Source organism: Hibiscus syriacus, unplaced genomic scaffold (assembly GCF_006381635.1).
Source record: "Hibiscus syriacus cultivar Baekdansim isolate YM2019G1 unplaced genomic scaffold, ASM638163v2 tig00111812_pilon, whole genome shotgun sequence".
NCBI classification, from domain to species: domain Eukaryota; kingdom Viridiplantae; phylum Streptophyta; class Magnoliopsida; order Malvales; family Malvaceae; genus Hibiscus; species Hibiscus syriacus.
Window position 1 is genome coordinate 515626 of NW_024063187.1, and position 144179 is coordinate 659804.

Here is a 144179-nt window from a genome sequence, read left to right on the forward strand (position 1 = left end):
AACATTTTTAGGAAGTTATCACACCCAAATTGACCCTTGATATGTTGGAATTTCAATAATCCACTAAGTACATTATACTTTGACCCTACGTAAAGTGGCTTCTCACATTCTTCAAGAAGTGACTTCAATGAATCAGGTTCATTTTCTACATATCTGAAGGCATCATGTACCATATCCTCATGTATAATCAAAATTGGGAGGAATAGATTTGTTAGGACATCTAGAATCAAGCTCGGGTTGTCTTTCTCCATGGAAAGGCCAAACCTTATAACTTTTATCGAAGCCAAAGGCAAACAGATGATAGCGCACGGGGTGAATTGAGTGGTGCCACAAATTGATACAATGTATACAAGGACATCGAATAAGAACTGAATTTGGATCATTACTTTGTGCAAACTCTAGAAAGGTGTTTACACCCACTTCATATGCATCAGATAACCTATCAGACGAAATCCATGATTTATCATCGACCATTGCTTACAAACCTAAATAATTATAAAGTATTAGCAAAACTACAACTTTATAACTGATGATTGATGAAATATTTATGTAAGATATGAAGAACAAAATGTTTACCCCAAATTACCGAGTACAAAGTAACCCTAACAAATTCATTTTATACTATGCTATAGAACAATGTTCAAGGGTTATGACCCACTCATAAAATCTAAAAACCCCAATCAAAACTAGAACAAACCCTAACAATGTTAGATAAATTATTTGAAAACCCAATTGAAAATAAGGAAAGCCACAATGATTCGATTCACAAAAATAAACTCAAATAATTTGATGAGTTGGAGAATGTAAGGTTTGAATTCTCTATTAACTAGAGATCAGTTTATGTGTTACTTATTTGCCCTTTCTTTTTATCCTATTATCATTTGGGATTTATGCTCCAGTTTAAGTGTCTTGATGAATTGATGTTGGTGTGGTACTTCTGAAATACATGATTTGTCTAATTTACCTTCTGTACATATTACTTGTAACTTTATGCATATAAATAGTTGTTTTGACAAGAACTCGTGGGACCTATTTTAATTTTAATCCTGAAATTCTAGAATTCTTCTTGATGAAGTTGGGGATACTGGAAACACTAGTAAGAATCTTAATGTTCTTTTGTTTGAATTTTAATCCTGAAATTCTATAATTCTTTTCAGTGAACTGATTGTCATACTTACTAATCAACCATCAAAAAAATTTCATGATCTATGATTGGACACCAGTTTGAGTTTCAGTTAAAATGAACATTAACAAACACACATTGTCTCTCCCGTTGCAACAGAGAAAGGGTTTTACATACAAATTCACAAGAATATAACATAAGTAATTCACAGGAATATAACATCAATGTGGTAAATGCAAAAGTTTTTAAGCAACAAATAATCGGCATTGGGGTAAACGAATAGGCTTTGGAAACAAGATATGTCTGTAAACATTTTAACAAGCATAAAAAACATATATCACAAGACAATCAAAATTCAACATTTTGGAACCAAAATACATAATCCATCAAAACCCAAAAAGGCAAAAGGAGTTCAAAAACTAGCACAAGAGTCCACTGAAGTATAAAAACCGAAATAACCCATTCAAAGAACCTATGAAATAAACAAATCAGTAGCGATTAATCAAAAAATAGAAAATTACACAAACAACAAAATCTCGATTCAATTTCAACATATATAAAGTAAAAGCATCAAACCCATTAAATCAAACAAAATAGAAATCAACAAAACCCCAAATGTTAGAATAAAGAACGAGGAATACCTGTGGAAACCCTTGAATTTTGACTCCCTTCATCTGTGTTGTGGTGAATGGTGAAACCAGTGGACTGATGCAACGAGAAAAAGGGAAAAAGAGAAAAAGGGGGAAGCATGCGGCGTGAACTAATTATCGAGGGGGAAGAAGCGGGAAAGGATGAAAATAATGGGGGGGACTTAAAAGACGACTTTTATAGATGACACACGATTAAAAGTGTACTCCGTGTTTTTGCAAATTTTTTGGAATGTGACTATTAAATATGACACACATTATTTTAAGTCATAAATCGTTCAGATTTTAAAAAACATGACATTTTTTATGACACACATTTTTTGCAAGTCATAAATTAGCGTGTGTCATTAAAGGTATATTTTCTTGTAGTGGCAATTAAAGGTTACCCGTAATGAAAATATGGCTATTGGTTCATTGGCAGTAGGTCACTCGACCGATGATGACATGAACCACGACGACAACCCCAACCGAGGCTTAAAGCACTGGTAGATGGGAGACAGTGACCATCTGGGGTGCTGTCAAGCTCAAAGCAAACAACCAAAGGTTGTACGACGACACCAACCAGATCAACTCGGCCTAGATGGTGAACTCCTAACCTAGCGAGTGACAAAACGACCATGAACGAAAGCAGTGGGATCTTGATTTCTTACATAAATAAGAATCGATGAAAAGGGTTGGGTTACGTTGCAAGGCTTGTGAGTGACAATCGACAACGTTGATGACCTTGGACTAGTGGGGACGGCATGGAGAAATGGGAGACCGACATGAATAAACAAATAAAAAGGGAAAATATAGAGATGGGGGCGCCACTAGGTAATATAGAGAAAGGGGTAGGGTTTTGTGTTTAAAATAAAATGGGTTAAGTATAGCCTTAGTCCCTCAGTAGTTAAAGGAATTATTGTAATTCCTAGAGGTTTTAGATTCGAGTATTGGTTGAGAGTCTTTAAAACATATATTATCACTTATAAGCACCTTAGATTAATAAAAAAATATCCACGCTTATGATTGAAAAAAATATGTGTTTCGGTGTGGTAAAATAGGCTAACATGCTGCACATATAAAAATAAAAGTGCCATGTTATTGGTTCCTACGCACTATTGCATGGATGAAGGCTCATAAGGAGATCAACTTCCCCTGTTCCAATAGCTGCAATTCACTTTGATAAACGAAAGAAACTAAACAAATCACAAGCACTTACAGGTAAGTTTTGGTGTCATCCGCAAACAATTCATTCTTACTTCTGTTTCTTTTTCGGGGCCTATCATCATGTAAAATGAAAAAACTAACTTGAATGTTCTACTTTGAACTGTTGAAAAGGAACAACAATACAAATAAATGAATATCGAACAAGAAATGTGTAGCAAAAGTTTTTCAAAAAAATAGTTCAGGATTTAAATAGATATATATCTTAACAACATACAAGAATTAGGATTATCCTAAGTTTCCATTTTCAAGGAGAGATTAGCTTGCAGTCAACAGGACAACACAACAGTCGCACAATCCGTCAAGGTAACTGATGTTGCAATATCGTCCCGCATCGAAAAAATAAATACAATTTGCCATGCATATCTACTTTACAATCATTGACCACTATGACTATAAGAAGAAAAGAAACACTCAAATTATCTAAATTAGAATCTTTCTTATTAAAAAAAGTTAACTATTTGTGATCACTTACGTTATTTTTTTTTTCATTTTTCTTAACTGATTTTCAAGAAAAATATAATATATTATTATAGTTTCTCAACCCTCTTATTTTGGTAAATAAAGACATTCGGAAAAAAAATCAGCCTAAAAAACCGAGGCTATCTGCAGCTAATGTTGCATTGACAACCATTTGAGTAGCCTGAAATGTTTTTTCTTCAAAATCGTCGTGATGGATCAGTTTGGTTACTTGATCAGCAAGCCGATTTGCCGTTCGACGCACTTGTGAAATACGAACTATCCAATTCCTTGCTAATAGCTAGCCGATGTTGCAAAGAGTGATGAGCGAAACCCCCCTCAAATTTTTCCACTTCAACAGTTTGTAAACCTCCCCATTATCAATCTCAATGATAATCTGCCTAGCCCCAATACTCCAAGCATATCTCAAACCTTCAAGCACCCCCCAAATCTCCGCCTCCAAGACCGAGCATATGCCCACCACACGAGAAAAACCAAGAATCCACTCACCTATATTATTCTGAATCACTCCTCTACATGTTGCATACCCCAACATGTCCCGAGCGCAATCCATCTTAATCTTTCTCAACAGTTTGTTTATGTTTTGTGAGTACTAAATATGGACGTGAAATATGTTCAAGTATACACAATCGAACAAGTAATAAAGTGATGAGTGAGTTTCATCTCCACAGGGATTGGTGGAAATTACAAAGTTTAACCAAAGCAAGGCACTACTCTATCTAAGTATAGTTAGTAACGGTATGCACTAATGATGGATGTCAAGGCAATAGATGTTAATGGGGATAGAATGATGGTATGATGTGTCAATAAATGGTAATGTTGAGGCAAAATGAATGTAAATGTAGTGGCAACAACAAATAATAATAGTACCAAGGCAACACAAAATGGTAAAAACAACAAATAAATGAAATGACTTGATAATCCTCATAAGGGAAACTACTTCAGAAATGAGAGATGGGAAATGGTTTAAGGATGCTAAAACTTATATATCTAGTAGATTTAATCCATCTAAGCTTCACTTTCTTAACGGAGTTTGCTGAAAGTGCTCCCGCTATCTCTAGTCAAAGGAACCTAATAAAATAGAATGCCACAACATCACCTCTCAGTCTCAACTATGAAAGCATACGCTATTGATAAAACTACCCCTTTTATTCATTGAAATCCTATCTTAGTCTCTCTCAAGCAATAAGGGATTAAGATGCAGTACTACTATGCCAGGTTTAAGCTTAAGTATATTACTAGACCACATTACTTATGTGGATCTTAGTTGTGTTTCTCTCGAATACTCCAAGCATTAATGACTAAGTTTCTCTCGAACACCTAGGCGTCATCTAAGTAATGGACACTCTCATGCCTCCTACAAAATTAGAAGATGAAGCATTCATAAGCAAAACAAGTAAAAGCAAAAGATAAACTTTGCTCTACCATTAAAACAAAATAAAACATCCATAAAATCAACCCCACCAAATAAGGTTAGTTCATAGTGGGGCTCAAAAATTCCATGAAATAAAACATGAAAATCATTCATTCTAAACAACCAAACTAAAATAAATGAAAGAAAACAACAAAGGGGTGGAGGAAAAAGTCTTATATGCGCTCTGCCAGAGCTCCCTTCAGCCACCACGAACCGCCTTAGCTCACTAGCTCTTTTCGGACACCTAGATTACCACTCCCTCGAGCTTCACCAATGGAGGAACACCACCAAGAGGATGGAGGGAAGAAAATGATGGAGAAGATAAAGAAATTCAAGTTGTCGGTGTGAGTGTGCAACCAATTTTCTCTGCCAGAGCTCCCTTCAGCCACCACGAACCGCCTTAGCTAGCTCTTTTCGGACACCTAGATTACCACTCCCTCGAGCTTCACCAATGGAGGAACACCACCAAGAGGATGGAGGGAAGAAAATGATGGAGAAGATAAAGAAATTCAAGTTGTCGGGTGTGAGTGTGCAACCAATTTTCCTCTCTCATGTGAGGTGTATTAAATAATAAAAATATCTAAGGGTATTCATGGGATTTAACATTCCAAAATAACCATTATACCCCTAGAGTCAGTCCTTGGGCATGATGTCTATCCTCACTGGTGGTAGTGGTCCCCAGTAAGCGGTTATAACCATCATACACGTGCCTAGCCAGCTGTCAATTTATAACAATATTTTTTTGTCCTTTTTTGCGCCAGAAATACCAAAGCATTTCTATCTACTTTAGCAACGTGTGATGCCGTGACTTTACTTCCCAGCTCACCCCTTTTCTTGCTATTTTCCTGTACATCACCAAAAACACACCTTCCTCCTCATACATCACCTTAACAACATAAAATAACACAACCACCATAAAATGCAAAGATATACATCTACATGAGTCTAAAATGACCTAAATGAGACCTTAAACAAACAATAACTTAAGTGAAAAAGGCCTTGAAAATAACCTTTTTAGGGAATTATCACACCCTCAAACTTAAGCTATTGCTTGTCCTCAAGAATTCAAGTACTTTTCCCTAGGTTAAGATTCTTTGTGGTAGTGTGTGTGTGTGTGTGTGAATGTATCCAATCTATACATAACAAATTTAAGCAATTTCAAATTGAGTCCCTTAATTTTGCTCCAGGCATTGCCATGGCAAAGAAGAATGTCCCTCTACAGCTATGCCGAAACATTTATTCACAATTTCATATATAAGGGAGTTCTCGTTGATTTATCATTTCAGCACAATACCAAATTTCAATGCCAAAGCTAACCAGATTTCCTTTATAAAAAATTCCTTAATTTCATAAGTATAGAGAACATACAAAACGTGTACAAATAATCCACAAAGTATCAAGCCCTAAAGTCAATTCTTTCATTCTAAACAGTCATTTACATTTAATTTCTAGCCTAAAAGTTCATCATCATCAGGTATCACCAAAACATTTCATCTAACTATTCTACGATTTACTTATGCCATGGCATATTGTTATGCTAATACTATTATGCATATGATATACCAAGAATATTACCTTCTCCAAACTTAAAGGAAGCATTTTCCTCAATTTTTAAAGAGAACTAATTAAGAAATGAAACTAAATGCCATGCTATGAAATGCAAAATGAATGTAAATGGGGGTACCTTATTTTTTCTGTGGTGGTATTACAGTGGACATGCTAGTAGCTCCTCGTCTTGTCCTCTTACGGAGTGGTGTAGGGATAGAATCATAATAAGTTGAATAATAATGAGTGATATTAACATGTTCGGTTGAGGTCTTTATGCGACGGCTGCTTCGGCGAGCGGGAGAAGGTTCATGTGCAGGAACGGGACTGGGGTTTTTTTCAGTTGGTACCACCGAAGAGTTCAGAGTCAGAGACTGTGAGTATTCTGGAATCGGGTCATCAAGAGAAGGGTTAGCATCATCGAGCTCAGGAAATGCCTCAACATTAAATGCTGGTAGAATTTCGTCAAGGAACCCCGGGAAATTTTGTTCAATATGAGGAAGCATTTTTTGAAATATGGCTTCCACCACAACATCCCTATGCTTAACATAACCAAAGAAATTTCTTATATCACTGTGTAAAGCATGCAAATGAGTCTGTGTCTGCTGGATAGCTTCTTCGAGAGTAAGCATTCTTGCTTTGGCATTGGATGGTGTATCATCCACAGACTCTTCATTAATAGTTGCCTTAGACTTTGGGTTTTCCAAACCCAACAGTAATGGAAATCTATCCCTAGTTATACCCGAAACACCAGACAAAACTTCATCAAAAGAACTCTCACAAACTTTTTTTCTTTCGATACAAAGTAGTAATAAGATTTGGAAAAACCAAAGTACTAGCTTTCTTACCTAAGCATTCTTGCACTTGCTCAACAATAATTTTACCCACATCAATATAACATGTGACCATAATAGAATGTATAAACATTAACCAGGGGAGAGGTACCATTGTATTGTGGGCAGTTGGCATGAGTTTATTCTTCATGAAATGGTCCCAAAGCTTTGTGCATGGTTGGAGCTGTTCGTGATTTACAAAGTAATGGCTGGTCTGTCAGCCGTTCCAAGTCATGTTCGAAAAGAATAAATCCTCCAAGACTCCATCGTATGTGGCACTATTAGCATCTTTCTCAAAGTTTGCATGTTGATCTTTAACACCCTGCAAATAAAAATACTTATTAATGGCAGATGGTGTGAATCAAATGTATTTAACTCGAACGTAAATTGCATGTTGGTTCGGTTTGGAAATGTTTACGTAGAACTCTTTCACTAAAGATGCATTCATGGAACCGGGGTATCTCGCAAACTAGTGCCATTTGTGGGGTTTGACTATATCCATTACGTCTGGTCTGAAACCTCTATCTTGTTCATCAGTGAAAATAAACCCTAACTCAAACAAAAGCTTATGATTTTTAAAGTTTTGAAATCTTTGCTTTGTCGCATCATCAACAAACTATTGAGGAATATTTGTTTTCGGACTATTTAGGTCCCGTTCTTACCATTTTTGTGCCAATTTGAGAGTGAAATGAAGAAAATTTTAAAGCTTTGTTTGGCTTCAATAGCGTCGGCTATAGAGGAAAATGAGAGAAGAAATAGATGAAGAAAAAAGTTAAAAGCAATAATAAGAGAGATGGAGTGAGTGGACGGTTAAGAGAAAATGAGTGGATGGGGGTAAATGGGTATGTGAGAAAAAGAAAAAGCAAACTGTAAAATTAATGTGATGTGAAAGGACAATAGAGAGAGAAGTAAAAATAAGAAAATAAAATAATAAAAATAAATAAAGTAAAAAGAATATTTTACTCCTTAATTTTTTGTTTTTTCGTCCCTTGATCACCTCTCCTTTGTACAACATCAGTACTAGTGGGTCCTTGCATTACAAAACAAATTATAATTATTCGGGAAAAAGAAATAAGAATTAAAATTAAAATGAAAATAAAAATAAATTCATTATTTATGCACAAACAACGGAATTCAATACCGTGGGATTGAAATTTGGTTTTCGGGTAGGCACACTCAACCGTCGTGCAAGTAAAGCACCAACTTGTCACATATAGGAGGAGATCCATTGTAAATATTCAGACGTTGGCCATTAACTTTAAAGATCATCCCATCATCTAAGTTCTTGATGTCAATTGCTCCATGGGGATAGACATAATGCACCTCAAATGGTTTTGACCATCGAGATTTTAGCCTCCCATGAAAAAAGTTTAAGTCTGGAATTGTAAAGCAACATTTGTTAGCTAACATGAAAATGTCGTGGCATCAGTTTTTGGTCATGACACTTCTTTTTATTTTCCTTGTATATCCTCGCATTCTCATATGCATGTGTCATAAACTCTTCCAACTCATTAAGTTCTAGTAATCTCTATTCCCCAGCTAACTAAGCATCAAAATTCAATCTTTTAATAGACAATATGCCTTATGTTCGAGCTCAACAAGGAGGTGGCATGCCTTGTATACACCAACTTGAATGGTGACATGCCTAGAGGAGTCTTGAACGCTGTTCTATACACCCAAAGTGTTTCATCTAACTTCGGTAACCAATCATTCCACCTTGGATTCACCACTTTTTTCTAAAACCTGTTTTATCTCATGATTGGATATTTTAGCTTAACTATTTATCTGTGGATGATATGTCGTGGCAATCTTGTGACGGACTCCATGCCCTCTTAATGCCTTGGCAATCAACTTGTTATCAAAGTGGGTTCCCTCATCACTATTGATGGCTTTAGGGACTCTAAATTAAGTGAAGATGTTCTTGTGTAAAAACTTGAGCACGGTTTTAGAATCATTCTTTGATGTCGTAATTGCCTCCACCCACTTGGATACAAAATCCACAACAAGTAATATGTATAGATCACCTCTAGAAGATGGGGATGGTCCCATGAAATCAATTCCCCAAACGTTAAACAATTCAATTTCCAAAATACCTTGCAGCAGCATTTTATCTCGTTGGGATATGTTTCCAGTGCATTGGCATCGATCTTAATGGATCAACTTCAATACCTCTCCTGCTGACCACAAAGCCTAACAACTTTCCAGATGTTACCCCGAAGATACATTTATTATGGTTCAATTTCAGCTAGAACTTTCTTAATCTTTGAAAGATCTTTATCAGATTCTCGATATATTCATTTTCGGTTTATGCTTTAACAATCATGTCATCAATATAAACCTCGATTTCTTTTTTCATCATATGATGAAACAAGGTCACCATGGCTCTTTGATTTGTTGCCTCAGTATTCTTTAATCCAAAGGGCATCACCTTGTAACAGAAAGTTCCCCACATTGTGACGAATGTAGTATTTTCCATGTCCTCAAGATGCATCTTAATCTGGTTATATCCTGAGAATCCATCCATGAATGAGAAGAAAGTGTTCCCACCAGTATTATCCACCAAAGTGTCTATTTACGGAAGAGGAAAGTTATCTTTGGGACTCGCCTTGTTAAGGTCTCGGTAATCAACACACATATGTATTTTTCCATCTTTTTTGGAACCGACACTATGTTAGCCACCCATTCCAAATACTTGGTCACTTGGAGGAAGCTGACATAAAATTGTTTCTTGATCTCTTCTTTGATCTTAAGGAGTATTTCAGGTCTCATCCTCCTTAACTTTTGTTGCACTGGTTTGTATTCTGGTTTGATAGGTAGTTTGTGGACTAACATATCTGTATCTAGCCCTGTTATGTCTTTATATGACCATGCAAACACATCTTTGTATTCTTGAAGTAAGAATATTAAGCTTTGTCTTCCTTCAATCGAGAGAGTTATGCCAATTGTAACTTTCTTTCTTTCATCTTCTGTACCCCGATTCAAGATTTTGATTTTCTCTTCATATGGCAATATTTGCTTGTCTTCTCTTTCTACCATCCTTAACAATTCGGAAGGTAAACTACACTCGTCTTTATTATCACATCATCAACTTCCCCAAGACAAACGAACTGTTTGAAATCCACTTCCAGGTTAGGATCATCAGTGCCTGAATTATCATTATCTTGGGACTTGAAGGAGAAACGAAATGTGTATGTGTGAGAGGAAAATATCCCACATGGAATGGCTAAAAATTAAATTCAAAGAGGATAAAATGAAGTAATAAATGAAAGAAAATTGAATTCAAAAGAAAAGTACTGAATGAAAGAAAATTGAGTTCAAAATAAATAAGAAAAATGTTTATCGTGAAAGAAACTGCATCTTGTATTGAATTTAAAAAATCATTTATTCACCCTTACAAAAGATCACCTATTGCCTCAGGTGTAAGCGAATAGGGATAGTTTGAGTATTACTCTGAAAGAAAATTGAAAACCATAAATAATTCTTCAACCGTCCAGTTACTAAGCACCGATCCATGTGGCAAAGGGCGGATTCCTGACCCGTCCATATTTTCGGCATTCTATGCGGTTATAGCATTAATACTCCAGTCTTTTAAAGTGTCCTCTAAATCTGGTAAGGTCATCCCAAACTCATAACCTCCAGATTTAAATGTTTCATAGAGAGGTGGAAAAATCATGGGTTCCCATTGAAAATCTTTCCCGTTCAATTTGACCAACCTTCTGTCTCAATATTTCTAGATTTTCTCCCTCTTCTGTTGTTAACTTGGCTGAAAACCTAGCCCGAACTGGTCTAGTTTTGTTATAGGAAGAACTGGGTTAATCATTCCTTGCAATAGATTCCTAAATCCTTTTCCTACCTTGGTACCTCTTCCCAAGGTTTGCTTGATCTCCATTTTTGTGCATTTAAAGAGCCGTGATTTGGAAATCCTTCCTCCTTCAACCACAAATATGGTATTCACAAATTCTAAGGAGTTGAACAAGCATTCTACCACTTTATCATTTACTTCTATGCATGGGGCGTCAGTAGTCACACTCGTCACGATATCTTCTTCAGCATTAACAATTATAGGAGCCCCGTAAATGACAAACTTGACTATTTGGTGCAGCGTAGATAGTACTGCTCTATCTTGATGGATATAGGGTCTTCCTAAAATGTAGTTGTAGGAAGGCATGATGTCCATTATCAAAAATTCAATATTATAAGTAGCAGGTCCAATGGTTAAGGGCACCTCAATCTTTCCAATTACCTCCCTCTTGGTCTCGTCAAATGCTCGGACTACACTCAGGCATGTTCTCATGTGGGAAGCATATATTGCAAGCCTTTTCAATGTAACCAAAGGCATCACATTAAGGGCAGAACCATTATAAATTAACACACTCGGTAAGGTGTGCCCTTTACAATGAGTGGTGATTTGTAATGCCTTAGCTTGACCTCTTCCTCCAAACGGAATCTCATCATCAGAAAATGAGATGAGAATATCAACTTGTATATTGTTAACCAGTCAATCCATCTTGCTGACCGGTATGTCTTGAGGCACAAACGTATGGTTTAGGACCTTCAAAAGTGCTTCCCTATGTGCCTCTGAACTTAGCAGCAGTGCCAACAATGAAACACGTGTTGACATGCTATGTAATTGGTCTACGATGCTATACTCAATGTGCTTTAAAAATTTCAGAAACTCTATAGTTTGTTCCTCCTTTATTGTCTTGTTTATTGTCAGTACATCCCCTTTGAAGGGTTCAAACGGTCTCTGGGGGGACTTAGCCTCTTAGAAGTAGTGTTTCCCCACGGCATGCCCTACTTTGTTGTCATCTTCCTTCAGGGTGCTTAATTGGAATTCATACTTCCAAGAAACTTGTCGGTTGTCCTTTTAGGAAAAGGTTAGGGTGTCCGCTTTTGGATGATTCTTCAATTGCACAAACATATACTTTTGGAGAGTCTTGGATTTCGCCATAGAATTCCAGTTCCTTCATATCCATCATGAGCTGGATCAGATATTTAAACTCCAGGCAATCTTGCACTTCATGCCCTTCTTAATTGTGGTAATAACGGTGGCTACCCTCTCTGCTCCTTGATGTATCAAAATATGGTGCAAGAAACCCTACTTTCGCCATTTGTCTCTATACCCAAACCAAATGAGACTTTATTTCAGAAACATCAGTCTTAATTTTCCTGTGTTTATCTGTAGTGACTGCATTAATCCCAGTCTCTTGATGGTTAGACAAAGGATTTTGTGCAATATTTGGTGCTCCTGAGTTGAAGTGGATCCAATTCTTGTTACACATTCTTTGTACGATCCTCTTGAATGCGAGGCAATTCTCAATAGTATGCCCTGACACACCACCATGATATTCGCAGTGAGCGTTCCCATTATACCATATAGGATATGAAGGCTTCATAGGTTCCACTGGGTATGGTGACACTACATGAGTGTCAAAGAGTTGTTGATACAGTTCCTTGTACGTCATGGGAATAAGATCGAAATGCTCTTTTTCTCTTTTTTCCCTAGGTTCCCTTGGATTTTGACTAGAAGTACCTGCTGGTACAACTGCAGTTGTTTTTGAGTTGGAGATTGTAACACCTTTATTGGCGTTGTAGGAGTTGATGTTATTAATCTCTCTCTTTCTTCTTTATAGGGGGTTTCTTGCTTGATTCCCCTCTCTCAATCTTGCCTTGTTTTATGGAAATTTCAATCATATCATCGGCTATAACTAAGTTAGAGAAATATTTTGACGTGAATGCAACTAAGTGCCCGAAGTAAGGAATTTTTAGGGTTTACGCGAAGAGCTTACTAGTTTCCTTCTCATCCAAGAGTGGACGAACTTGCACAGCTAAATCTCTCTATCTCTGTGCATATTGTCTGAAACTCTCGTTATGCTTCTTCTCCATGCTTTGTAGTGTGACTCGATCTGGTCTCATATCGTTTAAGTGTTTGTAATGTTCCAAGAATGACTTGGATAAATCTTTCCAGGTCTTGATATGAGATCGATTCAGCTGATTGTACCACTAGATGGCTAAACCGGACAAACTCTCATGGAAGCAATGAATCATGAGCTGATCATTTCCTACATATCATGTCACCTTCCGACAGAACATGGTAATGTGGACTGAAGGGCAATTGTTCCTATCAAATTTATCAAATTTGGGGACTTTGAATTTTGGTGGGAGCACTAAATTCGGGACTAAGCTCAGCTCTAGAGCATCAACTCCATAATAATCATTGTCTCCTTTAACCACCTTTATTTGGTCTTCCAGTAGTTTAATATTTTCTTCCATTTTCTTTGCCTTGTATTCTTCATCAAAATACAGTATATGGTAATTATCCGGATTATTCTTTAGGGTTGGATACAAAAGTTTATATCTTTACAGCAGATGAGGCTTTCATTTTTGCAGTGGAGTCCCTTGTATTCCTGGTAAGATTCTAGGTGAAATAACCACCTGCGGGGTAGGTGGCATAGCTACCCCTTCATAAGATCCTGCCTCAGGTGTTCTTGCCTGACTCAAGCCAGATAGCTAGGCAACAATTTGATCAACCTAAGACTCTTGGCTTTTAGTGATCATTTCCAGAGTACTTCGGTTATTCTGGCTTATCTTTTCTTCTAACTCCCTTTGCAACCCCGACATGTTCTCTTAGAGTTGAGCAATTTTAACTTCCATTTGTCTTTTCTTTATGCGAGTGTTATAAGGATGATGTGTGTCCAAGGCTTGTGGAGATATATTCGGTGTTTGTTCCCTCTTCTGATGAGACATTTTCTGTTAGTTAATGTGAATGTAAAAACATGAAAAATAAAACAATGAAATGCAAGGTATGAAAATAATGCATGAGAATTAGAGGCATTGATTCAGAAATATATTTGTTATTATAAATACTTTATTGAGACAAAAGTGTTTTATAATTTTTAAGAGACAAAAATATCTTAAAGGTACATTCTGACTAAGTCTTTTAAACCTCGAATAGCCTCTAACAGGTTGACAAGTCTTCTTCCTTCATCTATCACTGGTTGAATACCTTGTCAGACCACTCTCGTTTCCCTTGCTAAACCGTGCAAGTGACAAACTGCTTTTTTGTATTCATTCCAAGAAATCTTGGATAACTGCATCTCTAACTTTCACCCTTTGATGGGCCTGTTCCCAATGAAAGCGCCACTGAAATCCCCCATCAAAGGGAACTATCTGAAGTTCACTTTCTTGTTTCTTGAACCTGTCCACAATAGCCTTCAATTTAGTTATGGTTTTGCCATCCCTCTCTTGTTTCTTCTGAAGAGACTCCTCTAAATCAGTTACCTGAACCCTCAAACGTTTATTCCGATACTGGCTATCTAACAAACGTATCTGAGTGGTCTTTAGTTGTTCTTTCCAGGTTTCTCTTTTCTCCTTCAAACTTCCTTTTTAGGCTACTAACTTCACTTTTCCAGTATTCTGAAGACCTTTTCAGATTGGAATTGCTCTGGACTTGTTCTTGATATCCTTTTCTCAAATCCTTAAGCTCAAAACAAATTTTCTTCTGTTTATTCTCTAACTTTTCTGCATGATCCTTCTAGGTATCAGCATCTAACTTCCACTGGAATCTTTCATCCTCGAGTTCCCTTAGACTTTGTTTCAGCTCCTATTTTTCTGCTTTAAATTATTTCCTTACTAGTTCTAACTTGGAGGGACAATGCTTAAGATGTTCTTTCATTGTTCGAGTGTCTTCATGGTCTGGAACTAGGATAGTGTCATTTTTCCTTAACCTTCGTCATTCCAAATAGTCGAGAGTAAGCATGTCCTTAGCGGCCACAACATCCATACGGAACATTTTATTCCATGACTCAGTTACTTCTTTGACCTTTTTCTTATAATTGTCCCCATGATATGCAAATTCCGATCCATATATTCTATGTGTTGTTGGGACAAACTTGCGTGACCATACTGTCGAAGTGCCAAAAGTGGAGAGTATCCGACTCCTCCCTATAATCCGAGTAATGTCAATGTTTCTGAGTCTCTACATCGGAAAAGAATGTCACTAACGATTAACCAGTGGGCTCTCCAAACAATATCCTTGTCCTGAAGGTGTGTGAATACCTTCATCTTTTTCTCTTTTGGGACACCTTCTTGTCATTTCAGGGTGAGAAATCCCCCCAAAGGAGAATAAATGGTGTTGAATCGATGGTAAGAAATCTCGTTAGTCTTCCAAAAGTGACTATGGATCCAAACTTGGAGAAGTTGCGCACACCCTATAAATCTTCCTCCGCCAGTCTTCCTACAATGGTTGAGGGAGCGAAAAGTTTCAACTAAAGTTTTTAGTGTTGGATTTACTCGTTTCAGGAGCTATTCGAATAGTTATACATGTATCCCAAAGTCTTTGGGAAGATAATCAAACCATAAATGCCCAAAGAAAAAAGGTTCATTGCTTTCCATTCATCGGGATGATTTTTTATTAATTCCTTGATATGGGTCCAAGCAATTCCTTCCCCACTACCTTTATGTTGAATCCGGTCAGTTACCCATTTCTAATCTACCCCGCTAGTTTTGCCAATTCGTTCTTGAAAGGCTGACTCTTGATGTGCTTGATGTAAACCCGATCTATTCTGATTCATTCGCAATGCAGCAAAGCAGTATATTCTTCGATTATGGGTGCCATGTCTTCTTGGTTAAATGTGAAGCAGTTGTACCCCGGATTCAATAATTGTACTAGGGCTCTGATTAGGGGCTCATATGTTTTGACATAGAGTAAAAGTGCAATATCACCATACCGCTGGCAGAACTTCCTTTTATGGTCATTTTTCCAGCTATCCCAAATGCTTTGTAGTTCTTGCTTTAGGCTGACAGAAACATAGTCAACTAGATCTGACACAGATTTTTTTTTGCAGACTATCTCCCTTTTCTTTCTGAGTCTTTTCGGACCATAGTCGTACCTCGGCATTTTTCACCTCTTGCATTACAACTCATTTGTCCATTAATACAAATTATTGGTATGTGACAAACACTTTTTATGGATCAATTACCTCTTTTTATGATGCAAATGATAAAAAACAAACATGAAAGAATAATTGGTTAGTAAGATAAAAATAATAATGATATAAGTAAAATATGATAAATCGCATGATAAAAGTAAAAAACATCCTAAGTTTTGAAATAGAGTTTCGGGGTGGGCTCTAATTCCCTGTAGTCTCCCGGTTTAGGTTTTAAAAAAAAGGTACTTGAGTTGTCCTTGTTGGTGCCCCCTAGAGCTTGCCATACCCTCAATCCTAAGCCAATTACAAGCCTATGTGGACCAAATTAAACTCGAGAGGATACATTCCCTTATGTCTATACGGAGAATAAATTCACACGAAGACATAAAGTATATGAATCCCAAAGGTAACATGCTATGCCTATACGGAGAATAAATTCCCACGAAGGAGTCACTTTCACCTCCACTTAAGAAAAGGTTTGGAGCTCGAGTACAGAGCCTAAGATTGGAAATAATCTGAAATCATTAAAAAGTCAGTACAACTATTTATTTGGAAAATAATAAAAGGTAATTAATAAGGATAAAAAAAGTACATTAAAATTTAAACTTAAAATTTTCACTTAAGAAGACAACCGGAAATTAGTCTTAGCTTGGCTCACTTATAAGTCCCCAACAGAGTCGACAAGCTGTCGCAACTATATTTCGGGTTGGGCCCGAAATTGGGCTTCAACTTGAATAAATGGGTTAAAGCCACCGATCATTTAAAAAATAATATTTAGGTTGATCGTTCACCATCTTACTTGATCTGCATTTTACCAGAAATATGTCGGATTCGAGAGTCGGTTACAGTCAAGGAAGGATTAGCACCCTTGTATTGTCCTTTCAGTACTAATTTAATTTTCAGTAGTCTTAATTAAGATAATTGTAAGTTAAATTAAAAGGTAAAAATTCGATCCAAGTTGCATACCTTTAATTGATTTACGAGTACCCCTAAAAGGGCAAAAAGATGTTAAAAAAAGAAACATTGAATTAATCAAAAGAAGAAAAAAAAGAGACAAAAGTTAAATTATAATACTTTAAACAAAGCAGAAAAAAAGAAATATATACACATGCCGAGAAATAGAATTAACATAATGGAAAATTAAAATAAATAGAAAAAAAAAACAAATCACACATATTTAAAACACAAAGTAATAAAAAATAATGTAAAGAAAAAGTCAATTAAATTAAAAATAAAAAAAAATCAATTGCAAAATTAAACAAAGATAAAAATTACTAAAATAAAAATAAAAGAGATAATAAAAAAGAAAAATAAAAGAATGATTATTATCGAATTAATGACTCATTAAGTGTGGTAGTCTTTTAAATATAATTAAATAAAACATGAAATAAATAAATAAATAACCAAATTGAAAAATAAAATATAGTGAGGGTGAATTGAAAAGAAAAATCGGAATTAAAATCGAATTTAAGGTGCAAAACATGTTTTAAAAAGAAATCAGGGACCAGTTCTATATTTAGCCCTTACCCGATCAAAGACACGCGGATCCTGGGGTGAATACGGTCGGGTTTCGGGTAGGCTATAAAGCCCAGAAATCACAAACTAAATTCATTTTCACCCCTCAAAATGGATCAAAAGAAGAAAAAAAAGAGACAAAAGTTAAATTATAATACTTTAAACAAAGCAGAAAAAAAGAAATATATACACATGCCGAGAAATAGAATTAACATAATGGAAAATTAAAATAAATAGAAAAAAAAAACAAATCACACATATTTAAAACACAAAGTAATAAAAAATAATGTAAAGAAAAAGTCAATTAAATTAAAAATAAAAAAAAATCAATTGCAAAATTAAACAAAGATAAAAATTACTAAAATAAAAATAAAAGAGATAATAAAAAAAAAAAAAGAATGATTATTATCGAATTAATGACTCATTAAGTGTGGTAGTCTTTTAAATATAATTAAATAAAACATGAAATAAATAAATAAATAACCAAATTGAAAAATAAAATATAGTGAGGGTGAATTGAAAAGAAAAATCGGAATTAAAATCGAATTTAAGGTGCAAAACATGTTTTAAAAAGAAATCAGGGACTAGTTCTATATTTAGCCCTTACCCGATCAAAGACACGCGGATCCTGGGGTGAATACGGTCGGGTTTCGGGTAGGCTATAAAGCCCAGAAATCACAAACTAAATTCATTTTCACCCCTCAAAATGGATCAAAACCCCCCTTATGATTTTCTCTGAACATATTCATCATGCTCTTTATTTTATAAAGAACACTCCGCTAGGGTTCATGCAAACCCAGATTTCGGCCGTGCGTCGCCTCGTCGGCCGCCGTGGACTGGCACTGCCCTCTGTTCATATGCGGTGAAACCAAACTTTTTTTACACCATTCGAAAGCCCTTGTTCCTCTCTTTCCAAATCTTCGATTAGTTTTCACAAAAGAGCCTCATAGAGAACTAGATCTGAAAAAAATCTTTCGAAAAAAAAGTTCTTTTTTTCTTAGATCCTAGGCTTTTTTATTCTTATTTTTTAAATAAAAAACAAAACAAGCCCCAATATAACCATGTACAAATGAACCGAAAAAGAAAATGAGTACATTTTCTTATTTCTTTTCAAAGTTTACAAATGTTTTTTCCTTGATCTTCTATCCTTTTTTGTTTCGTTTTTTCCAGGGATTTATAGCATTAAGAGTCCTTCGTTCAACTTAGAGTTTCATTAGGATAGAAATACATGCTTTTGGTTGTTTTTTATTCCTATGAAATTACGTTGTTAGATTTATTGTTGTAGCTGTTGGAAAAAGTTGTTTCCCACTAGGGGATGGTTTCTTCAAATCGGCCAAACTCCACGGCGGTTGAGGCTATTGAAAAACCTAAGACCGGACTCTATTTTGGGTCGTTAGATTGGTTGTAGATCTAACGGCTCGGGATCATACGGTACTTTTTCTTGAATTAGAAACCCTAATTTGCTGGGTCAGACGAACTCGGGTCGGGTTGGTGTGCTGGGCTCCTGGCGGGTCGGTTTACTGGGTCAGGCTTGCCCGCCTTGTTGGGTTCCTTGCTAGGCCTCTTGGACTGTTGGACTTGAACCTATTTGGACCAAAATAAAAAAGGAAATTAATAAACTAAAAAGAAAATAAATAATAATATAATGAATAATAAAATATAATACATAAATATTTTATATAATATATATTTTCAAAATGTTTTAAATTTGTTTTTAAAAAATTATATTTTATATATATATATTCAAAACATTTTCAAAAACTATATATTATATATATTTTTAAAATATTTTCAAAAACTATATATTATATATATGTTTTCAAAATATTTTCATAAACTATATATTATATATATTTTCAAAATATTTTTAAAATATATATATTATATATATGTTTTCAAAACGTTTTAAAAAACTATTTATTATATATATGTTTTCAAAATTTTATAAAAAACTATATATTATATCTTATATATATTAAATAAAATCCCGGACAAAAATGAGTGACTACAATTACGTGGCAGGTTATAATATTAAGAGTAAACTACATGTTTAATACCTAAACTATCACTTTTGTTTTGTTTTTATACTAAACTTTCAATTTTTTTCAAAAATCATACCTAAAGTTTACTTTTTGTTTCGTTAAAAATTTAGGTACTAAAATGAAACAAAAAGTAAACACTATGTATTAAAATGAAACGAAAAGTAAACACTAGGTACTAAAATGAAATAAAAAGTAAATATTAGGTATGATTTTGAAAATAGAAAGTTTAGATACTAAAACGGAGCAAAGTGATACTTTATGTACTAAACACATAATTTACCCTAATATTAAAATAAGCCACGTAAGAAAAATTGAGTTAACGAAAAAATTTCAATGTATCAAATTTAGTAATCAAATCTAAAAAAATAAAAAAAATAAATGAGTAAAATAAGAGAGATTAAAGTTTGATGAGTAAATTTGTAATTTACCCTTACAAAAAAGGTAGGGCAAAATGCTTTGCGAAATTACAGCTTGTCAACGTTTAATGTAGTGGATAAACTGTGTTTTGTTTGAAGAAGAAAATCCCTCAAAAAATAAAATGGCAGCCGATCAACCTGGTAGACAAAGTTGGACCGAGAGAAAGCAGAAAGGCGCTTGCTATACTTGTGGAAAGCCAGGTCACTGGGCATCAGATTGCCCTTCCAACCACCGAACGGCGAGAGCTTCATCATCGTCGCCTCCTCCTGCGGTGTGGCTTGCACCGTTTGTGTTTCCCACAGCGTCGCCAACAATGGAAGAAGGTACTATTCTCGTAATTGTAAGTGCGGCAATGGCACCCAAGGCATAAGTTTCTACAAATGGTGTGATGACGTCAAGGCACCCATGTGCGAATGAGGTGCCGGAGCCTGCACCGTCAATATCCGAAGAGATGAAAACGGGAAGGAAACCAAGTACAATACTTTCCGAATTAGAACGGTATGCTTCTCTGCTCTGCTCTTCTCTTTCCAAGGTTTGGGTTTATAATCGGATAAAGTTCTTAACTTTATAGCAAAAGCATTTTAAACAAAAACTGGGTCCACTGGTTGAACAGAAAGTATGAGATTCAAGTGCATATTTTGTTTCTTTGTTCTTGGATTATATTTCCTTTTTCCCCTACGATTATACCAACAATTAAACAAATGTATGATTATACCAATCATGGGTTAAGGCATGAATGATGTATACAGATTTTTTTACTGATAAAGGGTTGCTATTCTTTACATTAGGGACATGGAGCCTTTGGTTTCTTGCTACTCGATACTGCTCCAAGTCCGGCGAATTCATGGCCGAGGTCTACGAAGATGGACAAAAGGCCACCAACATTGAGTCCCCAGTATTGTGGCCTGCCGAATATTAAGACTTGTCAAATATCTGCTGCTGGAAATGGATGTACGTATCCCTTGCAGTTTCTTTTTTTCTTCTTATCCCTTGCTTTATGATGTTATTCATTGCAGATTTTATGCCATTTTCGTATACTGGGAATGTTCTTAGAGGGATCGTATTCTCCGTGTCCATGCCGGGTATGGGTGTTCAACATGGATACTTATTGAGTTGGAACAACATAGATATATTTGTTTCCTCCGAATCTCTAGTCATCACTCTTAGTTTACCTTCTTCAACAGATATATATCTTATTTGATCCGGTATTTGTTTCTGAGATATCTCTGATAGTGGGTGATCAAGTATAATATTTCTTGTTTTCGCAGATGCTGAAGTTAATGAAGTACCACAAAATGCTCTCAGAAATGGTATGAAAACATTGGGTGTTCCTTTGCGGACTTCGAACCTCGAAACAGCATTCACTGCTATGGAGGAGGAAGGTGTAACAAATACAATCGTGAAGGAAGTTGGAACAGATCTTCAGAAAGACCGGGTCACTCGTGGAATGAATGAATGAATGCAGACCTTTTGTCGAGCACCTGGTGGAATCTATTCGGGTATATCGATAGTTGCAAGAATGGGGCCAACTCTCCAAGGTAATGGCAATCGTGCTGTGCATTCCATCCCAACAAATACATGAAAATGTTTAAATGAATATCTGGCATCAATGGAGATGCATTTGCTGCCTTTACGGACTCTGGAAGTTATCATCTCTAACCAGTCCATGAAGCGGCTTATTGTATTAAGGATGCACTCTGTCAAATTGAGAAGCTCGAGACGCATCTTCTAAAAACTGCAATGGATGTAGGACAAGCAAAGAGATGCATACAGGCTACATATCAAGAGCTGACAAAACTCCTTGAAACTTCCACAGGAGAAACAAGAGCAAATGCATTGCAACAAGGACAACAGTAAATGAGGTAAGAAGTCACCTTGAACATATGTTATAAGGCTATGTTATTTCAAGTGTGTGTGGATGACTAAAACAGGTACGTGTTAAATAGAAATATATGCATTTTTAAAGAAGAAAAAAGTGTCATGTATTTTGGAAGTTCTTTTGAGTGTTATGCCTGCCTACCTATGTTCAACCGTGTAAAGGACACGGAAGAAAGTAGAACTACTTCGATGAATCAGGGTGATGTCTGGCTGGCAGTAGGAAAAGATGAGGGAAACCTCGTTTAGATTAGAGGACAGCAGTCTTAGATGTGTTTAATGTAATGCTGCTATTATATTTCTGTTAGCATAACCAGTTTGCATAACTGAGCATGCGCTGATTTACTACGTCTAGGATCTGAGGTTTGTGTAACAGAAATATAGTATCAGTAGAACGATCAACATGACATACGACATGTAGTTCAACAGGGAAACACAAGTTGAAAGGCATCCCAAACTCTGTTAGTTGGGGAATGAGTGAAAATAATAGATGAACACAATGCCCATTGATAGAGCAGTCTATAATATTTACATAATGAAGAGATGCAAACAATGGCAGCAGAAGAAGAAAGGATAGACGGCAGCAGTTTTAGGCATGGCCAGACAGAGAATATTAGAATGGATTTACATTGTTAATTGACTCGTAAATGAAATTTTGTGCTAGGCCCCTCATAATGCTTCTATATTTGTATTCTAGACTCTAACAAATAACTAAACGGCCCTGGTAACTAGGGGTGAGCAAAACTTAACTCGACTCAAAAAACTGAAATTTCCAACTTGATTCGACTCGAATTAATTTCGAGTTGTAATGAGTCCGTGGACTTTGTATGATATATGTATATTATGTATGAAAAAAATATGAAGAAATATATATTTGTATTGTATATATGGTTCGAGAAAGTCACTTAAATTGGAATCAAATAATATTATAAATATTTTCAATTAAGTTTAAACAAAAATTTGAAAAATCGACTCGATTTGAGTTGAAATTTTTTTAAATTAAGTCCGAGTTGTAAAATAAGATTTATCAACACGAATAACTTGAAATATTTTCACTCGACTTGATTCAAAGTTCACTCTTACTGGTAACAAAATCTGATCATTAATAGACAACTTTAAAATTAACCAGAATAGTTGTTTTGGTTTCTATTGTTTTAAAGTACTTTAGTGTTCAATATTTTTTTATTATAAAAATAGTTATTTTTATGAAAACTATTACTATATATATTTCTGTATGATTTGATACAATATCAAATTAGTAAACAAAATTAATACATATATTAAAATAATATCAATAAAAAATAACACACATACTGACATGTAGGAAATACCCCTTAAGTTAAACTAGTATTCAACAAATTTAAAATAAGGGAAGAACTGACAAAAAAGAAAAGAAAATTAAAAAATAAATAGTAAAAGTGTTTAGCTAAAGATTAATATAATATGTTTTTAAATTAGTAAAATTTAAATTTAATATAAATTTAAAAACCGACCTACTAATTCAAATTGAATTAAATAATTAAAATATCATTTTTGTAATATTTTTTTAATTATCAAATTTAAATTAATTAACCAGTAAAATAAGTATCGATAATTATTAAAAAAACAAATACTTAGATTGAAAAAAGAAATCATTGTCACTTGAGTTGGCATCACGGGAGCCAGACCAAACACTTTGGGCAAAATTGGCCCATCGTGTGCGGTATATTTAATTCGCCTATTAGGCCATCCATATTTTTATTTGGAAATCTATAACAAATATTATATTGCAGGAAAACTCATCCCGTCGAGGAGATGAATTTATCCAAAAAAAAATATTTTTAAATAGATCTAGGTAAGAAGAACTCACGGAGTATGATAATTTAATATATTTTTAGTAATTTATCACGTCAATGTAATGAGTTTCAAAAAAAATATATATTTTTTAAAAGTCAATTAGTTTTTTTAATTTAAAATAATTAAAAAATAGTAAGATTTATAATGTCGCTGTGACGAGTTTTAAGCGAATTCTTTTTTAAAAAAGATGTTGACCAACGGGAAGCTTTTGAAATTTTTAAAAATATAGGAGTTGAAACTCATCATGTTGACATGAAGAGTTTTATCCAATTTTTTTTTAATTCAAAATTATTTATTACAAACTATTTTTTTTACAAAATAATAACATTTTTTAACTAGTATAATCACTAAAAATTTATTTATATTTTTGTAATTCTTAACGATGTCGTAGAGTGGTCAAATGATAATTGTGTGAGGCTTGTCGATTTCGTCGTGGTCGTCCGCCTTAAATGTCTTCATCTTCCTTTGCTTCTTCTTCAATAGGAGGTGTAATGATCATCACTCTACTTTGAGTTCCACTTTCAAAATACGATTATGAAGTATTTAAGGTATTTGCCGCCATCATTGACTTCATTTACTCGCATTGCTTGCTAAAATCAGTTACGTCCATGCTCCAACTCAATTCAGTTGGCTCTCCATTTAAGCATGATAAAGATGATAAAAACCATAATTGGTTTGATATGCAAAATATTCTGCAGAAGTAGAAGAAGAAGATGGTGTTGATGATGATTTCTTGCCCTTTGCATATTTGACCTCCATTTCTTCTCATTCGATCCTCTCTTCCGGTGTTGTTAAATATGATTTCTCATTTGTTTCATAATTTTAGAGGTAGAGAGATATTTAGAAATCAAAATCAACAGTTGCAATCTCAAAACACATAGGCACATATAAATGTCGTTCATTCCATTGTTGAATGTATACAACATGTTTCTCGGTCAATTCTCTTTATGCTTCCCATGTGTATAAATTCTATAAAGCTCGTCCATCTGAAATATTTGCGTAGAAATCATATGATTAGACGCAAATTGACGCAACACTTTATTTGCGACATGCATCTCAACAATCAGAAAATGAAGCTAAGGTGTTACAGCACACCACAACTCCAAGCCTTCAAAACATTCAAGTGGCAATAACCGATAAATCTCCAGCTAACAATATGGAATCCAACAAAACTGTAAACATTAATTAAATTAATTAATATAAATTATAAACAAATAAAATTTAAATAATTTACTAAAATAATATTTACTGCATGTCAACTAGCTATATCGATCCTCATTCGTATATCAATTTTTGTTTCACCCGAAAATTTTGTCTCAGTAATTTTATATCGCCATCTAAATAATATAATAAATAAAAATTTTAAAATTAAAAATAAATTTAAAATTTTAGTAAAAAATAAAGTTAGAAAATTACCTTCCAGCAGAGGAAACTCAATCGGAGCTGATGTAATTGGAATAAAAATGAGAACCGATAACACGCCCAGGAATGTAATAAGACTAGACAACCCACAACATTGACTTTTTGACCCCTTTCAAAGATTGTAATCTTGCAAAGTTCCCAGTATAAAAATGGAAAAATTATTGAACCCCAACTAATGTTACGACACTCTATGAAATTATTCAGTATCAGAAGATACTAAGTGTGCACCAAATTCTCAAATTTATCATGTAACAATATCCCTCCAATCAATTGGAGAAGATACAATCGAGTTGCAAATTTGACCTTCTCCTCGGTAAAGTCTTCATTCACTTGAAATTTATCCTCTAACCAATTTATTTGTATCCACATCTCGTCTAAGACATTTAGTGGTCGCCTCTTTCCCAAAACTTCCTCAACAATATCAAATGGGTTGTAATTGTTGTGCCTCATTAGTGTCGTATCATTAATCGGAACACCGAGTTAATAAATGACATCTTCCAACGTAATCCTCGTTTCACCACTTGAAAAATAAAAAGTATGCATTTTGGGCCTCCAACATCCAATCAACGCCGAAATCAGTGCCAAGTTCACCTTAAAATCATGAAGAAATGTGATTGGATATAACCCAAATTGTTGTAATAATCGGCTCATGTGGATCTTTAAGTGTCATTCTTCGCTCACAAATGCCTCGTTCTTCTTCCGGAGTGAGTTCAAGTGAGGAAATATGGACAGTATCAAGGCATAACATTCCATCTCAGTAGACATTTTTTGGAATTCTTCCAAAAAAATTCTCAAGAGTAATTTTTTTTCTTATTAACAAGACACAATAAAAATCCTAAACCCAAACCAAACGGATACTAATGACTAGATTTTTCAAAAATCCAGTAAAAATCATCACTTCAATGTGACGAGTTCCAATATGATCGTTGCTTCTGACTGTTGTTTCTGCCTGTTGTCCAACGGCTATAAACGGTTAATTGATTCTAAATTCTAAAAGAACTCGTACTCTCGACGTGATGAGTTTCATGAATTTTTTAAAATTTTTTTAAAAAGCTATTATAATTTAAAAAATTTATTACTGAATTTTCAAAAAGAATAATTTTCAACAGATTTTTCCTGCACTATAGTATTTACCATAGATCCCGAAATAAAATTATGTGATGCCTGATGGGACAATTAAATATACTGATTGGCATAATGGACCAATTTTACCAACAGTTTGAGCTATTCACGACAAGCCGAAAGGCTAAAACCACTTTCGGCCATTTTAAACACATCAAAGAAAATTTCAATTTCAGTGCCCATTTCTCATATTTCTAGGGTTTTTCTTACTTCAATGCTCTCTATAAATCAGCACACTGCTCCTTTTCCTCGGTACGCAAATCATGGAATATATAGGTTTATTGTTTTTTTATTTTTTGTGGATAAATAATAGTAATTGATTTGTGGAGCGAAATTCCAATGAGGAAGACATCCCAGAGATAGGAAGTGCCGTATGACACTAATCAGCAGCGGCAACACGCTGAGTAGAGTCCCCGTTTTCCCATCCGCCAACGTCAGCCCTCTGATTGGTGTTCTTCGGTGCTCCAGCATCGGCGGGAATCCACGCGGGGGTTCTCCTCTAAACCCTGTTACGTTGTGTGGGTGATTTGAAACGGGTCTCTTGGGGTACGCTTTTTAACAGTTGGATCCCCATTTTTTTCTAATTTGCAAGCGTTGTGTTTGGGTCCGATGCCACGTCGCCGGTAGCTAATAAACGAGAAAGCAGTGACCGGCGATGCTTTGATTGGACCGAAATAAGTCTCATGTTTCGCTTTCTGATAGGAACCTGTGGATCTGAACTTTTGGCGATCTAAAGAGCCGTTTTCGGCTATTACATTTTCATTTTCAATTGATTTTTGCAGTCGATGGTGATTTATTGTTGGAATTACCGACTGAATCATTCCCTTAAATTGATGTCAATTTGGATTCTGAGGTCCTGCATAACTTTGTTTTTTTGTTGTTTCCGTTCATGTTGTATAGATTGTAATGAATCTGTGGTTGTAGAGGCTTATGATGATCAAGAATTGCCTACATTGTCGGATATTCACTGTGACGACAATGAACATTACAAATCTGAGGCCTAAAGTTGCTGCTCATAACTTATTTCTTATGGTGTGTCTATCATAAATATTAATTTTAGTTTCAAGTTAAATGTGTTCCTTTGTCTCCTCCTCCAATGATGTGCCTCTGTTGTTCGTCGCCTCCGCTGCAACATCACCTGAAAATCGATAGCTATGACAGAGTTTCAGAATTCCAAACACTGTCTACTATTAGTGCTATGAAAACTTGACCCACCATATTTAAAGTGAATTTAATTGCCACTAGGAACCTTGGGCGTTTGGACACGGCAGAAATTTCAATGAATAGGAATAAATGAGTACTGCACCGCCGCCGACAAATCGATGCGGCCGCACTACCTTGACCAAAAATATTGTGACAAAAAGGGAACATATTTAAAAACTAAAAAAATAATAATCACAATATGAACTGATTCGCAAATAAAATTACCAGAAATGTCTAAAATCTGATGGGGAATTTAAGGAGGGAAAGCAAATCAAAATCAATATAAAAAAACCAAAGGAGTGTTTGACAAACAATTGATAGGTAGTAGCTTATTTCAGCAGTGGTTGGTGGTAGCTTATTTCAATAGTTGATTTATTCAGCTGATTTTATAAAATGATTTGATTAACTGTTTATATAAAAGTGTTTGGTAAAATTTAGCTAATAGTTGATATGGGTAAAATGACAAATATGATATGGGTAAAATGACAAATAAGAGAATGATATATTTAGTTGTAAAGTATATATATGTTTTATAATACTTTAGTCTTTATTGGGGTAAAATTATTCGGATAAAATACTTTTGACAAATAATTAAAAAATCCTTAAGAAAATTAATGAATATTTGTGAAATTTTGAATATATTTTTTAAATTTAATATTTATAAATATTAAGCTTGTGAGATTGATATATACTATTAACTTTGTATAAAATATCAATATTTTTTTTACTTTCATGTTTTGCTATATTTTCTTAACTAAACTATATTTTAGAATCTAAGACAAATAATAAAATAATAAAATAAAATTTCAACTTAAATATATTAGGATGAAATTTATTTCATTATATTAAGTTTTATGGTAATGATGTAATTATAAAAAAAATAAGGTTAAATATGTCAAAAAGTTGTTTGCAAAACAACCCAAAGTAAAAATAATGTAGAAATGGTGAATAATAAGAGATTGTCTGCCTAGATTTTGGCATTCACAAGTTCTCCGTTAGACTTATATTATATGGTGGGTCGAGTTTTCATATATCTACCCTTCTTAATCAAATTTTAATATATTTGAAATTTAGGGTTTTAATGAATGATTGGAAGTTGGGGGTCTATGGTTGTGATAGCAACAAATAAGTATAGAGAAAAATTATGGAAATGATGAAAAGGTGGTGTTTCAAGGGTGGTTGTTTTGTAAAAGAGCGATGATATGACAGATTAGTGGAGATGTGACGGTGACGATGAGCAAAACTAGACTGGGAGTTTGGGGGAAATTGTTGAATTTCTTATAGGAGTCTAGGGTAATCATCAGACAATGAAGAATGATGAACAATGTCGTGAAGGCGATGGTGAGAGCTATGGAGAAAGCGGGAAGAACGACACATGAAAATCATATTGATAGGATTTTAAAATATTGAATTTTTTTTAAAAAAATTATGATTAATTTGATATAATATATAAGTTTTGTATATTAAAATTGATATTATACCTCACCGTGAGACTCCTTGCTCCCCTGAACTGATTCCCAATGATTCATCGGCGGAGGTTGGTTGCCAGTCTCGCCAGGCATTATGAAAATATTATGCTGGAACTGTCGAGGGCTTGGGAACCCCACGACAGTTCGTGAATTAGAGTATATTAATGCTCAACAAGGACCCTTGTCGCTCTTCCTTTGTGAGACTAGACTTCCTCGTCAACGGTTAGAAGCGTTGAAGCCTGTGCTCGGACTGGATGAGTGTTTTACTGTTAATTCGAGTTCTTTGTGTTCTGGGTTAGGTCTCTTCTAGTTTCATATTGTTGCAGTTCAGTTAATCTCTTATTCTAATCACCACATTGATGTCACTGTGCAATTCTTTGAGGAGTTGTTTCGTTTCACGGGCATTCTTGGCCATAGTGATAGACACCAACATTCAGACACTTGGGCCATTCTAAATCATCTAAGTACTACCTCGCCCCTCCCATGGCTCATTGGTGGCGACTTTAATGAAATTTATGTAGATATCGAACCTAAGCAAGTTCCGGAATAGTCAACGAGTTAAGATCGATCGAGAAAAAGCTAAAGAGTTATAGGAGTTGATTGGACTAAGTGAGGCTAAGGTGAGTGCATACTTTTAAATTATAAGTATTGCTATATGGAAATTAGACTTGTGACAAGTTTGTTTCTGACATTTTGAATACATGATTGCATGAGTAGAAGCATGATTATAATTTGTACCGAGTGAATATGTCTTGTTTGCATTACATGATATGTTACATGAACCTACGTGATATGTGTTATAAGACAATGATCCAAGTGATCATATAAGAATGTTACATGAACTATGTGATAAGAAGCTATAAGATTATATGCCTATGTGATATAAGTCATGAGAATTGTGATAAATGGTAAAGCCCATGTTATGTGATACGAGGGTATAATTGGCATGTCAAGAGTCGAGGATTCTACGCGGTCCTTCGGGACATATATGTGGTCCTTTGGAATATATATGCGGTCCTTCGGGACATATATTTGGTCCTTTGGAACATTTATGTGGTCCTACGGGACAACTCTACGTGGTCCTTCGGGACATTTCTTTACGGTCCTTCGGGACAATATGTGGTCCTTCGAGACATTCTATGTGACACTTTGGTGCAATTTCTAAGCGGCACTTCGGTGCATTTTATACGAGTTGTGGTGATAGTATTTGTGCACAACCTCAATACACTCACTTATCTTAAGTTCTTAGTAATGTACCATGTGCTAATAAAAGATATAACATGAAATAACATTGAATAATGTGATAGGTTATTATTTGTTAAATGCATTTCTATGTTTTATTGAGTAGATAGATGATGGTTATTATTACATTCTGATAGTATATGATTGCATGTTACATAATTTCATTATTTCATTACTGTTTGTTAGGCCTCACTAAGTCTATGACTTAGTGTGTGAGTGTTTCACACGTAGGTTCAAAGAAACAAGGAGATCCAAGTTAGGGCAAACAGGCAAGACATCATTGATCAGTTGAAGATCAGATCAGAATTGATTTAAACTGTATGTATTTTGTTACATGTTATTTTGTTGGTATGTAAAGGAATGTTTAAATCAAACATGCTATGATCGGTTTTGTAATCCTTCTGATTATACTGATGTTAATTATTTAGTTTTATTATATTAAAAGTTTAAATTTTTTATCTATATTGTACAATCAAACGTTTTGAAAAGTCAATGTGACATCTCGAATTCGTATCTGGGCCCGATATAGGTCGGATACGGGTTGGGGTGTTACAGTCTTGCGTCTCCACATTAAGTTACCAGGTCCGGATAAATGGCGAACTCTCTATTGTATTTTCTCTAACGCGCGGCCTGATACAAGGTGATCCTCTGTCACCATTTTTGTTTGTCCTTTATACTGGAGGGCTCCCATCTTTGTTGCACTCAAAGCAACGCTGCTCACATTTTCCAGGGCTTCGTGCAAGCATTCAGGGGCCTCGTGTGAACCATTTACTTTATGCTAATGATAGTTTGGTTTTCATGCGAGCTTCAACACAAGAATTCCATAGATAGGCTGTGGTGCTTCAACAATATGCATCAGCTTCTGGCCAGCATGTTAACTTCAGCAAATCTAGTACATTCTTCAGCCCGCATACTTCACCAGCCCTAAGAAACTCTCTTTGTACGGTTTTGGGTATTACTGAGGTGAACAACCTAGGTTCATATTTGGGTCTACCACGTCACGTTGGAGTGAACCATTCGACATCCTTGGGATTTATCCGTGATCGTGTTGTAAAGAGGATACAGAGTTGGTCTAAGACTCTCATCTCTTATGGTGTTCGTAAGGTGTTCCTGAAAGCTATTGGTCAATCCCTTTCAACTTATGTTAGGGGGTGCAATCTTCCTCCATCGAACATTACTAATGAAATCACAAGTGCTCTACTGGACTATTGGTGGTCAGGTCATTCAGATGCTAGAGGCTGACCTATGGTTTCTTGGGCTACTATTTATCGCCCCAAATGAGTTGGAGGGTTAGGATTACGAGATCGTCGACAATTCAATATAGCGCTCATTGGTTGTCAGGTTTGGGGTGCTATCCATCAACCAAATAGCCTGGTTAATCGAGTGCTCTCGGCTAAATACTACCCTTCCGGGAACATCTTTGATGTTCACCTTGGCTCCTGGCCATCGTATGCTTTTTGAAGTATCTATACTGCCATGTCTGCTTTGAGGAATGGTTTCCATTGGCGAGTTGGTATTAACAATAATGTCTCCATGTATGGTAGCATATGGGGAGGTTCAACACCAATTCGCCAAAATAAAATGGAGATAGTTACATGGAGGTTCAATCATAAATACAAATATAGCTAGTCTAGTCAAAATAAAATGGTCTAGTTACAGACCATTTAAAATAAACTGATAACATAAATATACGTGTCACTACTAGTCAAAAGTAACATCAAAGATGTCTTACTGATACTAATAATGTAGACGATCTCCAAAAAGATGCTCGAGAGGCTCCTCACTGCACATCCTATTCTTTATTTGAACCTACGCATGAAAATTATTACGCGCTAAGTATAACTTAGTGAGGTATTAATAAAATAAGGTGAGGTAAAATATAAAAATGTCATAAATACTTAAACATTAAAAATGAATTTAACTAAACATTAAACATTCAAACTGACTTATTCAAATCCAATACTTCATCGTAACCTGAAAATCAACTTGTTTCATATTCTTATAAAATCATGATAAATAATATCAGATGGCATAATCATATCATACTCTTGTCAACTTAATATGTTCATAACTTTCATATTTCATTTTTCATAGCCCAAAGTATATTTAAGAAAATATAAGATACGTGAGTATAACATAAGGAGCGCACTAGGCACATCACGGTGCCAAACATAACTAAATTGCACTGTAAGTGCAAATCATAACATGTGCACCAACGGTGCAATACATCATGTACACAAGTGTACTATAACTTAACTTGAAATTACTCAACTTAATGGCATGCCAAATGTACCTATGACTCTTAACACAACATATAGTGGACTTATAAATCATGATATAATCATTTATTAATCAACGTCTTAAAATCATAAATACTTCAAATGCATCATCATAAAAATCGTACTTGGACAGTTCATATCCTAAATCATTCATAAAACTTGATGAAAATATTATGGAAATAATCCACAATTAAAATCATAAATCATACTTTAAAAACAATATGAGGTTAACTTATCGCAAGTTGTCATTCGTTCAAAATAATTAAATAAATAAAATGCACTAACATTTGCCTCACTAGCGAACTTTTATATATTACTCCTTACTCTTATGTTTTGTTCTTTCCTTTTTGATCGCTCAATTCATTAGGTTTATCATAGTTTGACAACGTCATAATAATAACGCAAATATTCAACTATATTTTAGTATTATACTAACATAAGCTAACTTTAAAAATATAAAAAGTCGATAAAATAAGATCGATACTTAATCGATAACCAGTAATTCATAATAGCTCTTCACTATTACGATCATTTCACCTTAATTACTAAAATTTCCAGCACCTTAATAAAATTCTCAAATCAATACTTTCACATTTAATAAATTTGAAATCAAGTCCCCATAATATTAAGACCTTTCTTATTCAATCCCTTGTCTTAATAAACTTGCAATTTGATCCAAGCTCAAATAATTAAACCCAAAAATTAGCATACTAATAAAATTTCCAGCATTGAATTTCTTTTTCAAAATAATACCAACATGTTTTCAAGCTCACAAAAAAGTCCCTAAATTTTGAGACTTTTCGAAATCCACCCCTAAAGTTTTTCAAACTTATAATTTGGTTCCAATCAACTTCCCAACTTAAAATTCCAGCATTCCAATATTAAGATTCAACATTAAACACTCCAAATATCACATTCATGCAATAATGTCCCACAATTCTTAAAACTTGTAAATTAGCCCTTTTATATTTCAAGCTTCCAAATTGATCTCCAAATCACATAGAACACTTTTAATATCAATTCTAGACCATAGGAAATTTTTCAATATTTCCCCCTAATTTTTCCCTAATGGTCGAACCCCACTATTGTACATAGGATAAACTTTTCATTCAATTTCAAGCATGAATTCAACCTCCTAACACCATATTCATGTTATTCTAATCATCACAACATCAAATTGCATCAAAATCCAATCAATCCCTAAAACCCTAGCATGGTTGAATATCATATAAGCATGTACAATTAATTTTAATCATCATACATTCCTTAAAATTAATATTCGACATCAATAACATAATAATCTTTCATCAATCCTTTAGAATCCATAAACCCTACATAAACGATAATCTTCAATTTCATGAAATAGATATTCTCACCATGTAATATTTTTCTTAGTCCAAAAATCAATCATGTAGCCTTAAAAATGAAATCAAAATTTTTCCCTTACCTTGGTATGTAGCTCACGGTTTGGAGAAGGTTTGAAGCTAAAAATTTGTTGATTTTTATTGATTATTTTAGTATAAATAATCCTTAAAACATGGCTTAATATAATATAATTGAATTTTATTATAAGTTCATCTTTAACTTAAAATTTTATTATAAGTTAATCTTAAAGTTTTATAAGCTCACCACCAATAGCATAAAAAACTATCCGTGCTTGATTAAGATCACTTTTGACTTTTAAGAAGTTTTCTCATACAACATGAGTTTGTAGGGGAAATCATTATCCAATTATTGTTGATTTAACTAATCTAATTGGTTTAGTGGATTTTGTGAGCCAATTATAAGGTTTTCTTAGTCAAATAATTTACACGGGATTTAAAAAATGAAGAGAATGCAGTCGTCAAAAAAAAGTTATAATCTACTACGATTGTTATAATGAAAGATGGACTGTCGTTCCGGCAATACGAGTTCGTAAAAATATTATTTAAAATAATTTGAATTTCCAGAAAGGAAAAGATTATCATTTGAAACTTTGTATACTACAACAAAATAGCAACAAATCATGTGCTTAAATCATGCATTCACGCTTTTGATGGTAAAGTAATCTACACAAACAGCTATTAACGTTTGGGTAAACTTTTATTTTCTTTACTGAAACGTTAGAAGTAGTAAATTAGTTATTAATGTTATGAATTCATAACAAATCGATCACTAACGTTATCGATTTGAAACAAAACAATAACTTACCGTTAACAATCATTAATATAGGTGCCGAAAAGCTTACTGACCTATTAGCCCAATTGATTTGACACTATTTTATCACACAATACCAACCGTTTAACTTCCTATATTATTAACTAGGGGTGTTCAAAATCATGTACATACATTTTCAGGTAAACGAGGCACCGGGTACCCGGTTCTTTGGGTATTATATTTGATGGCCCATTAAGTTCGGATATTCGATAGTCAGATACCCGTAAAATTTGGTCACCCATATTTTCGAGTCACGGGTACCCGATTCATATTTTTATTTTTAGTTTAATTTTTTAGAAAAATCATATAAGAAATAAATAAAAATTTAAAAGTTAATAATACACAATTCATAAAAAAAATTAGTGATTTGAAGTTAGTTTTAAGGGTGTGTTTGGTTTGGGGAATGTGAGATTCCCATGGGAATGTGAGATTCCCATGGGAATGGAATCCACATTCCTCCGTTTGGTTGGCCGGGAATGTCATTCCCGGTAATCTTACATTACTAATAGTGGATTTTTTTGGGTATATTACCGTGAATGTCATTACCTCCCTTTCCTTAGGTATTGTTGGATTACCGACGTTTTGGACTAAAATGCCCTTAATTATTTTTCAAAAATATCCTTATTCTGTCATTGAATAAAAAAAATTCTACGAATGTTAAATTACAAATTTATCCTTAAACTATTTTAGATTTACAAAAAAAGTCTATAATTAAAATTTTATATGAAGTTCAGGGGTTAAAATAAAATTTTACCCTTTCATTAAACATTTTTATATTTTCAATTTTGTAAACAAATTATATAAATTTATGAATTTAAATTTTTTAAAGAAAATATATAAATATTTTCCAACTTGTTAAAAAAACAAATATATAATAAAGACAATTTCGACAAATATACATTCTAATAATCTTTTATTTCTTTAACCAAACACAATAATCTTACATTCCTGCTAAACCAACCAAACACAAAATACAACATTTCCAGTAATCCTATTCCCTGGTAATCTTTTATTACCACTGATAATCTTACATTCCGTTAACCAAACGTACCCTAAGGGTAAATATATATATATATATATATATATATATATATATATATATATTATAGTTTATTTTCAAAAGAAAACATTAAAAATATTAATATCGATCATGTTTTTTTCTTTTGAATCTCATCTTGACAAATTAATAAAATATTTCTTGAAAAATCTAAAACTTAAAAGTATATAATACAAACTTAAGAAAAATTTAAGAATTTAAATTTAATTTTAAGGTAAAAATATTAAAGAACCTAAAATAAAAATATTTGGCCTAGACCCAGCCCAACTAGCTACTCAATCAGGTATTTTTTAAAGAATTGCCTGTTTTTAGGTTCAGGTCGGCGGATCAACTGAGTCGAATCTTGGTTTTAAAAGTGCGCTCAATGTTGAAAAAAAAATCACCTCCAGAGGTGCAAGCGCGCGTTTTATGCACTTTTGGCATTTTTCTACCCCAGTAAAGGCGTGGTGCTTTTTGCGTCTTGCGGGAGAGGGAATTAACTGAAAATAGGAAAGGGAAAAAAAGAAGAAAATTAAAGAAGAAATAGAATAAGACGGGTAGTAGAACGGCATCATAAAAGTTGGAGAGAACGACAACAAAAAATTGTAAGAGAATGGGAAAAAAATTTATTTCATTTATCACATGTTTTAATTCCTTTAACCCTAGTCCTAGCACATATAAGGTTTTAATTCCCATAAGCTTGTGATGGGTTTAGGATCAAGGGTCTGAGAGGCCTAAGGGGACACCGACAAGGAGAACTCGAGCCCTTTTTGTAGAACTAAACCTTGTTGCGACACGAGATTAGCGTCTATCCTAAAACCACATGCAAACCCTAGGATTATTGTTTATTTATTCTTCTGCTTTAATTTCACTGTTCCAAGCATGTGAACTAGAAATTTATGCAGTTAGGTTATTTTCTTTTTATTTATTATCATCTGCATCATTTAATATAGGTTTAGATCAAGTAGAAACAAAATCATGTGAGACAGAAAATCATGATCATGTAGGAACAAAAGCATATGAGGTAGATATCATGTGGGGTACAAATTGTTATAATGCTTGCCTTAATTTTTAATTCACCGTATTATCTTATTTTCTTTTGTCTTTTCCTTTTCCCTTTTCCTTTTTATTTATTGTCATTTGCATCATTATTATAAAGGTGTTGATCACAAAGTGTTCGTTAAACTTTGGATAGTTTTCATTAATGGATAAAAGGGTTGTGATATGAGAGGTCAAAGACGCAGAAGTATAACCATGAATTTGGAAGAAGAAAAGGGATATTCCATAAGATGGCTATGTGTTAAGAGTTAGTTGGATACGCTTCAATCGAACAAAACGATGTCCCGGAGATACGAAGCATATTGGGCAAGCGGAAGTATGAGAGGAAGCATGATTTCTCAGCATCTGCTTTATGTACAAGTAGATGAGACTATAATACGAACACTAGTATAGTTTTGAAATTTGTAATACAATTGTTTCACCATCAACAAGGAAGACGTGATGTGCACTACCAAGGAGTACACGACTTTGTCCAGATGGGTCAAGTCTATTTCAAACCTGACAAAGGTTGCAGAAGTATATCGATTGAAACAAAAGATGATGAGATTAAATAGGACTCTCCAAAGCATTGAACGTGGAGTCCAGAAAAAACACAGTGTTAAGAAGACGAGTGAACTTCAGATAATCCCATATAATGGAGGACAACGATGTTGTTTTTTTATGGGAACATACCCAACGAAAAGAGAAGGAAAGAGTTGTCATCAAGGAGTTCCTGGATCGAATTCACAGGATGGCTCATCACCCGTATGGTTTGGTACAAAAAGCTAGGGCAGTGAGGCAGGGCATCCAACCACTGACCAGTGAAATAAGGAGACATGTCAACATGCTTGAAGCTGTCTAAAGTTTAGAAGATCTAGCTCAAGTGTTCCTTTAAATGTTTTTGGCCTCATTGTAGTAACACTTTTGCCCCCAATGAAGGTCATTTATCATGATAGACACTTTTTGGATCAATGCCTCGAAATCCTCACGCATTCATCATGCATTTTTGTAAATATCCATTCATTATTAAAATCTAAATGACTAATAAAATTTTATTTTATTCAAAGGGGAAAGCACTAGACCCACTACATCCTCATAATAACAGATACAAGACTAAGGAAATGGAATCAAGACTTGCTCAGATTGAACACGATATGTTAAAATTGCTATTGTTCAATCCAAGCCAAAAGAGCCTCCGTATCCTGAAAGTTATGATGTCAATGCAATATGCAACTACCACATAAGGAGCTTAGGACATACTACTAAGAATTGTAGGGCATTAAAGTGTAAGGTCCAAAATTTAGTTGATTTAGGAGCATGGGCATATGAGAAATAATAAGACATCCTGATGCATTCTTCATAATACACTTGCATTATATATTGTTTGAACTTTTTCTTCTCTTTCTTTTACCTTAAAATATGTAAGTCACTTGACGTTTAAACACATCGAATGAAATGCTACCTTATGAAGTTATGAGCAATGAGTAAAATTTTTAATCTTTAAGTTCTTTAAATATCAATTGAAATAATGGCTCTTTTAAGAATTTGAGTTATAAACCTTTGACAAGTAACATGTTTACTTTCTCCTAAAAATAGATCCATTTGATCTTTAACCCAAGATAAGATCTCTTGATTTTAAACCGAAAACAAAATCACTTGATTGTATTCTCAAGATTACTTTTCCTCAAAAGACTCCAAAATCGCACCATAATCTTCTCATGTACGAAGGAGGTCTTCTTGCGATACAAGTTGTAAGTGAAGTCGGGTCTTCCTGCAAACAGGTAAGATGGGACATTCGACGTACACAATATTGCTAGACCATTTAGACTGCAGTTCTATTTAGGATGTTCGATGACAATTCATAATCTACTCAATTGGAATGGTGGAATAGATAAATTTAGCTTATGTCAGTTGCTTAGAAATTGAGCTCTAAAGGTGAAAATTCTTAACTTTCAACGACACTTAGACTATAACATATTATTCTTGTTGATCTTAAGAAATTTTAAAATTGAAAACTCAAGGAAATAATGTGATACAAGTAAATTTTAATATTGTTGGGGGCACTCCACTGAAAGTAATAATTTGATAATCTTTAGAGGTATTATCTGAAATAGTTATGGAGGCAATGTCTAAGCTTTATGAAGTGAGTTTCGTTCAAGTTGTCAAGTCAAAGACTTTCTAACTTTGAAAGATTTCATAGAACTGAAACAACTATGGAATTTTATTTTTAGATTGATATTTCTACATTGTCCATGCTAAAAGAGTTTACAAAACCTGAACAAATGAAAGATTTCATAGAACAAAAATATGAACACTCTTTAAAATAAAAATTAGATCGAGTGAAACCTTCTTAAACCTGACTCAGGTTGAGTGACAAATGAAAGGGTCTAATACTCAATTCAAGTTTAGATGGGACAAAATTTGACCCGTATACATCCCCACGTAAGATGATTAAAATAAAATTAATTTTAAAATTAAAAAATAAATTAAAAAATTTTAAAAATTAAAATAAAATTTAAGATAAAATCAAATTATAAAATATATAATATACATATTTAAATTTAGGTCTAATGAGAAATCAAAAAAAAATGTTGCCAATATGGAATGGGGATTATGTTTGTACGGTGACCACAAATGAAATAAGACATTGGTGTCGACACCCGTTTTCATCCCACTATTAGTTTTGTTATTATTATTATTATTAGTAGTAGTAGTAGTAGTAGTAGTATTAAAATTATTACTTTTATTAATTTGTGCAGAACCCATTACAACAGGACCAATCAGGCCAAAAAAAGTTTTTAAATAAAATCGACCCAGATACAACAACACCCGGCCCAAATGGTGACCCCAACAGCAGGCCAAAGCCTAACTAGGGTTTGAAACCCTAGGGTTTCAATCATCTGCAACCGCCGCCGCTCACCAACCATAACAGTCCTACTGTCATCATTATTTCTACCAATCACAGTAGTCCTGCTGCCACCGCTGCTTCCACCAATCACCCATTGGTCCCCTGCTACATCAAGTCAACCAAATCAGCAAGCAACAAGACCAAACACACAAGCTTGTAATCATTTCTTTTTTTAATGATGCAAATATGTAAAATAGGGGTTATAAATTTGAATTATGTTGTAAGAATAGGGGTCCTCCCTTTTTGGTTTTCTAGAAAGCAATAAAAAGAAAAAAAACATAAAAGTTCAAGGTATATTTTTTTCTTGTATCTTTTAGTTTAGAAAAAAAGAGAAAAAAATAAAATAGAAAAACCAAGCATTTATGAAACAAAACAGAAACAAAGAGAGAAGAGTATATCCATACCTGAGAGGGGAGTTGAACCGGGAGGTTGGTTCGTTTTCGCGGTGGCCAGAGTGAAAGAGAACCGAAAGGTCAAGGGTCTTTTGGGTTGTTTAGGGGCTTTTAAGGCGGTTTTATCCCTAGATCTATGTCTAGGAGGGTAGATCAAAGTGAGAGAAACGTTTTGAGATAGGTTTATATATTCCTAATGTCGTGTGTGGAGGCCAAAATTGTAGTCGGGCAGCGATCAGAGTTGTTGAAGGGCGGCTGGTAGTGGGCCAGTCGATGGAAAAGAAGAGAGATGAGAGATGATTTAAAAAAAATTATCTTTTTTCGGCTAAAATGGAAAAAGGGGATAAGGTGGTATTTATAGTGTAACTTTAGGAGTAAATCGCGCTTAGGACCCCCTAACACTCGCGTATTTTTACAAAAGGCTCACATGTAAGGACAGAATCTTCTATTTACCCATTTTTATATACTTTATAATTTTAGATTATTTGCTATTTAGTCCCCCTAGTTTAGGTATGTTTTTGCATGTTAGTGACTTGTAATGACTTATTATGCAATTTACCTATTTTTATGTATGTTATATATTTAGGGTTATTTACTTTTTAGTCCCTCTATGTTTAGCGTGTTTTTATATATTGGTCATGTGTAGTGATTGTTTAATTTTATTTTAAATGTTTTTGGACTGATTAGGTAATTTATCGATTTTTCTTTAAAAGCATGTTTTAGGCTAAAAATGAATAATTATGAAATGGTCTCTATAGTTTCAACATGTTTATATTTTGAATTATAATATGATTTTTTATTTAATTTAATTTAGCCATGCAAGTTTATTTTATTTTAATTTGGTCCCATGTTTTATTTATTTTTATCCTTTGTAATTTTAGCTCTTAATATTAAAAATGCTCATTTTAGTCACTTTTGCATTTTGTTTTTTTTTAATTTTTGACATGATGATTTGTTTGTTTATATTTTAATCATATTTGCATGTTGTTTTATTTTAATTTTTGCATGTTGCTTGGATGTTAATTTTTTTTCATTAATTAGTTTTACATGATACCTTCATCAACATTTCTTGACTCGAATAAAAATAATTTTACTAAGGGTAATATTTATTCATTTTAATATTGTCGTAAAGTGACTTTCTTAACGTATAAGAAAGTTAATTTTGATAGTTTTAAAATGAAAGTCTATCTCATTAAGCGACACAAATTAAATGAAATCCACTTTAAAATTTGTGGATTGGGAAAAAGTTCATGTTCTCTTAATTAAGTTCATCGAGAAAAGACTGTTAGATCGAATCTAAGGTCCCGTCTCAATTTATTTAAATAATTGAACATCCTTATTCTTATTAAATATTGGTAAAATAAATAATTAATTGTACTTGTTTGATGTATGTTTTTAATTCGTTTTATTGTTGCATGTGTTTTCCAATGGGATTTCAAAATAGTAACACTCAATATTGAAAATAGTAATATCTTTTCATTTCGGTTGGAGTAATTAATGAATGCTTTAAGGCATGAGAGGTCATTCATTCTCGATTGAAAACAATTAGATATTATCGTTTTCTCTCGATTCATTATTGATTTTTAAGACGGAATAGTGATATCTCTTCGTTTCGATTGAAGTGATAAATGATTGCTTTAAGGCATGAGAGGTCATTTATTCTCGATTGGAAATCATTAGATATTATCATTTTCGCTCGAATCAATATTGAATTTTAAGACGAAATAGTGATATCTCTTCATTTTGATTGGAGTAATAAATGACTACTTTAAAGCGTGAGAGGTCATTTATTCTCGATTGGAAATAATTAGACATTATCGTTTTCTCTCTTAAAATTATTTTTGTGTTGTTATTTTGAATTAATAATGAACGTTTGGATGTAATTATAATATTTCCTTATTTTGATTGGAGTAAGAATCGGTTGCTTTAAGCTATGTGTGGTCGATTCTTCTCGATAGGAAATAATTAAATATTATTGTGTTTCGTCCTAAAATTCTCGGAATATTGCTTCCATGGGATCTTAAATTAAATTAGACTCAAAATCTTAAGTTTCATTGCAAAGACAACTAATTAATCGACTCGGTACTAATTTAGGGCGCTGTAGGAGTGCTAATCCTTCCCTATACGTAGCCGACTCCCGAACTCAAATTTTGGTAACGCATACCATAAATTTGTTGTTTTAATTAATATATTTTATTAAAATAAAAAATACTTTTTGGGTGCCCAATCACACCCTAATCAAATATTGGTGGTGACTCCTCGAACCATATTTTATTATCAAAAAGGTTAATAAATTATTCGATGTGAAACCCCTGTTCAAAATTATTTTGACAGGTTTACGAATCTACTGGGGACCTTTTTTAGAGAGTCAGGTTATTAGTCGACTAATTAATTGCCTTACAATGAGAATTCTAACTTCGTTTTAATTTAAATTTTGATTCCTTGATTGGTTTAAATAAATTGTTTGCTTGTAATTTGATTGACCACTAAATAGTTGTACTGATTTGTTTGTTGGTGTTTCCAGGAAAAAATAATTGTTCAAGATTTTAAGTTTTATGTTTGGTGTTGTTTGCTTTCTTTTTGCTTTTCCTCACACACTGCACAACTGCATTTGCATAACATGGCCTAAAACCCCACTCCATCATATTTAAGTATGAGTAATAAACTACTCACTCATGTGGTTTTCACCTCCGTATGGGACAATGAATTGCTCCTGGGGCTCACGTCTTATGGTCCTTGTGATGGTTTTTACCTCCTTCTGGACATAAGGAGGTGTGTCCCCTCGAATTGAACTCGATCCGAAAGCCTGTAATGGGCTAAGATTGAGGGTTCAACAGCCCAAGGGGGTACCGACAAGGACAATTCAAGAACTTCTTACTTTAGAGTCGAACCCAATATATAGTGCACTTAGAATACAGATAGAGCCTTATCCAGATCCTAAGAATCCTGTGAGGTGGGTACACAAGAAAAATCTTTTTTTTGCCTTTTAATTTTTGTAGTGTACTTTTAATTTTCCAAAAAAATGTATACGAACTAGATATCATGCGGTTAGGTTTATTTTTTCGAAAATGCATGCGAACTAGATGGCATGAGGTTAGGATTTTCTATAAACAAAGTATGTGGGTACAAATCTTGTTTGGTTAGGATATACTAAAGCATGATTGGGTAGCTAGCATGTGGGGTAGGTTTTATCGACAAATTATATTATATCCGATTAATTTCTTTATGATTATACACTAATGTTCTCTTGTTCTCTTGTTTTATTTTGTTCTCATTTTTGCATTAGACTATTCATTCCATGGTGTTGATCCGTGACCGATGTCCATATAGAAGGCTAGTAATATGGAACGAATGATTCAAAAAGAGGAAGAAGACAATGCAGACGTTCTGAGATGGTCCGAAAAGTCTCAGCTAACAAATTGAGATAGGTTATAGCCTGGGTATGTGTTAGATCTGATTGGGTACACACACATCAATGTCCATCAAAATGACCTAAGAGAGGTGAAAGCGATTTGGGGAAAATGGAAAGCATCCGATAAGTAGATGATTTATTAACTCTATGGCGACATCTTGTATCTCTTAGATGTCCCGATTGACCGAGGTCTATTTAGAGCTCTTACGTAGTTCTGGAACCCCACCTATAGCTGCTTTACTTTTTGACCGAGTGGACATGACACCTACCATATAGGAGTATCACTCCTTGATTCATTGTTCGAGATTCCAACCAGACAATATGTACACTAAGCCGCGAAATAATCTTTCCTTCAAGAAGAAACTGCTTTTAATGACCAGAATAAGTGAAGATTGGGTCATAAGAGACATCAAAAAGAAGACCGATAGTGAGTGCATTACCTGAACCGCTCTGAGAGAAGTAATTAATCATCATCCCGACAGAAGAAAGAAGATTGACATGTTTTCTCTGGGTATTTATGGGCTAGTTGTATTCCCAAAGGTTTTGGGGCACGTTGATTATCAATGGTTGACTTGTTCGGGAGATTGGACAGACATGTGGATCTCATTCTGGTTATTTTGGAAGAAACGTTTTGTTCCTTGAATTCTTGTTGACAATAAGGAAAAGGACACTTCATAGGATGCGCACCACTGTTGCTAGTTTGGATCCTTAATCACTTCAAACACATCAAAAGGGCATCCGGTCGAGTCTTCTTAGAATATTTTCATCTTTGAAGGATTTTCTTTCTCGAGAATGGCCTAGAGGTTTCACTAAAGAGAAGTGGATGGTCATTTTCAAAGACACCCGAGACACTGATATAATATGGCGTGCTTCGTGGAACATTTTGTCAGACATATCGTATAAGTTTGGAGAACGAGATTGGGTTCTGTTATTAGGCATATAGGGTTTTGGTAGGGTATTATCCTTTACTGATTTCCAAGCAATATGGGTCGAGACAGTTCAATCTGGCAACTTGGGACTTATCTGGGTCAGAGTTTGCATTTAAAGAAGAGCAGTACAAAAGTAAAGTCAAAGGGGTTATCGATGCATGGAAGCATACTCGTAGAGTAAATCTATTTACCTTCAACTTAAAGCTATCACGGGAATGCGAGGAGTGAAGAAGCAACAGAGTCAATGATAATATCCCGATGGTCAATCCTGAAAATACTCAACCTATATAATAACATCTTAGAGTGATAACATCTCTGTTAGAATTATCTCAACATGATTTTGATGCTGAAAGAAAGTAATGGAAGGAAATATTACATAAAATAGAGGATGAGGTGTACCAGAAAAGCTTAGAAATCAATATCCAAAAGGGTCAAGTTGACGAATCAAAAAAGCAGAAAAGCAATTCAGATTGGATTTCGATGATCTTCAGTTGTCATACCAACGAATGGTCAAAGCTCAGATGGACACTAACTCAAGTAAGTCACCCACTGAGTAGAGATAAGAAGTGGCAATGTGAAGAGCTTAAGCATAGTAGACATCATGTGAAGCTACTTTCAAGAGAAAAATGTGCGTTAGAGCAATAAATGCAAGGGAATCGGACCTATAACAAGAAATTGAAGGGTAGAGTCTTGATTTTAGATATAGCTTTGCGATGGGACCAAAGTCGAGAGGGTAGTTCAAACTATATGGAAGTTGAAAACTTGAATAAGCATGTGAATGAACTAGAGGTTATGGTTCAAGATTTTCAGGGAATGGCAAATGCACTGCTGATAGTCCCCTATGAAGGAGTTATGCAGTGGTGTCATCATTGGAAACAGGCTTAGTGGAGAGTTAAGCAAAGGGATGACATTATCGTAAGCTACCTGCAACATGCTCAACGAGTGGTTTAGTACTTGGTTGACCTATCACATGAAGTTTATGTTGCAAGCGAAGGATTGAGCCCGAGACTGGAGAAACTCAGAGGATTTTAGATTTAATGGGGCATATGCAACAATTAGGAGAGATAACTCGGATTTATCTGTGATATGTTTAAGCCTTGTAACCAAACTTCGTTTCTAATATAAAAAGTTGTTCTAAGGAATCGTTCCAATGTATTGCATTGCATCTACATTGTATTTACTTTTTGCATTGCATTTTATTCATTAATAGTCAAATTTTTCATATTCTTTAATAAAATATCAATATTAATAAAAGGATTGTATGGAAGAATATTGGAAACTTCTAAGCATCCGTACCATACTTGAAAAAAGGTAATGGTCGAGAGAATTGCCCAAATTAAGAAGACTCAGCTCGAAATGCATGAGAGTTTCAGGAAATCTCAAGAAGAGATATGCGAAAAAAATGTTGAAAGCTCGGAATGATATAATGGAAAAGCTAGAAAGCATGTTACAAGTAAAAAATACGAATCGTGAAGAGACTCCGATTATTGGTGCTACTACTGAAGATTTTATGTATCCCCTGGCTTTGAACCATGGGTTGATCGTGGAAAGGCTCCCAATGTTGGTTCCTCTGAAGAACCCTTATATCCTTATGGCTTTACACCACCTCATGTTAGAGCACAACAAGCAGGGACTACTCAGCCAGGAAGAATACACATAAACCTACCTGGCACCTCTGTAAACCCGCACCCAATTGAAGATGTCCCAGATTTCGACGATGATGTCCAAAAATAGTAGAAGAAATAATTCAAATGGAAATAACTGGAAAGTGAAATCAGAGCTATGAAAGAAGACACTATCATGTATGAGATCGATGGCAAGGAGCTAAGTTTGGTTCTTGATTTAGTTCTGCCACTCAAGTTTAAAATTTCAAATTTTGAAAAATTTGATGGCACAAGTGTTAGAGTATCCCCAAATATCAATCATATGATGATTATAATAATACATTTATTTACTGATTTTATTGAATAAAGACATTGCCACTATTATTTTCAGTTATATGTCTGTGTTTAACGTAAACTAAAAGATAATAAAGTCCATATAATAACATTATTAAATGATCCATAGTCAAGTATTATTATGGGCATAGACAATAATAATACGCTTAAGACTAACATGTTATTGATTGATGACAACGAGTTGTCATTGACATAGATATGTGAGAATTGATACATGAATATATTGTTAGAGAACAATGTATTGGATTGACCCATCTTGAGCATATGGCTTGGATTATTATGTAACGGTCATAGCATTGCTCGTAGTGATGACTATATATTTGATCCCCATACTTGAGATCAATGTCATCCCAACATATATTGTTGTATGTTTTGATACAGTTAAACATGCTCCATAACTGGTTGCACTATAAAGATTGTTATTGAATATATCTCAATATATGAAGTAGGGTGTGTATGATTAAGATAGAATTTGTCATTTCTACATAATAGGAAACATATCACAGGCCACTTGATTGAGTGAGACTAGAAATGCATGGCTATGCTCGAATAAGTTGATATGAGATATCACAAATTATTCGTTAATTATAGTTTACTCTAGATATCAAGAAACAATAGATGGAATATACAAGTGTGACTATTCCAAGACTTGTGCATATTCTAGATATAAAGGACAAAATGATGTAATACATAAAAGAGTTAATCATGAAGAATATATGTCGAATCATAATTTCTTGAAACTTAGGTGACAATGATATATTGTTAGATGTCATTCATTATGTATAATATTAGAATTGTTCTAATAATTACTACTAATGTTACAAGAATCTACAGGGTCACACCCTATAATTGAAATGAGCAAAGATGTACAATTTGTTGTATGTTACTAAATATATCTAGAGTTAATATATGTATATTTGATATACATATGATTTTAATTATCCCGAATATAGTAAGTAAACATTAAAATAATGTAATTTTGATTACAACTCTTTTAATTGATATTTAATTCAGAATAATTAAATAAGATTTTAAATAAAAATTAAAGATTGTAATTTAGATTATAAGTCTTTAATGTATATTTAATTTGAATTAATTAAATAAGATTTTTATTAATTCAAAATAAATTAAAATACCTAAGAGGTTAGGGTAACTGATATATTTAAGTGAGGTAAGATTTAGCATCCATTTTGACTTCAGCCGTTTTTTCTCAAAATTGATTTTGGGAAAAGAAAATTTTGCTCTCAACCGGGTGAACTAAGTAGAGGCCGAGACGTGTTTTCGTGGAGGCTTACGATTCAAACCATTCTTGATCACCAATAATCACTGCTGTTTTTCAAGGAACCCATTGTAAGTATTCGCATCATTTCCTCTCGATTTCGGTTTTACGTGCTTCGATTACTGGTGAGACCATTGTGTTTTTATTTCTGCTGTGCCGTGGGGTGCCCCGACAGTCCTAACAACAAGATATCCCTTTGCACACATCACTATGTTCTATAGAAAAATAACTAAATATGTGGGGGATGATCAACTGTTAATCCACTGCTTTTAGGAGAGCTTGGTAGGATCAGCCATCTGTTAGTACAATCAGTTGAGCGGGGCTCAAATTAAATCTTGGAAGGATTTGGCTAAAGCTTTCCTAGAGCAGTATAAACACATGAAGGATGTAAGGCCTAATCGGATCATGTTGCAGAGCATGGAGAAGAAATTTAACGAAGCTTCAGACAATATGCTCAGAGGTGGAAAGACGTGGCAGTGCAAGTTCATCTGCCACTCGAAGAAGAGGAAACCAACATGCTCTTTGTAAACACTCTAAGAGCTCCGTTCATTGGAGATCTCATAGGAAAATCATCCAAGAGCTTCCCTAATGTAGTCATAGTAGAAGAGTTGATCGAAATAGAAATCAAGAGCAGGAGGTTTAACGGAGGAGAATCTAGCAGGAAACCGCCAGTAAAAAGAAAGGATAATAAGGTTAGTAATGTGAGAAAGTATTACTTTAATAACATTATTGTGTCTCAACCTCAACCCACAAGGTCATCCATATATAACTCTACCAGACAAGGGATAAGAGAACCAAGACATGAGAGGGGAAGGCTTCAATTTGACCCAATCCTCATGTCCTACAAAGATTTGTTTCAAATTCTATATGATATGTATGTGGTGTCACCTTACCACACATCAATGATGCAGCCTCCCTACCCTATATGGTATGACGCTAATGCCCAATGCAAATATCATGCGGGGGCTTTAGGACATTCAATAGAGAATTGCATTACCTTTAAAAAGATTATCCAAAGATTAAGGTAAAGAAACGTCATCAACTTTGGTGACAATGAGCAACCAAACGTGGCTCAGAACACACTGTCGAACCATGTAGGTACATGGTCAATGCGATTGTCAAGTAAAGATGAAAGAATATTTTAACCAAGGTGAATGAGGTGAAGTCACCCATGCAGTGGGTATGGGGGCAGATGATCAAGGCAGACTTGTTGGCCTCTAACGTTGACAAAAGTTAGCATACATGCCAATGTCATAATTGTGAGGATCATACCATACAAGATTATCCTGAGTTTCGAACTTTGGTGCAAAGAATAATGGATGACAAGGAGATGGAATTTTACCAAGAAGTTGTTGAAGAGTAAGAAACAAAGATTTGTGCATCCGAGGGTACGTCTAAGGGAGTTTACAATTACAACTGTCCTCTAGTCATCACACAAAAAGTTCGTGTGGCAGAGAGAGCAACTCTTAAAATCACACCCCATCTTTATTTCCTAATAAGAACAATAAACAAGTTCCATGGAGATACGAATGTCAGATGGACAACGTGGGTATTTCGTAGATCACCAATTATGAAGTGGATGAGGTAGGCCATTTCACTAGAAGTAAGAGATGTTATTCTCCCAATCAGACCAATGAATCTGAGATTAGAACTACTGTCGATAAAGGGAAGAAAGTTGAAATATTGCTAAAAGATGATGAGTCAGTTATTAATGAGCATGTAATAGAAAACGAGGTTGTGGAGTTCCTGAAATTTTAAAGCATAGTGAGTATAGCATCGTCGAACAGCTACACAAGATATCTTCTCGCATTTCGATCCTTGCTCTTTTACTAAGCTCTAAGGTACAACGGAATGCTTTGCTGAAAATCATGAATCAGACTTTCGTGCCTAAGGATGTTATGTGGAAAAGATAGATCGACTGATTGTGAATATCCAAGCTGATAATTTCATCTCTTCTTCGATGATGAGATCCCATCCGGGATGGTTGGCAATCCCAAAGCCATGCATATTACCATCATGTGCAAGGAGCATGTGTAATACCAAGTGTTAGTTAACAACGACTCTGCACAAAATGTAATGCCATTAGTGACACTGAAGAAGTTACCGATCGACAGTACACACATGAGGAATTGCCAGAGCATTGTTCGAGCTTTTGACGGAACAAACAGAGAGGTGCTATAGAAGATCGATATCTCGTTGACCATAGGCCCATCAACTTACGAGGTTGAGTTTCTTGTCATGGACATCATGTCGACCTATAATTTCTTATTGGGAAGGACTTGGATCCACCACGCAGGGGTCGTGCCATCCACACTACATCAAAAACTCAAGTTCTTAATTAAGGAAAAACTAGTATGCATTAATGTTAAGAATACATCATTGATTTTGTATCTACTACCGGTCCATATGTTGAAGTGGAGGAAGAAGTCATTGAGTGCTCCTTCAGATCCCTGGAATTTGTTAATGCCATTTTTGTGGCTGAGGGGAAAAAGATATCAAAGCCTAGGTTGTCCAACTATACCAGAATGGAACTAAAGATGACTCTGGGAAAGGGAGCCAAGGCTGAAAAAGAGCTAGAGAGCCACCTATAGGGATCTATTAATCCAGTTTTCCCCACCATCAAGAGAAACTGATTTGGCCTAGGATATTACCCAACCTTGAAAGAGAAACTGAAAAGTATTTAGAAAAGTCAGGAAATTAAGAGAGCAAGGCTAGCCGGGGAGGATATTAAGTGAGAGCCATTAAGCGTAGAGTAAAAATACTCAGAGTATATGGGGATTCAGCCCTGGTGATTTATCAATTTATAGGTGAATGGGAAATGAAAGATCCCAAGTTGGTGAAATATAGTAAGTTAGTCCTAGAGCTTATCAAAGAGTTCGAAGAAGTGGCATTACATTACCTCCCCATGGAAAAGAATCAAATGGCGGATAATCTAGCCACTTTGGTAGCAACCTTTGAAGTAAATAAACATTCAAATATGATGCCCATTGAGATGCAAGCTTATGAGTATTATGCCCACTACTATAGCATAGAAGAGGAAGAAGATGGAAATCCCTGGTATTATGATGTCTTACAATACACCAGATATCAAAGTTATCCTGAACAGGCATCTGAAAATAACAAATGAACTATTCAAATAATGGCTACAGGGTATGTGCTTGATAGCTAGATCTTGTACAAGAAAAGTCATGATCAGGCTTTGTTGAGGTGTGTGGATGTCAAAGAAGCCAAAACAATCATTGAAAAAGTGAATGAGGGAGTATGTGGTACCCATGCTAATGGACATGCAATGGCTAATGAGATTTGGGTATTATTGGTCAACCATGGAAACCGATTGTATCAATTATGCCAGAAAATGTCACAAGTGCCAGAAGCTCCATAACCCTCCTCATCCATTACATGTGATGATTGCTCCATGGCCATTCTCTATGTGGAGCATGGATTTCATTGGACAATTTTTTCTCAAAGCTTCAAATGGTTATCTTTTTATCTTAGTGGCAATAGACTACTTCACCAAATAGGTAGAAACGACTTCCTATGCAAATGTCACTCAGTCAACAGTTTACAAGTTCTTAAAGAAAGAGATTATTCGTCGATATAGGTTACAGGAAAGAATCATCATCGCAATACCTTGAATTTAAATAATAAGATGATGGAACCAATGTAAGCAGTTCCAAATAAAACATCATAATTCCACCGCTTATCGCCCGAAGATAAATGGGGCACTAGAGGCAGACAATAAGAACATCAAAAGGCTCATAGAGAAAATGAATGAGACTTATAAACATTGGTATGAAAAGTTACCATTTACTTTGTTTGCCTATCGAACTTCAGTATGGACATCAATTGGGGAAACTCCTTTTTCTTTAACCTATGGGATGGAAGTTGTGTTACCCATCGAGGTAGAAATTCCATCACTTCGAGTATTGTTAGAGATTAAATTAAATGAAGTAGAATGGGTACAAGCTAGGTATGACCAGCTGAATCTGATTGAGGAGAAATGATTAAAAGCTATTTGTCATTGGCAAATGTACTAGAAATGTATGATGAGGGCACATGATAAGAAGGTTCATCCACGAGAGTTTAGGAAGGAGATCTGGTACTTAAAAAGATTATGTCAATTCAGAAAGACTTTAGAGGTAAATGGATGCCAAATTGGGAGGGACCTTATGTTGTGAATAAGGCCTTTACCAGAGGACATTTGATCCTTACCGAGATGGATGGACCAGAGTTACCTAATCTTTTGAATTCTAACGCTGTCAAGAAATACTTCGCATAAAGAAATAAAATGAAAAAATGAAAAAAGAAAATGAATAAAAAAAGAGAAAAATGAAAGAGAATAAATAAAAAGGGATTCAAGATGAAAACTTGTAAAGGGATTCTTGAAACCAGAGGAGGTCTAAAGTTGAAAACTCATAAAGGGAGACTTGAGGTTTGTTCAAATTCAAAATCCATGCATGATTGAGGTTTTGAATTAGTTTTGAAGACTTGAATAGTGACATCAAATGGTGGTAAGGGTTAGGACGAGAGGTTGAAAAGGCTTGGATAACTAGAAAATAAATGAAGAGTACATAAGATTCAAATACTGGTTTACGGCATCCAACATTCGGGAAACTTGATAGTACAGGGGGACTTCAAACCCTTGCGCATTGTCACAATTCTCAATATCCCTTTAACAAAAGCTTTACTCGAGTCATTCTGTGGCATATCAGTTCAAAAGCATTCATACTATTGATATCTGAGGATACTTAATTATTTTCTTTTGATTATTCTAGTTAAAAGTTTGCCATGTATTTACCCAAAAACGTTTTATTTATATAAATAAAAAGAGGTATTTTTCTTGTTAAAATCATGTTGCAAGCATCCAAATTTGAAAATAAAAACATGTAGATTAACTTGGGAAACATGAGATCATTTTGTATTGTCGTACAAAAAGTTTCAGAAAAATACAGGTGTTCTGAAGCTAAAAAATGGCTTTAGCAAGAGGCTTACTTGATGATGAGCTACATAAAGTTAAAACCTTGGGATACACGTAAAAGCTCAGCAGGTAGGGGTAATCCAAGATGTTTGTCGCTCACCAAATAGTTGGTCATAGTCATGAGCGACCAAAGAGTGTCTAATCAGAATTATCAGTTAGGATGAGTTGTTGTTGATTTTCATACCCAAGATTTGACTAAATTACAAGGCAGTTGACAAAAGAGAGTGCTAATTGGAAAAATAAAATACCCTAAAATAGCATAATTGTACACATTTTAGCCATCAATATGATCATGACATTCATAAAATGCATGTTGATGATAAATGCAATTGAGTTCTTACATGTTTTCTAAAAGGAAAGGTTGGAGATGTAGAGACCCAATATAAAAGTAACCAATTCAGATTCACATGTTTGGTGACTGCGAGACAAGCTCCAACAAGATAAATCATTTTCCAAAGATTATCATTCTAAGACTTTCAGATATGATGTTTTCAAATTCTCAAAGACACACTAACAAGGGTTAATGTTTAATTTTTAGATTTGATATTCTTGAAGACAAGAGAAGCAAATCGAACTCGATTCAATCTTCCCTGAGGAACAGTGGAATGAATCAATGTCTCCAGATCTGATTTTCCCTGAAGAAGCAACGAAATAGATCCCGCTCTTTCCATATTTGATATTCCCTGAGTAGTAGTGGAACAAGTCTGCCTTGATTTAATCTTCCCTGAAGAATATTGGAATAAATCAACGTCTCCAGATCTGATTTTACCTGAAGAAACAGTGGAACAGATCCCCTCTTTCCAGATTTAATCTTCCTTGAGTAGCAGTGAAACAAATCTGCCACGATTCAATTTTCCCTGAAGAACAGTGGAACGAATCAACGTCTCCAGATCTGATTTTACCTAAAGAAATAGTGGAACAAATCCCCTCTTTCCAGATTTAATCTTCCCTGAGTAGCAGTGAAATAAGTCTGCCTCGATTCAATTTTCCCTGAAGAACAGTGGAACGAATCAACGTTTCCAGATCTGATCTACCCTGAAGAAGTAGTTGAGAATATCTCTTTTTAGACTCCATCTTTAAAGATCTCACTTGAGATGTTCATTTTTTATCTCATTTGAGACAATATCAGATCACCAAGTACAGATTTTACTGGGTGAAACTCACTGTCTCTTCGTCTTTGCCCTATGCTTGTTAACACAAGAATGAGCAAATAGGGGCAACTGTCGACACTCGTTTTCATCCCACTATTAGTTTTATTATTATTATTATTATTAGTAGTAGTATTTAAAATATTACTTTTATTAATTTATGCAGAACCCATTACAACAGGCCCAATCTGGCCAAACAAAGTTTTTAAGTAAAACTGACCCAGATATAACAACACCCGACCCAAATGGTGAGCCCAACAGTAGGCCCAAGCCTAACTAGGGGTTTAAAACTCTAGGGTTTCAATCATCAGTAGCCGTCGTCGCTTACCAACCACAACAGTCCTACTACCACCATTATTTCTACCAACCACAACAGTCCTGCTGCCACCGTCGCATCTACCAATCACCCATCAATCCCCTCCCACATCAAATCAACCAAATCAGTAAGCAAAAGACCAAACACGCAAGCTTGTAATCATTTCTGTTTTTTAATGATGGCAAATCTGTAAAATAGGGGTTATAAAACCTAAAATATGTTATAAGAACAAGGGTTCCTCCATTTTCGTTTTTCCATAAAGCAAAAAAAAACAAAAAAAACAGAAAAGTTCAAGGTATAATTTTTTCTTGTATTTTTCAATTTCGAAAAAAAAGGAGAAAAAATAGAATATAAAAACCAAGCATTTATGAAATAAAACAGAAACAAAGAGAGAATAGTAGATCCATACCTTAGAGGGGAGTCGAATCGGGGGCTGGTTCGTTTTTGCGACGACTGGAGTGTGAGAGAACCGAAAGGTCGATGGGTCTTTTGTGTTGTTTAGGGGTTTTTAGGGATCTATGTCTATGAGGGTAGATCGGAGTGAGAGGTGCATTTTGAGGTAGGTTTAGGTGTTCCAACTGCCATGTGTGGCAGTTGGAACGGTGGCTGGATAGCGGCCGGACTTGTTTTAGGGCGACTGACAGTGGGTCGACTGAGGGAAGAGAAAAAAGATGGAAGAGGATTTAAACTTCTTCTTTTTTCTGCTGAAATGAAAAAAAGGATAAAATGGTATTTATAATGTAACTTTAAGGGAAAATCGCGCTTAAGTCCCCCTAACTCTCGCGCGTTTTTACAAAATGGTCACATGTAAGGACTGAATCTACTATTTACCTATTTTTATGCATGCTTTATAATTTTAGGGTTATTTATTGTTTAGTCCCCTTAGTTTAGTCGTATTTTTGTATTTTAGTCACCTGTAGGGATTGATTCTACAGTTTACCCATTTTTATGCATTTATATATTTAGGGTTATTTACTTTTTAGTCCCTCTATGTTTAGCATGTTTTTACATTTTGGTCATGTGTAGTGATTGTTTAATTTTATTTTAAAGTTTTTCTGGACTGATTAGGTAATTTACCCATTTTTCTTTAAAATCATGTCTTAGGCTAAAAAGGAATAATTATTAAATGGTCCCTATAGTTTCAACATGTTTATATTTCAAACTATACTCTATTTTTTTATTTAATTTAATTTAGCCATGAAATTTTATTTTATTTTAATTTGATCCCCATATTTTATTTATTTTATCCTTTGTAATTTTAGCACTTAATATTAAAAATGTTCATTTTAGTCACTTTTGCACTTTATTTTGTTTTAATTTTTAACATGATGATTTGTTTGTTTATGTTTTAGTCCTATTTGCATGTTGTTTTATTTTAATTTTTCATGTTATTTCATTTTAGTCATTAATTATTTTTGCATGATAACCTCATAAGCATTTCTCGACTCGAATCAAAATAATTTGACTAAGGGTAATATTCGTTCATTTTAATATTGTAGTAAAGTGGTTGTCTTAACGTATAAGAAAATTATTTTCGATAGTTTTAAAATGAAAGTCTATCACATTAAGTGACACGAATTAAATGAAATCCATTTTAAAATTAGTGGATTGGGAAAAAGATCATGTTCTCTTAATTAAGTTCATCGAGAAAAGACTGTTAGATCGAATCTAAGTTCCCGTCTCAATTTATTTAAATAATTGAACATTCTTAGTCTCATTAAATATTGGTAAAATAATTAATTAATTGTAATTGTTTGATGTATGCTTTTAATTCGTTTTATTGTTGCATGTGTTTTCTAATGGGATTTCAAAATAGTAACACTCAATATTGAAAATAGTAATATCTTTTCACTTCAGTTAGAGTAATAAATGACTGTTTTAAGGCATAAGAGGTCATTTATTCTCGATTGATTAGATATTACCCTTTTCTCTCGTATCATTATTGATTTTTAAGATAGAATAGTGATATATCTTCATTTTGATTGGAGTGATAAATGACTGCCTTAAGGCATGAGATGTCATTTATTCTCGATTGGAAATCGAATCAATATTGAATTTTAAGACGAAATAGTGATATATCTTCATTTCGATTGGAGTAATAAATGATTGCTTTAAGGCATGAGAGGTCATTTATTCTCGATTGGAAATAATTAGATATTATCGTTTTCTCTCTTAAAATTATTTTTGTGTTGTTATTTTGAATTAATAATGAACATTATGATGTAATTATAATATTTTCTTATTTCGGTTAGAGTAAGAATCGACTATATTAAGGCATGAGAGGTTGATTATTCTTAATAGGAAATAATTAAATATTATTGTGTTAAGTCCTAAAATTCTCGGAATATTGCTTGTATGAGATCTTAAATTAAATTAGACTCGAATTCTTAAGTTTCATTGCAAATGCAACTAATTAATCAACTAGGTACCGATTTAGGGCGTTGTGGGGGGTGTTAATCCTTCCCCACACATAACCGACTCTCGAACTCAAATTTTGGTAATGCAAACTGCAAATTTGTTGTTTTAATTAATATATTTTTATTAAATTAACAAATATTTTTTAGGTGTCTAATCACACCCTAATTAAATATTAGTGACGACTCTTTCGAATTACATTTTATTATTAAAAAGTCACTAAATTATTCGAAGCGAGACACATTTCAAAACTGTTTCGACAAACGAAATGAAGACATTGGGGCAGTGAAAGAGCAAAGAGAGTGAAGCTTCCATATCCATAAAACTCCGTCGGCAGCTTTTTTCTTCATTCTTTTATTATTAGTATTATTGATATCAACAATCTAATATACGATTAAAGAAAAATATTATCAGAAATATTATTATTTTTATAATATTTTCAGTAAAAATTTACTGAGAATGTTATTATTAGGTGTTTTACCGGTTTATTAACATATCCGATAAAGAACTACATAAAATATTATTTTTTTATCAAAAATATTAAAAAATATTAATATTTTAAGTAAAATAAATAGCATTTTAAGTATTTTTTTATCAAAAATATTAAAAATAATAATAATATTTTCAATAACGTATTTTTTTAACCATATATTAAGATTAATGTACGACATAACTCCCTGCAATCCCCTTATTATGAGCACTGCCCCCCCCCTGAATCTCACAAGTCATTCACTCTCATAGGGAACGGAGATGTAAATCTTATGTAACGATCAAAACATTAAACGATTCAAACAACTCTCTCTTTTTAACATTCTATATTACTATATAATTCATTCAAAAATATATATATTACTTTATAAATATGTACCAAACGGTTTTTGTAATTAAAAAGATTATTATTATTATTATTAAAGGTTTTGAGTACCAACAGAATGTGAGATTAAGAAAAATAATTGAAGTATATGGTTAAGGTCAAAAATTCCACCAAATCTCACTTACAATGACTTTCCCATGTTTTCCGTTTCTCCCAATCTAGTCCACTCCGGTTCAAACTTTGTACACTACCACAAAAATACAAAAATAGCAGCAATCCATTGCTTAAATGACGCTTTTGATTGTAAAGAGATCTCCCACATGCCCATGAAAATCACTAACTGAGTCACTCAGCTCGACCCGTATTATAAAACGAAACATTTCAAAGAAAGGCGCTGCTGGTATATTTCCCTTAACCCCTAAAGAGAGACAGGAACAATGGAGGAGCAGAATCATCGACAAATCCCCAGATTTGCCCGCCATTGTTACCTTTTTCTATTCTCTGTTTTCACCGTTTCCCTTGCAACGGCTCAAGCGTTTGATTACGGCGATGCATTAACGAAGAGCCTCCTCTACTTCGAATCCCAGAGATCTGGCCGGTTACCTTACAACCAACGCGTCACTTGGCGAGACCATTCTGGCCTCACTGACGGCTTGGAACAAGGAGTATGACCCTGATTCCCTGAACTCATTGAAATGTTTTGGTTTCCCTAACTTGAAAAGCTGCTTTTTGTGTTACTGTTGTAGGTGGACTTAGTTGGAGGATACTACGACGCCGGCGATCATGTCAAATTCGGACTCCCGATGGCTTTCACAGTGACGATGTTGTCGTGGGGTGTCATCGAATTCCGAGATCAGATCGCCGATGCCGGCGAACTAGAGCATGCTTTAGAGGCCATTAAATGGGGGACGGATTACTTCATTAAGGCACACACCAGCCCAAACGTACTGTGGGCGGAGGTAGTTCCATTTCCCAAACTTTCAAGTGAGTAAGTTTCATAATTATAAATCTCAAACACTTAACGTTTGTTTGTTGGCTGTTGTCAATTGTCACTAGGTAGGTGATGGGGACACCGACCATTACTGCTGGCAACGACCAGAGGATATGACCACCTCACGCCGAGCGTACAAGATCGACGAGAACAACCCGGGGTCGGATCTTGCAGGCGAGACGGCAGCGGCAATGGCGGCGGCCTCGATCGTGTTCAAGAAAACAAACCCACATTACTCTCACTTGCTCTTGCACCATGCCCAAGAGGTACTTGTAAAGGAAACAAATATCGTGTGTTAGTTAATAGCTACTTATCTTATAAATTAAAAATGGCATTATGTAATGTGATGATGGTGAAATTGTTGTTGGTTTTGGTGGTGTAGTTGCTTGAGTTTGGGGACAAGCATAGAGGGAAATACGATGGGAGTGTGGGGGTGGTGAAGAGGTACTATGCGTCGGTGAGTGGGTTCATGGATGAGCTGTTGTGGGCAGCGTTGTGGTTGTACGAGGCCACCGACAAGGAGGATTACTTGAACTATGTGATTAGCAAGGCTCATTGTTTTGGTGGGATCGGTTGGGCCATCTCTGAGTTCAGCTGGGATGTTAAGTATGCTGGTCTTCAAGTCTTGGCATCTAAGGTCATCTCTCTACCTCTTGTTATTTTTATGCAATAACATGCCTTTGCCTTTTTGTTTTTCTATGGGGGTGTTTATGGTCATTTACTTATTTATTTATTTTTGTTATATAAAATGATGTTATATTAAAAATTGTTATATTACTTTTTAGAAATTGAATATGATCAAAATTTCATAATTTAAGTTTGACAAGTAAATGAACTAAATTATTGGAATTAAAAGCCAAGAGACTAAATTTGAAAAGTCCGAAGAGTAGAAGAACAAATGGCAGAATTGGACCAATAAAATATATCTGGTCATGTCAATTCTTAAAGGTTTTAGGCTAGCATTTGCATAGGATTTTGATTTTATAGGTTTAGACTTATTCGAAATTATAAGATTGCTTTTAAAAAAAATTAAATTGTATTCTTCGTTAATTTAATTATATTTAATTCAGATTGATTTCGTCAATAATTTCAAAAATTACACGGGCACTCATTTAGTAGGCAAAAGTGCCCCTATAATGTTACAGGCAGTGTTTAATTATTAAATTAACGTGTTTTTAACATTATTTTCTGATCTAATGTATTTTCTACAGTAATCACCTAAAAATTTCAGGATATCTCGACGTCTTTGGGCTAAAATTTTCATACATGAATTACTCGGCGTCTTTAGTTAATTTTTTGCATTTTTGGAGATTTTACCAAAAAATCACATTTTCTTTAAATATTTACGTTTCAGACACCCTTTGAGATAATATTCCCAATCTAACACCTTTTGACACACGCACCAGATAGGCACGATGCATGGGTCGTGCCTTGAATAATTATATATGTATTTATCGACTTTTAAACTTTTCTCTCGGCTATAAATTAGCTCTCAAACCGTAAACATTCACAGCAATCCTCTCAACTAAGAGAATGTCGTTGCTTCAGTACAGATATCCAACATCATTGTCTTTGTTAACTTATATAGATTTTCATCCAAACGAAGCAGACAACTTTCTATTTTATAACTGCAAAAAAATAAAATATTTAAATAAAATAATTAAAAAAATACAATAATTAAATAAAATACTAACAAAATATTAAATATAACGTAGCAGACTGCTTTCATTTTATAACTGTAAAAAAATATCTAAATAATAAAATAAAATACTAACAAAATATTAAATATAATAAAATAAAATACTAACAAAATATTAAATATAATAAAATATACCTTATAAATAAAATTTGAACGATGTTTGATTTTTGAGAGAATTTGAGAGGGTTTGGTGTGGTGAAAATAGTTGAGAGTGAGGGTATTTATAGGATGGGATGGATGGTGTGAACAGTCAATTGGGTCGGTGGGATGGATGATGATGATGATGATCCGTAATATTTTATAAAATTATTTTTATTTTAAATTACTTACCCTCAAAGTTTTCTTAGAATATACTATACGTATAGGATTTTGAAAGGGTCAAAAACGCATCAAAAAGTGTCAAGTGGTAATTGGTAGACATAATTGTATTGTGTAATTTAATGCAGGAATAATTTTATAGAAAGTATTTAAAAATTTGTTAGATCTGTAAAATATTCTTAAACAGTGTCTAACAAGTAATTAATTTATGTTAAGGTGATATTTATGTAAAAACGTGAATTTTTTTTCTAAATCTCGCCTAAAGATCCAAAAAACAATCCAACACCTCTAAAGACGCCGAAAAATATTAAAATCCTATAAAAAAAAACACCCTATATCATAAATTAATTAAATGAATATATTAGTTTGGGAATTAAAATTTCTCACATCATTATTTTGGGCACTTTTGCCCATTTAGTAACTAAAAAAATATTATTATATCTTAAAATCTAAATGTAAATAGTAAATAAATATTATTTTATATTTACAGATAGTAATAATTTATTATATGACAGAAAGGAGTATATGAATATACTATTTCACTGTTTTTGCTTTTTCTTTTTGGCCTTTTTCAATTCAATTTAGTGGAGGAGCGATACCCCCAAATCCCCATGGGATTTTGCTTTTGCCTTGATTCAAACATCCAATAATAGTTTCACTTTCCAGTTTCCACACCACAGCGAGTAACCCCTAATTAAGGTACGGTCCTCACGTTTGAATATGTCCGACACATGTGCCTATGATCTAACAACAACAACAAAACTCTATTCTCATATGTAATGAGATAAGGGGAAGTAGGGTAGTAGGCTGCCCCCAACGCCAGGTTGAGAGCAGCTTCCATGAAAGACATCCGACAGTCAGAAAGTTAAAAATAAAGATAAAATGCAATGAATGTAATAAATAAATAAATGCATAGTTGAACAGTCTTCATATGCAGTCTTCATATGCGCGTCTGTAATGGGAAGTAATCCCTGCAAATAAATCCTTGCGTAAAAATCTCTGTATATATATACAGAAAACTTAAGACCCGGCTAAAGTTAAAAAGAGGAAACCTGAAGAGAATGACACACGGTAGTCTACGATAGCAAGCTACGAGAATGAAATAAAATCAAATGGGTTAACACTTAAACTAAGGCAACACTACTCCGCTACCCTTGTTCAAAGCCTTCATAAATTTCATTGACAGAAACATATATAAAGTAGAAGTCATGGAAATTACTAAAAAATGCATTAAAAAGAAGACAAAGATGTTGCACCCTGTGGCTGAGACCCGCATTACTCGGCTACCCTGATCTTAAGTCTCCAAACTTTCCTATCAGAGGTCATGTCCTCGGTAAGGGCTAAATCCTTCAAATCAGATCTCAAGCAGTATTCTCACTTCTGCCTTGGTCATCATCTCCTTCTGGCATCGTCGACTGTAATCGACTCTACCCTCCTGACCACATCCGACGGTTGTCGCCTAAGAACATGTCCAAACTACCGTAGTCTTTCCTCCCTCAATTTTTCGGATACAGGCACCACCCCCAATGACATCCTAATGGCAGAGTTTGGTGTCATGTCCCACAGAGTCCTACCACATGCCCATCGTAGCATTCTCATTTCTGCGGCCTTCATCCTCCTTACGTGATCCTTCTTGATTGCCCAACATTCTGATCCATACAGCAGCGCTGGTCTTATTGTCATTCTATAAAATTTTCCCTTAAGTTTTAGAGGCACCTTCTTGTCACACAAAACTCCAGTAGCAGCCCTCCACTTTATCCATCCCGCCTTTATACAGTGTGTAACGTCATCATCTACACCCCCCATCTTTATGTATCATAGACCCTAGATACTTGAAACAATCCTTTGAGGGGAGAACATATCCTTCTATGCATACTTATACATCTTCATCGGTTTGGTTCCCACTGAAGTTTGAACATAAATACTATGTCTTTTCAATATTGATCCTTAGACATTTTTCTTCCAAAGCAGACTTCCAGGTAGCCAGTCTACTATTCAGCTCAGTTTTTGTTTCAGCAACTAAGACAATGTCATCAGCGAAAAGCATACACCATGGAACACCGTATGGTGTCGCACAAAAGATGACGTCCATAATCAAGGCGAAGATGTAAGGGCTAAGAGCCGACCCCTGGTGGAGTCTGATTTCTACCGGGAATGCCTTGGTGTCGCCAACTGTAGTCTTGACGTAAGTAGTAGATCTACAGTACATATCACGAATCGCCCGGATATAAGCAGTTGGGATCCGTCTCGTTTCCAAGGTCTTCCAGATCGTATCGCGTGGAACGCTATCATACGCCTTCTCAAGGTCAATGAACGTCATGTGAAGATCTCTCTTTTTTCCCAATATTTCTCCATAAGGCGTCGAAGTAGATGAATTGCCTCTGTAGTAGACCTACCTGGCATAAAACCAAATTGGTTTTCCGAAACCCTAGTAACATGTCTCAACCTAGCCTCTATCACAATTTCTCATAGCTTCATGGTATGGCTTAGTAGTTTAATACTTATGTAGTTGCCACAACGTTGGGGATCTCCTTTATTCTTAAAGATTGGTATCACCGTAGACTCTCTCCACTCCTCTGGCATCTTGGCAGTCTCTAAAATAATATTAAAGATATTGGTCAACCACTTAACTCCCTCTTCTCCTAGGGCCAACCACACAGTGATAGGGATTTTATCTGGACCGACAACTTTGTCCCTCCCCATATTTCTAAGAGCCATTTTGACTTCCTCAAATCCAATCCTACTTGTAGGGCAGTCATTGTCCATAGTATGATGGTCGATTGACCCATCAACGATCATATCTCTACAGGAATGGCCACTGTCATTAAATAAGCCAAAGAAGTAACTACCCCAAACCCTCTTAATATCATGATCTTTCACTAAAAGAAAACCATTGTTGTCCTTAATAAACCTAATGTTACCTAGATCTTTTTTCCTATTTTCCCTGGATTTTGCAAGCCTGAAGATGTCGTTTTGTGCTTCGTTGGTGTCTAATCTCTTGTACATTTCCCCGTATGCCTTATCCTTTGCTTTAGCCACTGTTTTTTGGTTTCCCGCTTTGCCTCCTTGTATCTTTGTTTAGCTCTAGATCTTTCTTTGTCGTCATTGCATTGTAGAAACTCTTTGAAGCAAGTTTGCTTTGTCTTCACCTTAGTTTGGACTTCGTCGTTCCACCACCACGATTCTTTATGTTCCTTGACCTTCCCTGTCGACAACCCAATGGTGTTTTTGCCCACCTCTCTGAAGGAATCTGCCATATTTTTCCATAACATATCTGCATTATTTGCGTTTGTAGTTCCAAAACCTGTATTAGACAAAACCTTACTCCTAAAGTCATCAGCTGTCGCTCCATGTAAGTTCTTCCAAAGGATCCTAGGTTTACCAAGTTTAGCCCTCCTATGAGTGTTCTGCCCGTGGCGTACGCGGAACACCAAGACCAACAATCTGTGTTGTGATGCACATGCCTCTTCAGGGAACACCTTACAGTCAATGCAAGCCCATCGATCCCGATTTCGAACCAGGATGTAGTCGATTTGGGTACAATGTCCCCCGCTATGGAACGTAATCAAGTTCACATCTCTCTTGTTAAAGAAGGAGTTAGTGACCAACATATCGTGTGCAGTAGCAAATTCAAGCAACGTACGCCCCTTCTCGTTCCTACTACCAAAACCGAAACCCCCATGAATATTGTCATACCCGTCGGTTGCACTACCTATATGGCCATTAAAGTCTCCCCCTATGAAAACTCTTTGGTCCTCCGGAATGCTCCTAAGTACATCATCTAACTGATCCCAGAAGCAACGTTTCTCCCCCTCCCCTAGGCCAACGTGTGGGCATACACTGAAAGGACATTCACCACTTCCGCTTATATGATAACCTTAATCATCATCCTATCCCGGTATCTACAAACTTCAACTACATTTTCCTTGAGCCTAGAGGATACCAAGATACCTACCCCATTTCTAACGTTATCTACGCTTGAATACCACAACTTGTACCCATTACACTCTCTGGCACGAGCCCCTTTCCACCTAGTCTCCTGAATACATATGAAATCTATTTTTCGATTATTAAGTGCGTCGGTCAGCTCCAGCAGCCTAGCATTTAATGTGCCTACATTCAACGAACAAACTCTAAGTATAATTTACTTGACACCACTCTGTCGAGCCCTCCCCTATACGCCCTATGGGATCTAAAAGAATGACATGACCTCAAGTAATCATCTATAGCGAAGCTATGAGGGACTATGAAAAGGAATCCAAAGAAGACAGAAGATGCACCAATAAATGCTTGAGAATTTAGGGGAACTAAGAAGCCTAGTTAGTTACTTAATAGGATTTTAAGACAAATTAACACTTTCTTACTTAACTTTAGGCCAATACAGAGCATGGAAAAAAAAGGAAACATTGTAAATCATTCTACCAAATAAAAATAACAGATCTGAAAACTCAGCCAAAACATCAAAGGAGGAAATAAATAAATAAAATAAAACCCCCACCGAAATAATAAGCTTTTAAAATATTAAAGAGCAGACCTCTCTAGAGCAAAAATGTCTCTAAAATGAATCTTCCGGCTAATTTTAGATAGAAAATGACAGGCGATTTCGCCGGAAAATGGTAGGTGAGGAGATATAGATAGAGATGGGCGGAAGAAGAAAACCGAGAAACAGAGATCAGAGGGCGGAGATAGTAGATCTGCGGAATTGCAGAGATAAAAACAAAGGAAACAGAGAATCAACCAAACAGAACAAAAGGACACACGTGAGTGACGATAATCAAACAAAATGAACAAGCAAACCAAGATCTACATATTTGAAAAAGAGGAGATAAAGCGAAACTAATTTTTTTTTCAAAGCTGAAAACCAAAACACAACAAAAACTCACTGAAGTACAAGCAAACACCGTAGATCTGAAACTAAAACAGATATGAACAAGGCACATACGCAATTGAAGTATAGATTTATAAACCTCCAACAGTAATTGAAGAGGGAAAAAGATAAAGATCAACAGGGAATTGAAGCAAAACAAAACATGCACTAGTACCAAAACTGATTCAAAGAGCTGTAATCGCATATAACAAAGATTATAAAATCTACAATCATATAATTTCTTTAAACACTAAAAACGCATGCAAAAACTAAAAACAATGTTGAAATTTGGATTTGGGTTTTCTCTTAAATTAAACGAGGGTACCAGAATCAGGGAGAGGAGGAGGGGATGCGAATTATTAGATAAATATAAATAGCTGACTGAAATGAACATTCATATTATTCTTTCTTTTATATCTTTTCTCCATCATCTATTTATATTCATATAATTGTTTTAAATTAACTATATAGTATAATTGTGTCCCACTGAAGTTTGAACATAAATACTATGTCTTTTCAATATTGATCCTTAGACATTTTTCTTCCAAAGCAGACTTCCAGGTAGCCAGTCTACTATTCAGATCAGTTTTTGTTTCAGCAACTAAGACAATGTCATCAGTGAAAAGCATACACCATGGAACACCGTATGGTGTCGCACAAAAGATGTCGTCCATAATCAAGGCGAAGATGTAAGGGCTAAGAGCCGACCCCTGGTGGAGTCTGATTTCTACCGGGAATGCCTTGGTGTCGCCAACTGTAGTCTTGACGTAAGTAGTAGATCTACAATACATATCACGAAATCGCCCGGATATAAGCAGTTGGGATCCGTCTCATTTCTAAGGTCTTCCAGATCGTATCGCGTGGAACGCTATCATACGCCTTCTCAAGGTCAATGAACGCCATGTGAAGATCTCTCTTTTTTCCCAATATTTCTCCATAAGGCGTCGAAGTAGATGAATTGTCTCCGTAGTAGACCTACCTGGCATAAAACCAAATTGGTTTTCCGAAACCCTAGTAACATGTCTCAACCTAGCCTCTATCACAATTTCTCATAGCTTCATGGTATGGCTTAGTAGTTTAATACTTATGTAGTTGCCACAACGTTGGGGATCTCCTTTATTCTTAAAGATTTGTATCACCGTAGACTCTCTCCACTCCTCTGGCATCTTGGCAGTCTCTAAAATAATATTTAAAGATATTGGCCAACCACTTAACTCCCTCTTCTCCTAGGGCCAACCACACAGTGATAGGGATTTTATCTGGACCGACAACTTTGTCCCTCCCCATATTTCTAAGAGCCATTTTGACTTCCTCAAATCCAATCCTACTTGTAGGGCAGTCATTGTCCATAGTATGATGGTCGACTGGCCCATCAACGATCATATCTCTACAGGAATGGCCACCGTCATTAAATAAGCCAAAGAAGTAACTACCCCAAATCCTCTTAATATCATGATCTTTCACTAAAAGAAAACCATTGTTGTCGTTAATAAACCTAATGTTACCTAGATCTTTTTTCCTATTTTCCCTGGATTTTGCAAGCCTGAAGATGTCGTTTTGTCCTTCGTTGGTGTCTAATCTCTTGTACATTTCCCCGTATGCCTTATCCTTTGCTTTAGCCACTGTTTTTTTGGTTTCCCGCTTTGCCTCCTTGTATCTTTGTTTAGCTCTAAATCTTTCTTTGTCGTCATTGCATTGTAGAAACTCTTTGAAGCAAGTTTGCTTTGTCTTCACCTTAGTTTGGACTTCGTCGTTCCACCACCACGATTCTTTATGTTCCTTGACCTTCCCTGTCGACAACCCAATGGTGTTTTTGCCTACCTCTCTGAAGGAATCTACCATATTTTTTCCATAACATATCTGCATTATTTGCGTTTGTAGTTCCAAAACCTGTATTAGACAAAACCTTACTCCTAAAGTCATCAGCTGTCGCTCCATGTAAGTTCTTCCAAAGGATCCTAGGTTTACAAGTTTAGCCCCCTATGAGTGTTCTGCCGTGGCGTACGCGGAACACCAAGACAACAATATGTGTTGTGATGCACATGCCTCTTCAGGGAACACCTTACAGTCAATGCAAGCCCATCGATCCCGATTTCGAACCAGGATGTAGTCGATTTGGGTACAATGTCCCCCGCTATGGAACGTAATCAAGTTCACATCTCTCTTGTTAAAGAAGGAGTTAGTGACCAACATATCGTGTGCAGTAGCAAAGCAACGTACGCCCCTCCTCGTTCCTACTACCAAACCGAAACCCCTATGAACATTGTCATACCCGTCGGTTGCACTACCTATATGGCCATTAAGTCTCCCCCTATGAAAACTCTTTGGTCTCCGGAATGCTCCTAAGTACATCATCTAACTGATCCCAGAAGCAACGTTCTCCCCCTCCCCTAGGCCCGTGTGGGCATACACTGAAAGGACCCCCACTTCCGCTTCTATGATAACCTTAATCATCATGATCCTATCTCGGTATCTACAAACTTCAACTACATTTTCCTTGAGCCTAGAGGATACCAAGATACCTACCCCATTTCTAACGTTATCTACGCTTGAATACCACAACTTGTACCCATTACACTCTCTGGCACGAGCCCCTTTCCACCTAGTCTCCTGAATATATGTGAAATCTATTTTTCGATTATTAAGTGCGTCGGTCAGCTCCAGCAGCCGAGCATTTACCTACATTCAACAAAAAAAACTCTAAATATAATTTACTTGACACCACTCTGTCGAGCCCTCCCCCTATACGTCCTATGGGATCTAAAAGAATGACATGGCCTCAAGTAATCATCTATAGTCGAAGCTATGAGGGACTATGAAAAAGGAATCCAAAGAAGACAGAAGATGCACCAATAAAATGCTTGAGAATTTAGGGGAACTAAGAAGCCTAGTTAGTTACTTAATAGGATTTTAAGACAAATTAACACTTTCTTACTTAACTTTACGCCAATACAGAGCATGGAAAAAAAAGGAAACACTGTAAATCATTCTACCAAATAAAAATAACAGATCTGAAAACTCAGCCAAAACATCAAAGGAGGAAATAAATAAATAAAATAAAACCCCCACCGAAATAATAAGCTTTTAAAATATTAAAGAGCAGACCTCTCTAGAGCAAAAATGTCTCTAAAATGAATCTTCCGGCTAATTTTAGATAGAAAATGACAGGCGATTTCGCCGGAAAATGGTAGGTGAGGAGATATAATAGAGATGGGCGAAGAAGAAACCGAGAAACAGAGATCAGGCGGAGATAGTAGATCTGCGGAATTGCAGAGTAAAAAACAAAGGAACAGAGAATCAACCAAACAGAACAAAAGGACCACGTGAGTGACGATAATCAAACAAAATGAACAAGCAAACCAAGATCTAATATTTGAAAAAGGAGATAAAGCGAAACTATTTTTTTTTCAAAGCTGAAAACCAAAACACAACAAAAACTCACTGAAGTACAAGCAAACACCGTAGATCTGAAACTAAAACAGATATGAACAAGGCACATACGCAATTGAAGTACAGATTTATAAACCTCCAACAGTAATTGAAGAGGGAAAAAGATAAAGATCAACAGGGAATTGAAGCAAAACAAAACATGCACTAGTACCAAAACTGATTCAAAGAGCTGTAATCACATATAACAAAGATTATAAAATCTACAATCATATAATTTCTTTAAACACTAAAAACGCATGCAAAAACTAAAAACAATGTTGAAATTTGGATTTGGGTTTTCTCTTAAATTAAACGAGGGTACCAGAATCAGGGAGAGGAGGAGGGGATGCGAATTATTAGATAAATATAAATAGCTGACTGAAATGAACATTCATATTATTCTTTCTTTTATATCTTTTCTCCATCATCTATTTATATTCATATAATTGTTTTAAATTAACTATATAGTATAATTGTGTCTTGTTTTAAATTTTAATAAATATATATCTTTTATATCCTACTTCTATTTCAAGTTTTAAAATTATTTGAATACCAATAATAGTAGATTAGTGCCACATGGCTTACATGTGGGAAAAGAGCAGCAAATTGTACGTGCTCCACAATTAGAGGAGGAGATAGATAATAGATAGATAGGAGAGATGATGAACGGAGCACAGTAGCAGAGCCCGGAGTGATGGGTTGTCTGAGCTTTGTAAGGTAGGGCCTCTTATATATTCACAATGACTACACTATTTTTTGTCCGACGGATTTAAAAATATTTGTAAATTAAATATATATATAAATATTAATAATGTAAAATTTTTATATGGCGTATATATATATAAAATTATAGATTATACGAGATCAATAAAATAAGTAATGATATAAAAAAATTTAAATTCAAAAGTGGAAACTTGCACATCCTGAAAACAAGCTACATCCATTAAAAATATTTGTAAATTAAATATATATATAAATATTAATAATGTAAAATTTTTATATGGCGTATATATATATAAAATTATAGATTATACGAGATCAATAAAATAAGTAATGATATAAAAAAATTTAAATTCAAAAGTGGAAACTTGCACATCCTGAAAACAAGCTACATCCACTGGACTTGATCCCACTAAAATAATATTTTTTATTTTTTATAAATATATTTAATTTTAAAAATAGTATTTTTTTTCATATATAGATAGAATATTTAGAATACTTTATATACACACTAAAATAACTCCAATGTGTTTATAACGAATATTTCAAATGTTCTTTCGCAGTTGTTGAAGAAAGCAAAACAAGAGCAGGAGGCTAACATTCTGAAGCAATACCGATCCAAAGCCGAGTACTACTTATGCTCATGTCTCAATAAAAACAACGCCACCAAAGACAACATCGAACGTACTCCGGGAGGTCTTTTATACACCCGACAATGGAACAACATGCAATACGTGTCGACGGCGGCGTTCCTTCTCACAGTCTACTCCGACTTCCTCCGCGACTCAAACGAACACCTCCGATGCCCTTCCGGGACGGTGGATCATGAAGAGATCCTCAGTTTTGCCAAATCTCAAGTAGATTACATACTAGGGTCTAACCCCATGAACACGAGTTATTTAGTGGGTTATGGTACCAAGTACCCCACAAGGGTGCACCACAGAGGGGCATCCATACTGTCATACAGAGAAAATAAAGGGTTCATTGGGTGCACCCAAGGCTATGACAATTGGTATCATCGGGTTGCAATTAGATGAAGTAGAATCGGTTGCCTCCTTTTAGAAACAATATATATATAGGGTTGGTGAGTATTGTAAACATCTTGTGTGGTTGAACCAAAGGTGTTCAAGCCACTTATATCACTTCCACCTTCATTTTTGTTGAAGGTTTATAATAGTGAAAACATTACATTACAATTATGAGAAAAAGTTGAGGTTCAATACTTAGCGTGTATGTGTGTGTATACATATTTGAATAATTTCGGTGTTTAGAAGGTAGTATATGTTCAAAATCGTTCTTAGTCATTGATCATATACACAGTCTACGGACATAGTTGTTCAAACTCGAGATTTTTAAGAAGATGTCGAAACGGTTTTTCGAAAAGGGAAAATGGGGGGTCTCATATCGAGATAATTCTAGTGATCGGTTAACGATAAAACGTGGTTCGATGAGTCGCCACCAATATTTGATTAGGGTGTGATTGGGCACCAAAAAAGTATTTATCATTTTAAAAATATTTGTTTTAGTTAAAACAACAAATTCACGGCCTGCGTTACCAAAATTTGAGTTCGGGTGTCGATTACGTGTGGAGGAAGGATTAGCACCCCCACAGTGCCCTAAATCAGTACCTAGTCTATTAATTAGTTGTCTTTGCAATGAAATTTTTGAGTTAGAGTCTAATTTAATTTAAGATCCCCTACAAATAATATTCTTTGAAATTTTGAACGAAATATGATAATATTTAATTATTTCCTACCGAGAAGAATCAATCTCTCATACCTTAAAGCGATTGATTCGTACTCCAATTGAAATAAAGAAATATTAAAATTTCATTATAATGTTCATTATTAATTCATAATAACAACACCCAAAATAATTTTAAGAGAGCAAAATGATAATATCTAATTATTTCCAATCGAGAATAAATAATCTCTCATGCCTTAAAATAGTCATTTATTACTATAATCGAAATGAAGAGATATTACTATTTCGTCTTAAAATTTAATATCGATTCGAGTGAAAACGATAATATCTAATTATTTCCAATCGAGAATAAATTATCTGTCATACCTTAAAACAATCATTTATTGCTTCAATCGAACTGAAGAGATATCATCATTCCGTCTTAAAAATCAATATTGATTCGAGAGAAAACGGTAATATAGAATTATTTCCAATCGAGAATAAATGATCTCTCATGCCTTAAAGCAGTCATTTATTACTCCAACTGAAATGAAAAGATATTACTATTCTCAATATGGATTCGAGTGTTATTATTTTGAACACCCATTGGAAAACACATGCAAAAATAAAGCAAATTAAAAGCATATATCAAGTAAGTATAATTAATTATTGATTTTACTTATATTTAATGAGAATAAGGATATTCAATTATTTAAATACCTTGAGACGAGACATTGATTCGATCTAACAATCTTTTCTCGATGAATTTAATTAAAAGAACATGATATTTTTCCCAATCCCCGAATTTTAAAATGGATTCGATTTAATTCATGTCAATAAATGGGATATCCTTTCATTATAAAATTATCGAAAGTAACTTTCTTATACGTTAAGTCAGTCACTTTACGACAATATTAAAATGAAAGAATATTACCCTTAGTCAATTTTTTTTCGATTCAAGTCAAGAGATGCTTATGAGGGTTTCATGCAAATTAATTCAAATTATATCCTAGATCTATATGCAACAAATTACATATTTACATATTGCCTGCATAAAAAAAGTAATAATCCAACATCCATGTACGATTATCTCTTTGAAACAATATAAAATACGTTTACTACATACACATATATTTAGACCTCAAGCTAAATAAAAACATAGAATAAATATATGCTCGTATCTAGAACAATGGACAAAAATAAAATATATACATACATATATAGAACATTAGAATTTAAAATTACAGTAACTTAAACAAACAAAGATCCTAAAATATAAAGCTCGCATATTTCAAGTGCCAAAATCCTAATAGACCCAAAGATAAACAAGGACTAAAATAAAAATTAGAAAAATTACATGCCAAATGTATAATCACACATAAACCAAAAAACTAAGCCTAAGGACTAAAATAAAAGTACTTAAAACTACATGCTGAAATTATAAGAAACAAAAACAATTAAGCTATGGTGGTCAAACTGTAACATGCACAAAAATTATAGGGACTAAATAATAATTTAATTAAAGAAACTAAACGAGTGACTAAATTGAAATAAACACAAAATTAAACATGTAGTGTTGTAAATAAACGTGGATTAATATGCAAAAACGCGCGAAATATAGGAGGTGCTGAAAGAAAAATAAACCAAAAGTTAACATAAGAATATTAAAATGGTAAAATCTCATAATAAGCACAAAATATTTAAAAATAAGTGAAATAAATTGAAATTGGGACCAAATTGCACATGAGAAGAAGATTGAGGGACTTCGCATGTGATTAGACCATTGGGGACAAAAACGCAAATCACTAGGGGACAAAAACTGGCGACGAGTGTCGTCGTCGACAGTCGCACCAGTCGCATGTCGCCGCCATCTCTGGTGGTCGATGGCCACTAAATTTTAAGGGTTTGCTTGTCATGAGGTCGGATCGGGGCTTAGTTTTATGAGATTCGGCCTCAAACTCCACGAAAAGGGCCAAGAACGTTTCGGCTTCTTCCTCGCTGATCTCATCCGTCAGCCGTTGGATCGTCTCCGTTTCAAGATATGTTGTTCGTCGACTTCTCTTCTCCCTTTTGACCGTTCAGATTGAGCAGAAGAAGCCCCAATCGTCGGTGAAAGATCCGACCGAGAGGTATTTTCCTCCTTTCTTCTTCTATTGCTTTGCGTTGCTAAAAAATGACTTGTATTTCAAACGAAAAATTTTGTTGCTCTGAAAATATCTTTCTTTTTTTATTTCTTTTCTCGAAAGAAGACAGGTCGAGTTTCCTTTTACAATTTTTTTGAATCGGGAGTCCTCTCCCCCTTTTTCTACAAAACCAAACCCCCCACTTTAGAGAGAGAATCTGGGCCTTTTATCACCCCGAAATCATCATTTCTTTTTTTGTGTGGTTTGATTGCTTACTGCACAGAGGTGATGATGGTGGAGGTGACGGTGTGGCAGCGCTACTGACTGGTGGTGACGTGGAGTATTGGGAGTGGACAGCAGGAACGACGGTAGGGGATTGGTGTGAGCGGTGGCGACGACAGAGGGTCTAGAAACCCTAATTAATTAGGGTTAGCATTAGGCCCGATTTTGGGCTTCGGGTACTAGGCCTGATTGGGTTGTTTGGTAGATGGGTTTGGCTATGCGGGCTCGAGTCAGATTATAATTGGGACAGTTTAAATTTTTGTGGCCCTATTGAGTCCGTTTGTAATGGTCTGCATAAATAAAAAAATAGAAATAAAAATATAATGAAAATAAAAATAAAATAATAGTAGAAATAATAATTATATAATTAATATTAATAAAATCAACAAAAATCCCAGGCGAAAACGAGTGTCGACAGAATAATAACACATTCTTTTACCATTGAAGTCGTATGACACTTTTGAATTTCGTATATTTTAAATAATCTCATTAAAATGAACCGAAGAATACAAAATTTATTGCTCTTTGATACATTAATCCTAGAAGAGCACGCATTGTGTTTAGTGCATGTATATTTTATTCAAGGCTTGATGAAACCTTGGGCATAGGGCATTGCTAGAACTTAGAATGCATATTTATCTTCAACTTCAGGTATCATACTTTGCTTCAATTTCAAGGAACAAACCTCTTTTGGACTGGAAAATAAACTTTAGCTTTTACTTACCTTTTGATTCTATTTGGTTAATTTACCAAATTAAAGTTCCACTTTTATTAGTTTAAAAATAAAGGTTTTATTACTGAATTGACTTTTGAACTATACCAAATACCTAGATTTGTCCTTACATTTTTTTTTTGTTAAAATTGGTACCTAAATATATTTTTTCTCAGTTTACCCCCAAAATATATGGTGTCCAATAAAAATGTGTCCTATGTTATATTCTTACTAGTTGGTAATCTTCTTTACAGATAAACTTGGAACAAAATGATAGTTTAAGGATCAGAAAAAAATTTAAGGATCAAGATAGGAATCATGGTGAAGTTCAAGGACCACTTTATCATTAAAACAATAAATAAATAAATAAATAATAAAAATATAATTATATATATATTTTAATAGACTTATATAGATTTTAATAAGTTAATGGATTCAATTATCTGTTTATATTATATAGTTGTTGTTTTTTAGTGTACAAATTATCAAAATTTATAGATGAATAAAGTATATCTAAGAAAAAGAAAAACAGTTGTCTTAAAGATCCCAAGTTAGACGTTGTTTGATAAATTGAAAAAATTAAATAATAAATTTATTTGGTATTTGACATAAAATTAAATATTAATATAATTATATTTTTTAATAAATATAATTTTTAAAATATAATATAATTAAAATAAATAAAATTAAAATAGAGAATGCTGTAAATAGTATCGAGTAAATTATTTGAAAAAAATCTTTTACAATTTAGTAAATAGCAGTAGATAACCCTTATGATTTTAATATTTTAAGTTTTGAAAATAAAATTAGTTAAAGGATGAAATAAAATTAAATAATATTAAAAATATAAATTATCAATAATTTAATAAGGTAATAATATTTTAAGTGATATTTAAAATTCAAATTCTAACATTATTGTGAATTGCGACGGTAGTCAATTAAACATTTTTTAATGGTTTAAGGCTTACTTCTGCCTATGTAGTATATCTAGTTTATCACTTTTATCTTTATGATTTTTTTTTAATTTAGTATTCGAAGTTAATTATTAAAGTTTATCATCCTATTACTTAAAGTCTGTTTTGATTAACAGAACCATCAATTTTTTGGTTTATCGACACTTGTAAATTTTACGTCAGTCAATATTACTAACGTGACTTGATAATGACGTGACACTTATTAAAAATAAATAATAAAATACTTAAAATATTTATTAAATACAACGATTAGGGAAAATCCCAAAAATTGGACATAATCTCTTAATCTCATTAAAATAAATAATAAAATTTTAGAATTTTTTCTAATAGTTGTGATTAGTAAATATTTTAAACTAATCTATTAATCTACAAACTTATAAGACTCAAAGTTCTATTAACGAATTCAGTCTTCAAGGGCTATGTCGATGCTCTAAATAACTTTGAGAGTTAAATTGATACGAAAAATATAGGGACGAAAATAATAAATGAAGTTTAAATAAGAGCAGAAATATCCCTTAAACCTACATTTTTTTAATTAATGACTTATTTATTTACATATGCTTTATATTTTCGTTGGGTTTATAGGAGTTTGATATTTGGTTATATCAATCTAAGATGTTTTAACTTCAATTTTTTTAAATGCAAATATTTTCCTATTTTCCCTCTTTTATTATTGCAGTTTATTAGAAATTTTGATTTTTTATCGCTTTTTAATGTATTTTTAGATTTAGGAGGTTATTTTGTCAAATTTATTATTAATTTTTTAGGTGAAAGTATTAAAGAGGAAATAAAAAATCGAATTAAGTGAAAAAAATTAAATTAATTAATTAAAAAATATTATTTTATCATTCAAACTTCATTTTAAAATTTTTGAATTAAATTAAAGTTATGGAATTCAAGTTGAACTGAATCAAATATTTTTGTTTGAGTTTTAATTTAATTTTAATTTTAATTATTTATAATATTATGATATTAATTGATTTCAATCTAAATAATTTTCTCTAATCATATAATATATACATATTTTTTTACATGTGAGTAAAATTTAAATGTTATCTGAAGATAAAATATTTAATTTATATATAACTATATTTTATTATATTTATTTAGAAATAAAATATTAAAATTAAATAAAAATAAATGAAGTTCAATAAAATGTAAAATTACACCTCATATTCATTTTTTATGGACCTCATATTCGTTTGGAATAATACTCCATTACAACTTAAAATATTCTTTTTATTATGATTCTACAATTAATGGAAAATTTAAATAGAGAACCTAATAAATATTCAATTAAACCTTTTATTCATCTTAAATTTTAAATTTAAACTATCCATAGTTTTTATATAAGCAATATCTTAGTATTTTAAACTACACTTCTATTATAAATTAAATTATTAATAAATAATATTTTAAAATTACAAATTACAAATAAATAATTAACCACATAAATACACCTGCATTTTACTTTGCGAAGGGGCATTCAACCAGTTTTGCCTGTCCTTTCTAATTTTATCAGAAAAAAGACTTGAAAAATGGAACACGAAACTCAGCAGCAAGGAAATCCCAATAACCCAACCGCCGATCAAAACGCGCCTTTGATCAACTCCTTCATCGAAATCACTTCTTCTTCCAAAGAAGAAGCACTCTTCTTTTTGGAATTCCACCAGTGGGACCTCGACGCCGCCGTTTCCACTTTCTTCGACAGCAATTCCACCGCCGCACACCAACCGCACTCGATCGCGCCTCCCGGTTCCGGCGCCGTTAACAACTCCCCGACTTCCTCACCCTTTGATTATTCTCCCTCGCAATCGCCTTCTAGGTCCCGCTCGCCTTCTCCTGCCCGCCCCTCTCGCCCCCCTTATACACTTAGGTCGCGCCGCAACGGTGATAAGAAACCGTCTGGTAGCGACGAAAGCAACGCTCGCGGCGTTCGTACCCTCGCCGATCTGAACCGGTCTCCTCCTGGTGGATCCGACAGCGATTCCGATGAAGGTCAGGATTATTTCACCGGCGGTGAAAAAAGGTATAATTCTTTTACGGAGGCCTTCACTTTTTGTTATGATTTTTTTTCTTCTTCAATTTGTTTATCTGGGTGAGTAGTGGGATGGTGGTTCGAGATCCTTCGAAGCATCAGGATGTGGATTCGATTTTTAATGAAGCGAGACAAGCGGGAGCGGTGGAAGGATTTGATGATTACTTCCGACCATCGTCTTCCAGCACGAGAAGCTTCAGTGGGACGGCAAGATTACTTACTGGAGAAACCGTGGCACCTGCTCCACCACCACCACCTGAAGTTGTCAATCACACTGTTACTTTCTGGAGGAATGGTTTTACAATTGATGATGGGCCTTTGCGTCAACTCAATGATCCTGCCAATGCTTCTTTCATGGAGGTACAATTTGGTTATTAGGTATATTTGATATACAATGGTGTACAATTTACTCTGATTATATATATATGCGTGCTTGATGAATTACAAATTTAGTTGTTTTGGACTTAGGGTTGTGTTTTTTTAGATGTTCTGGTTTTATATCAATTAGCTTTAGAGGTTAATCATTAATGTTGCTTCATGACTGAGCTTCTTGATTAACGAAGTGCCTTTTCCGATGGTTTGCTTTTATTCAATGCATCATATTGTTGTGGATCTTGTGTTTATTTGTTGCTATTTATATGTATTTGTTAGTTGACTCAGAATCTGAGTAACGTAAGTTTTGTTTTTAGGTAAAATTGAGGTGATTACATGTTCGAACAATCTTTGGCATTCTCGATAAGTTCGATTTTACCAATGTCACTCATGGTGTGCGTTTGTGTTTCTGCCTTGTTCTTGTTCGGTATAGATTGCTAATGTGCTTGTTCTTGATCATATTTGAATGCAGAGTGTGATGAGGTCTGTGTGTCCAAGAGAGCTTCAACCAGCTGATCCGAGAACAAAAGTGGAACTTAACCTCCTTCGACGGAATGAAAACTATTCTGTGCACCCATTTTTTCCCCTCTTATAATTTCTTGGTATCTCTGTGCTTTTACCTGTTTCTGCGATGATGTTAACTTTCTTCCCTTGCTTTCATGCAGGAACCAAAGAAGCGCCAAGGTGCATTTCAGGGTGTTGGAAGAACTCTAGGCAGTAGCAGCAGCTCAAGCCCTACTCCCTCGAGCCAACTGCTGCTGCTGCAGGTAGTGTCGCCACTCCACCAACCCAGTCTATGGGGTTGGTTGTGGATTCATCATTGCCAACAACCTCTATTCAGCTAAGGTTATCGGATGGTACACGCATGATCTCACGCTTCAATTACCATCATTCAATCAGAGATGTCCGTGGGTTCATCGATGCATCACGGCCCGGTGGTGCAAGAGACTACCAGTTGCAGACAATGGGTTTCCCTCCTAAACAACTGACTGATTTGGACCAAACAGTAGAGCAGGCCGGCATTGCTAATTCAGTTGTTATCCAGAAATACTAGCCAGGGTTTTTAATTTATTTTTTCCATTTTTATCACAATTGCTGGTTGGCTCCATGAGATGTTATGCAATTGAACATTACTCTATTGATCAAAACTGATGGGGATTCACAAATCTTTGACGTTGTTTATGTTAGAAATGTTCAGGCAGTATTCAGTAATTTATAGGGATGAATTTTCAAATTCATCTTCTTAAAACATAAGGTGAATGTCCATTGCTATTGTTTTCTTGGTCATTTGGTCCTAATTGTTTGGTTCAGGTGATGTATGGTATAGTCGTTACATTCTTTTTGTATGGGTCAAATTATATAAAAAAAATATAGAGGGACTATAAAAGGCTTATATCACAAATAAGTACTTACATTATATCAACCTTTCCGATCAAGTACCTAAAGTGTATTTTGTTCCAAAATAAGTATATAAACTTATCTTTTTGGTCAAAATAGGTGCTTAAAGTATTTTTCTGTCTAAATAGGTACCTAAATTATTTAATTTTTTCATATAAGTACCTAAAGTATTCTTAAATAATGTCATATGTCAACTTTTTTTATAACTTGGATGAAATTTTTTTGAATAGTACATTAGGTACCTATTTTGATTAAAAAGATGAGCTTTAGTACTTATTTTAACAAAAAAATACTTTAGGTACTTAGCTGAGAAAAAGAGTATATTTTAGGAACTTTTTTATAATATGAGTCATTATAAAATAATATTTGTTTATAATTTTTTAATTAATTGTTAACACACTGTACGAATACAATTGTTTGAATCCGAATATTTTAAAAATATAGCATTCGATTTTGTTAATATCACTTAATGAGTTTCATACGGATTAATTTCAATTAGGGTAATCAACACAAAAGAAAAGGGCACAAAAATGCTCTTCTGATATCTGATTGAGAGAGTTGAAGCTCCCACCCATTGCTTTTAAGCAATCTATAAATGGTATATAACTAGATATTTTAATGTATTGAAAAATAATGGACTGGGTAGATCTTAACCGGTTAACCTAGAGAAAGTATCCGCAATTTTAAGCAAATGGACATATTTTGTACCTATGATTTTGCTACAACTAGAAGCAACAATAATAAGCTCTGCGGTCATGGGAAAAAGAAGCATGAAGGGCTTCTGCATTTGCCGCAACCTAGGCCGAACAGAAATAATTGTTCTAGGGCCGTTGAACTGAAATTTATTACGAATTGGAGTAAATCCTCAAACATTAATTTTATGGTGGTTGTATGAAATAACTGCCATTAATACCTGCACCTCTCACTCACACCAGCTGACTGAAAATCTGCCTAAAACACTCCTATTATCACTGCACACAAGTGGGAAAAAGAAAAAAAAAACAAATTCAAAATGGTAATTTATGAGCTTTTGGCCCTGTACTAATCTTAATTTGAATTGCATTCAGTGCCAAGCAAAAAAGTAAAAGGTGATAATGATGGTTCACAAAGCTTCAATGATATTCTCTCTTTCTGCAGTTTCCCATAAAATCCACGAGACAAGAAAAACCCTATTTAATCACACTCACAAATCCAATCGACGTTCCTAAGGGAGGGCAACAACAAGCAAAGCAACTCAACCCTATCTAATCATGCTGAAACTACGTTCATATACATATTGCCTTTGACATTAATCCTAAACACAAGAGTTTGATTGATTAATTCATCTCTACATTCTGTACTTTGTACAATATCTGCTTGCTTTCTACTCACCAGCTAACTCCACGTATACTAAATTGTGATATCGCCTCTGATATCATCTAAAAATATGCTCAGAAGATTAAGAAAGAGAGATTATCTGAAACTTGAGTTGATTTGCCGCTGGTTTTCTTGACATGCATCACCTGTTGTGTAATGGGTTGGAGCCGGTCGGAACTCTTCGTTTTCCTTCACCGAAGTGGGAACTGGGTTGGTCTTTGAAGGGGGAACTAGAACTAGTTGACGAAGACCATGGATGAAAAAAATGTTGACGAGGTTGTCTGGTATGTTGGGTCGAAACACCAGATGCATGAATCCTGGAAGTAAATAGGAAGAAGATAACAACAAGGGAGCAAACCTGAAAACGATTCATTTTTTTTTTGTTGGTCTGAGAGGGATCGATAGATAGATATAGGAAATCACGGCACTAATGGCAAAGCCAGGTTGATATTAATATATAATAATATAAGGGCACAGACATTGGCCCATTTCTTTAACTATATGTATGCAAGGGTTTTCTTTTCTTTCTTTTTTAGCCTTGGGATCTTAGTTAGATGGGTGTGTTATATTATTATTATGGTTTTGTGGTAGGGCCATGGGATGAAGATGATCAGACGGTGGAGGAAGATCAAAGGAAGGGGATGGCCGGCATTTGACGGTGGGGTGCGGTGGTTTAAGTTGAAAGCTAAGGGGGACAATGACACAAACTCTTATGTGAAAACTTGGAGTGGAGGGGAAGGGAAGCCATCGCTGTCTTCCAAATTGCAGATGGGAAAATGGATGTTATTTTCCATTGAAAAATAAAATTGACAAGTGGAGTCCTACATTTGTAGGGTTTTCCCCAAACAATATGGAGTATAATACATGCTTGAAGAACAAAATTAATTAAACTGCCAGAAGGAAAAAAAACCCTAGTTTCTTACATACTGCCGAAACGCATGTTTGTTTGATAAAAAAGACATTGAAGAGATTTTATTGAACTTTTGTGACTGAAGGGAAATATTATTATTTTTAAAGATTTTGAATTTAAATAAATATTGGTTATAAGGCATATATTATAAGAGACTAAAATAATTTTAAATAAATTTTATTTTATACTCATTCGTAATGATTAAAACAATAGTTAATGGAGAATTTTGATGTGGTAAATGATGCGGACAATGTTATCGTGGCTATGGTGCAAAGGAGGTAGGTTTTTATCATTGCAAACGTGCCACTTTCAAAGATCTTTGTACGGCATACTTAAAAGGTAAAATTGGATTTCTAATCCCATATTTTTAATGTTCGCCGACATAAACTTTACCAAAATTTTTAAGGCTTAATGAAAAGATGTCTAAAATCTTTTTTTAAATAATTTAGGTATCTACGTTATAAACGTCACTATTTTAGGTACTCAGACCGTAAACGCTGTTAGTTTTTTCCGTTAAGTGAAACGTGTTATATTTTGGTAATTTTAAATTTTTTAAAACTAAAAAAATAAAATTATATTTAAAAAAAACAAAAATTTTGAAATAGCCCAAAACTTTGAAAACCATCATTTCAACCCCTAAACCCATGTCGACAACCATCATTTACCGTCGACGAAGCTCCACCCTACCTCACCTCACTTGGTGATCAATACCTCTGTGAAATCGCAACCGATTGACATCCAATTAACGTTTTGTACCTCACGAACCTTAAGATGAAAATCGCGATCACATGCAATTCTGATAGTCAACGACGAAAACTGCGACGACATATAATTAGGAGGATGGCAGGGAGTACGTCGACAACGGTGGTCGTGGCCATAAAGGACACCGGCGACGGGGTAGGGATTTAGGATTTTTAGAGATTTTATTTTTTTATAATTTAAGAGAAATTAGAGTTTTTTTTATAAATATAATAATGTTTTTAATTTTTTTAGAAAATAAAGGCTCAATACAAAAAATAAGTGTCTAAACTTTACCTCGATAAACGATTTAGTACATAAAGATTTTTTCACTAAAAATCGATGCTAACGTTTTCTTAGTTACACTTTTAGGTGCCCACCGTTATATTTTTTAATAATAAAAATATTATTTTTTAATAATAAAAATATTATTTTTTAATAATAAAAATATTATTTTTTAATAAAAAAGAAAAAACTTAATTTATTTACAAAAGAACCCCAAACTTTTAATGAAATTATAAAAAACTCAAAAAAAACTAAAATATCTCATTTCAACCCCGTTACCATGGTGGAATACTCGATGAGCACTGATAGAGCGACGACGAGGATGGGTTTTGAGTGGAATTGGATGGTGGTTCAAATGGGGGTGAACGTTGGGATCGGCCGGAATCGATGAAAAACATCGATGATGGTTTAAATTATGATGAAACTTCAAACCTTCTCCATGGCAAACGACGATAGCTTACGGTGAAAGGCCAATGGGAGTTTGATCGAAAGTTGACACCGATGCTAACGGCGGAAGCGGTGGAGGTCACGGTCGGCTGGTCGGCGACCATGGAAGGGGGAAGGGATAAAGGGGAAGGAAAAGGGTGGGTGTTGCGCGGGAATGGGATTTGTTTTTTTTAATAATAATAATAAAACAATATTTTTAATTTTAAAAAATTTTAAAATAAATTCTCAAAATTACCAGGGCTCGACATATGTCAGTTAACGGCCAAATTTAACCGTCGCTACGGTCCAGAAACTTAAAAGTGTTTCGATGAAAACGTTAGGCACATAATTTTAGCGAAAAATCTTTAGGCACTAAAACATTTTTTGAGATAAAATTCAGACACTTATTTTTGTATTAAGCCAAAAATAAATAAATTTCAAAATTACTAAAATATGACATGTGTCACTTAACATACGAATTAATGGCGTTTATAGCATGGACACCTAAAGTTATAACGTTTTTTAACGTTAAACACCAAGTTCATTCAAAAAATAATAATTTAGGCACCTATTCGCGAAAAAATATATAATTTGGACAATTATTTTATAATTAAGTCAATTTTTAATTATATACTAATTTCATAATTTGTTTTGTTATTTAAAATTTATAAAAATATTAAAAGAATTGTATTCATATTTATAATTGGATTTAAGTAAAAATATTATACTAAATAAATGAAATTTCAGTGAAGTTAATGTTTAAAAAATTATTTCAAGGTTGAATTCAATTTAAATAAATTGTTCTCAGTCTATTTCTCATAATGAAAGGACCAATTTATGTGTACGTGGGTGGTTGGTACAGCTGTCTTATCTAGCATTCACTCAAATTCTAAGTCCAAAACCATCGAACGATCTTTTCGAATATCAAAATATTATTTAGAATCAAATGAAACCTTGAATTTCAGAGAGATTCGTTTCCTATCACACTTATCATTGTTATTTATTTTCCATTTGTATATATAATAACACATGTATTTTTATTAAATGAATGGGTCTTAAAATTACACATGAATTTGTGTTGAATGTACAATGTTAGACCTTAACTTTTATTTTATGTGATTATATACAACGAGTTTGATTTTAATTTAATCTTATAATATACAAAGTTCCTTATCGATATAATATATTTTTGTGTTTACATATCATATTATGGTATTGGTATGTTTTATTGCTCATACCATTTATAATTAGATTACTGGGTAATATTATAGAAACTAACAACTCATTTGATATACATAATAATCACAAAAAACATTCTTAAATAATTCGTCTAATGCACGGACCAAATGATCTCACTGATTAAGGGGTTTATTGTTATTCTTAAAATTTAGAGTTTGAGCACCGTAAATGTCTAGGATATGGGTATTCATCTTCATTGAACATATACTACCTTGTATTTACTTCAGATTTATCAAAAAATAATTCGTCTAATAATAATTACTTACATTTTATTCTATGCCTCTGTAATGATATTTGTAATCAATCACTATTAGAAGTCCTTTAGCATAATTACCCCTTAAGACTAAATTTATCGTCATTTTCAAATAATAATAATAATGCTGATAATAATGGGGTCAATAAATAGGAAAAACCCATGCATTAAAATATAACTTTTTATTTAGGAATGAATACAAGACTTTAGGTCAGAATTTTTTTTTTAAAATCATATGAAAATTTAAAGCATGTAAAATTATAATAAAAATGTAAAATCAAACCATCAATTAAAAATATAAAAATATCTAAATTATATAAAAAATTAAATATATATAGAACTTAACCACTACATTCCATTAGTTCATTCATGTCCATCGTTAAACTGAAAAACAATACAAAAGAAGCACCCCATTAATGTGTAGAAATGAAACATCAACGCCAGTTCAACAAATGACATGCACTTGTTTCAACCAAACAGTTCTTTAATGGGGTTTTTCTAGCAAATCGATTGAGTTGGCTTTTGAATTAGTAAATCGAAAATGTAAGTGTGTGAATATATAACCCATTTGTGAATAGTCGTCTTCATTATCTCATGAAATGATTGAAAACCCTATTGACAGGCGGATAGTACTTCACTCTTGACATGATCATACGAAGCAAGTATGAGAGAAATGAAAACCCAAAGTTCTAGGTTTTTGTTAAAAAAAAAAAACCACAATAGCACCATTTCCTTTATATTTACCAAACTAACCTTGTCTAGAAATTTAGGTAAAGAGGCATGTTTCACAAACTGAGCCTTGCTAACGTGACTAAAAGGCATGTTCTACAGGGCGAGCTTTTCCCGGGTTCCAGTTGAGGTGGCACGCCAGTTGGGAGGCGTATCCTACGAATCGCGTCTTTGGGGGATTTCACATGCCAACTTAGAGGCGCATTTGAATGCGAACTTTCCAAATATACTCTTTTTTAATTTTAGGGTTAGAGTTTTGGAAAAAAATTAGGATTTTTAAAATGTTTAAATCATAAACCATAACTCTAATTCATTAGACGATAGAATATTAACCTAAATCATAAACATTAGACCTTATAAACAATAAATCATTAACCTTAAGCTCTTAACATTAAAGCGTAATCATCAACACTAAAATGAAAACTTAATTTACAAAACCAAAACCCTAAAATATTAACCTAAATCGTAGAATATAAACTGTAATTAAAATAAAATATACAAAATTATTAATATTTATATGAAAAAAAAATTATATAGAATAGAAGATTAGAAAATACAATACCAAAAATCAAAATAACATAAATTCTAATATCAAAAAAAAATTACATAATTACAGTCCACCGTTAAAAGATGATGAAAAAGATATATATTTTTCTTTTTATGGCCTAAGTTTCTACAATGTCCACATCTTTCAGGTTCTTTTGAGTTTGTCAAATATCCATATTACAATGAATTCAAGTGAATTTTGGACAACATGGTTCCCTTAGTAAAAATAGATATGGTATAATTGTAAGACAAGTCTAAATCTTATTTCGGTCTTTTTCATTACCTATAGGGGGAACTCAAATTCATACACCTTGAATACTTGCAAAATTTGGTAGACGAGATCAACATAACTTTTATAGTCCAAATGGGATTATGAGTAAGCTACTATGACATGGGAGCATGAGTACTTTAGAGCTTGAAAAAACCACAAGCACACCACCTTTCTTATAGATTCACTCTGAAAGAGTTAGATTCAATCCCTTGAAGAGGTTGTGGCATTTTAGTCACATAAAATAATTCATGGGTGTGAGAAAAATTTGTTTCCAATATTCCATTTGATGTTGCAACTTTTTTTATGTAGATATGCTACTAATATTGGGTGATAAACATGGTCGTTTTGTATCCAAGTAAGAGTTTGTCCCCGAGCTTCGCAAAAAGCTTACTTAAATGAAAATAATTTGTTTTAACCAAAACATTTACAGGTAAACGATGTGCCCCCTTTAAAGTTGAATTGATATCCTCATACGAGTTGGTTGTCATATGACCATATCAATATCCCCCATCATATACATTTGTTCACTTTTCTTTGTTGATGGTTCTGATGTAATTGTAGCCTTCGTCATTTTTGCATTGCAACTCTTAAAGCATAAACTCAAACCATTAATGTAAGAATTTATAACCTAATCCATATGTACTAGTTAGTGTCAAGTATAAATAAATAAAATGAAAATGACTGAGAAATGGAATTGAAAAAAGTATCATACTCATGCGTATAAGTCATTGACGTTCATCATTCTTTTTAAAATTTCCATGGTAGTTTGTAGCAATATGTCGGATACAATAACGTTGTTATACATGTGGAGGTTTCCACATTCTACCCAAAGAGTCCATTGTTACTTTGATCCTAGCTATACGGTCTAAATGATGCATATATCGTCTTTATTGACAACATGTAAGCGTAAATTTCTGAGGAAACAAGTTCAAAACTCTGTATCTTCCCTTTTAATAAGGACAAATGTAACGAAAAAATGTTGTGGTTACCATCTTAGAGAATTTCTAATAATAAAACTTGTTTGTATTTTCCATAGGCTTGTAAACTAACCGAATGTTCAGCGAACCGTTCGTGAACCGTTCGGCGGGAAGTTTGTTTATGTTCGTTTATCTATTAAATGAATGAACATAAACAAGATTTTGTTTTCATTTAATTAAATGAACGAAAATGAACAGAGAGCACATTCATTCATTAAGTTCGTGAACGTTCTGTAATATGTTCGTTTATGTTCTTCCATTTATGTTCGTTCATTTATGTTCATTTATGTTCGTTCGTTTATGTGCGTTCATTTATGTTTAGCCCAATCACTCTAGACCCATTTAAAATATTAAAACCCTATAAATTTTAATCTGATACCCATAAATATTTTAAAATTCAATTAATTTCAAATAAAAATAAAAAACCTAAAACAATTAAATATAATCCTAAAATTGTTAAGAAAGAAAAAAAATCTATTTTCATTTATGTACGTTTACGTTCGTTTATGTTCATTTATTGTGTTCGTTTACGTTCGTTCGTTTGTGTTTGTTTACGTTTGTTTATAGTGTTCGTTTATGTCCATTTGCATCCATTCATTTATGTTCATTCATTTGTGTTCGTTTATCATTTAAATGAATGAACACGAACAAGTTATATTCCTTAACGAACGAACACGAACAATAAATTTTTTGTTCGTTTATGTTCGTGTTCATTCATTTGTTCGGTTAAAGTTAAACAAACGAACACGAACATACCCCCGTTCGTATTCGTTCGGCTCGTTTACATGCCTAATTTTCCATACAAGAATGTAACATCCATTTAGGCCAGCCTGTGGGTAGTATTTGAACACATCGGTTTTGTAGTATTTGATCGCATTAATTCATTGTGGGTAGGTGTGTTCAAATATGGGTACATGGGTTTTCAGGTACCCGGAACTGTAATCGGGTACCCAATTTTTTTTATCATTTTCAAATTATTAATTTTTAAAAAAATACACAAATTTAAATGTTTGAATTACATACTCTAACATCCAAACATAAAATTTAAAAGTGGTTTTTTTCGTGGGAGTTTTTTTTTAATTTTATTAGTTTAATTTAATATATAAAATTATTAATAATTAAATATGTAATATTATTATATATATATATATAATAAATGTAACCAGTAATTTTGTGACCCGGGCCTGACCCGGGAAATGTTAGGCCGGATACCCGACGCGTAACTTGATTTTTTTAAAAAAAATACCTGGATTTTTTATCGGGTTGATGGGTTGAGTCATCCGGCTCATCTAGTTTGGGTATTTTTTGAACACCCCAACTGTGGGTAAGTTCAAAAAACACAATAGAATTGGCATTTATGCACTTAATCATTCTCGTATGCATGATGAGTTTCGAACTCAACTATTGCCTCGGGATTGAGTTTTTGCATTACTTTAAACCAACTGAGTAGCTCGTTGTAAGAAGAATCTCACTCACTGTGAAGTTTTATAATAACATTCTATTTTGCCTTTCATGCTTTTCTATAGGAGATTGTGTACTCATATTGTGATTATATAGCAGAAATCGACACTACAATATGTCGAGACGTTTCTCTACCCTAGTGATGAAGAGTGCAAATAGTACACCCTGGACGGTGTAACTAGTCTCGAAAAATGTAAGTGTTTATCCTCCATGAATCAGATTAAACACCAAATTATAGAGTCTCCACCAATCTTTTTATTCGGTGAGATTGGTCACCAAAATGTCATATTATTTTAATAAAAATTCATAAGAACAATATTAAAATAATACAACTCGGGTCTGCTTACCAGAAAAATAAGTTCGGGAGTCGGTTACGTATGAAAAAGAATTAGCATTCCCACAACGCCCAAAATTTGTATCGGTATTTATTAATTAAATGTCTTTGCAGTAATTAAAAATTTGTTTATACTAATTTATAAAGGACCTAAATAAATTATTAATTAATTCTATTAAAATAATAAATATATAAAATATAGGTTAAGTTATAAAATATGTAATTTACTAATCATAATATAAAATATAAATACTAATAATATGATTAATATTATAATAATTAATGGTTTAAAATATAAAAAACATTAATATTAATTAATATAATTCAAAATAATATTAAATTGATATACTAATAAAATTATTATATAAATTAAAATGTAAATTATTAAATATATTAAGAACTAAATATGGTATTTATCCTAAACTATATATATGCATTAATGACCAAAACGTAAATAAATAAAATTAAAGGACAAAATTAAGATACATAAAACATGCTTTTAATGACTAAATTGCAAAGTTATAAAATTACAGGGTCCATGAAAACTATTTAACCATACTTGTATTTACGCTCAAGTCCCTCCCCAAAACGACATCGTTTGGGGAGGTATATAAATAGGCCGAATGAGGCCTAAAACCTCAAAGCTTTTCATTTCTCTTATATACTTCTCTCTCTTTTAGAGAGAGAAGCTCTCACATCTCTCTATAATTCTCTTGCCGGAGGGAATTCAACCCCGGCCGGCAGCCGCCGCCGGCCACCACCCACGATGGCCGGAAAACATCAAAATTTCCCAAAACAAAGCCCTATTTCTCATGAACCTAAATCCGACCTTGTTTTCAACCAAAAACGATCCTATCGAAGTAAATCTACAAAGTTTACCTTCGAAAAATATATTCTCCGGTGACTTTTGTAGCTTCTGTCGATGGCCGAGACTTCAAGGGTAAGGCTCTTCTTCTCCTCTATTTCTCTCTATTTTCTATGTTGGTTGGTTGTTGTTTCTCTATTGCTTGGTTGCTGTTTTCTTGCTCTCGTTGCATCTTTGTTGTTGCAGGATCAACCCTATTTATAGGGTTCTTCGAACCACCCTTTGAACCGGTTAAAAACTTATACCCCGGTGAGTCACCGGAGCTACGGTGGTGACTCACCTTAGGGGCAGTGAGTTGTGCGGTTCCTGTGAGGACGTGGCGGTTATGTGGCTTTTTTTATTGGTGAGTTTGTCAGCGGGAGCATCATCATCCCTACGGCGGCGCCGGAATAGCCCTAGTGTTGTAATGAGCATCCTAGGGTTTCTGCTGGTAGCCTGTAGATCGTTGATTTGTTTCTGGATTGGATGGGTGGGACTCGTGCGACGTTGGATCCTTGCGTGGAAACCCTAACTGATCGTGGATTTTCTTTTGGGCTTGTAGGGCTGTTCGGGCCAAGTCTGGAATGGGTCTGGTTGTAATCGGGCTTAGGGTAATATCTCATTTGGGCCTTCAGGTTTAATTGTAACTGGGCCTGTAATAAAATTGTTATTTTTAAGAATAATAATAATATTATAAATATAATATAATATTTATTATATTTATTACGTCTATAATAATAATAATATAAATATAATAATAAGCGTATAAACGTCACTCGGACGAAAACCATTGTCGACAGCTGCCCCTCTTTGCTTATTATTGTGTAAACAAGAATAAAGCAAAGATAAAAAGACAAATAGTTTTCGTCAAGTGGCCTTTTATTTGATAAAAATTCGCTCAACTACTCTTTCATGAAGATCGAACTTTTGATTTGATCTTGCTTCATTACTCTTTTTTGTGAAGGATTGATTAACTTGAGAAGAATATGTTTCACTACTCTTCCGTGAAGATCAGATTCGAATTTGATTCTACTACTCTTCCGTGGAGATCTGATTAACTTGGAGAGAAATCATTCCCACTACTCTTCTGTGGGTGTTGTACTTGTGCACTCTTTTAGATATCCCTCTTATAGGGATTTTGAGTTGATTATTCCAATATCGATATTTAGACTTTCGACTTTTTTTTTGAAAACCTGTAAATGTGACATTTCTTGCTATCATGCATTTATGAATGTCAAGACCCTATTTGCAACTAAAATATATGCAATAACAAAATTTTGGGGTATATTTTTCTTCGAATAAGGACCCCTTTTTGCTATCCATTCTTAACTTAGTTTCGTCATAGATGCATCAAACATAATCATTTTATCTCAATCGATCATCTTGATTCTTTTTGGTTGAACCTGAACTTGCTTTTATTCTTCTTGAATTTCACCAATACAAATGACAACCATTCGGCTGATAACAAATATTTCAGACCATTTTCAAGTATCTGAAACCTCATATGCTTAAATGTTTTATGTATCATGTCATCATATGTTAAAACATTGCTAGCCTCAGAATGTCTGCACTTTTCAAAGACATTTTGTACAATAATACACCATGATTTTATGTACTTCAAATTAAACTATATGCTTTGAATTTTCAACTCAAGATACTTTGCAAAAAGAAAAATATTTTTATTTATGCAAAGAATTTACATGGTAAACTTTTGTTTGTAAAAGACAAAATAGGTGTCCTCAAACACCAATAACATGAATGCTTTCGAACTGGCACACCGCAAAGTGTTTTGAGTGTAGCTTCTATCAAAAGGATCTCGAAATTATGACGAAGGTATAGAGTTCCTCAAATCCTTCTTCTCTTCATGCAAAATATCTTTTAACTGCATCTGAATTTACTGGGAAAGGTAATTCAGGTCCATCCATATCAGTAAGGATTAAAGCTCTTCCAAAAAAAACCTTTTTTACAACATAAGGTCCTTCCCAATTTGGCATCCACTTTCCTCAGTGATCATTTTGAAAAGGTAAAATCCTTCTGAGCACGAGATCTCCTTCATAAAATTCTCGGAGGTGAACTTTCTTATCATGTGCTCGTATCATCCTCTTTTGGTACATCTGACCATGACAAACTGTTTTCATTCTTTTTTCTTCAATCAAATTTAATTGGTCATATCTGGTTTGTACCCAGTCTATCTCATCTAACTTTACTTCTGATAGAACTTGTAATGAAGAAATTTCTACCTCAATCGGTAAGTCTACTTCTATCCCATAAGTTAATGAAAATGGAATTGCCCTAGTCGATGTTCGTACTGAAGTTTGATAGGCTAACAAAGCAAATGGCATTTTCTCGTGCCAATCCTTATAAGTTTCAGTCATTTTCTCTGTAAGACTCTTGATATTCTTATTAGCTGCCTCAACTGCTCCATTCATCTTTGGGCGATAGGAGGTGGAATTTTGATGCTTTATCTGGAATTGTTCACAAAATGCTTTCATCATTTTGTTGTTCAAATTCAAAGCATTGTCTATAATAATTCTTTCTGGCAGACCATATCGACAAATGATCTCTTTTTTAAGAATTTATAGACTGTGTCCTGAGTAATGTTCACATAAGAAGCTGCTTTCACCCATTTGGTAAAATAGTCCATTGCTACCAAAATGAAGCGATGACCATTTGAAGCTTTGGGAAAAATTTGTTCGATAACATTGATGCCCCACATAGAGAATGGCCAAGGAGTTGTCATTACATGCAACGGATAAGGAGGAGTATGCTTACTGTCTCCATAGATTTGATACTTGTGACACTTTCGGGCATAATTAATACAGTCAGTTTCCATAGTTGACCAGTAGTATCCAAATCTCATAATTTGTCTAACCATTGTATGCCCATTAGCATGTGTACCACATATTTCTTCATGTACTTCTTCGAGAATTTATTTAGCCTCTTTAGTATCCACACATCTCAATAAGACTTGATCTAGGCTCTTTTTGTACAAGACTTCTCCATCGAGTACGTACCCGGATGACATTCTTCGAATAGTTCTCATATCATTTTCAGTTGGTTGTTCAGGATAACTTTGATATCTGATATATTGCAAAATATCATAATACCAAGGTTTCTCTTCTTCTTCTTCTTCTTCTTCTTCAATGTTAAGACAATGAGCTGGATATTCATAAGCCTGCATTTCGATAGACATCATGCTTGCATGTCCGTTTACCTTAAATGCGGCTGCCAAAGTTGCCAAGGCATTTGCCATTTGATTTTCTTCTCTGGGAATGTAATCAAAAGTAACTTCTTCAAATTCTTTGATGAGTTTTAGAACCAATTTCTGATATTTTATAAGCTTGTGATCTTTTGTTTCCCATTCTCTTTTGATTTGGTAAATTACTAAAGCTGAATCCCCATAAACCTTGAGCATTTTTACTTTACGTTCAATGGCAGCTTTAAGACCCAAAATTCATGCCTCATATTCATCCATATTGTTCGTGCAGTCAAAATTAAGTCAGCTGGTAAGCGGATAATGCTCTTCATCTGGCGAGACTAATATTTCTCCAATTCCGTGTCCCAAAGCATTTGAAGCACCATAAAAAGTCAACTTCCAATGTTCATCATCGGACACACTTGCTTCTCCTATTGAAATTACCATCAAATCTTCATAAGGAAAATCAAAATCTATTGGTTCATATTCTTGAGAAGCTCTACTTGCAATAAATTCAACTATCACACTTTCTTTTACTGTCTTTCGACTAACATATTGGATGTCGAATTCTGACAACAATATTTGCCAACAAGCTCATCTTCCAGATAATACAGGAACATTCATTAGATATTTCAAAGGATCAAATTTGGATATGAGCCATGTAGTATGATACAACATATATTGTCTAAGCATTCGAGTAGTCCATACTAATGCACAACACAATTTCTCAATTAAAGAATATATGGTTTCACATTCAGTGAACTTCTTGCTGAGATAGTAAATAACTCTTTCCTTCTTCTCAGTTTGATCATGTTGTCCTAATACACATCCCATTGAGTTATCCCAAACCGACAAATAAAGAATTAAAGGTTTATCTAGGATAGGTGGTACCAATATTGGAGTACTTGATAAATATCTCTTAACTGTTTCGAAGGCTTCTTGACATTCCTCATTCCATGTTCCAGAATCGTTCTTTCTAAGGAGGCAAAAAATGGGATCACATTTCTCAGTTAGCTATAAAATGAATCGAGCTATATAATTAATCCTTCCTAAAAATCCTTGAACTTCTTTTTGTGTTTGTAGGGATGGCAAATCTTGAATAGCTTTAACTTTATCTAGGTCTATTTCAATTCCTTTTTGGCTTACCACAAATCCCAAGAGTTTACCAGAGGTTACCCCAAATGTACACTTATTCGGGTTGAGCTTTAACTGACATTCCCTTAGTCTCTGGAAAAGCTTTCTCAGATTCTCAATATGCTCTTCTTCAGACTTGGCTTTGACAATCATATCATTAACATAAACTTCTATTTCTTTATGCATCATGTCGTGAAATAAGGTTACCATAACCCTTTGATAAGTTGCTCCTGCATTCTTAAGTTCAAATGGCATCACTTTATAACAAAATGTTTCCCATAAGGTGATGAACATTGTTTTCTCCATATCCTCAGGGTACATTCTGATTCGATTATAGCCGGAGAAACCATCCATAAATGAGAATAAAGAATTCTTAGCAGTATTGTCCACTAATGTGTCTATGTGAGGCAAAGAAAAATTATCCTTTAGATTGGCTCTATTAAGATCTCAATAATCAACACACATTCATAATTTACCATCCTTCTTTGTTACAAGAACAATATTTTCTACCCATTCAGGGCATTTGGCTACCTTAAGAAACCCACCATCAAATTGTTTTTTTACTTCTTCCTTGATTTTGAGTAGAATTTCAGGTTTCATTCTTCTCAGTTTTTGTTGCACATGTTTACATTCTGATCTTATAGGTAACTTATGTACTACCAATTCTGTATCCAATCATAGCATGTCTTCGTATGACCAAGCAAATACATCATTGTACTCTTGCAGTAATTTAATCAAGTCCTGTCACCCTTTATCAGATAAAGTGGTACCAATTTTTAATTCTTTCTTTTCCATATTGGATCCTAAATTTAAGATCTCAATAGGTTTCTTATGAGGTACAATTTGCTTATCCTCTTTTTCCACCATTTTTAATAGTTCAGAGGGTAAATCACATTTTTCACCATAACCTTCAACTTCCTCAAGACACATAGGTTGTTCAAAATCAATTTCTGGGCCAGCATCATTAACATCTATGTCATGGATTTTGAGTTCTTGAAAGAAAAATAAACAAGAGTATATACATATAATCATGAAAATGCATTTAAAATTGATTTCTATTTAGAAATAATGCATCTTTTATTGAAGAAGAAAAACACATAGTTTAATACTTTACACAAAATCAAACTATTTCCCCAGGGTATAGGCAATAATGAAAGTTTTGGTGTATTACTCTGGAAAAGACTTGAAAACTACAGGTAATTCTTCTGTAGTCCAATTATTTAACTCAAAATCTAATGATGCGGGGTAAATGTCCATGGCTTCTTTTGCTATAGATTCATTATCGATATGACATTGATACTTATTTCTTTCAAAGCATCTTCAAAAAAAATCCTTTTGCTTTGCTGATTTTCTTGGAAAGTATATCCTCCAAACACAAAAGTATCATTTAATGGTGGAAAGGTCATTGATTCCCATGTTTGATCTTCTCTAGCTAACTTTGCCTTTCTCAATTCCTGGTTCTTTCTAATGTTCCTTTGTATCTATTTTATTGTTGGCTGATATCCCAAACCAAATCAATCTTTCTTGGAGATAGGAAAGACTGGATTCACTGGTCCTTGCAAATAGCTTCCCAATCATTTTCCTGTTTTTACCCCTTTCTCTAGGGTCAACCTGAGTCCCATTTTTGTGCAATTAGAAATTTTGGGTTTAAACATCCTTTTTCCCTCAGCTACAAATATTGCAATAACAAACTCCAAGGATCTGAAAGATCATTCAATAGCTTCATCATCTAATTCGACATATGGAGCAGTGGTAGAGACTGAAGCGATAATGTCTTCTTCAGCATTAAGACATATCAACCTACCATCTATTACAAATTTTATCTTTTGGTGTATTGTAGATGGAACTGCCCCTGCCTAATGAATCCAGGGTCTTCCCAACAAACAATTGTAAGTGGGTATTATATCCATTACAAGGAACTCTGTCTCATATGTAACTGGACCAATAGTTAAGGGAATATCGATTTTTCTTAATACCTCCTTCTTGGTTCCATCAAAAGCTCAGACAATACTCTGACTACTTCTCATGAGTGTGCTGTCAATTGGTAATTTCTTCAGAGTCACTAATGGCATCACATTCAAAGTCGAGCCATTATCCACTAATACTCGAGATAAAATATGTCCCTTGTACTTAATTGTAATATGCAGAGCTTTAGGGCTACTATTCATTTCAGAAGGAATTTTATCTTTGAAAAAAGAAAGGAAGTTATCAGCCTGTATATTTTCAATCAGCATAACTAATTTGTTAACAGGCAATTCCTTTGGTATAAAAGTTTGATTTAACAGTTTTAACAAAGCATTACGGTGTGCTTCAAAGCTTAATAAAAGTGCTAAAACTGATATACAAGTTGGCAATTTGTGCAACTGTTCAATAATGTTATATTCATTGTGTTTGAGAAACTTCAAAAATTCTATTGCTTCGCTTTCAGTTATAGGTTCATTGATAGCAATTTCATCCTCTTGTAGCTCGACCTTTTTCCCTTTATCAACTGGACCTTATTTCTCATATTCCTTAGAATAACATCTCCCACTGCGGGTAAAATGTCCAACTTCATTTACCTCTTCATTTCCTTTCATTGCTTCCTTTATTTGGCATTCATAATTCCATGGAACTTGCTAGTTATCTTTATAAGGAAACGGAGATGATAAACATCTTTGGAGCTTTCTTATCTAGTACCTAAGTTTTAGGTGTGATAATTAGAGGATGATTAGAGTTATAAAACTCTTTAGATGATCCATGAGATGCACAAATATCGATTTCTTCTTCTGATATTTCCTTGAAAAATTCCATCTCCTTTTCATCCATCATTTTTTGTACGAAAGCTCGAAAATTTGAACAGTGTTGTACAACATATCATTCATAACCATGATAATGACATATATTTTCGTAGCTTAATTGTTTAGCTGACATATCAGATTTCAACAAACCAACTTTGATCATTTGAGTCCAAATCCATAACATAGGTGATTTCACTTCACTGACTTGTTTTATCACATGTTTTCCTATTTCCTCAATAACTGCATTAATCCCTACTCCCGTATGATTTGGAAACGGATTTTGATCCATATTTGGTTGCTCTTTATCACCAAAATTTATGATATTATTTGTTCTCAGGCTTTCAACAATTCTTTTAAATGCGATGCAGTTTTCGATGGAATGCGCACGAGCTCCCGCATGATATTCGCACTGCAAGTTATCATTGTACCACTTAGGATATGGAGGTTGTATGGGTGATACATGATAACATGATATTATATGCTTGTCATATAATATTTGGTATAACTCTTTGTAGGTCATCGAAATTGGGTCAAACTGAAATTTTTCTCTTTCCACCATTGGTTCCCTCGTCCCTTGTTTGGCAAAGTTTGGTGTAGAAGATCCAATATCCTAAGGTCGAGACACTGTGATATTATTGGATTCATATTTCCTTGCTTTATTTATCTCACTTTCTTTCTTTTTCATAAATGGCTTCTTGCTAGATTCACCACTTTCAAGTTTCCCGCTCTTAATTGCCATTTCAATCATCTTACCCGCTGTAACTATGTCAACAAAGCTTTTGAAAGAATTTCCTATGAGGTGAGTAAAGAAAAGAGCTTTCAAAGTGTTCACATTTCTTCTTCTTCCATGGGTGGATGTACCTGTATAGCTATGTCCCTCCATCTCTAGGCATATTGCCTGAAACTTTCATTGAATTTATTTTCCATGTTCTGCAGTACCATTCGATTAGGCCTTATATCCTTCACATGCTTGTATTGTTCCAAAAAGGATTTAGCCAAATCTTTCCAAGATTTAGTATGAGCTCTACTTAATTGATTATACCATTGGATGGCCGAACCAGTTAAGCTTTCTTGGAAACAATGGATCAGGAGCTGATCATTCCTTATATAACCCTTCATTTTTCTGCAAAACATTATGATATGGGTAGAAGGACATTTCATACCATCAAAATTTTCAAAATCTGGTATTTTGAACTTAGGTGGTAATACCAACTCAGGTACCAAACTTAATTCCTTAGCTTCAATTCCATACACATTAGAGCCTTTCTTTATTTCCTTAACTTCTTCCATTAGTTGTTCCAGTTGTTTGTTTGACTCTTTCTTTTCTTCTTAATCAAAATCTGGAACATTATCAACTTGTTGTTGGTTTATAGAAGCACTAGGTAAATTTATGTTTACCCTCTCTGTTTGAGTAAATGCCCCTGACTGGACTTTATCGTGAGAGGTTGCATGATCAGGAGAATATAAAAGCTACTCAGTTACTTTAGTTTTTAGGCAATCTGCCCTTGGTGTAAAGCCTGGAAGATACAAAGGATCTTCAGTGAAAGTACCAATAGCTGGGGCATTTGTTTGATCCATATTTCTTCTTTGTAACATATTAGCAAATTTTTCCATCATCTCATTCTGGGATTTCATTAACTATTCATGCATTTCCACATGAATTTTCTTGAAATTCTATTGCATCTCAAGCTGATTCCTTTCAATTTGAGCGACCTTATCATCCATTGCCCTTTTTCTAGGATTATATGGATACTAGGGGGATCCAGTTTTCTTTGAAAAAGAAGAAAAAACTTTTTTAATGAATATGGATGAAAAAAAATGTTCATGCTCAATATGTAAATGCAAGGTGTTGATATCAAGATAATTTCTTTAGAACAACTTTTATATTAAAACAAAGTCTTATTACAAAGCCTTTATAACATAGTACATCCTATAGAGCAGCTTCCCCTAACTATTGTATGCGTTCAAGTAACTCAAAGACCTTATGAGCTTCTTCAGTTTCTGGTTCCAATTCCTCACTCAAAGTGTTAGCTTCGTATGCCAAGTCCACTAGATATTGTGCCACTCCATGAGCTTGCTCTATATACTTTACAATGAGGTCATCTCTTTATTTAACCTTCGATTATTCCCAACGGTATCGCCATTGCTAAATTCCTTCGTACGGGACAATAGGGAGTTGATTTGCCCTTCTCTGGAGATCTTGGACTTTGATTTCCAACTCATTCACTTGTTTTATTAAATTCTTAGCTTCCGAGCTATGTTTTTGACTTTGCAGTACAGTTTTCAACCTTTCAACCTTGCTTCTTAATTTCTGGTTTTGAGCTTGATTTTCTAATAGTCTTTGTTCCAATGCCTCCTTTTCTTTAGAAAGCATCTTGGTCTGGTGTTTTCTTTGTTTGATCTCATCTTTACCTTCTTCAGCTTTTCTTTTCAGACCTGTCAACCTTGTTTGCTCGATCCTTCGGTAATCTGAGTCTTTACCACCCGTTGATAAGTTGACTGGAGGTCGTTGAAATCTATCCTGAGTTATTTTTCAACCTTGCTAATTTGATCTGCTCTCCCTTTGTGGATATCTATCTCAATTTCTCTGTGGAAGACTTTTTCTTCCAGCTTTTGTAGAGTTTTTCTCCATTGCTTTCTTTCGATCTCAAAATCTTGTTTTGCCAATTCCAAGGGAGAAGGTATAATTCTTAGATGTTCTTTGATGGGTTGAACATTCTCGAAATTAACCACTGGAATGTTGTCGTTGACACGGTTGATTCTCCATTATTCGTATTCAGGTGAGAGATTTTAACTGAAAGTAAATAAATTTACTTGATGAATCCGTTTCCAGACCTCAGCAACCTTTCTGATTTTTTTCCTTGTATTGATCACTTCGGAATGTAAATTATGATTTGGATAGACCTGATGTCGCAGGAATAAATTATCTTGATCCATATTGTCTGGAGACCATCAAAGGTGCATATCCTATGGAACCCCAGATGCCAGGCAAGGGAACCCAATCATGCTCTACGCATTTATATGTTATGTTTGAAGAAGTATTCCATTAAGCTCTCCATAATACGTCTTTATCTTCAAGGTTTCGAAAGATGTTCATCCATTTTTCCTCGTCATAACCTCCAGGCCATTTGCGAGAAAGGAAATCTTGTAGAGGTGAAAAACCTTCTAGAAATACTCGTCCAGGAGCTCTTTCTTCAAGTTTAAAATGGTTCAAAATCCATATCAATAATAGGGGTGCACAGCCTATAAAACGTCCCTCTCCCTCGCGTCTGCAGGAATTCAAGGAACGAAATATTTCGACTAATATGGCAGGAACTAGATCTGCATTCTTGTTCAATTTTTCAAACAAGTCTACGGTTGGTATATTCACATGCCCCAGAATATTCGAGAAAATGATTAATCCATAAATTCCCAATGCCAGCATATCAACCTGCTTCCTTTTGTCAAGATGGTGGTAGATTACTTCTTTCAAGACAGTCCAAGTAATGCATTCACTATCACCCTTTTTCTTGTATGTCTTGTAGCCCATTCTTCACTCATCCCGGTCAATAAGAGCACTGTCTTCTTGAAAAGGGCAGTGTTAGGTGATTTGATATATACCCTGTCTTTATAGATTCTTAGGCAACGGATAAGAGCTCGATATTCTTCTATAGTGGGTATCAAGTCTACCTTGCCAAAAGTGAAGCAAATGTAAGCAGGATTCCAAAACTGTTATAGGGATCTGAACAGATGTCTATCAATTGGAATGTCCAAAAGATAAGCAATGTCGCCATATAACTGATGAAATAGATGCTTGTTTGATGCTTCCCACTTTTCCCAGATTTCTTTCAACTCACCCAGGTTATTTTGGCGAATGTTGATATATGTGTATTTGACCAGATCTGACACGTATCCAGGTGATAGACTATTTCCTTTGACAAGTTGAGATTGCTCATACCATCTTAGGATGACTGCATTATCTTCTACTTCATATTGGACTCTTTGTTCCATATTTCCAGCTCTCTATATGAAATCAGTCATGAATCAACACCATGATATGAAAATGCAAAATGCATAAATGAAAATGAAACATAAAATTAAACCCTAATTTTATTTAAAACAATAATCCTAACCACATGATTTCTAGTTTGTATGCATTTATTTAGAAAATAAATAAAAATAAAAGACTCAACATGCTTTTCCTTGTGTGTTTAATTTAATAAGACTCAATCAGGTTAAGCTCCATCTAGACTTCAGTTCTAGGTTTGCTAGATGTTGAGTTTTGGCTCTAGAGTAAGAAGGGTCAACGAATTGTCCTTTGTTGGTGTCCCCTTGGACTGTCAAGCCCTCAATCCTGGTCTGTTACAGACTTTTAGATTAAGTTCAATTCGAAGGAACACGCTTCCTTAAGTCCATATGGAGGTGAAAACCACACGAGGAACATAAGGTGTGAGCTCAAAGAATGATCCCCTATCCCATACGGAGGTGAAAACCACACAAGAGAATAGTTTCTCATTCACTTAAATAGGATAAGAGCGGGGTTTTAGCTCATGTCATGAATGTAGTGCACAGTGTGTGAGGAAAAACATAAAATAAAAATAAAAATAAAAATAATATACAACCTATTATCATATTTTAAAGACCCAGAATTAAATCTGTACATATGAAAAACAAAAGTTAGTAAAATAATAAAAATAATTATAATAAAATTAAAACAAATTTATTATTTACTACAAAAAACATATAATTAATAAATTGGTGGCTGGACTCTTATTTTAAAAAAATCCCCAGCTGAGTCGCCAAGCTGTCGAGACGTTTCTCTGCCCTGGCGACGGATAGTGCAAATAGTACACCCCAGACGGTGTAACTAGTCTCGAAAAATGTAAATGTTTATCCTCCATGAATCAGATTAAACACCAAATTGTAGAGTCATCACCAATCTTTTTATTCGGTGAGATTGGTCACCAAAATATCATATTATTTTAATACAAATTCTTAAGAACAATATTAAAATAATACAACTCGGGTATGCTTACCAGAAAAATGAGTTCGGGAGTCAATTACGTATGGAAAAGAATTAGCATTCCCACAACGCCCAAAATTGGTATCGGTATTTATTAATTAAACGTCTTTATAGTAATTAAAAATTTATTTATACTAATTTATAAAGGACCTAAATAAATTATTAATTAATGCTATTAAAATACTAAATATATAAAATATAGGTTAAGTTATAAAATATGTAATTTACTAATCATAATATAAAATATAAATACTAATAATATGATTAATATTATAATAATTAATGGTTTAAACTATAAAAACATTAATATTAATTAATATAATTCAAAATAATATTAAATTACTATACTAATAAAATTATTATATAAATTAAAATGTAAATTATGAAATATATTAAGGACTAAATATGGTATTTATCCTAATATATATATATATATATATATATATGCAGTAATGACCAAAACGTAAATAAATAAAATTAAAGGACAAAATTAAGATACATAAAACATGCTTTTAATGACTAAATTACAATGTTAAAAAATTACAGGATCCACGAAAACTATTTACCCATACTCGTATTTACGCTCAGGTCCCTCCCCAAAACGACACCGTTTGGGGAGGTATATAAATAGGCCAAATGAGGCCTAAAACCTCAAAGCTTCTCATTTCTCTTCTCTGATTCTCTCTATAATTCCCTCGAAAGAGGGAATTCAACCCCGACCGATAGCCGTACATCACCGTCAACCACCGTCGTCAGCCACCACCCACGGTGGCTGAAAAAAATCAAAATTTCCCAAAACAAAGCCCTATTTCTCCTAAACCTAAATCCGACCTTGTTTTTAACCAAAAACAATCCTATCGAAGTAGATCTACAAAGTTTACCTTCGAAAAATATATTCTCCGGTGATGTTTGTAGCTTCTATCGATGGCTGAGACTTCAAGGGTAAGGCTCTTCTTCTTCTCTATTTCTCTGTTGGATGGTTGTTATTTCTCTATTGCTTGGTTGCTGTTTTCTTGCTCTCGTTGCCTCTTTGTTGTTGTAGGATCAACCCTATTTATAGGGTTCTTCAAACCACCCTTCGAATCGGTTAAAAGCTTGTACCCCAGTGAGTCACCGAAGCTACGGTGGTGACTCACCCTAGGGGCAATGAGTTATGCGGCTGTTAGACTGGGTACATTAAATGCACCCAGATCTTGTAGATCCGGTGAAGACGTGGCGATTATGTGGCTTCTGTTTATTGATGAGTTTGTCGGCGGGAGCATCATCATCTCTACGACAGCGTCGGAATAGCCCTAGGGTTGCAATGAGCACCCTAGGGTTTCTGCTGGTAGCCTGAAGATCGTTGATTTATTTCTGGATCGGATGGCTGGGACTCGTATAGCGTTGGATCCTTGCGTGGAAACCCTAGTTGATCATGGATTTTCTTCTGGGCTTGTAGGGCCGTTCGGGCCAAGTCTGGACTGGGTCTGGTTGTAATCGGGCAAAGGGTAGTATCTCATTTGGGCCTTCGAGTTTATTTGTAAATGGGCCTGTAATAAAATTGTTATTTTTAAGAATAATAATAATAGTATAAATATAATATAATATTTATTATATTTATTACGTCTATAATAATAATAATATAAATATTATAATAAGCGTATAAACGTCACTCGGACGAAAACCATTGTCGACACAATAGCTACGTGAGAGCTTGCTTTTAACCATGAACATGATGGCTTGGCAAGTAATGTTAGAATCCAAGTTAGGATGGTGTTGGTTGATCCCTCTTGCACATGTATGAAGATCGTTGTATCTTGTTAGTTCCCATATGTTGTTATTCATCTTCTTCTTTGATACATGAACCATTTAGTTGCATCTATCATCATGTTGAACACAGTGGAAAACATATTTTTCGTTGGTGGATCATTTGACTCTAGAGTGAATTAAATTATAAATATTGTAATTCTTAGTTACAATTATTTTTTCGTCTTTAGATGAGAACTCCATTTTAATATATAACTCATCATCATCAACTACTGAGTTAAATCCATAGTCTCCTACATTAGGCATACCCGAAAATTTTGGCTCATACATTACGTCAAAGTGGACTTTATACATATATGTTGGAGGTTCAGTTTGTGTCGTATTTATGAGAACTTCATCCGTACCATCATCAAAGTCCATGTTAAATTACAGTGATTTCTGGTTTAATGGATAATCCTATCTTAGCATCATTCACACATGGCTTACGAAGAGGTTCTTGTGGTGGAAATGAATAATCTTTTGTTAATTTGATGTTCAAGTTGAACAATTTAGTAGATAATTGCCTTCCCTTTGAACTTGAAGGTATAATGTCATATGGTTTATGAAAAAACTATTGTGTCAATGCCATTTCAAATGAGGTCAAAGAAGTTGGCAGACAAATGCCTTCCCATTGAACTTAAAGGCATAGTATCATATGGGTTTTGAACATATTGTCGTGTCATTGGCATTTTCATATTTAGTTCAAATAAGTGTCTTTCTTTTAAACTGGAATGGATGTTGCTATATGGATTGTTGGACCCACCTCGATAGAGATCGTAATTATTTATTGATGAATGGCTCCCCATTAAACTTGATAGCAAGCCATCACAAGGTGAATTTTTCATTAATGATGTGAAATCATTGCAGATTATTTGAGTTGGGTTGTTAACTTGATGAGCCAACCCATAGTGAGAGCATAATGACATACCATTAACCCCACATACTTCAATAAATTTGACATACATCTCTGTAAGTGCTTTTGAATTTTCATTCAACGTCATCATTAATAGAAAGATCAAATATTATATATGCTAATGGAAAAAGTTCAATGAGAAATATGTATTGAAGTGAATATAGTCTTCAGTACTTTAAACACGAACTTTTAAGGAATTTTTTGTGAATAAATCCTCAAGAGTGATGTTTTTCTTGAAGGACATGAGGATATAATGCTTTGATTAAAAAATACTCCCAATTCAGATTGGTGGATTTGACCATCATAATAAACAAAAGTAGAAATACAACCTATTTTTTGAGAGATGAAAACGAGAGTTTGAAAGTTTAAATATTAAAATGAATAGAAAATAGATGATGTTCCTATTCGAGCAACTATTTATGTCAATACCTCCTATGTCTAATGGAATGGGGAATTATGACATGGCAGAGTTTCCCTACGAAAGGTGAAAGTGCTTCTTATGAGAAGAGCCTTCCCTTTTTTGTCAGAGATTCTCTGCATTTTCAGTCAACTATATGCATAGATGATTTTCTCATTTGGGGAACTATTCATGTCAACATCTCCTATGTCTAAATGGATGAGACACTATGACATGACATAAATTACTTACAAAAGGTGAAAGCGCTTCATGCGAGAATAGTCTTCCTCTTTTTTTTAGAGATTCTCTGTATTTTCAGTCAATTATATGCACAAATGATGTTCCCATTTGGGTAACTATTCATGTCAAAACCTTCTATGCCTGATGGGATAAGACACTATGACATTTTAGAGATTCCCTGCAAAAGGTAAAAATGTTTCTTGTGAGAAGAACCTTCCCTTTTATTGTCAAAGATTCCTTACAAAAGGTGAAAGTGTTTCTTGTGAGAAGAGCTTTCCCTTTTATTATTAGATATTCTCTGCATTTTTCAGTCAATTATATGCACAGATGAAGTTCCCCTTTGGGGAACTTTTCAACACAACAACAACCCAATATATATTAGTTATGACTTGTGGTCCTCACTGCTTCATTTGTTCTTCATCCTTTTCATTCTGAACTTCATAAAAAATTACATATTTCAATGGCATCTGAATATTCCCTGTCTTATCTCTCAAATTATATATTAACTGAGATTTTACCTTGCGTTACAAGTAATTCTATTAAGGACTTTCTCAACCTTCATTTAACTTGTTGGTACTTTTGATTGGCTTTAAAATAAAGAATTATATTTGTAAATGTTCGACTTCATGGGTATGCCTTGAAACCTCTGGATCGTTCTAAATGGTTGCTATTATAGAAGGCTTATATTTCAAAAAATCTTCAAGCATTGTTTAGGGAAGGTATAATTTAGTGTTTTCCAAGCATTGTGCCAATGTTGATGTTGGCTGTCATATTTTGAAGCAAGCCTCTATGATGGGTGTGATTGAAATGACTTATGCATTGGGTATACGATTGCTTCACATAAAGAGGAGGTTGCAACAAGGATTCCAAATGTTATATACTCTTCATCCAATGCATCTAATGATGAAGCAAAAAGATCTTATGCATTGTAGAACCATCACTATGACTACTATTGCCAAAATTATATTAGTTTCGTACAAAAAAAAGATTCTTCAAACATATTGCTCATGTGATGAAATGTTTAAAGGTTGTTTTTATTGTTTTTCTTAACAGTAGGACTAATTAAGTTAAAGTAATATTGTAATAGATTTTGTTTATTGATTTTAAAATCACATTACCTTAATGTTCCACACTTCTCATATCACATATTACATTAAGAAGATAAAAACGATAAACCTTACACATTACATTACATGAGTTCTCCATCTACTAGTAGGGGTGTTCAAATTTGAGTACCCGCATTTTCGGGTCACAAAAATTCAGCTCATGACCTGACCCATAAGAGTTGGGCACCTGTAAGTTGGGTAGCCATAAAATTTGGGTACTCGCGTTTCCGGGTCATGGGTATTCGATTAATATTTATTTTGTTTTGTTTTTAAATTTATATTGATTTTTTTAAAAACTACATAAAAACATAAAATTTAAAACTTAAAAGTTTATATAATACATAACGTAAACATAAAACTTATAAATTCAAATTATATAATATAAAAATAAAATATAAAAAAATAAAATTATAAAATTACAACTATATTTAAAATAATTTAAGATTAAAATAAATAATTTAAGAAATAATTTAAATGTTAAGGTGAAATAATTTGAAACAAAAATAGAGATTTAAAATGTTAGGGTAAAATGATTTTGAAATTAGAAAAGAAAAATCTAATTTAAAATAAAAAATAGTAATAAAATAAAAGGAGACCAGGTTGGTGGATACTCGGTTAAGGGTATTTTGTGACCCGAGTCCGACCTAGAAACTCACCAAAAATAAGGGGTCGAGTGCCCAACCCGTAAAATTGAATATTTATCTCTAAAAATATTCGATAATTTTATACCTAATCAACTGATCGACAGATAAAATAGTTCGGATCAAACATTTTTGAACACCCCTGCTACTGGGTAAAGGTCACATGAATAAGAAATGCCCCAATCTATTAGATGGTCTTTGTGCTAGCCATTCCCCTTACGGGTAAAAATGATAATTTTATTGACAATTACGTTGTAGTATTTGATCCCTCATCAACGACATAGATTAGACTAAATTATATATAATGACTAATATGAAAGTACAATATGAATAATGGCTAATATTTTTAAAAAAATAAGAATTTTTATCCTAAGAAAGTATGTATTAGATATATTTTCATTATTTAAGAATAGCTTTATATTCTGTTTATTGAACATACCTTTTGAGAATAGATGATAAAAAATATTTTTAAAATTAAATAAAATTATAAAATATTCTAGATATAACTTGGAACACATTTTGAATAACAAATTGTATGGTAAGGATAAATTAGTTGTGGCAAACAACTCCATTACATCCCAAGGCATCTTTTACTTTAATACTTTTTATGGCGCTTTGTCTACAAAATCACTTGAGTGAGAATTTGAATAAATTCAGCATTTGTCACTTTGGGTAAATAGAGGTATTAAACAACTTTTTGAATTTTAATAAAATTTTGATTTATTTTTAGTTCTTTTGGTGGTATGATATTCTAACAGTATACAACACATTATTAAATTGATTAAAATAAAAAATAATTGTCAAGTTTATAGACTAACATGTATCAAAACAAAATTCATGGAGTAATATGAACCGAAACAAAGTTCAAAGACTAATTTAAGAAATATTATCAAATCTAGGACTAGAAGTTGATTTGTGCTTAAAATATTCTAATATAAGTTGATATACGGATTGAAGTAGATGAAAGAAATACATAAGGGTAAAATGTGTATTTAATCATCCAATTATCACTTTAGTTTCGTTTTGGTTACCTAACTATTTTTTAAATCATATCTAATGTTACATTTTGATTCTGTTTTGGTCACTCATCGTTAAAAATAAACAGAACTGTTGACGAGGTGATCTTCTTATTTTTTTTAATGATGATGTGAAATTACCTTGTGGTAACTCATCAATATCATCACTAATGTTTTAACGGCAGGTGGCTGAAGTGGAATCAAAAGGTAACTTTAGGTATGATTTTGATAAAAATAATAGTTTTATGACCAAAATGGAACTAAGTGATAGTTAGATGACTAAATACATAGTTTACCCAATAAATCAAAGGCGGGAAGAAGGAGGAAAGGAGGGAAATTTCAAAAAATCAAAGGCGGGGTGTAATTTATTGGATATATAAAACTTCTGATAAAATTTTGAAATCAAGGGGAGAGTCGACGGATGAAGAGAATAATCGAAACTGAAGAGGAAGAAGCCGAGTTCCTATCGGCCGTTGCCGCCGCCTAAGAATCCCTTTCCAAGCGCCGCAAACCTAACCAAGACGATATCGAGGGGGCCTACACCGCGGCCCTCAAAGGGAGCAAAAGAAGTCTCTGGCAACAAATTAACCCCCTTACTACTTCGCAGAGCAAGAGCAGAGTTCACGGTTTAGCTGCCGCTGGATCAAGGGGATCCGAATCGTAGAAGAATTGCCCGTGCGGGTCAGGTCCTTTTTTGATGCTCACTGCCAACACCGAAAGGAATCGTGGCCGCATGTTCTATAAATGTGCTCTTAGACAGGTTCATGCTTGCGCACCTTAAATAATTTTCAGATCTCTTTCAGTAGCTCATGGCTTCAATTTCAAGTAATGGTTTCTGGTTTCGGTATAGGAAAATGGAGGCTGTGATTTCTTTATGTGGTGTGACTCTGACATTGCTTCCCAAACTCATAGCAATGCCATTCCTATGCCTACAAAGGTAAACTTTTCCCTTCCACTGAAACTTATAAATTCATCTTGTATTAGTTATCTTTTTCTTTACAGCAATCTTAATTTGTACAATGTTGAAATAGGATTTAGATATACAAGAACCATAATGCATGTAAGTTGAACTTGCTGTCAAATAGAGGAATCCTTGTGTGAAAGCCATTCACAATTTTACCCTGATATTAGCTCAAAATACTTTGGGAGAAGTCCGTGAGATGTCGACTGTCGAGTAATCGATCAAATTCCCACCCGGACAATCTTTATGGTATTTCTTGGAGTGTCTATGCTCTATTTTAGGCTCAGAAATTTCGTAACACTTTAAGCAACTTGTATAGATGACTTTGGACCACTTTTAGCATCAATATAGGCATTTGAGATAGCCATATTGGCTTTAAGGCTTTACTTTCCGTGCAGGGAAGTTCCTTCAAATCATGCAATGATCAAACTGTATCAACTAATGCTCTTCTTAGTGCTTCTAGAGGCCATTGCAATATGAATGATCCAACCAACAGCGCCTATACCAATAGAACCGGATCTTCATGCTTCAAATGTGGAAAGGATGGACATTGGGCTAAAGACTAATGTTTCTTCATCGCATACTCCTGCAAAATCAGGCACTTGCTATAAATGCAATAAGCCTGGGCACTGGGCCAATGACTGCAATTCCATGGATGCCGGAAAAAGCTCCAAGACAAATGTCTAACTTGGCTAGTTATTTAGTTAGACTGTAAATTCCAAACATTTCAAGACTCCACCACTTGATGGCGTGCTTTGCCAACAAACATGGTATTTTTTGCGATATTTCATGGCAAACGGTAATACTAATGTAGAAATTAAGTGGTTGCTTCACTTGGTTATTAGACCTACGTACACTTTTAACTTTAAGGGTAAATTACATGCTTACTCATTGAACCTTACTTATTGAACTTTACTCTTTCTCCTATTTCACTTATTGTACCTTCATTTTTTTCAATTTGCTAATTGAATTTTAGACATTGAACTTTTTTGGTTACTTGATTGTTTACTCAGTAATAGGGTGTTGATGTGGCTTATTTTAATAATAGAACATACCAAATGTTTAATGTCTAAAGTTTAATGAGCAAATTGAAAAAATTGAAGGTACGAAAAGTGAAATAGGAGAGAGAGTAAAGTTCAATGAGTAAGCGTGTAATTTACCTTAACTTTAATGCAAATTTGTGAAATTTTCTTTCTAATTATCTTATAAATAGAAGGGTAAATTACTTAAATGGTCATTAATATTTGAGTAAGTTTTCATTTTTTCCATTAATGTTTCAAAAGTAACAAATTAGTCACTTATCGTTAGTAATTGTTATTGGGGTAATGGAATGTTGATGTGGAACATTAAATTTGTTGATATGACAATGCTTGGCTACGTCGGAAGCCATTTTGACCGTCGTTTGACCTCATTTTGCAATATTTTTCTTGGGCATGGATCATTTTGCTTTATAAATCTATATTACCTTGTTGAGCGGGTGGTTTGCATTAGATACAATCCTTACAACCAATAAAGATGCTTCAGTTTTGGGTAGGTTTTGAAGAGAGAAATGAAGCTTATTCTCCAACAAATCTATGTCGATAAGAAGCAGCTTGTCATCCAACCTTTCTCCCCCAATGAGTTAAAGCAAAGCTTGCAGCACTTTTAATTTGTTTGTTGTCGATAAAGTGTTCTTGTCTAATCTATTACTTCTACTTCTCATATCTCTTAGTATACATTATTTGTTTCAAATAAAGAAAAACAGAAAAATAAGTAGTAGATTTATTGATTGGTATTGTGTTTGCTATCTTTGAATACTGTTCTGGTTTGGTAGGACTTGAAAGAGAACTTCAGTGAATTTGATGGCTCTCGCATTTTTTTTCATCGAGAGATAACTTTGATTTCATAAAGGAATTCTTTGATTTCCGTTTATTTTTCCCGACTGAAATCTATTTGGGATGAATATTCAGCTTTTGTCCCTTTTTCGTCTTATGTTTGTGATATTTCTCTACAAGGTTTGCAACACCTTAATCAGAAACTCTTGTTTTAGTTTTTGATGGGGCTAAATGACACCTACGTTGTGATTCAAAGTCTATATTACCCCGAATCTTGGGTCAGTAGTTCAGGTCAACCCGAGACCCATAAGTCGAGCCCATTAGATCTGCTCAAGCTGTTTCGACCAATTCAAAAGGGTATTGGGCTTAAGTTGGCCCAAGAGTTCAAGATAAGTGACGGATTTATATTGGGATAAAAGGGGGCCAAAAGTGTAGTTTACCCATTTCCTAAGTTAAAGGATAGAAACCCCTTATAATATGTGTTTTTCACGTGATCTTTTATCCACCAAAACATTATTCTATTTCTTCTTTTTTCTCTCTTCTTCCTTCTCCTCAAGAGTAAGATAAAGGTAAAAGCTTTTTGAATTCCAAGACTAGTTTGAAGCAACCAAGGTAAGAGTCATATTCTCCATCCCTCAAGCTTTAATTCAAGCCCCTAATCTCAAGTTTTAGTAGTTAAGACTTCAAAATGGGGTTTTAAGGGGTTTAGGGGAATCAAGTGTTTTAAGCTTGTTTTTAGTAAATTTAAGTTGTATAGAGTGTTCCTAACTCAATTTCAAGCTCTAGACAAGTTAATAACTCCTAGTATTACCTTTAATTAGCTAAGGAAGTGGGAGAAAGTTCTAAGGCAATGGGGAAAGAAAAGGTACCTCCTAGTTAATTGAGAGATATTCTAGAAATAAAGGAATCAGGTAACACACTCACAATTTCCTCATATCAATTGTGGGTCATTAGAAATGAGTCCTAGCTTGAGAGTGAGTTATGAAGCTTAGTGATGCATTTCATGGTAGATTTCATGTTTGATGATTTTTAGCATGCTTTAAGCTTTATTTATGACCCCTTTATCATCACATAAGACTTATTAATCATTGAGAAATCTCAGGGTAAGAAATTTGGGTGGTTTGAAGGTCAAATTTGTGCCTAAATAGGGTATGTTTAAAGGTGAGTATCGATACTGTAAGAAGCAATATCGACATTGTTCATGTTTCATGCATAATTTCCTAGAGTTATGAGGGATGTATCGATACCCTTAAGGGAGTAGGGTTCGGTATCGAAATCGAGGGGCTTGGTATCAAAACCAAAAATCCATAATACCATTTTGGTATCGGTACTCTAGGGAGTATCGATACCCAGGGTCCAAGTATCGATACTCCTATATGAGTATCGATACTTCCTCTTTTCTTTCAAGGAAAATCAACACTGGGGTATCAATACCTTGGATAGGTATTGATATTTAAGAGAGGGTATCGATACTGTAAGACTAGTATCAATACCAAGTTTTTATTTTGGGCTTTAAATAAAGGGGAAATATAGAGGCAATTGAGGTTTACCAAAGCTTTTAATTACTCCCAAATAAGACTACAAGCCAAAACAATAATAATGCTTAATCAAACGTATAAACGAGGAAAAGTAGGGTGACATAAGACTAGCCTTGTTTAAATGCTTGGGAAACGATCAGGACACCCGAGTTCCTTTAGTAAAGTTTAGGGTGTCGGAAGTATAAAAGCGGTCCGAATATCTTTAGAGAGTATGCAAGGTACTTTAAGCTGACTAACTAGTGCCAAGGTCCGACACTAGCAAGGGATGGGTTTGTAACACCCTAAATATCAGGTTAGTAGTTTTGGATTTTACCGTTGGGCCTAAAATGTTAAAATAAGTTCAACTTAAATATTTGGGTCAATAGTAAGATGATTGAGCATGTAGGAAAGCCTATAACTTGATAACAATGACATTTTTTATTTGGGCATGAAAAAGGAATGACCAAGGGAGTAATTAACCCATTGTTTGAAAATAATACTGAATATCAATTAAGAGGGATGATGCAAATGGGGGGTAAAAATCTGAAATATATCTCTTCTTTTTTTCTCCACCTTTGTCATCTTCTTCATCTTTTTTCTCATCTCTTCTTCTTTTCCAAAATTTGAAAAAGCGAGAGCTTTATTTTTTAGCAAGGGTTTTCAACATTTCTAAGGGAAGAAAAGTAATCTCCTACCTTAGAGCTCCATTTCTAGCTAAGAATCTTAAATTTTGGCTATGGTGCCTAAGTATGGGTTTTAGAGAGGTTTTAGTTTGAGGGCTTGAGAGTGTCACTAGATTGTTCCTAAGTTTTTAGAAACTTGTTTCTAAACACTTAAAACGTTAAAAATGAGTTTTTAACCCATTTGTTTGCTTTGGTAAGTGAAATAGCTTGGTGAGTGTTCAAAAGTCAAGAACAAGGATAAGTTGGTGCTTGGGTGATTCTTGGAGCCTTATTCCATAAACTTGAGTTAAGGTAATACATACTTAACGCACCTATACCACTTTTAGATCATTAAATGTGCATGCTTGCTTGTATGTGTTGCAAGAAGTTTATGTGGGTTTGACATGAATTTTGATATTTGATGTTATTCATGCATAAAGGATGAACTTTTATGATACTTTGAACCTACATAAACTTTAAATAAATGTTTGGGGACCTTGGAAAGGTTTTGAGAGTGGTTTGGAGAGTTTTCTCGAAAGAAAAAAGCAAATCTATAGCAGAGGTTTTAAAACCCCACGAGCTGGTTTCGAAACCCCTTGTCAAGAATGAAAATATGTAACAAAGGTTTCGAAACCCCTACCCAAAATGTCCAAATTGGTCAAAAACGTTTCTCAGGAGGCCCTAGATCCATAGAATGACCATAAATGGGTTCAAATATGTGAAACTAGAATAAGGTCTAAACAGGGTGTTAGAAGTGAATTTATGTACTAGGAGACCACCTCAAGTTTAATTTAGTAAAACCGGTGCTGATTCTCAAACTAGTATCGATGTCATAGTGAGAAGCAACACCGATACCATATGGCTGGGTATCGGTACCAATGGGACAATAAAAGTTATAAGCCTTGCTTTCACCAAAGAACCCGAGAAAGGGTTAGGATCGATAAGAGCATTAATAAAAGCCTGCAAGTGAAAACATTAACTTGTGTGATAACGTAACATCATTAAGTAATACTTCATAAGCCTATGCCTCTGTTTGATACTCGGGAAACTACGAGGATAGCTGAGTCACTTGAATGTATTACGAATGTCCTAAATATATATTTGTGACATATTCTCTTCCCCAATGCTATAACACTTATGTATCAGTGTAAATGCACTTTTGATTCAGTGCGAATGCACTTTAGTATTAGTGCTAAGGCACTTTCGTTATTTAATGGAAAACCACATTATGATCCTTATGATGCTATGTTGAATATACTTATGTTCTGATCTATGCCTATTGCATTTTATTGCATTATGACTTAAATTGCTAAGCATTCATAGCTAATGGATGCATGTAGTATAGTGAAGTCGTTTATGTGGCACGTAGCTCAGTGTTCGAAATTGTTTCCATTCACAGGTTAGTAGGTGTCGGACCCGGGAACGTATCGCCTGACTGTCAGATTCTAGATACCAACAACAACAGAGTATGTCTTGATTATTGTAGTGGGCATATATTATCATAGACATTTTTTGTATTCGAGTCATAACTCTTGGATTACTATATTTGATAATTATTTTGGGAGCTCATCGGTTTGTAAACTTGACTACTATTATCTTATTTTGTTTTAAATGTGATGAAATATGTTTTGGAAAAATGAATATTTAAAATAATGGGTTAGACAGTTAGGTGGTCCCGTGTAATGCCCAAACCCATCAGGTTTCATTTTATTCGGATTTGGGTGTTCTAGGGTTAGTTGAGGGTGTCGACTGATGCAGAGATTCTGGGAAATCATCCTCGATATACTAGAGTGGTGTGTGAGCTCCGAGATGCAGAACCCTCAGCTGCACCATGATGTTTACCATGGAGTAGAGAGTGAGTATTCAAGTATAGTCACTAAAGCAACAGACTTGATAGCATGAGCATTTCATTGGTACACTTTGAGTATGATCTAGTTGTTAGTATGGCACTGAGCTAGTTAGCTCAACGTCTAGAATTTGTTTCCTAATGCAAATTAGGTGGAGCAGTTGAGGAGCCTTAAAGTGATCGAGGTCCAGACCAAGAGCATATCAGAGTATGTCTCAAGTTTTTGAAGAGCATGCATACTTATAGACCTTGTTGTAAAGTTGGGTCATAAATTCAGTTAAAAGTCTGTATATGTTTTGAATGTAAATATTTATTTTGGGACCTCCCCTAATGTAATGTTTTAAATATATTTTATGGTAAAACTTCTTACGGAAATGGTTATTAAAATGGTTGTTTTAAATTAAGAAAAATGAGAAAAAATTTGGTTAGCCACTTCGGTGGTTTCGTGTGACATTCAGATTAGTCGACTGTGTGTCATACCAGTTTAGGGTGTTATAAAGTCAGTTATTGTTAATGCAATCCCTTCATTCTATTAATCAAGTTTATTCCATGTTGATTCAGGGGGAAGCTCAGCGTATTCATTTGTCAAGTGTTTCTCATGTCTTGGAGGTTTTAGCGATGCTTTCTAAAGTTGCTAGTTCATTATCTCATCATAATTTTACTGGTAGTTTTGACTATTTTGGTGTAAAAAGGTGTAAAAAGGAGCATTGTTATTGATTGGAAGGCTTTCCCCTGAATTTTAAGTTTAATCGGAAGAAATTGTCACGATCAGAGGAGAAACAATAAGAATCGGAGCAAGAGAATTGGGGAAATCAGAGAAAGGGTTAGGGATTTGGAATTGGGACTGGACCTAACATGTTTTACAGCCCGCTAAGGATAAGAAACATCTTGCTTAGCTGTGCAGGCGGTTATACTCAGTACAACCAGGACTGCCAGCTGTAGGGTAACTATGGGAACATTGTAATTATATAAACCATGTACTAGAGAAGGAGAAAGTATGCTTTAATTGAATGAATTCTAAGCTTCTTGAATCTATTCTTTTCTCTTCTTAATCTTAATTCTCTCAATTCTTCGTCTATATTTCTTCTCTAATCTCCTAGGGTCATAACAATTGGTATCAGAGCCACTCTTCTTGGCAACTTGTTCATTACTATACCCAGAAAAATACCAAACCATGGTCGAAACTCCTGATCTTTCTTCAATCCAGCAACAGATTGCAGAACTTACAACCTTGGTGAAGCAAGCAACGGATGACACAAAACCTCCTAAATTGTGGGAAGAATAGGATAATCGAATTAGTAAACTGGAGTCAAGGATGACAACGAATCAAGGTTGTGTGGAGCAAATTTTGAGGATTTTGACTGGGAGGACAGAGGAACAAGAACAAACCAATTCAGAGAATGAACAAGTAAATATTCCTAACCTTCCTAAGACTGATGGGAAGAAGCCTATATTAGTTACAGGGATGAATGAATCCCAATTTTCATATAAACACAATGAACCCGAAATTCTAAAATCTAAACCAGTACATGGTGACTCTATCAATGAGTTTACAGCCAATGATATTAGGATACTTCACAATAGAGGGTATAAACTATTTGAAAAAATGTCAAAGCTAACGTTTCAGCATTGGACATATCATGACAGTAATGATAATCTGTTCAAACAAGTTTTCACAGGTGGTGTTGATAACTTCATCAAATGTGAGTTCAATGTTGAGGGGCTAAACCTCTACATGGACATAACAAAAATTGGAATAGGTTGGAATTTGCACAGCAACTTCAAAATCAAATGAAGGTTCAAGAAGAATTGAGTAATAAAACCGTCACTTATTATGATATAAGCTGGAGGAATGAAGGTCTTTTGAAGTGGAAATATGCTTCGATGAATTCGGTTGACTTCCCATATACAGAGGGTGAGGTCAAGTTTAGGAGTGTGTTGTACATTCCTGACATGGGCCCTCTCAACAATGAGGATGTCACGAATTCTAAAACAAAGAATATACGTTTGTATATGAAGCGTATATTTATCTCGGATGAGTTTGATGGGGAGCTGTTTCCACGATACTTGAGCTTTGAGAAGGGTGTTGTGGACTCAAATGATATTCCCCTTAGTGTTTCTAGAGAGACCCTTCAAGAGAGTCGAATTGTGAGAATTATGAGAAAGAAGCTTGTCAAGAAAACATTTGATATGATTCAAGAGATTTCTGAAAGTGAAAATAAAGAGGATTACAAAAAATTCTAGGAGAACTTCGACAGGTTTTTAAAGTTGGGCTGCATCAAAGACACTGGTAATCACAAACGTATAACTCTATTACTTCGGTTTTACACATCAAAAAGTGAAGAGGAATTGACGAGTTTGGATACATATGTTTAAAATATGAGTGAGAATCAAAAGGCAATTTATTACTTGGCAACTGACAGCTTGAAAAGTGCCAAGACCGCTCCATTTTTGGAGAAGTTGGTTCAAAAAGACATTGAGGTTCTCTATTTAATTGAGCCTATCGATGAGGTTTCCATCCAAAATCTGCAGACCTTTAAAGAAAATAAATATGTTGATATTAGCAAGGAAGATTTAGAACTTGGTGATGAAGATGAGGTAAAAGAGAGGGATTTTCTCTATTCAAATACTACTGAGACTAAGCTTAATGCCTCAGAAGCCCTTACAAAGGCATTGCAATAAAAGAGGGGCATGCTGGATTTAAATACTGCTGAGACTAAAGGTAATGCCTCAGATGCCCTTGCACAGGCATTGCAAGAAAAGATGACAGCACTGTTGCTTTTATCGCAACATTTATCGCAGCAGGAAGAAAGGCATTTACTTGAGAAAAATTTTAATACAGCTCTTCAGAAAAAGATAGGTGAACTTCATAGAAATTTGCTTCAAGTTACAAATAAAAAGGTGAAGGCTCTCCGGGAGTTGGCACAGTTCAAGCGGAGATATCAGTTATTGCAAGCAAAAATCAGTAATAAGATATCAGAAGGGTTTGATCCTTGGGGACAAGGATCATTTCAAGGGAAGGGGAATGTCATAACTATATGGGAAGTCAACAAAGAAAGCAACAGGAATCAGTTACTTGAACAACAACTTTTGAATCTGAAATTTTTTCAGAAGACTCAAGCAAGGATGAAATTTTTTGCTAAAATAAAATTGACAGACAGAGGTATAAAGACAGAGGACAGAATTTACCTGAAGTTTCGGTCTTACCATCAAACCTCACTTGTTCTTCGAAAGGGATTAAAGCTAGAAGCAAGGTTCTATAATGCTCGACAAACGTAAGGAGCAGGAGCACAATCAGATGCAGTGGATGAAATTAGGATTGGAAAATGTCACTGTGGTCAATTATATTGTACTTCTAGCACAATTCTTAGATTTTGATCCTTAGGGACAAGGATCATTTCGTGGGGAAGGTATTGTTATGATCAGAGGAGAAGCGATAAGAATCGAAGCAAGAGAATTTGGGAAATCAGAGAAAGGGTTAGGGATTTGGAATTGGGACTGGACTTAACATGTTTTACAGCCCACTAAGGATAAGAAACATCTTGCTTAGCTGTGCAGGTGGTTATACTCAGTACAACCAGGACTGCCAGCTGTAGGGTAACTATGGGAACACTATAATTATATAAACCATGTACTAGAGGAGGAGAAAGTATGCTTTAATTGAATGAATTCTAAGCTTCTTGAATCTATTCTTTTCTCTCCTTAATCTTAATTCTCTCAATTCTTCATCTATATTTCTTCTATAATCTCCTAGGGTCATAATAGAAATCTGCTCCAGCTACTATGTTAACTAATTCGAATGGTTTTTCTCATGATGATTTGGTTGAGAGCTCTTCAGTGCCATCTTCATTGGCTGTTAGTTTTTCTTTTACACCTGCTAGTAATGCATCTGTTAATACTGTGGGTAATGTTGTTTCTGGATTCTCTTAAATTGTTTCTTGGATTATTGACACTGGTGCTAGTGATCATGTTCTATAAGATTTTTCGCTTTTGGTTAATATGGTTTCATGTTCTTTTATGCCTAGGATGGTTCATTTACCTAATCGTACAACTGTTTCTATTACCCATATGGTCATTATTTTTTTACATCATACTCTTTTGTTGAATGATGTTATTTATGTTCCTCAGTTTGCTCACAACCTTTTATCAGTGTCCAAATTGCCTCAAGATTTCAGTTGTACTTTTTTATTCTATCTTGATTTTTGTTTGTTGTAGGATCTCTCCAATGGAAAAATGATGGGGATTGGTAGAACTACTATTAGTCTTTACTTTTTTGAGTTTTTTTTAGTTTCAGTTTTTTAATCACAAACTCAAATGTTTCCTTCTGGTTTTACACATTGTATGGCTAATGTTTCTTCTATTAATAATAAAATCAACACTTGGCATGCTAGAATGGGTCATGCACATGTTCGTAACTTGAATAAGTTGTTTTTCTTTGGTGATCATCAATCGTATGCTTGTGATATTACAAATTGTTCAGCGTGTCTTAGAGCTAGACAAATTCATTTGCCTTTTCTCGCGAATCTTTCTCGGGTTGATAAGCCGTTTCAACTTATTCATTTAGATTTGTGGGGCCTATATAGATTTTCTACTCATAGTGATCAATGTTTTTTACTTACGATAGTTGATGATCATACTAGAATGATGTGGATTTATTTGTTGAAGCTTAAGTCTGATTTTTTTGGTATCTTAATGAATTTTTTGCCTATGTCAAGACTCAATTCTCTACTGATGTTCGTATTGTTCGTTCTGATAATGGTTTCAGAGTGTTTTAGCTCTACTTATACACCTTTTTTGTCCTCCCTAGGCATTATTCATCAAAGCTCTTTGTGTCTACACTCCGTAGCAGAATGATGTAGCTGAGCGTAAACACCGACATTTGTTAGAGGTGGCTCATGCATTAAAATTTCATTCTTATGTTTGTATTAAATTTTGGGGTGAGTGATTCAAGACTGCATGTTATCATATAAATAGACTTCCTTCTTCGGTCATTCGTTGGAAAACACCATTCAAAATGTTTTATCACAAACCCCATGATATTTATCATTTACATATTTTTGGATGTCTTTGTTATGCTACTAATCCTCATTGCAGTGACAAGTTTGTTCCTAGAGTAATTCCTTCGGTATTTTTTTATTACTCTTCTACTCAAAAAGGGAATTTGTTGTTCAATTTAGACACCACATTTTTCTTTGTTAAGCGTGATGTTAAGTTTCTTGAGGATGTTTTTCCATTTCAGATTCCTATTGATTTCTCTTCTGTTTTTTCATTCTTCATCCATTATTGTTGATTATAATTTTTTTAGTTTTGTCCCCTCTTGTTTCTCGTGGTTCATCATCCATTCTTAGTTCTTTGGAGTCTTGTGTCATTCTTAATTCTGCTTCAGCAAGTTCTCCACGTTTAGACAATTCTGATCATTAAGGTTCTCTTGATTTGACTTCATCTATTATTCCTTGTGAGCCTACTCTTGACACGAGTTCATCATTTGTTCTTTGTGAGACTACCCGTCGGTCTTTTCGTGTTCCTAAGCCTCCTGGATGGCTTAAAGTATTTGTTTTTTTCCAGTCTGATAACTTTCTTTCTTATTCTCATCTTTCACTTTGTACTAAATCATTTTTAGCTTCTGTTTCGTCTTCTCTTGAGCTTCAATGTTTTTCTGAGGAGGTGCAAAGTCCTTTGTGGGACAAATCCATGAAAGATGAGGTTCAAGCCATAAAATCTAATAGAACATGGTCTATAGTTTCTTTGCCAGCAGGGAAAGTACGCATTGGCAGCAAATGGGTATATAAAATCAAGTACCTTTCTTCGGGTGAGATTGAGCATTATAAAGCGCAATTGGTTACGAAGGGGTACAAACAACAAGAATGTATTAATTATTTGTAGACGTTCTCTCCAGTTGTGAAAATGGTTACAGTTCACACTGTTTTAGCTATTGCTTCTAATTTTTAATGGCCTATTTACCAGATGGAAGTTTACAATGCCTTTCTTCAGGGCGATATGGTTGGGGAAGTATACATGTCTCTTCCTGAGGGTTTTGCATCTAGGAGGAGAACATGGTGTGTCGGCTGTAAAAGTCATTGTATGATCTAAAAAAAAACCTCCCAACAATGGAATTTGAAGTTAACTGAAGCTTTGACACTTGCTGATTTTACTCAAATTAATTTCAACTGCTCTTTGTTCATAAAAAGGCACGAGGATAACATTGTGGTTTTGTTGGTATACGTAGATGATCTTCGTATAACATGACATGATTATAGGATGATTAAAGAATTGAAGGAAGTTTTGAATAAGAATTTTAAAATTAAGGATTTGGGTGAATTGACATATTTCTTAGGCATTGCTGTTTTAAGATCAAAAGAGGGTTTGGTTTTAAACTAACGAAAATATGCCTTGAAACTTATTGGTGACATAGGTTTGGGTGAGCCTAAGAGTACTTTGACACCCCTAAAACAAAATATGAAGCTGACCACCATTGAGTGTGATAAAAGTCTTGTCAATAAAGATAAGGACATTGAGATTGAAGATAAGACTGCTTTTCAGCAGTTAATTGAGAGATTAATTTATTTAACGCATACAAGGTCGAATATAACCAACGTTGTGCATTATCTCAGCCAGTTCATGCAAAGTCCTTAGCAGTCGCATATGGAGGTTGCATTACGCGTGGTGAGATATATTAAGAAAGAACCAAGTAAGGGTTTGTTATATAAAGCCTCAGAAGGGTGCAATGTTATAGCTTACTGTGATGCGGATTGGGCATCTTGCCCTTAACACGTAAATCAGTTACATGTTTTTGTGACAAAATTGAAGGGGCTTTGGTTTTATGGAAGTCCAAAAAACAAAACACGATAGCTAGATCGACAGCGAAGGCAGAGTATATGAGTATGGTAGCCACAATGGCAGAATCGATTTGGTTGAAAGGTTTACTTGCACAGCTGGGTGTAGATAAAGAAATGCCTGTTAAACTATTCTATGAGAACAAGTCGGCTCTACAATGTCTAGATGTTGCAAACTTACAACTTTGAAAATAACCAAAAGCTCCATTTTGATTCATTCAACAATGAGGCTATAATAATTGTAAAAAAGTTGATGCTATAATATGGATTGTTTCAAAGTTACATGTCTGAATTGTCTGTCCAGTTCAGTTGGTAGAACACAAGACTTTTAACCTTGGAGTCGTGAGATCGAGTCCTACGGTGGACAATTCATAATTCAGAGGTCTTCCACGAAAGTTGCTCTCAACCTAATGTTAGGAGCAACTTACTATCCTACTTGCCATTTACCTTATTAGATATGAGAATAAATGTTAGCTAATTTTTTTTCAAAGTCACATGTCTAAATGTTACCCGCCTTTCGCTCGCGCGTGCCTTCAATTTTCTACTTTCCCAATTTATTAACTTTAGACGTGTTCAAAATTCACTGCCGTTGTATTTGTTGATTTTGTTTGAAAATTCCATATATAATTGGATTTAAATATAATTGCGATACACATGAATAACTATTATAGTTTATATATTATATTAATTTTAATATAATTAAAATGTTTTGTTATATATAATTATACTATCAATTTGTTATTATTATTTTACAGATTTAATATAAAAAATATTTTCTATTTAGGTGTCTAATTGTTTTTTGTTTAATATGGATAGTGACGAATCTAGAAATTTAATAATTATATCCAAAATTTTATTTTTTTTCTTAAAAATAACGTGTATGCAAAATTTTTATTTTTTCTTTTTTTTTTCTTAACACATTAAGTTAAATTTAATTATTTTCCCAAACTAATATTGATGCACTTGGCCCTACCGAGGCTTTGTGCATCCTCCCCCGAATATAAGTGTTATCAAACACATATTCAAATATTAATAAAACAATGAGTTATAAAATTATTTTTTATAATACTTAATATTATTTTAAATTTATAAAATTTTAACTTATATAATCAAATATATATATAGTTTATTGTGTCTTTTGAAAATTAAAACTTTTAAGCAATATTTATATGTTTGAAGAAAAGTAGAAAGGCAGAATATAAAATTAATATTCCGCAGCAATGTGGACGAGTCAGGGGCATAGCCGCCTGCCAGTCAAATTCAAGAGCGCGTGAATACACATGAAAGGCCGCCGAGAGTGTGACTAGCATCTCCAAAAACTAAAGAATAAAACAGCGGGAATTCATAATAATTTGGTCTATGATACATAAAGATGGGGGTGTAGAGATGATGACGTTACACACCGTATAAAGGCGGGATGGCTAAAGTGGAGGGCCGCTACTGGAGTTCTGTGTGACAAGAAGGTCCCTCTAAAACTTAAGGGAAAATTTTATAGAATGGCAATAAGACCAGCGCTGTTGTATGGATCAGAATGTTGGGCAACCAAGAAGGATCACGTAAGGAGGATTGAGGCCGCAGAAATGAGAATGCTTCGATGGACATGTGGTAAGACTCTGAGGGATATGACGACAAACTCTGCTATTAGGATGTCCTTGGGGGTGGTGTCTGTTTCCGAAAAATTGAGGGAGGGAAGACTACGGTGGTTTGGGCATGTCCTTAGGCGACTATCGTCGGATGCGGTAAGGAGGGTAGAGTCGATTACAGTCGACGGTGCCAGAAGGAAAGGACGACCAAGGCGAAAGTGGGAAGACTGCTTGAGATCTGATTTGAGGGATTTAGCCCTTACCGAAGACATGACCTCTGATAGGAAAATATGGAGGCTAAAGACTAGGGTAGTCGAGTAGTGTGGGTCACATCTATAGGGTGTATCATCTCTGTCTTCTTTTAATGTCTTTGTAGTATTTTCCATGACTTATACTTTTTATACGTTTCTGTTATTGGTATTTATGAAGGATTAGAACTGGGCTTGCTAACGTTGACTTCTGTGTATCATTCTCTTTCATGTTTCCTCTTTTAAATTTAGCCGGATCTTATCTTATGTTTATGTCTATATGCAGAGATTCTTTCGCAGGGATAATTATGCAGGGATTAATTCCTGTTACAGACGCACATATGATTTTAATAACTGCATATGAATACTGTTTAGCTATGTATTTATGTATTTATTTATACATGCATTGCATTGTATCTAAATTTTTAATTTTCTGACTGCCGGAGGTCTTCCACGGAAGTTACTCTCAACCTGGCGTTGGGGGTAGCCTACTACCCTACCTCCCCCTTACCCCATACATATGGGAATTGGGTTTTGTTGTTGTTGTTGTTGTGAAAAAAACGATACTCAAATAAGAGCCAAATTTGCCCAACTAATCACATGCCACGTCAGCTCTGTCTTTCTCGTTATCACCCAATTTTCAAATACCTCCGGCCAACGTTCTCAAATTTATCTTCCGTTCACCTTCAAGCTCCCCTCCCTCTAAAACTCCCAAAAATCGAAATCTAGGGTTTTCACTTTCCCAAAATGCTGAAATTAATCTCGGTTCTGTTGCTGTTCATATCAATTTCGTCGATTTCAGTAGAATCGAGATGCAGCAGAGGCTGCGATTTAGCCTTAGCGTCGTACTACGTTTGGGAAGGAGCTAACTTGACCTTCATATCCGAGGTTCTCAACTCCAGCATCGTACCGTTCTCGACACTTAATTTCGATCCAATACTTATTTACAACCGGCAAGTTCCGAATAAAGACAGCGTCGACGCTTTTAGCAGGCTCAATGTTCCTTTCCCTTGCGATTGCATCAATGGAGATTTTCCTCGGCCACGCGTTTACGTTCTCAGTTCGACCGGGCGACACTTACGAAAAAATCGCTTCTGAATATTATTCGGGTTTGACGACGGCCGATTGGTTGCAGCGGTTTAATAGCTACCCTCCGACCAATATACCGGACAGTGGGGTGGTTAGTGTGGTAGTTAATTGTTCGTGTGGAGATCCTGTTATTTCCAGGGATTACGGTTTGTTTATTACGTACCCCCTTCGACAGAATGAGACTTTGAATACTGTGTTGACTCAGACGAATTTGTCATCGAATTTATCAGGGTTGGTGCAAAGTTACAACCCCGGAGCAAATTTCAGCTCAGGGGCTGGCTTGGTTTATATTCCGGGCAGAGGTGCTTCCGTTAACATTTATTTATTGTTAATTTATAGGAAATGAAATTAAGATAATTTTATGGAACAAAGAAAGGGATATTCTAGGATTATCATTTCTGGGCAAAGATCTTTTCTTTAGCATTTTAGTTTGATTTTGTGTTTTTGTTAGCTTTACTAGTAAATTTAAATGGATTTCCGCAGTGAGAAAAGGGTTAATTCTGTTATGGGATTTTTGTGTAGTTTTGGTCAGAGCTGATTTCTTTTGTTTGATTCTGTTTTTTTTCTAAATTCTATAGGCAAGTGAGACTGGGATAATTATATTATCCAGTATGAATTTAGTGCCAGACATTGAAATTTAGTTACTGTTAAGAGGAAGAGAGAACATAGGAGTATAGAAGATTATTTTAACTAATTTAATAATTTTAGATTTGATTTTAGCACCTAACTCAAGCTTGGAACATTGAAATTTAGTTGCTTCATAAAGTCATGGGGGAGTTTAATGAATTTTCTAAATGATGTCAACATTAGTTCCACTGTCATCCATATGTATCCTTTCATTTCACTTATTGTGATGTGTTTAATTGTCATTCAGGTAATGTTTGGAGTATATTTATGTATCAAAATGTTGTCAAATAAGTTAAGTGAAGTTTCATTTCTAGGTTTTTCTTTTGATTCCCATGGGTTTTACACACTATGGTCAACTCGCTGATATTTAGACCCCAAGGGTATGACATTACCCTAAGTATCACGAACAACAGTTGTTTGCCTCACAAATCTTTTTTTATTTTGCAGATACCGATAATAGTTTTCGTCCCCTCAAATCAAGGTAGGGAATACAACATTATACCTTGAAAATAATTAAATATATTATTATCTTTTGTTTAAATTTTGAACCTTAAAAGTTCTAAATTTGTTTTCTTTCTGTTTTACAGCACAGGTGGTTTGGCCTTCTTTGCATGTCGCTATTGTGATGATTATGATATTGGGATGTTCATTAGCTGGTAATTGTTTTACTTTGATCTCATATCTTGCCTTTATATAAGCAGGAATTTCAGGTGGAGCTGTTGCTGGGATATCTATAGCAGTTGTAGTTGTAGCACTGTTGCTGGCATTTGGAATTTATGTTAAATTTTTCCGAAAGAAGAAGGGAACAATATTGCTTTCGACAGTTTCCCAAGACATATCTGCTGAAGGTGGGAATGGTAGTCCGTTGCTTCTCTATCCCCTTTTTGTTTGTTTATGATATTTTAACGAACTAAAAGAATTTTTTTATCACAATTTAATGCTTTTCACAAGTATTTTTAGACTGTTCTGCCAGGTGAATATCTGAAAACACAGTTCTAGTAGGTGATTGATTAGCAAAACCGGTTGATTTGCTGCATTTTGTTCCTTAATGTAGAGCAAAAGAGCATACTTTAGGCTTCATTCTAATATCCTAAAGTTCTCTGTTCAAGCATTTGCACTTTACAACCTCTCTGAGAGCCTAGACTATCATTTGTTCTGTTCTTGAATAAATGTTTCAACATATTATCTACACTTGTGTCATATCTTTTTATTTGTTTTTAGAAATTATACTTTTCTAGTTATTGTTGGTTACAATTACCTTAATTGCTGATTGGTCCCTGCTTTTTCTTTTCTTCTCTATGTTTCTTTTGTTTGTGGGATCTGTTCAGTTTATGGAAGTAAGGCATCAGAAACAACTGCAGCCGTTGCTGCTTCTCCAGGCTTAACTGGCATTACTGTAGACAAATCAGTTGAGTTCTCATATGAAGAACTTGCCCAGGCAACTGATAATTTCAGTATGGCTAACAAGATTGGTGAAGGTGGCTTTGGCGCTGTTTTCTATGCAATTTTGAGAGGCGAGGTTCGTTGGTAGTTGTTACTTTATTTTTTTATTGTTTGGTGCTTATGATTACATGTAGTCAAGTTATTAAGCTGTTGATAATGCTGGTAGGCTTTAGACGTGCTCTGTCACATTTATTACACTATTTTTCATGTTTATTGAACATGCCATGTGAGTATTGTGTTTTCATATTGTACACTATATTCAGAGAAAACGCAGCTTTACTGTTTCTTGCATTTTTATTAATAAGCCAAGAAATGGTTAAATTTACAAATAATTTTTTTATTGTGTGCACAACTTATTTTCCTTTAGTTTTGAATTTACAGTTACTCTGTTTAATGCCTTTTAAGGCTAAATATACCTGCATCTACATCAACGAACCATAGGCCTCTCATATTGGTTTCGTATCTAACTGTGCAGGAAGCTGCAATCAAGAAGATGGATATGCAAGCATCCAAAGAATTTTTAGCTGAACTAAAGGTTTTGACACATGTTCATCACCTGAACCTGGTAATTTACTTTCTCTTTTCTCGTGTTTGGATTCTGCGAGTCAATGCCAAACTGAAACTTTTAAAGGGTGATATATCTTTGAGTAATTATTTGCCATCAAATAGAAAATTAAAAATGTTTCTCTCTGTCAATCTGAATACCATTTTGTTAATACTCAGGGTGTAACGCCATAGGTAACAGCCAAAAAGCCCTTTATGTTCTCTATTGTACAACGAGTCATAGTAACTGTCTATGTCCACCTAGCCACAGTCTTCATGCATTAGTTTTCATAATCTCTCTTTTCTGTTAATATAAGAAATATGATGTAGATAAGGTATGATATTTGAGTAGGTTCTCGTTGAATCAACTATTCAATTGGTAATGCACAACTATTGAAGTTGTTTAACTTTTCTCAATCAGTGGCCTACCTTTTTCCTTTTAAAAAAACAAAATTATAGGTTTTTCTCCTTTCTAGACATCCATTGAAGTTATGACCTTCTAAACTTATTTGTTATTTGCCTTCAAATTGAATATTAATATGGATGCCAAATGCAGGTACGTTTAATTGGATACTGTGTTGAAGGCTCTCTTTTCCTAGTTTACGAATACATTGACAATGGCAATTTAAGCCAGCATTTGCGAGGCTCAAGTGAGATTTCTTATGTGAAAATTACTGGTACCTCCACTGAGAGCAGCACTAACCGATTTCTGTTGTTTATTCCAGGCAGGGAGCCACTTCCTTGGCCTAATCGAGTGCAAATCGCCCTCGACTCCGCCAGAGGTCTTGAGTATATCCATGAGCATACTGTCCCTGTTTACATTCACCGTGACATTAAATCAGCCAATATATTGATAGACAAAAAGTTTCGTGCAAAGGTTTTTTTTCCTGATATCTTTTCAAGTGGACTTTTTGAAAGCTTCTCGACTTTATTATACTGAATCACTTTTAACATTTCGTGCAGGTTGCAGATTTTGGGTTAACAAAACTGACAGAAGTCGGAAGTGCATCGCTGCCCACACGTCTTGTCGGGACATTTGGATACATGCCACCAGAGTAAGATCAATTTTGCTCTTATTCATTGATGCGACTTTTAATTTGTTGGCCACTATCGTCGAGGAACATATCCATACCTAAGCTCAACAATAGGCTAAACTGTCTTTAGTTTGTGCAGGATTTGGTTTGGCCAAGAAAATTCATAATTTTGTAAATTAAGACAAACAATTAGGTATAGAAACCAACATATATCAAATAACAAAACAAATTCTGAAGCAATAAGAGTGAAAGGCATTGTAAAACCTATAGAACAAAACAACATCGTTTTAAAATAAAATAAAAAATTGATTTTTTCGAGTTGAATCGAATTTTGTTCACCTTATAGAGGAGCGCATGTCATAACATAATTATGCAATCCTTATGGACGTGATATTACTGTTTAATGATCATAAGCCATGTTTCTTTATATTATGGAGTGAAAGCTAAATATGCTCTTTTGTAGTAGGAATTTCAGTTGAAAGATCCTACACAAGATTAAATTAGCTTTGGAATAAAAAAATTGTGAAATATTCGTATTCGTGTAGGTGTTCTGTAGGTATGGAGTAACTTTATTCATTCTTGTTCTCAGATATGCGCAGTACGGAGATGTTTCAGCCAAAGTAGATGTATATGCGTTTGGGGTTGTGCTCTATGAGCTTATTTCTGCTAAAGAAGCCATTGTCAAGTCACATGGCTCTCTTGCTGAATCAAAGGGTCTTGTTGCCTTGGTCAGTATTCTTTCAATCCCTCTACTCCAATTCATGGAAAGTGGTAGACTGGTAGTAAATGAGCTGAATGAAATATATAAATATATATATTGTTGAAATTGGAATGTGGTTTGATTTCTTTTGGCAAATTTAAACCTTTTTTTTCCTTCTGCAGTTTGAGGATGCTCTTAATGAGCCTGACCCTAACGAAGCAGTTTGCAAACTTATTGACGTTAGGCTTGGAGATAATTACCCAGTAGACGCTGTGTTCAAGGTGAGACCAGTGCCTGGGAAATAATGTGGTAGGATTTTGATTTCCAGTTTGATAAAAGAAAACGATGTTATATAATTGCAGATGGCTCAGCTTGCGAAAGCATGTACACAAGAAAATCCTCAGCTACGACCAAGCATGAGATCCATAGTGGTTGCTTTAATGACACTTTCATCCTCAACAGAGGATTGGGATGTTGGTTCTTTCTATGAAAATCAAGCTCTTGTCAACCTTATGTCCGGAAGATAGGAATAAGGCACGTGTTGGAAATGTTCTTTCTTGCACACTATTGGTACTTGTTGTGTGCCTATGTCACATGATCGACGTACACGTTCGGTCGAGCTAGGGCTTAGTATATTAAAATTGGAATGCATTATAGGACTGGCACTGTCAATTTTATGTTTGATATTAGTGTGAAAAAATAGTGGCAATCATTATATGTTTCTATTTTTTTCTGTAATGAGAAATATTTTGATTTTAATTTTAAAACTTTAGAAATTTTGTAAACGGTACGATTTTGAAATGTATAGTTTTAAAACTCTAGTATTTAGTATTTTCTTTGAGCATCTTCAGCTGCATCACCATTAGCGTTAGTTCCTGTAGAGCCACTAAGAAAAGGGTCAAATGTATACTCAAGTGAATCTTGAGGATAGCTGCACCCATCAGCAGTAGTTAGGTGATGAGCTTTCGCTCCGAGCAATAACACCTTTGAAGTTCTTGTCAACCTACGCTAACAATGGTCTGTAACGTAATATCGATATCTAATTTATTGATCAATTCTTTTAAAATTAGATTTTGCATAAGTATATTACGGGGCAATCCTCCTAACTTAACTTGTTCCATTCACAAATATCGGGATTCAAACTCTTAATCTTACTTAAAAGATCTAATAAGGGATGGTCATCGGTCGAGTTATCGACCGACCCGATCAGAAAAATTTACATCATCCACCCAAAACCTGACCCAACCTGGATTTAGGGCGATTTCACTTGACTCAAACTCGGTTCGCCTTTTTGACATAAAACCTGAATTTAACCCGACCTGATCCAAAATAAATATATTTATAAAAAATATTACTTTTATTCGATAAAAATAAGGATTTAATTGAAAAAGAAGGATATTATTGCAATTATCACTAAATATATAAGGTATAATTATATTATTTTTTGAATCAGGTAGGGTATTTTTCACCCTAAACTCGAACCCGATGCGAATATATCCTCTAAGAAAATAGACTTGACTCGAACTCAATTTTTTTTAAAAGACTTGACTCGAACTCAATTTTTTTAAAAGACTTAACCCAAGGGTCAAATCGGGTCAAAATCCATTAGATTCAGATCATGTGTCATCATTGGATCTAGTGCCTTATTCCATCATATCAATGATTATCTATTTTTATTTTCAAATCAAACATTGATTGGAAATTTAGATTTTTTAAATAAATTAATTTTTAAGTTTAGTTATATTGATGGGAGTTTATTTTGAAGGCGTCAACGTTTCATTTTGGTATAAAATGTTACTGATTAGATGAAAATCGTTAGTTAACTAACGATTTATGTTTCTTATTGACGTGATAGGTCTACATGTGATGCCATGTCAACAAAATATATTTTTAGAGTAAACTATAATTGTAAGTAATTACATATACACTTATAAAACATATTTAAATATAGTTTAAAAATGATTTTTTGAAGACATGACATTACATGTATACCTGCCATGTCAATAGGAAACGTTGACCATCAGTCAACTAATGATTTTCATCTAATTAAGGGGTATTTTACTCTAAAATAAAACGTGGGTAAAATGCTCCAAAAAAGAGGATGAGGCAAAGTGATCATTTGTACATACGTCGTAATAATTTTGTTAAGGTAAATTACACCAATCACTATTGAACTTTACTCTCTCTCCTATTTACTCTCCGTACTTTCAGTTTTTTTCAATTTTCTTACTAAACTTTAGATATTGAACTTTTTTGGTTACTCGACCGTTTAATCAGTAACGGCGTACTCACGTGGCTTATTTTAATAAAAAAACATGACACGTTTACTCACCGAACTTTACTCTCTCCTATTTCATTCACTATACTTTTAGTTTTTTTTTTCAAGTTTAATACAATGGCGTCAGAAATTTAACGATCGAGTGACCATAAAAGTTTAATGCCTAAAGTTCAGTGAGCAAATTAAAAAAATGAAAGTATGGTGAGTGAAATAGGAAATATAGTAAAGTTCGGTGAGTAAGCGTGTAATTTATCCTATTTTGTAAGGGCAAAACATGTTTGTCTTTGATGTACTTCTAATTTCAAGCTCATCCTTGGCATTCTCCCTCTCTGCCTCGCTAGTCTTTGATGAACTTCTAATTTCAAGTTCATCCCTTTTTCTTCAATTCTGCTTAGTTTCAAGATATGAGTAAGCTTCGTTCTTCATTAATTCTTCGTCCTATTGTTAATGGTTGATGGAATCTCTCTATTTTCCACTTTTATTTTTCTTCTTCTTTTAACACCATTGCTACCCATAATAAAGCTTTAAACAAAAAATCAATGCATGTAATGGGAAACCCAAAAAGGCATGATCATTTTGATAATGTTGATGATACTTTGATTTTATTTGATAAGATGATTGAGAAGTACCCAAAGCCTTCAATTGTAGAATTCACTAAACTATTAGCACCCATTGTTAGGATGAAGCATTATGTCGTTGTTGTTTCATTGTGTAGCCAAATGAAATTATCTGGAGTTCCGCATATTCCTTGAGCATCTTGATTAACTGCCTTTTTCAATTAGGTCGAGCTGATTTTGGGTTGTCTGTTTTGGGGAAATGCTCAAGTTACGTGTCGAGCCTGATGTCGTAACCTTTTCCACTTTGATTAATGGACTTTGTAAACACGACAAATTTCCCCAGGCTGTGAGTTTGTTTAATGAAATTGTAACACCGATTTTCTGTATACGTTTTCGAATACAAGTCACAGTTGCACATGACTTTTAAAAATATTTACTTATTTGTAAAACCCATAAAATTTTATTTTGAAAATATAACAAAACATTTTAATAAAATAATAAAAAAATCTTTGTAACGTATTACAAAAGTTATAACTTTGATACATTACAGAGCATTTTTTTATTCAAATATATGCCATCTAATTATCAAAAGAAGACATAAATGTCTTACAGTTACTGATGAGTCAACCTTGGATTGATGATCTTTGGTGCACTCTTTACTCTGCTAGTCTTTGCTATTTCCTACATGTGAAATCAACACATGCCGATAATGCACCGTTATGCATTAATCAAAATCGATCGATAATTTTCATTAGTGGTACCTTTTATACCGATAATGCGCCTATGACTCTCAATGCACATACAATGGGCTTTTAAGTCAATTTCACATATTTAGACATCTATTTTGGCAACATCGATAATCATTGCACAACATCAATATTCATCTATTCATTTCAAAGTAGTTCATACTCTAAAACTTATTCATAATATCATTCTCATACAAGTTATGAAAATAATACCAAAATGTAGTAAAACATACAATAAAACATTCGAGGTTGACTCATCACGAGTCTTCCTCCTTTCATACAAGTACAATAAATGCACTCACCTGGTAAGCCTCGCTAGTATGTTGTAATGATGTCCGACTATTCGACAACTTTATCTTTGCCATTTTTCTTGCTTGACTCAGGAGCTTCGTTATGATCAACACAAGCATCCATTAAATACACATACCATACCAATGTTAGTATACTCTATAAGATTTATACTTTTAATAATACTCAAAAGCACTATTATATTCAATTTATATAAAAAATCATCATATCTTAAATTTTCCAGGCTCAATAGTATCGGTACCCTACCATGGTATCAATACTTCTATACTACGGTATCGATACTCCCTTTCAGTATCGCTACCATTTCTGCATTATGGAATCCATGGTATCGATACCTTTCTCTTAGTATCGATACCCACAGCAGTATCAATACTAATTGCATCAGTATCGATATTGTTCATCTTATTTCCCCAAATTTAAACCTATAGTATCGGTATTGTTCTTCCAGTACCGATACCCTTTCCTAGATTTTCCATTTTTCAGCTCAATTTTTACCCAAAATTTCGTTTAATTATCTTTCTTTTACTTCCAACAATACCCTTAAACTTATCATCACTTAACTAACTTTCCTCCATTTAGCATCTTATAATATATAAAATCTCCAAAGAACATCACAAACTAAAAATCACACTACTTTTTTCATACATGTTTTTAATCACCTTTAAGGCTTTTAATATCTTATTTACTTCTTTGACAAGTCAAATATACTTGTAACCCTCAATAAAAAACTCTTATTCCAACATATCATTCAAAAACCTATTTTCTTCAATCTTAAATAAGTCATCCATCTATTAGTTTTAATCCTCTTTAAACCTTCTTTAAGCTTCCACATCACTTAAGGTTTCAATACCAACCCAAAAACGAAAGAAAAAACTAGGTAGATAAAGTCTTACATTTGGCTATGGAGGAGAGCACGGACAATTGGGAAGAAGAAGATAACTTAGCTTGTTTTCAACCTTCCCCCTTTTTCCTCTTCTTAAATACCCTAATTAAAATAAATTTTAAACCCATTTCCCTCTAAAGGACCAAAATGCCCCTTTCATTCTTTCATTTTTACTAATTGGTCTTAAACACAATTTCTAAATCATTTTTCTTATACTATACCATTTATTCAATTTAATCCTCCAAATTTTAAATCTTTTCAATATAATCACTGACCTGATATTTGGGGCATTACAATTCTCTCCCTTAAAGAAAATTCATCCTCGAATTTTAAAAGTACCTGATACGAAGAAGTGTGGAAACTGTTTCCTTATGTCCTCCTCTCTTTCCCAAGTAGCTTCTTCTACCTTATGGTTTTGCCAAAGCACTTTAACTAAAGGGATCTTCTTGTTATGCAGTTCCTTGTTTTCTCTAGCAAAGATCCGCCTTGGTTCTTATTCGAAAGTTAGATCTGGTTAGATCTCTATTTCCTCTGGTATGATAATATGGGATGGATCTGATCGGTACCTTCTGAACATCGACACATGAAAAACATTGTGGATCTTATCCATATCAGGAGGCAAATCTAATTGATATGCTACTAGTCCGACCCTTTTTAAAATCTCATAAGGTCAAATGAATGTCAGACTCATCTTTCCTTTGCGCCCAAATCGTAATACTTTCTTCCAAGGCGACACTTTCAGAAATACCTTGTCTCCCACTTGAAATTCAATTTCTTTTCTTTTCAAGTCTTCTTAAGACTTTTGTCTATCGCTATCTTAAGATTATTCTGAATAACTTCTACTTTTTCTTCCATTTCTTTCATCAAATTCGGGCCAACTAGGTCTCGATCTTTAAGTTCAAACCAATTTAATGGTGTACGAAACTTTCTCCCATAGAAAGCTTCATACGAGGCCATCTTAATACTCGATTAGTAATTGCTGTTATAAAAAAATTTTGCTAAATGAAAATACCTTTCCCATGATCATTTGAACTCAATCACACAAGCCCTTAGCATAACCTCCAATTAGTTCGTTCTGACTGCCCATCTGTCTGCGGATGAAAGGTTGTGCTAAAATTCAATCGAGTACCTAATGCCTCATGCAAGGACTTCCAAAATCTTGAAGTAAACCTTGGGTCTCGATCAAAAACTATCGATATGGGCACTCCATGCAGCCAAACTATTTCCTTTATATACAATTTCGCATATTTATCTATCGAGTAATCTACCCGAACTGGAATAAAGTGAATTGTATTGGTCAATCTGTCCACAATTACCCATATTGAGCCCTTTTTGTCGGGTGACAAAGGTAGCCACGAAACAAAATCCATTGTAACTCGTTCCCACTTCCACTCGGGAATGAATATCGGTTGTAGCAATCCGGATGGCACTTGATGTTCAGATTTCATTTGCTGATATGTCAGGCATCTCGTAACAAACTCTAATACAACTCTTTTCATACTAAGTCACCAATAACGACTCTTTATATCCTGATACATTTTATTCCCGCCTGGATGCATAGTCAAAGGATTATAATGTGCCTCGAAAAGAATATCTTTCTTCAGTTCATCATTATCGGGAATGCAAAGTCTTCCACGATAAGATAAACATCCATCAACCCTCATTTCGAAGTCTTTGGCCTCTTCTTTTTCTACTTGCACAATTCTTGCCAAGCATTTCTCATATTGACCTTGCAACTCTTTTACCTGATCCAAAAGCATCGACTTTAACTTAAGTTCAGCAAACAAGTCACTATCTTCCTTTATAGACATACGCAAATCTAAAGCTCGTAGAGCGGCAAAAGTCTTTCGGCTAAGTGCATCCGCTACTACAATAGCCTTCCCGGGATGATAATCGATGATCAAATCATAATCTTTCAGAAGCTCGATTTATCTTTTATATATCAAATTTAGTTCTTTTTGAGTTAGCAAGTACTTCTTGTGATCTGTATAAATATGACATCGCTCACCGTATAGATAATGACGCTAAATTTTCAAATCAAACACGACTATTGCTAATTCCAAGTCATGTGTCGAGTAGTTTCTCTTGTGATTCTTCAGCCATATTGAGGCATAAGCCACAAATTTTCCATCTTGCATAAGCACACATCCCAACTCATTATGAGATGCGTCACTAAAGACTACATAGTGTTTACCCGACTCATGTTGTACAAGCACTGGGGCTTCTGTTACAATTCTCTTTAGCATTTCAAAACTTTCGTGACATTTCTCCAACAAAAAAGGCACATATTTCCGTAACGACTTAGTTAATGGCAAAACTAACATTGAAAAGTTCTTCACGAACCGTCTATAATAACCAGCAAGCCCCAATAAACTTTGAACTTTAGAAACATTCTTTTAGGGTTGTAATCACTATAGCTTGAATCTTTTTGGGATCTTTTGTTATGGCTTCTGCGGAGACTATATGACCAAGGAAAGTAATCTTAGCTAACTAAAATTCGCACTTGGACAATTTGGCATACAACTTATTCTCTCGAATCGTCTGAAGAACCACTTGAAGATGAACATTATGTTCCTCTCTTGACTTGGAATACACTAAAATATCATCTATAAAGACCACCACGAATTGATCCAAGTAAGGTTGGAATACTCGGTTCATCAAGTCCATAAATGTTGATGGAGCATTAGTCAATCCAAATAGCATCACCATAAATTCGTAGTGTCCATACAGAGTCCGAAAAGCTGTTTTTAAAATATCATCCTCTTTTATCTTTAATTGGTGGTACCCTGACCTCAGGTCTATCTTAGAGAACACAATTACGCCTTTCAGTTGATCGAATAGATCATCAATCCTCGGAAGAGGATACTTATTCTTTATCGAGTAGCTCTCGCAACTAGGCCTTTAATGTTCTTAATTTCATTGAAGTCATTCAATATAGAGCCATAGAAACATGTTCGGTACTTGGGTAAACCTCAATCTTGAATTCTACTTCACGGTCTAGAGGTAAACCCAGTAATTCTTTTAGAAAAACCTATGGAAACTCCTTAACTATTGGAATATCATTTAATCTCGTTTATGGTACTCGAGTGTCTATCACGTTAGCTAGGAAATCTATACACCCTTTTGACATCATTTTCCTTGCAGTCATGGTTGGTATCACATTGGATGGCGATTTCACTTTTTCGCTGATCACTACTAATTCGGAGCCTCCACATCCTTAAAAAATAATCACTTTTTACGACAATCAACCCATCCATGACGTGGAGACAACCAATCCATGACCAAAATGATTTCAAACTCCTCGAAAGGTAATTCCATTAAGTTTTCCAGAAACACAACCCCTTGAATCTTCATCGGCCATTTCCTACATACTCTAGTTACTCTCGCACTATGGGTTATAATGTTTATCGCTATTATCTTACTAACAATTGGTTCTAAAGGAATTCCTCTAGCTCTAACCAACTTTGTACTAACGTATGAGTGTATAGAACCAGGGTCAACTAAAACAAACACATTTTCATCAAAAAGATAGAATGTACCTATTAAGATCTCTGGGTCATCCTGATCCTCATTGGTCTCAATGTTATAAATTCTGATGACTCCTTGAGTCTCTTGTCGCGACATTGATTCATATTGTCCTCTGGATCTACCTTTTCCTCTGCTTCTATTAGAAGCTACCACAAATTTCTCAGATTGTGTTGAATTGTCCCCAAATTTCTTATGACAGTTTCGGGCAAAGTGACCAGTCTCACCACACTGGAAACAAGCTCCACTGAGAAATCTGCATACTCCACGGTGCAATTTACCACATGTATGACATGGAGTTCTCTCTCCAAATGCTCTACCCGAGCTAGCAGTAAAAGACTTGGATTGTTTAGTTTTCTGCGAAGATGCAGCAGAACCATCTCTGTCTGTATATTGGGAACTTGATCCCTTGCCTATTTTAGCATGATGTGGAGTTGAAAGCGTTCCAACCCTTTTCCCCGTCTGCATACTTTGCTTCGCTGCTAGAGTCTCCTCTTGAGCTCTTTCAATAGCCTTAGCTCGATTTATAACTTCTTGCAAGCTAGGAAAGTTCAAAGCCAACATCATCTCTTTCAACTTTGGCCTCAAACTTTCAATGAACCAATCACGTCGAACCTTGTCATTGGGAACTACCTCAATTACAAAATGACTCAGATTATTATACTCAACCTTGAACTCATGTACAACTCGATCATCTTGTTTTAAATTAAGGAACTTTAGCAGCATTGTCCGTCTAAACTGCTCACCCACATACTTGTTCTTGAATTCCTCCTAGAAGAACTGCCAAGTCACTTGTTCCTGTGGTGCATATCATAGTATTTGACCACCATACTCGATCTGATCCCGTAAGTATACAACTCCACCAAGGTTTTTCGAATCCGAGTAGTGAAGAGTTTTAAGCATTACCATAACATCATTTAGCCATAAGTCAGCCTCTATAGGACCTTCATCCTCTTTTCCTTGAAACTCAGGGGCTTCTAAACTCTTCAGCTCTTTGGAATTAACATCCTTGGTACTGGAGGAGCAGGGGGAGGTGAAGGAGGTTGAACCTGATTCAGAATGACATCGAGAGCTTGCATAAAAGGTCTAAACTCAAGCACTGGTATACCCTGATGTGCAGGAACACTAACATTTGTAGATGGAAGTGGCTGCTCCCTATTAGCCTCGTAACTTTCTCTACCTGTTCATTCTCTAATTTCTTGTTCCCACACTCTTAATGGCACCATATCAATAACCTTGACAATCTTAATAGCATGTAACCCTTTTTCTAAATTCAAATAAATATAGTTTCAGTCGAGAATCGACTAAACCTATAGCTTTGATCCAATAAATGTAACACCCATTTCCTTTATACGTTTCCATACACAAGTCACAGGTGTCACATGATTTTTAAAAACATTTACTTATTTGTAAAACCCATAAAATTTTATTTCGAAGATATAACAAAACATTTTAATAAAATAATAAAACAATCTTTATAACATATTACAAAAGTTATAACTTTGATACATTCCAGAGCATTTTTTATTCAAATACATGCCATCTAATTATCAAAAGAAGACATAAATGTCTTATAGTTACTGCTGAGTCAACTTTGGATTGATGATCTTTGTTGCACTCCTTATTCTACTAGTCTTTTCTATTTACTAAATGTGAAATCAACACATGCTAAGTATTTACTTAAGGAGGCATAATAATGTAAAGGAACTGCAATTCATACATAAGTATATCATGGTTATTGAAATATGAACTAAATCGTATACTTCATAAAAATCAATTAAAACCATCTTAGTTAAACCAAGTTTCTTTCATATAGACATCAAAACTATTCTTACTAAGCCCAACATACATATTTTTATGTATATTTTTCCCATTTATCCTTTATTTTGTCCTATGTATGTTAAATGAGAATCTAAGGTACATGCATTGTACCGAAGTGCCGAATTGGCCATTCATCTTTTATGAATACCATGAGTGGCACCTTTTATGCCGATAATGCACCGTTATGCATTAATCAAAATCGATCGATAATTTTCATTAGTGGCACCTTTTACGATGATAATGCACCTATGACTTTCAATACATATACAATGGGCTTTTAAGTCAATTTCACAGATTTAGACATCTATTTTGGAAATATCGATAACCATTGCATAACATCAATATTCATCTATTCATTTCAGAGCAGTTTATACTCTAAAACTTATTCATAATATCATTCTTATACACGTTATGAAAATAATACTAAAATGTTGTAAAACATACATTTAAGAAAACATTCGATGTTGAATAATCACGAGTCTTCCTCCTTTCATACAAGTACAATAAATGCACTCACCTGATAAGCCTCGCTAGTATGTTGTAATGATGTCCGATAACTTTATCTTTTCCCTTTTTCTTGCTTCACTCAGGAGCTTCGTTATGATCTACACAAGCAACAATTAAGTACACATACCATACCAATGTTAGTATACTCTCTAATATTTATACTTTTAATAATACTTAAAAGAACTATTATATTCAATTTCTATCAAAATTCATCCTATTTTAAATTTTCCAGGCTCAATAGTATCGGTACTCTACCATGGTATCGATACTCCCTTTCAGTATCGATACCATTTCTGTATTCTGGAATCTATGGTATCGATACCTTTCTCTTAGTATCTATACCCATAACAGTATCGATACTAATTGCATCAGTATCGATACTATTCATCCTATTTCCCCAAATTTAAACCTATAGTATTGATACTATTCTTCCAGTACCGATACCCTTATCTAGATTTTCCATTTTTCAGCTCGATTTTTTTCTAAATTTCGTTTAATTCTCTTTTTTTTTACCTCCAGCAATACCCATAAACTTATTATCACTTAACCCAATTAACTTTCCTCCATTTAGCATCTTATAACATCTAAAATCTCCAAAGAACATCCCAAACTAAAAATCACACTACTTTTTCATACATGTTTTTAATCACCTTTAAGGCTTCTAATCTCTTATTTACTTCTTTGACAAGTCAAATATACTTGTAATCCTCAATAAAAACTCATATTCCAACATATCATTCTAAATCATTTTCTTATACTATACCATTTATTCAATTTAATCTTCCAAATTTTAAATCTTTTCAATATAATCATTTACCTGATATTTGGGGTATTATAGAAATGGTTGAAAAAGGGTATCGACCTAATTTGATTGTTTACAATACAATACCGACAGAGCTGTTAGATTCTTAAGGACAATGGAATAAAGGGTTTCATACCCAATATTGTAATATATAACATTGTCATTGACTGTCTTTGTAAGAAGGGGTTGCTAGAGGAGGCTGTCGATATCTTTCCGGAATTGAAGGTTAAGGGAAACCAACCAAGTATCATTATTTACAATTGCTTAATTCATGTTATGTGTAATTTGGGCCGTCAAAATGAGGTGACAAGGCTTTTGAATGAAATGAGTGAGAACAATGTTGACACAATAAGAAAGCAAGACATCAAGCCTAATGTTGTCACGTATAGTACATTGGTTGATACCTAATGCAAGAAGGGGATGATTTCCAAAGCTGAAGATATCGTCGATACAATGAGAAAGCAAATAATGTTGTTACATATGGTGCATTGATAGACGGTCATTGCTTGCAAAACGAAATGGAAAAAGCTAGTAGAGTATTTCAGTTGATGATTCAGAAAGGCTATGCACCTAATATACAAAGTTACAACATCATGATAAATGGATATTGGAAAGCTAAAAGGTTCGACAAAGCAATGGAACTCTTTCATGAAATATCTCGAACAGGACCAACCCCGAATACTGTTACATATAATATTCTAATGTAAAGCATGTGTCAGTTAAGGAGAGTTTCTGCTGCATGTGAACTTTTAAGGGAGATGCTTGCTTATGGACAAACTCCAAGACCAATGACATGGGTGATTTTGTTGGATGGTTTTTGCAAAAATAGTAAAGTCGAACAGGCATTGAAATCTTTTCAGTCAATGCGGAATAGTGGGTTGAAACTCGATATTATCGTTTATAATATCCTAATGATGGCGCGTACAAATCTGGGCATATTGGAGTTGCAAAGGAATTGCTTCATGAACTGTCCGTCAATTGTTTAAAACCTGATGTTTACACATATACTATAATGATTAATGAATTATGTAAAGAGGGATTGCCAGATGAAGCTCACCAGTTGTTTAGGAGCATGGGAGATAATGATTGTTTTTCCGATAACATCTCTTATAAGTTATAATGTTATGATCTAGGGGTTTTTTCTGAAACAACTCTACCTCAAAGGCAACCAACTCCTGAAATGGCCGGTAAGGGTTTTTCTGCAAATTTATGCACCGCCACCTGGTATGTGGATTTACTCTTACAATCTGATGAATCGATCTTGATTTAAAATGTTGGGTTGTTAAGTATAACGATTGTTAGTTGTGAATGTGAATAAACTCGATCATAACCATTTTTATTATTGTGAAACTACACCTTTTTGCACGAGATGCAGGGAAGCAGAAAACACAATTGAGCATGTATTATTCTTCAACACAATTGAGCATGTATTATTCTTCTGCGCAAACATCCAAGCAGTTTGGAGAGTGAATGGTTTCAGTTCTTCATCTGTCTCAGTTTATTTCGGGTTTAAGTTTAGTGGCATGATAATGCTGGTGCCTACGGAAATCTCGAACGACTGGTTGTTCAAAAAAAAACGATGATGATGTTGAAGTTTTATCATTAAAAGAAGTTTTGAAGGTGGAAGAAACATGGAGCATATTGGATGGATTATGAAGAGTTGATGCGTTAGCTCAGCAGGGTTAGTTAGTTTGTTGTAGGTTATATCCGTTTGTAACAGATTTCTGTTAAGGCTATTGTGCAAAGCCTTTCTTGTATAAATAAGATGATAATGCTCCTGTAAAAATCATGAGATTAATATACAATTCTATATTCATTGTCTGTGTTAATTTTTCATTATACTATCATTCGCTAAGTTGATCCTGGTATAGTTCTTGTTTCTGCTGTGCGTTGTTTCTCGTTTCTGGTTTCATGGTGTTTGGTGGATCTGGAAATATTCTTGGTATTGCAGATTCATCGAGTCCTGGCAAAATGTTTACTAGCAAACACATAAATATTATGCTTGATGAGATGAATTTTCTTCGATGGAAGCAACAAGTTCTTTTAACCGTTCGGAGTCACCGACTTGAAAGATTACTCACCGGTGATATTCAGTCTCCACCTGAGAAAGTTCTTGATAATGATGGAAATATTGTAATCAATGAATAATATGATGCGTTTGTGGTATAAGATAGTGCTTTGGCTTCTTGGTTATTGTCCACCATCAACGATCATCTTCTTCTGTAGTTTGTTGGTGCCGAAACTGCTGCTGAGGTATGGGCCACAGTTCTTAAGTTTTTTTCCAATCGCTCTACTACTAGTATAATGAGTTTACATTGCAAGTTACGATCGATTAAGAAATAAGATGAGAGCATGCTTTTTTACCTCACCTCGATCAAGGAGGTTTGTGATGCATTGGCAGCTTACGACAGTGTTATATCTGATATTGACCAGATCGCCACGATCTTGAATGGTCTTCCTTTTAAGTTTCAACCTTTTGTTGTTGTTATCATAGCGAGCAAAGATTTCTTTACCTTGGACGGGGTTTAGTCTGTATTGATTGATACGGAAGTGCATCTTAAAAGTTTTCAGGTTCAAGATGAACCGCTTATTATTACTAATGTTGTGCATGTTCAGAACAACAATCAAGGGAAGTATTCTAATTGATCCACTGATCAACAATATTCTAGTGGTGAAAGATCTTAGCAAAAATACTCTCATGTCTGATTTGGTACTCGAGGTCGTGGAATAGTGAGGGTGCAATGTCAATTGTATGGGAAACTTGGTCACTTAGTGGATCGGTGTTGGCATCAGTTTGACCAAACATTTCCTGGAATCTTAACAGATAAACATGAATCTCTCAATGCTCAAGTAGTGGGTCTCGATAGTGAGTGCTACACTTGCACCAATAATGGTTGTGCTCAGGTGTCGAGCTCTTCTTTATCTTTCAACTCGAATAAGTGGGTGGTTGACTCAAGAACGACTCTCCATGTAACTCCAGATGGCTCTAAGCTGGTCAATGGGTCTGATTATTCTTGACCAGGTAAATTAATTGTGGGTAATGGTCAAAGTCTTGGTATATGTAAAATTGGTTCTTCTCTTCTTCAAACCAAGTCTCGCGCTCTTTTTATTAATAACATGTTGCATGTTCCTGCTGTTACTAAAAATCTTTTGTCTGTCTCCAAGTTTTCTAGAGAAAATGGTGTGTTTTTTGAGTTTCATGCCAACCATTGCTTGGTGAAAGACGAGAAGACTAGAGAGGTGCTGTTGCAAGGATGTGAGTCTGCTGGGCTATATCAATTTTTTGTTGATCATATACATTGTAATAATAACTCAAATGCTATAGAAGTTAATGTAGCTACTAGCATAGATACGTATGGCTTGTGGCATCAAAGACTTGGGCATCATGCTCATGTTCCATTGATGCAATTTTGTAAACAAATTGGAGTTGAATTTTCCTCCTCGTTTAATAAAGAAAATAGAAGTGTTTGTGCAGCTTGTCGAATGGGAAAAACCCATAAAATGTCGTTTTATGAGTCAACAACCATGTATGATAGGCCGTTTCAGCTTGTTTTTTTCTGACTTATGGGACCTTCCCACATTATTTCTAGTGGATTCAGATATTATGTCTCATTTGTGGATGCTTGTACAAGGAACTGCTGGGTATACCTACTTAGGTCTAAGGATCAAACGTTGCATGCCTTTCAGATGTTCCATGAGTTTGTTAAAACATAATTTGGTGTTAAAATAAATGAGCTTCAATCCAATTGGGGTGGGGAGTATAGACCATTATCGATTATGTTAGCTAGTTTGGGTGTCCATCATTGACTGTCTTGTCCTCACACCTCAGAACAAAATGGTGTTGTCGAGCGTAAGAACCATCATATTATTGAACTAGCTTTGGTTTTGATGGGCGCAGACGCCTTTAACGTTGCATTTCTGGTCTTATGCTGTAAGCCCGGCTGTGTTTCTTATCAACCGTCTGCCTACTAAGGTTCTGCATGGAAAATCGCCCTTTGAAGTGCTTTATAATAAACAACTTGACTATAGCTTTATGCGTGTTTTTGGGTGTCGGTGCGTTCCACATCTTCGAGCGTTTCAGTAGCATAAGTTGGACTTTCGGTCTTAACCATGCACTTTCCTTGGCTATAGTGTGTAACACCTACAACCCGTAAACTTATACCAATACAGGTTACAGATGTCACATGATTTATGTAACCCCCTAGACCGATGCGGAGGATCCGATCTGATCCGGGAAGTCACATTAGGGCCAC

At 34.4% G+C, this 144179-nt stretch overlaps 4 protein-coding genes, 2 non-coding genes and 4 pseudogenes across 7 annotated transcripts; all 10 read left to right on the forward strand.

The window, feature by feature from the left end:
- The first annotated feature begins 20301 nt into the window (after positions 1–20301).
- LOC120171167 lies at positions 20302–22700 on the forward strand. 2 transcript variants are annotated; one of them, XM_039178937.1, is made up of 4 exons: positions 20302–20647; positions 20938–21100; positions 21166–21231; positions 21418–22700. In XM_039178937.1, the coding sequence occupies exons 2-4, from the start codon at positions 21013–21015 to the stop codon at positions 21606–21608; spliced, it is 345 nt and encodes a 114-aa protein (XP_039034868.1). In that variant the 5' UTR covers positions 20302–20647; positions 20938–21012; the 3' UTR covers positions 21609–22700. The 2 variants fall into 2 exon arrangements, with proteins under 2 accessions (XP_039034868.1, XP_039034869.1); XM_039178938.1 differs by lacking the exon at positions 21166–21231 and having other exon boundaries at positions 20305–20647; positions 21418–22699.
- A 4038-nt stretch (positions 22701–26738) lies between these two features.
- Positions 26739–26801, forward strand: LOC120171217. The gene has a single exon (XR_005520860.1). It is a non-coding gene; the product is annotated as a small nucleolar RNA U49 (small nucleolar RNA).
- Positions 26802–27007: 206 nt separating this feature from the next.
- On the forward strand, positions 27008–27163 carry LOC120171216 (annotated as a pseudogene).
- Positions 27164–27326: 163 nt separating this feature from the next.
- LOC120171215 lies at positions 27327–27408 on the forward strand. Its single transcript, XR_005520859.1, has one exon. It is a non-coding gene; the product is annotated as a small nucleolar RNA SNORD34 (small nucleolar RNA).
- A 23155-nt stretch (positions 27409–50563) lies between these two features.
- On the forward strand, positions 50564–50872 carry LOC120171122. The gene has a single exon (XM_039178910.1). The coding sequence runs from the start codon at positions 50564–50566 to the stop codon at positions 50870–50872; it is 309 nt and encodes a 102-aa protein (XP_039034841.1).
- Positions 50873–57767: 6895 nt separating this feature from the next.
- On the forward strand, positions 57768–70477 carry LOC120171123 (endoglucanase 11-like). Its single transcript, XM_039178911.1, has 5 exons — positions 57768–58081; positions 58163–58375; positions 58473–58673; positions 58790–59044; positions 70004–70477. Exons 1-5 carry the CDS (start codon positions 57854–57856, stop codon positions 70475–70477), a joined length of 1371 nt encoding a protein of 456 aa, XP_039034842.1. The 5' UTR covers positions 57768–57853.
- A 6236-nt stretch (positions 70478–76713) lies between these two features.
- Positions 76714–78891, forward strand: LOC120171165 (annotated as a pseudogene).
- A 29128-nt stretch (positions 78892–108019) lies between these two features.
- On the forward strand, positions 108020–109306 carry LOC120171191 (DNA topoisomerase 3-alpha-like). The gene is made up of 3 exons (XM_039178946.1): positions 108020–108358; positions 108449–108535; positions 108958–109306. Exons 1-3 carry the CDS (start codon positions 108296–108298, stop codon positions 109123–109125), a joined length of 318 nt encoding a protein of 105 aa, XP_039034877.1. The 5' UTR covers positions 108020–108295; the 3' UTR covers positions 109126–109306.
- Positions 109307–116189: 6883 nt separating this feature from the next.
- On the forward strand, positions 116190–117080 carry LOC120171124 (annotated as a pseudogene).
- A 6646-nt stretch (positions 117081–123726) lies between these two features.
- Positions 123727–129256, forward strand: LOC120171109 (annotated as a pseudogene).
- Positions 129257–144179: the final 14923 nt, after the last annotated feature.

Coding starts and splice junctions, on each gene's coding strand:
- LOC120171167 (XM_039178937.1), top strand. CDS start 21,013: ATGGACAAAAGGCCACCAACATTGAGTCCCCAGTATTGTGGCCTGCCG. Junction 21,101..21,165: donor ATCTGCTGCTGGAAATGGAT/GTACGTATCCCT, acceptor TATTCATTGCAG/ATTTTATGCCATTTTCGTAT. Junction 21,232..21,417: donor ATTCTCCGTGTCCATGCCGG/GTATGGGTGTTC, acceptor TTGTTTTCGCAG/ATGCTGAAGTTAATGAAGTA.
- LOC120171122 (XM_039178910.1), top strand. CDS start 50,564: ATGAAAGATCCCAAGTTGGTGAAATATAGTAAGTTAGTCCTAGAGCTT.
- LOC120171123 (XM_039178911.1), top strand. CDS start 57,854: ATGGAGGAGCAGAATCATCGACAAATCCCCAGATTTGCCCGCCATTGT. Junction 58,376..58,472: donor CAAACGTACTGTGGGCGGAG/GTAGTTCCATTT, acceptor AATTGTCACTAG/GTAGGTGATGGGGACACCGA. Junction 59,045..70,003: donor TTCAAGTCTTGGCATCTAAG/GTCATCTCTCTA, acceptor GTTCTTTCGCAG/TTGTTGAAGAAAGCAAAACA.
- LOC120171191 (XM_039178946.1), top strand. CDS start 108,296: ATGCTCACTGCCAACACCGAAAGGAATCGTGGCCGCATGTTCTATAAA. Junction 108,359..108,448: donor ATAAATGTGCTCTTAGACAG/GTTCATGCTTGC, acceptor GTTTCGGTATAG/GAAAATGGAGGCTGTGATTT. Junction 108,536..108,957: donor CCATTCCTATGCCTACAAAG/GTAAACTTTTCC, acceptor CTTTCCGTGCAG/GGAAGTTCCTTCAAATCATG.